This window comes from Schistocerca nitens, chromosome 2 (assembly GCF_023898315.1).
Source record: "Schistocerca nitens isolate TAMUIC-IGC-003100 chromosome 2, iqSchNite1.1, whole genome shotgun sequence".
NCBI lineage: Eukaryota > Metazoa > Arthropoda > Insecta > Orthoptera > Acrididae > Schistocerca > Schistocerca nitens.
Window position 1 is genome coordinate 30,681,553 of NC_064615.1, and position 144,179 is coordinate 30,825,731.

The window sequence follows — 144,179 nt, forward strand, 5'->3', positions numbered from 1 at the left end:
GTTATGGCTCCAGACTTCCCTTAGGATTTTATACGTGTCATGTTTAACTTTTTTTATGTAGCTTGATTGTTAGTTCTGTTTGTCTCATAAGCACATAAGTAGTGGTTCCAACTCCTAACTGTAATAAATACTGGATGTTTAATGGGAGACAAGATGCATGGACATTTTAATTTCATGTACTGTAGCTGTCTCTTTATGTTAGCACTTCCTTTGTAGTCAGCTACAGGACTCATTTCTGCCATGCATAACACTAGTTACACAACTTTGTGCCAGATTCGTTGTTTCACACTGGCCTCTACATGGTTCCATCTCAGTACTGTGCCAGATATTAGACATTTAACATTAGATATACGTTTACAGTTATATTTTTATATTTCATTCACATACTATTCACATCAAGAATAATAGGCTACCATTTGCTGTCAGAATAAAATGAATGCAATTCGTCCTTTTACACTGATTGTAGTGTTTTCACACGTGTATCCGAAACATATGCTGTAATTCTTAATGAGAGAAGATGTTGCGTGTTACTTAAGCATTATGGCTGTTTTAGAAAATATACATACAATACTTGTTGTATCACGTAATTATAATTATTGTACACTACTGGCCATTAAAATTGCTACACCAAGAAGAAATACAGATGATAAACGGGTATTCATTGGACAAATATATTGTACTAGAACTGACATGTGATTACATTTTCACGCAATTTGGATGCATAGATCCTGAGAAATCAGTACCCAGAACAACCACCTCTGGCCGTAATAACGGAAGGATACACCTGAGCATTGAGTCAAACAGAGCTTGGATGGCGTGTATAGGTACAGCTGCCCATGCAGCTTCAACACGGTAGCATAGTTCATCAAGAATAGTGACTGGCGTATTGTGACGAGCCAGTTCCTAGGCCACCATTGACCAGACGTTTTCAATTGATGAGAAATCTGGAGAATGTCGTGGCCAGGGCAGTAGTCGAACATTTTCTGTATCTAGAAAGGCCCGTATAGGACCTGCAACATGTGGTCGTGCATTATCCTGCTGAAATGTAGGGTTTCGCAGGGATCGAATAAAGGGTAGAGCCACGAGTCGTAACACATCTGAAATGTAACGTCCACTATTCAAAGTGCCGTCAATGCGAACAAGAGGTGACCGAGACGTGTAACCAATGGCACCCCATACCATCACGCCGGGTGATACGCCAGTATGGCGATGACGAATAAATGCTTCCAATGTGCGTTCACCGCGATGTCGCCAAACACGGATGCGACCATCATGATGCTGTAAACAGAAGCTGGATTCATCCCAAAAAATGACGTTGTGCCATTCGTGCACCCAGGTTCGTCGTCGAGAACACCATCGCAGGCGCTCCTGTCTGTGATGCAGCGTCAAGGGTAACCGCAGTCATGGTCTCCCAGCTGATAGTCCATGCTGCTGCAAATGTCACCGAACTGTTCGTGCAGATAGTTGTTGTCTTGCAAACGTCCCCATGTGTTGACTCAGGGATCGAGACGTGGATGCACTATCCGTTACAGCCATGCGGATAAGATGCCTGTCATCTCGACTGCTGGTGATTCGAGGCGGTTGGGATCCAGCACAGCGTTCCGTATTACCCTCCTGAACCCACCGATACCATATTCTGCTAACAGTCATTGGATCTCGACCAACGCGAGCAGCAATGTCACGATACGATAAACCGCAATCGCGATAGGCTACAATCCGTCCTTTATCAAAGTCGGAAACGTGATGGTACGGATTTCTCCTCCTTACACAAGGCATCATAACAACGTTTCACCAGGCATCACCAGTCAACTGCTGTTTGTGTATGAGAAATCGGTTGGAAACTTTCCTCATGTCAGCATATTTTACGTGTCGCCACCGGCGCCAACCTTGTGTGAATGCTCTGAAAAGCTAATCATTTGCATAACATAGCATCTTCCTCTTGTCGATTAAATTTAGCGTCTGTAGCACGTAATCTTCGTGGTGTAGCAATTTTAATGGCCAGTAGTGTGTATTCATGTTACCACTTGCATTATACCTCTGGCCTACTGTAGGGCTTCATATTTGTTCTGATTAACACTTGTTATGCGCTGTAACCATTAATTCTGTTTCTCACGTTAATATGCCTTCACGACGCATCTCACACGTCCTCCATGGGATTTCAGTCGAGGGAACGGGTAGACCAGCTCAATCGTCGAACATCCTCTCGTTCCAAGAGTTCCTCCGCATGCGCAGTTCAGTGCGAAAGTGAGGGCCGAATGCACCTCTGATAACACTCACCTGGGGAAGGAGTACAGTGTCGCAACAACGTTGAACAAAGGGTACGCCGTGTTCAAAGATTTAGGGGTCAACGCGCCCGTCCTACATTATTCCTCTCCTCACCATAACACCTAGACCACCAAACGAATCATGTTCGACTATATTCCTGGCTGTATTACGTATTCCAGTCTGTCGCCTTGTAAGAGTACGAGGATGCACGCAGAAACATTGGTGTTAGAGTTTTATGGTATGGGGAGGCATAATGTCCCACTGCGTATTTCTTTCAATTTACATCTGTACTATACCGTAGCAGTTCTTTCTATGTACGGTCCAAAATTTCGTCTAGCTTTGTTATTTGGTAAGTCACACATCACGCCAAAGTACTGTCGCCCTAAGTTTTGCACACCAGTATAGTAAATTAAAACTGAAATTATGATATAAATTTTCATTTTTTCATCATAGTGATATTTACTTCGTTATTTAAAGATGAGGTATTTTGTTAACAATTTTCACTGATTTCTACATAAAACGAACATGTCAACATCTTATTTATAAAAGAAAGTTATAATTTCTGTGTTTTAAGCAACGTTTTATACACCAGAAGCTACTTTACATAAAAAGCCGAAATTCATGCTATTGTTAGCTATTCTCTCTATAAATGATTATGCAATGTTTCAAAGAAATTGAGTTTAGTAACTCATAGGAAGGTACGTCTTACAGTAATTCAAAAGCAAACGACCTGGAGGCTTTAAAATGAAAACCGTTGAAGGAACCGTAATGGCATTGCCTATGGAAGGAGTAGCGTTTATGAGAGTGCTCAGGCCCCAAACTTGCCCCTAGATGGACTCGGGCACACATACAGGTGGTGACACATTATGAGAAAGTTGCTTTCATCCTTAGGTTTTGCACCTAAGTGTGTTTGACGAGAGATGCGAAGAAATGCGCTAACCCTACCTTCAACTGAAGAAAAAAATGTACAATGAATCCATAAAGAGGCTGCTAAAGAGCAACAGAAGCGCTACAAACACCATTTCCTGACTTCCTCCGACTGCTTGCCTCGTTCGCTGTTGTGAATACTTTACCTAGTTTCTGGGTATCTGGAGCGTGTGGTCTTCTGGTCAGCCTCAGACGAAGGCCAAGTCCTTTCCTAATCGTTCTGAATCGTTTGTAGTTTGAATCTACTAGGGTGGCTTAAGAGTTTGTGATTTTCCACGACGGAATGCTTTTTACAGCACCTTTTGGATGGAAACTTCTGAAAATCTTGACAGGAAGCAGCACCTTAAAGAAGCTTTACTCTTTGTAACAGGAAATGGCCAATGAAAATACCTACATTCTTTTCCTCACCCCGACTGACTGAAAGGCTTAAATGCTAGACATATGCTGCAACAAAGCTGAATGATCACTTTTTCTGAACCCTGTAATTGTCTCCCCTTCCCACGCATAAGTTTGCAATTTGGCTGGAAGGTGCCGCTGCAACTCTTTATATACGAAGGAGTCAACAGATGAGAAAAAAAAAGGCCACAGCTCAAAAATTTGTGTGAACTGTAATGTGGGTTGATGATGTCACATTCGTACCAAATTTAACCACAATTCTGCCGAACGCCCCACGGACGTGTCACGCAATGACGAGGTCGTCACAGCCCCTCTTACCAACATTTCACTCCTTTTGACGTCCGAGACGCTCAGCTCTGAAATTTCGACAGTAAATCAGGTCGGTGACTGCTGTAGCTCCTGAGGGTCAGGCAGCCCCTTCGACAGTCGTTTGGAGGGGATTTGCCTATCTGCAGGCGCTAGAGCAGCCTCAGGCTGAATTGGTGTCAAAGTTTCTGACAGCTACATTTGTTACGCGCTCATCAAAGTTGTGGGGTGTCACAGAGGATGTTGCCGAACTGAGAAGCCTTAGATGATTCCTTTGCCGTTTTATTGATGCACATGTTAATACTGCACTTCCTCGTGATAACAACACAGGAGGGCGCAAAACAGGAAAGCTGGAAAAGCATTAGTATCATTTGCTGCTTAGGATCACATTCAAATTTCGTTGACTGTTTGTGAACGGTCCCTAGTGGTTCCAACGTGTAAACGAGAGCAAAATTTGTGGTCACGCTGCACACCAAATGGGTGCAATCATGTTCATTAGGGATGCAGCTGAAAATTCTCTTAGATAAGTGTAGAAACGTCCGAGGGTGTCAGAGCAGTGTCAAAGTTTGTCAGGAACATTTTCTCGTTGCTCATCGCAATGCGAACTGTAGTTTTCGGCAACGAAACGTGTGGGAATCAAGGCCCCATTGGAAGGCATGTTTTCATTGACGCCATTCATGTCACTCGCTGGGGCCTTTTCGTGTCGAGTCTGAGAGACCGTCTATCTTAAATGTTTTCCTGGGCCACCCCTAAGAAAACCGCATGATTTCAACGCTGTGTGACACAGAGACGTCAAAAGAAGTGGGTGAACATGTGGGTAAGAGGGCTTGTGATGATCTCCTCAAGGTATGACAAGTCAAGGTGGCATTGGGCTGTTGTGAAATTTGGTGCCAGTATATCATCAAACACCTTAGAGCTTACATGAATCTTTCAGTTGTGACCTGTTTTTCCTTCTTAAGTGTCGACATTTTACTGCTTGCAGTGTCACCGAGCCCTAGGGTGATGTCGCAGAGCACACCACACTTTTTTACCATTAGGGAGGAAGATTGTAGGCACATTGAGCCAAACTTCAAACTTACATGTCGCAATGGCAGACAATTACGGGGTTTCGGAAAAGTCATAACTTAATTTCGTTGCGCAATGCAGTCAGTTGGAGCAGTTCGAAGATCGGGAAATCGGAAATTGGCAAGGAGCCATCGTGGGGTTAAGAGGAAAGTCTTTGCTCTAAGGGGCGGAATTCGCATTTCACGGTGGTTATCATTCGTGAAGTTGGGAGCTAAGGTTCCTCTTACGTGAGGAAGACATTTTTACCAGTTTTATTAAATTATTGTCTCTTATTGATGTATTCACGATGGTTAGGAAGTGCTGTAGTCCTTAGAAGGCCATGAATCGGAGAGCATTTCCCACGCTGGCTGGCTGGCTAGCTGACGCAGCGACCATATGTCGCGCGTAGTGGGGTGGGACTCGGCGCTGGACCGTAGCAACAAGTGAAACGTCCCCTTTTTAACAATTTATACAGGACTGTCCTTAACCTGACACACAATATTTTTAGCGCAACGCAATCTGACTTTCAAAAAATCCCTACGAAAGAATGGCCTTGACTAACATTAAACTATACCTTTCACAAATGACTTACCTCACAACCTACTCAAGCTACTGCAATACAGCGAACGCCATTACTGCCTGCTAAATAAAAGATTCAAACTATGGAAGGCACTAACTACTGATAGGGATAGTTAGCAAATGAAAGATATTAATAGAGAACAAACAATGTATTTACCTTGATATCATCATATATAAATGTAGCAGTTCATGACAAATTTCAAAACTCCGCCATCTCTCTCCCCACATCCACCACTGCTGGCGGCTCACCTCCAACTGCGCAACGCTATGCGCTGTTCACAGCCAGCTGCCTAACACTACAATGGCGAGTATTACAACAATGCAAAGCAGCCACAGACTGTGCACAGCACAGCCAGTGATTTTCATACAGAGGTGGCGTTACCAATAAAAAAACCTAAACAGCCTACTTACATAGCCCCCATGCTCCCCACAAAAAAATTTTACAAATTTTTTTGGGCACTGTGCAATACATATTTGTTAAAATTTTTCATAATCGTAATTACAATAACAAAGAAATCAAATGCACACACTTATTGATACAATGTTGGTCAAAAGCTAAAATTTTCTCACAGTCCATAAAGACAGTCCTGATCATTCATCACATTGCAGTGTTTTTCTCAAAGTCTGAGCAGTAAAAGAAAATGCACACGGAAGTAGTGGATTTCCATGCAGTCTTGAAGAAGTAGCGTTGTCCTTCCAACGGAAAGACAGTGCTGACTCTTGACATGCTGACAGGTAATGGGCCACAACAGAGTAAACCCACAGCGGAGTCAGTCGAAGTTTTGAAGAGTATTGGTGGGTAAGTCATCACAGAGCAGACCCACTGTAGTCCTGGTAGAGATTACGGTATTGGTGGGCCACCAGAGGCGCAGACCCACTGCAGTCCTTGTAGAAATAATGGTATTGATGGATCATCCAAGATGTAGACCCACTGTAGTCCTTGTAGAGATGGCCAGCAGCCATCTGTTGAGACTGTGCAGGTGCACAATCACCATCGAAGATTCTTGCGGAGAATATAGCAAGTCCATAAACCACCACTTGTGCACACACAGAAAATTTTTTTTTTGAAATGTCCTTAGAACCAGCAATGCTGTTATCCAGTCCCTTGCTGAATTATTAACACACGTGCAATCACTAACAGTCCCTACTTCTCACATATTGTCCATATACTATGACCAACAGAAACGTGTGCAGTGAAATTTAACTTACAAGTTACTTCATTTGATGAACTGGTAACAATTACAATTTGATAACATAAAAATACAATTACAAAGGTACAAAATACATCAGTAAAGAACATAACAATACAAATAACATTTGCGGTAATAGGGGCTTTACAAAAGAATAGAAATAAACATATACATCAGTGTTACAGGAATTATGACATAAGTTCATACATAAAAGATCAAAATAACTTTTGAAACATCAACTTTACACATGAGCATTAAAACAAAACAGAATAAATAATGTCTAAACATCTTTACAAAGTAAATAACATAGTATTAGAAAAATTCTACAACATAACAACATCAGCTAAACACATAAAGACAGTAAAATCACAAATACACAAGAGTACACAGACACATAGTGGGATAACACAAGGAAAGGACAGGGTTTCTTTTACTGCAGTATCTTGCAAACAAAACTTTCTTTACTTCTCGGAGATCTCCCTTTGTTCCTCATTATTTCCAAAAAGTCCTATCAATACCTGCTTTCTCTACTCTGTTCATATTTCTTTCAAAATAATTACGGATCATTGTACAATACTCATTTTGGCCCAAAACGTTTTCATATACCTTCAATGCATTTCTTTCCATTCATCACAACTAGTTTCTTATATAGTCTACCCCCTCTTAAGCTAACTTAAATCTACTGAGCTCAGATGCTAAACTAAGGGACGAGGCAATGCAGCAGCACATAAAACAATTAACGCAAACAGCAATGACAAAAAAGTGCAGATTTGCAAAGGAAGCAGCATTTTAGAAATTAGCGAAGCATATGCAATATTACGACTAATATAAGGCAATGTGCAGCAAACAAGAAAAATAAATCTGGCTTAGCAGAGTAACACAAATTAAAATTCAGTAGCACTATGCCTGGCAAACAGCATAACTTATACCTAAACATGACAAAGTTCAAGCAGAAAAAGTATTACACTAAAAATGGCCATGTCTAATACCTATGTCACATCTTAACACTAGAGTGATGCATCACAATTTATTCTACAAAAGAAATTAACAAGTACTTGAAAAGAAAACTATGATTGCAGTTCCTGTGAAGGTAAATGTCTTTTTGTGCTCCCTCATTTTTTTGAAAAAAATTATTATTTACTCGATCTGTAGACAGAAAATATTTATATTAATACATCTATAAAATTTTATTTTAACCAATGCTGCAGTGCAGCTAGAAACTAGATATTAAACAAAATGAGTAAATATGTACAAAAGAAGGCATGAAACATCATTCATTAGCCATAGGGCATTTCATAAGGTAGTACAGAAAATCTCTCAACTCTCGTAGAAAGACGCTTGTCATAATCAGGTGTGCAGATGTAAAAATATTTCTCGTCATTTCATTAGGCATTTCTGTAAATATCATAAATTAAGAGCTCCACAGTGTCAACATATGTTTTCAAGTTCGACCGTGTCGTTTTTGCGATGCTCTCTACAAAGGAACGTCAATAGCGAGGATAATGGCCTCCCATTTTTTTTCTGCCTGTGCCGCTGAAAAGGGCTCGTAATAGTGGCTTTTTCTCCAGGTGTCTGACACACCTGGCCGCTCACAACGAATTACTTCACGGTCACTTACCTTTCTTAACGAAATATTTATGACAGCAGTTTTCGCTACAGCGACAGTCTCATATAAAAAAATTCACAGGTTGAGAATTTGCGTTGCAAATGTGTAGAAACAAAATCCTATGAATATAACAGTGTTCAAAAAGTTTTCGTCGGCATTGTGATACATTCACGCATTGACACACATTTCATAACTCTTAAAGTACGACTCTTGGTTTCCAACATCCTTTTCCACAAATCAGAGTCCCTAAACGCTACTCATTATTCATATACGTATTCGTCGACACTTCTTCAATATTTCCTCATATACGGTAGCATCATCTTATTGATCATAAACATACCTCAACAGCATAATACACATCGTCGTCGTAAAAAATATCATAACACCTCAGTCAAATCTCAATAACGTCGTAGCTTTCTGCAATAATTTCAAACCCTAAAAAAATATTCTCTGCTCATTTCAATAGTGTCATCTACCTCAAACGTACCTTAAAAAGCATGATCTCACACCAAATACATCATTTAAAGCTCTCATAATATCACAATGGGTCCGAAAAAATATGAACAGTTTACAAAGTACAGACAAAATACAGTTTCATAAGTGTGAAGTTATCCAACTGTGTAATTGCGTAAACATCTGTCACTGATGTAGTAAAAAGAATGTTTGTTTCTCTGTCAAATAATCAGATAGCTGTGTAATTTCTGTGTTAGAGAAATATGGTACCGATGTGTAAAATTGTATAAGCAAATACCATATTAGCTAGGGCTCCTTGTGCATGCCACACACATGGTACACAGAGTAAGCGTGTACCCCCCTGAGGATTAATGTAATTATAACCTCAGGTGTTACAGATTACGGCAACGGAATGAAAAGTATCACGGAAAACCTTTATATCATTGTACTTCAAATATCTTTAAAAAATAAATGTTTTAAGTACAAAATTAATCACTCAAATACGTGTACTGTAGCGCTAAACTGTGCGTCATGTTGTAAGATAATCTCTGTGGAAGTCTCGTAGTTATCGTCCTCCGAAAGCTAAGTTCTGCAGAAGTCAATGTACTTACCTCATGATAAACAAAAGTGAAATGCTTTGTGTATAGATATCATAGTTATTACGCTTATTGTTGTGATGAAGAAAGTACTGTACTGTAACGTATTGTTGTGCTACGGAAAACCCTGTCTCATTGTAGCTATACTACAAAGGTTACTACTAAAACATGTTTTTCTTTCCAAAAGAATTCAGAAAACTGTGCAGATATAAAACAGATACAGCGCAAAAGCAACATTGTAAATTGTCACTCATTAGTAGCGTCGTGATAAAATCGTGTAGCTGTCACATAAACTAACCTCTGTGTCATCTGGTATCTCATAGAAAGTACTTTAAACCCAGAATGTATTTTCAAGTAAACCAAAATGTTGCATTAAAATCTCATTTACCAGTATGTGTCCTATGTAAGCCTGATAGTCGTTACGTAATCGAGCAGCTAACAAGCAAGAATGTACAAATACAACACTGTGTCGTCTGTTCATGACAATGCATTCTTAATTTCTGTTTAAATAAGTTCTCTTGATTCTTGACTGGATATTTAACTTCAAAAGTTCTCTTGATTCTTGACTGGATATTTAACTTCAAAACATTGTTGCATGTTAACAGTTTCTTAAGTCTGACAAAGCTTACTAGCAATGTAAAGTGAAAAGTTATATGGCAAAGACAAAGTTAAGAAGCGGATTATCTCTCAATAAATGGTTTCACATGTGAAATGTGGTGTAACCCTTTGCTCTTCCTAGTACGCAGAGTTTCAACTTTAACGCGATTATCATGTAGTATACGTCGGTAAAGAATACTGGAATTTTTCTCAAGGTTAGCGTCTATGTTATTTTTCCCTGAGCCAGCGGGCGCACGTGGCTGCCTCCGGTGCGAGTCATTGTCTGTTTCTTTGTTGGCGCGCGTCGTTACTGGGATTAGGAGACCTAACTTCTACAAATTCGCCTTGCCGAGAGGGCCCTGCCCTGTTTAAATCCCGCCAGTTCTGATGCAATTCAGGTCTGTCGTTACGAATATATCGTCTGTCGTCATGTCGGTAGGTTCCGTAGTTTCTTCCTTGTCCGTCACGTTGTGGAGAATTTCTCCCTGAATCGTAACTGTGCGCCGAACTGTTGCGTCTGAAGTTATTCTGTCTCCCTTGATAATAATAGTTCTGATTACCATATTGTCTGTTTCTATGGTTACCTCTGTCATATTCATTACTATGGAAAAGCGATCTTTCTCTGTAACTATTATTCTGCCAACGGTTGTCATACGGATGGTGTCTGTTTTGGTCACGATTTGTGTTGTAAGAATAGCCTTGTCGTGTCCAGTTTTTATTACTCTCGTCGCGGAATTATGACGGATGTGACCTGTAATTGTTGTGTTCCTGTTTCCGCTTTCCGCGATTGTCAGTGTCAATTTCCAGTTCTTGTAAGAGCCCCTGAAAAGCTTCAATGTCGTCTTTGCAACGTCCTGCCAAAATAATATGTCGTAAATGTTCAGGTAATTTGATTAAGCAAATGCGGATGAGTTCTGAGGGGCTGTATGGGTTTGACAGGTACTGATTTTTGTGCAACATGTCTTCAAAATATTTCACAAGACTGGAGAATTCAGATTGTTCGAAATGTTTCGTCATTATGATGCTATGTTTTACTCGGTCTTGTGTAGCTTGAGACCAATATGCTGAGAGGAAGGCATGATAAAAATCTCCTTCACTGTGACAATCGTGAATGACCGATCGCATCCTTACAGCTGGTTCATTCTCCAAGTAGCCACACATAAATTCTAATCTGTGCTCTAATGACCAGTTGGGAGGAAAACAATGAGAGAATTGATGGAGCCACGCTTGTGGATGAATGTCGTTGGCAGAATTCTTAAATGTTTTGAATTTACGTGTAGTAATGAACAGCTTATAGTCAAAATCAGCATGTCGGCGAGTCGCATGTCGGTCATTGTTACGTCGTTTCGGCGGTTCCATCTCATAATTCGGTGTGCCTTGCCAATTTCTTTCATAATTTCCGAAGTGTCTTGTGTTATTATTTTGTGGTTGATCCGTATTTCTATGTCCCTCTTCCCGTATTGGGGCGCGAGTGTCCTCTGAAATACGTAATTCTTGTATTACCTGTGTCAGCTGATCTTGTACTTCGCGGATTTCTCTTTGGTGTTGCGTATTAATTTGATTCAGATTTTGTTTCAGTTTCCTAATTTGTTCGCTCTCTTCTGTGTCATTAAAGACTACCGGTTTTGTGTCATTCAGATTATCATCTACCTTCGTAGATAAGTTACTGAACTGATCCGAAAGTTCGGCTACTTTCTCCGATAGTGAACACATTTCCTCAGTGTGTTTTTCTGAACCAAGTTTCAGAGTATCTACTGTGTCCTTTAAGTTTTCCTGAGTTTTTGCAAGTTGCGTAACCGAATCGGTAGATGCAACTGAGTCAAATTTAGCTTGCAAGGTCTCATGATTTTCGTGAACAGTAGTTTGCAGTTCTTTTATGGCTGCTTCGTGATTCTGTAGTGCATTTTCATGCCGCGAAAAAATAGGTTGGAAATGCTCACAAATTTGAGTTTTTACGTCATTACAGACCTTTTGACATTTCGATTCAATGTTATGTAGCTCAGTAGTTAAATCTTCACGTGTTTGCTCAAGAGTTTGTTCCAATGAGTCTAACTTTTTAAGATTTTGTTCCATTGTGTCTAATTTTTTAAGATTTTGTTCCACTGTGTCTAACTTTCGAAGATTTTGTTCCATTGTGTCTAACTTTTGAAGCTTTTGTTGTGTTTGTCTCTGATTTTGTTCCATTGTGTCTAACTTTTGAAGCTTTTGTTGTGTTTGTCCCATTTGTTGTATTAATTGTAATAACAATGCACTGGTGTCTGGAACATGTTCCTCAGTGCTTTTCGGCAGTGAATTTGCACCGGAAACGTTCACATTTTGACAAGCAGAAAATGTGTCTTGACTTATTTGAGAAAACGGTGAGGATCCAAAACCTGAATCTACAATATTTGCAAAATTGTGTCCTGTCATTCCCGATTCCTGAGGCGAGCTGTTGCCGACCGATCGATCGATAATGCTTCCCTCTGCACTAATTGTTTCACTGCCTACACCATTGTTTGACGCCCGCTCGATTTCCCTATGCACAGTTACCAAATTACTACTTTGAATGTCTGTTAATTCATTACACAGTGGTGCTGGTAAGCTACGCTCGTCGTCACTATTATTTCTCAGTTTACTTTGGAGCCTAGTGTTACGTTTTTCACACGCCATTATTGTCACAGTATTTCACACGACAACACAGAAAAACACAATTTTAAGACCAAAAATAAGAGAACACATTAACATAACACTGAAAATAATATCTACTTAATTGCAGCTGCGAAATACATGGTGCAAATCTACATGCATGCCACAACTGTTTTACTGTACAACAATGAAAAACTACAACTACAAAGGAAATTCTCTCTATAGTTACGCGCTAGCAATAAACAATAGCTACACTAATTACACAAACTACAAGAAAAAATCAGAAGATTCCAGTGAGGTATCCTCGGCTAAGGGTCGACATATGAAACGTCCCCTTTTAAACAATTTTACAGGACTGTCCTTAACCTGACACACAATATTTTTAGCGCAACGCAATCTGACTTTCAAAAAATCCCTACGAAAGAATGGCCCTGACTAACATTAAACTATACCTTTCACAAATGACTTACCTCACAACCTACTCAAGCTACTGCAATACAGCGAACGCCACTACTGCCTGCTAAATAAAAGATTCAAACTATGGAAGGCACTAACTACTGATAGGGATAGTTAGCAAATGAAAGATATTAATAGAGAACAAACAATGTATTTACCTTGATATCATCATATATAAATATAGCAGTTCATGACAAATTTCAAAACTCCGCCATCTCTCTCCCCACATCCACCACTGCTGGCGGCTCACCTCCAACTGCGCAACGCTATGCGCTGTTCACAGCCAGCTGCCTAACACTACAATGGCGAGTATTACAACAATGCAAAGCAGCCACAGACTGTGCACAGCACAGCCAGTGATTTTCATACAGAGGTGGCGTTACCAATAAAAAAACCTTAACAGCCTACTTACACAAGCATCAGCCTGGGAAATATACATGACGGGAAGTAGCGCCATCTTGGCGCCAGAGTCACTGATTTTGTTTATTTATAATTAATAATGAAAGTCATTTATGACAACATGAATACTAGGAGGAGCCTCCGGATGTTTAAAACTATTTATCATAATTTTGCCACGTTAAAATTCACACCCGTTCATTAACAAATGCATAGCTTAGTAAGCACGAACTTGATCGGAAATCCACGAACTGTGACGAAACTAGTAAGAGATACGGACTGCGCGCCAAAGTCGGCAGTCGGCGTTAAGAGCTCTTCTGTCTTGTTCGATGGTAGCCATGCTCTCGGTTACGAGTAGTTTGTAACATGAGTGTTTCATTGTTGATCTAATAGGAATAAAAGTGATATTACGGCATTCTGAATGTTAATTTCGAGTAAATAGATACCCCAAAGTTGATCGGCAACAATTTCAGATAATTAGCTTCCACCGGCAGAGACATCCAATGCGCCAATGAAGAATATGCACGGGACGACATTTACGAGAGCTGCACCGCGCACAGGTAGGAGGAAATCCGACGACGCGACCCACCAAGGCGGATCAAGGAAGGTCCGACTTACGCTCGCGAATTCCAGGGGAAATGCTGACCAGTTATACTGTACGTCACATACACCACCCTCTACGGACTCACGCCTAAGCTGAGTAATAACAGTATCAGTTTAGAACGAAGGGGATCTTCCATTTGGTATCCCTTGCGGGGAATAAAACTGCGTTGGAGGAAGAACATTAAGAAGACAGTTGCCAAATCTTGTATAGTTCGCGATTAACGATGCTACTTTCCATCGTAAGCCTCGAAAGCCCCCCTGTGCGGGGGCATCGAATACTGTTTAAGCATTTTAGGATTTCCTCGGTGAGTGTGGTTAGACAGAGATTGTTGAGTCAGTAGGTAACTGTAGACGCCGTTTGACAAGAAGTTACTGACCAGACCAGGTTCAATAGAAACCAATAAATCTGATTTACTTCAGTTGAAATTTGAGTGTTGTGTTCCTGTTTTGCTGTACAGATTATCATCGGAAACTGATAAGAGTGCTGTACACTGGTATCGGTGCATATTTTCGAATCGAGTGGCGGAATCCTGGAATCAGAAAGTAATTAGATAGCTACAAGCCCTTAATTACTGAATTCGTGGCAGAGAGAGGTTTACCCTGTCTTGCGGGTCAAGCGAGATTTGCAGCCCTTATTATACTGAATAGACAGTGAGGCTGCGCAGAGAATTAATTCGGGCCAATCTATAAAAGTTTCCTAGTAAATCTGCAAATCAATAGGTCGTGTAATGTGTCTCGTTTGTCTCGGTGTGTGTGTGGATCCTGGACTCATCTGCGAATGTGATTTCGCAGAGCGCCACAGGGGTTCCGAGGATGGACGAAACAGATGTTTCAGTGCGAGCGGAATCGGATGGTGCGCTCACTAAACAGGAGAAGATAAGAAAGAAGGGTTGGACAAATCGCGAGAAATGCATTCTTGAACACAGCGCACATCCTAGCCAATTCTGCAGGTGGCACTATTGTATTTGTCTACGAACGGCACCGGTGTAACGCTGTCAATAAGTGTAAATTGGGTCACAATAGTATTCTGTGTAGCCGCGAGTGCACTATGTCGCAGATTGGTCAATTAGAAAGTGGCCTAATGGTGTTTGTTAGTATCGTGGATGGTTCCATAAACAAGATAGCCGAAGCGTTTGCCCTTCTAGAGGCACCGTATCGAAGTTTTGTAGCGCTTACACTGAAAACGGATAAACATTTCCGCTAATTAACAAAACGGACAAAAGTGTCTGTCCAGTAACGGTGACGGATGCTCATTGAAGGGTACTGTGACGAAGAACAAGACGACGACATCTGCGAAAGTCACTACAGAACTGAATGTCCGTCTCGCGACACTGTCAGCACCGAAACAACACGTAGGGAGCTTCATGGGGAGGGAATTGTAGAGCGAGTTGTAATTCCGAAATCCAACTTTTACACTTTACTGTTACCGGTTTCGATAAAGTGTTTACGTGATTAGCAGCCATGTAGACCAGCCACACACTCCATAAAATATTCTGATGTAGTGCCAACGTCAAACTATACGTGTAGGTACATAGTGAGTGCTGGTGATAGTCAGAATGCGTCTGATATTTATACAAGGAAACTTGTAACCTCCCCCTCACTAATCGGCCTATCCTGCTTGCGATTTAGAGTATGACAGTGGATCGCGTGTATACCTAATGGAATTTTTCCAATTGGATAAGGCTATCTTTCCCGAAGAAGTAATACCGATAAGTAGGGGGAAAGTGTACAACCGATCTTTCTGATAGAAAAGTCTACTAAAATTAAACCGAACAGGGCTACAATTTGGAAAAATGAAAGTTCTTTTGTGCATTCACTCACGAACAACTCTGGACAGAAAAGGGGTACCACTGATCATGAATCCAAAAGTTACACTAATGAACGAAAGGGAAGTAATTACTGTCGCCAGCCCACTAGGGCGATTTACATCCAAATTCCTGTACAAGATGGCCGGCCGGAGTGGCCGTGCGGTTCTAGGTGCTGCAGTCTGGAGCCGAGCGACCGCTACGGTCGCAGGTTCGAATCCTGCCTCGGGCATGGATGTGTGTGATGTCCTTACTTTAGTTAGGTTTAATTAGTTCTAAGTTCTAGGCGACTGATGACCTCAGAAGTTAAGTCACATAGTGCTCAGAGCCATTTTGAACCTGTACAAGATGATGGGAAAGAACAACATGTAGTATTAACCACTGACGTGGCAACTGAAGGTTGTCACGTTTTTTGACACTAGTTTTAAGTGACAACGTAATGATAAAGGAAACTGAGAAGTCACTTTTACGTTAAGTTTGTCACTAAATTTTGAAAAAGGCAATCGAGTAATGATGTTACATGAACAATGACTTTCAGAGACCTAAATATAGCGTCATCAAAGAAATTTAGAGAAAGGCAAGCACTTTTTACTTTGCAGTTACTTAATTTTCAAATTGGATTTCATATTATTGTTTGAACGACTGAGCCTTTTTTACTGACTTGAACAGAATTAAAGATATCTAGAATACGTATGAAACCAAACAGCCGTGTGCTCCAAGCTATATGTAAAATAAATAAAACTTCGGCACTCTTCATTTGTGCATTTTTTTTTTTTTTGAATTTTCCAGTCATAGATTCTCAAACTTCAGTTAGCATATAAGGAAAAAAGGGAACAAAGACCCTGCTTGGTAACAATGTCTGGGGGCAATGAGGACACTATCGCACTGAATTTAACTGGTTATTATTTAAATAAAGTTTATTACTCAGATCACATTCTGGTCAAGCGGTTCTAGGCGCGCAGTCCGGAACCGCGCGACTGCTACGGTCGCAGGTTCGAATCCTGCCTCGGGCATGGATGTGTGTGATGTCCTTAGGTTAGTTAGCTTTAAGTAGTTCTAAGTTGTAGGGGACTGATGACCACAGTAGTTAAGTCCCATAGTGCTCAGAGCCATTTGAACCAGATCGCATTCAGCTGTGCTGCTGGGCTAGCCGTTAATACTTTCTACCAATGAACAGTCTTACTTCAGTGCTGTGCTTACGACGAAACTCGGAGACGACGACGAAACTGTGTTGCTGGAACTGCTGCTGTTGTTGAAGATGGTAGCATATTGTGGAGCCACGGCTAATTACGGGAACGGGCAATCGTAATTAATGCAGCCTCTTCCGCTCGTCCAATGTCCGTACTCCTGCTCTAGACATCTGGCCGGAGGGCGTACATGATGCCGCCGAAAATGGTACTCTCTACTGCGAGAGCGTTAACACCACATTTCCCCACACTACAAGGGCTGGAACCCGTCTCCCGCTCTCTCGCCGTGCGCTCCGCGCAACAACCCCCTACCCAAAGATTTTACAACGCACAAGCACTGCTATTATAGTTGCTAGTCGATGCAAATAACAATTCCTTTACCTTTTTCCCAGAGCTTATAAGTTTCACAGATAAATACAATGAAACGTCAACAGACTTCTACCTAAATGTACACATATAGTGAAGCAATGTCCTTACTCATTAAAAGAAAGCATTAAAATTACAAATATTTACATACAATTAAAAAAAATTATATATCTGTAGTAGGTACCATGGATCCTGCATATTAGGTGTTACAAACTGAGGCCAACACCAGGAATTTTACAGATTTAGCGTCAGCAAACTGAACTTAGTTGGTTAGACAATGTTTTTCTTTGTAACAGATCTGAAGATGGCAGCAGCAGAAACCGGTAACAGTGAAGTGTAAAACTTTGTGTGATCAAGACAGACCTGTAAAATATAGTTTGACATTGTTTCAAACATCTGGCCGAGCTAACGTTCCAAGTGAGGATTCAGTGATGATGTGGGCAGGCATATAGTGGTATTCCACGAGCCCCACCGTTACTCTGCAAGATGGCATTACTGCCAAGGGTTTTGTGACCATTATGGCTGTTCATGTCAATCACAAGGGTCCAGTGTCTGTTCCCCAGTTGTGATGCTCTGTTCCAAGACGGCAGAACCCCTGTTCACACACGACGCATCGTCCTAAGACATGCCAAATGATAGATTTCTGTGTAAAGAATCTGTCTGCAGATACTATTAGATGATATTAATTCCAATCTTTACCAGATGTCCGCTTAAATTTACTGTAACCATCTCTAGAGGCATGTAAATGTCAAATTTGCACAAATACGTCGTAGCTCTAGATGCTGAACGATTTCTCGAGAACTGAGCAATACGTTTGTATGCTACGAAAAAGCACCGATTCGATGTGATATCGTGTTTTCACGTAAATTCGAGGTAAAAGTTTGTAGACATTAATTAAAGCGTGTTTGTTCAAGAAACGGTACAGTTCCAGGAATGACAAATTAACTGCGCTAATGTGAAGAATACTCAGTGATAAATCACGGGGAAGATATTCCAGTATGTTCTCAATACTTGTAAGCTGTAAGTTAACAAAGTTAGTTTTTTGCAAATATTTGCCATTTATTGAAGTCTGTGTATGTCTCCTAACGTTCGTTCGCAATGTTTACCGGCAAAATAACGGACTCCACTGCCAATTCAGTTACATTCATAACTATGGAATTGATTTGAGTAGTAACTTTATTATTTGTGGGTGTTCAGGAACCTAATTAATAACATTGGGAGTACGTGGGAATATTTTTCGGAAAGAGTTTCATGTTGTTGAAATTAATTACTGAGAAGCCACACTGAAAGCTGGCTTGACATGCGCAATCACCAGTGAAATATCCAGCAAATACAGCACGCATTTTAAACAACAACTTGCAGTGTTAATTATCATTATCATTATTTATATAACTATTTTTTTGACCGCCAGCCTCTGACTAGCGACTCAGAGCTGTTTTTTGAAGTCTGTGTATGTCTCCTAACGTTCGTTCGCAATGTTTACCGGCAAAATAACGGACTCCACTGCCAATTCAGTTACATTCATAACTATGGAATTGATTTGAGTAGTAACTTTATTATTTGTGGGTGTTCAGGAACCTAATTAATAACATTGGGAGTACGTGGGAATATTTTTCGGAAAGAGTTTCATGTTGTTGAAATTAATTACTGAGAAGCCACACTGAAAGCTGGCTTGACATGCGCAATCACCAGTGAAATATCCAGCAAATACAGCACGCATTTTAAACAACAACTTGCAGTGTTAATTATCATTATCATTATTTATATAACTATTTTTTTGACCGCCAGCCTCTGACTAGCGACTCAGAGCTGGGGAAAACCTCATTGTCTCCATCTGATCTGGGAGTTTAAGTGTAAATTTGCAAAATCGCAATGGAGAAGCACCTGTCTGACTGTCGCATGAACAAAATGAATACAGTAAAGGGAAATGTGGCGAGATGTTCTCCTCTTCTGAAGATAGAGGAGGTCGCTAGGACGGTGTCTGTATGTTTCGGGTTCTCAAGGAAAAAGAAAACACCAAAAAGAAAAACAGAGTACGAATAGGTGCCTCTTGAGATCATCATATAAGGTCACTGGTATCTGATTCACATTCTCCTGATTCACATTTCCAGAGCACATGGTAAAACTAATAATGCTAATGTGGGCGGAAAAATTATGACAAATGTGTGACACATTGCACGATGGACGTAATTATGATTGTGCACGCACTATTACAATGAACATTTCTTTTTAATCGAAATTTTTATCCACTTTATATATTCTATGTTTTTTGTTTAACTACGTTCCTTTTTCTGTTTAATGCATTAGTATTAGAACCCAGGGTGAGGTCATGTTTCTTGACATCCAAGAATCCCTCGATACAGTTCTGCCTCGTTGCCTAGTAAGCAAAATTCGTGTTAGGAAATAAAGGAACAGGTATGCGCCTTGGAAAGCAATCGAGCCAATGATACATTAGGAATCGTACGATACCAGCAGGTGTCGATATCTTCGTTCACAAAAATTAAAATTCGTATAAGAAATTATGTCCAAATAATTACTCAACTTTCATAATCCTTTCGTAAGTTAATTTCCTTCGTACCAGAAGAAAACCTGTGGACGTTATTGTGTCTCCAAGAAAGACAACGAAGCCAACATCAAGATAAACAGCAACTCATACTGTCATATGTGGATGTGCATTTCCATATAGCTCACTTGAAAACAATGACCAATGACAATCTGAGGACAAGTCATTGAATATGAAGGGGGACATTACATTCTGGAATGAAGCCTCCACAGCTAACAAAACTCAAGACGTCAGATATCGTAAGAAGCGAAAATACCGTCGGGTGTACATCAAGAAAGAGGTATATGACTGTTACTGTTCAAGATATATATGGATGCTTGAAAGGTATGGTCAGAAACAAACACTTTTTGAAATACGGCACATTTTACTTGGGTCGAGAATGGTCAGTACTCAGTGGTGTTAGGTGTCTTGTTGTTGAAGTACACGGCTCATTAATTACAGCGCATGTATTGCACATAGTCCCCCTACGTCAAGCATTCGTACACACCGTTTTCAGAATGTAGTGGCTTCAGAAGAAGATCAGGGATTCCGTGGCGCGTGAACCACATGAGCTGCGGTTCAGCCAACGACACAAATCGGTAGATACGTGTCACGTACGCTGAACGACATCTGAATACTGTGTTCCACCTGAAAAGACAAAGGACGTCAGGTTTCTGCGCTGACTTGAAACAAGGGAAGATGTGTAGCAAGGCAAGGCATCGGTGCAGATGGGCGGTTCGTCCGGCGAAAATGAAGACCGCTTGTTACAACGAGTAAAAGACAATCCTTGAAGCCAAGGAGTAATTACTGCATGCATATCATTTACGGTGTTTACCAGCTCTTAGATCACAAGATACATCCAGATCACACTTCAGAGACAAAGCACTGAAAATTCGCAGTTCACAGCTGGTACCCTGTTTTGCAAGTGAGAAGGAATTCAGAGTTAGAGAATATATTACCATAGTAATAAGACAACCATCAGCTGAATAATGGAATGCCGACACTGAAAATTTTTGCCTGGTCGGCATTTGAACTCATATTTCCCGCTTTACTCGAGCGGGCGCCTCCAAAATGTGATACTTCAGTTAGGAATGCTGATAACGAAACAAATTTATGTATATGAACCTAACAATCAAAATTCTTACATGAAACAGCACTTCCTCTAAAATTAACATTAATCCATTGTCTAGAAATTACATAATATAGGTCACTAAGCAAACAATTTTGTGTGGGTCTTCTTTTAGTTATACAGCTTAAAAAGAGAACTTCTTTATTTAACAAAGGAAGTGGGAAGAAAAATAATATACAGATGCTCCTTGCGTGCGAAAACGAATCAGCGATCGCTCGGTTTACCCACGCGACCGTATGTATCTTTGACAATGAGCGAGGTGAAGCAAAACCCGCGTCCGGCGAACCTGATTTAGGTTTTCCGTGATTTTCCTACGTCGCTTCAAGTAAATGTCGGGATGGTTCCTACGAAAGGGTATGACCGACTCCCTTCCCCATCCTTCCATAATGCGATGAGACCGATGACCTTGCTGTTTCATCACCTCCCCCGAATCAACCAACCAGCCAGCCATCTTTGATGGTGGAAAATGCGCCTCATCCGGACAGAGCATACTGGGGACGGTCATGTACGTCGGTGCCCAGAGGTAAAGGGACAGCATATGCTGAAGAAGTAACCATACGTCCACCGCCGCGCCGGTGTTCGTCTGTGTTATCCATATTACACCTCAGGCAGAGAGGGCTGTCCGCCAGGGCGATGACACGGAGTTTGTGTCGCGTCGGGTATTTACCAGTAACGAGCACGTACCACGTGGCGCTCGTTTCCGTGGTAAAGTACGGCTGATGATCTGCGAGCCACATCCCCGACCACCTATCCTGTGGGTGACGTTGTCCGACAGCATTTCCAGGACGATAAATATCTAGCATAGTGGTAGCCCGAGTACGATTATTCCTGAAGAAAAAGTTTGATATGTGATAGCGCTGGTGCAATGTGAGCCAGGGCGATCAGCGGTTGACATGAAGTAGGTGCGATTTCATAGACCGAAAATCCAGTGACACTGTTGAAGCTGTCATTCCATAGCTTCGAGATCGTGCACCCGTAAAGAGCTGTAGCACCCGCATGCAATGACCAGGGCGAGACCCCTCTTCGCTTGGGAAGTGTGAGGGTGTCATACTTGACCTTGAATTTGGGATCAGTACTGAAGGCCGCTTGGGTTCGACGAGCCTTCAGTGTAAAGATAGGTAAAATTTGTGCAATGTGTATTATGCGGGATGTCATGTAAATGCTAATAAACTGCAACATTTTGTAGAATGTACATTGCTCTCAGTAACCGACGTCGAACGCTCGTCCTGGTTTCTGAAGAAGACGCGGAAATTGAGATCCATGCTGCGACAGATGTTTCGAGTAAAAACGATTCCTGGACACCGCAGAGCCTCCATCATTGTGAACGGATCAGCACTCTCATCAGAGAGTGCCCTTCCAATGGCCATCGCGCAGTATTTGGCGACGTTCATGTCGCTACCCACACTGCTCCCGTATTGTTCAATCCATCGTGTTGCCTCCTGAACCTCCTCATTGGTATGTAGGATGAAGAAAAGGCGCGGAATTTGAATGTGTATCGTCTCAGGGCGATTCCTGATAAATGTCGTTGCAAGCCGCAAATAAATGGTTCTAGTCTGATGGCATACATGACAAGCCCGTCGGACTGACCGTGCGATCGATATTGGTGTCGTCAGTCGTCCATTGACCATCACCCTATACGAAGCGTCACGAAGTAGGCGCATTATTAAGACAACGAAGGGAGTTGGGAAAACCATCCGTTCCATCACTTCGCGAGGAACGTGCCTGATCGAAATCGACCGAAATCGTGGCTCCCTGCAGTCCGCAGACTGTTGCAATGGCGATGACGTTTCTGTAATCACACAGCGTTGGTCCGCCCAAAGACGTCTGTACAGGCCACAGGACCTAGTGCAGGACTCGTCTGAGGTACATCGCGAGGCGGCGCGTAAAAATCTTAAAATCTGAGTTGAGTAAAGTGTTTGGCCGATTCCTGATCTCTTTTGTTCGGGTGTGGTTGAGAGTCGGACGACGGGATGGAGTCGCGACGTTCAGAAATGAAAGCTGCTGCAGGCATAAACATGGCATCGAGAGCCATGGCGTAACACCGAAAATGCAGGATGCATGGCGCCTGCTACCGATATATAATTTTTTTAACTGTAAGTAAATATTTGTAATTTAAATGCTTTCTTTTAATATGTAAGGACATGGCTTCACTGTATGTGTACATTTAGGTAGAGGTCTGTTGACGTTTCATTGTATTTAGCTGTGTTTTACTGTGAAACTTATAAGCTCTGGGAAAAAGCCAAAGGAATTATTATTTGCATCGACTAGCAACGATAATAGCAGTGCTTGTGCGTTGTAAAATCTTTGGGTAGGGGTTTGTTGCGCAGAGCACGCGGAGAGGGAGACGGGTTCCAGCGCTTGTAGTGTGCGCAAGTGTGGTGTTAACGCTCTCGCAATAGAGAGTACCATTTTCGGCGCCATCATGTACGCGCGCCGGCCAGATGACTAGTAGCAGGAGGAAGGACAGCGGATTATTAATTACGATTGCCCGTTCCTATAAATAGCCGTGGCTCCATGATATGCTACCGTCTTCAACAACAGCAGGAGTTCCAGCAACACAGATACGTCGTCGGCTCCGAGTTTCGTCGCACGCACAGCACTGAAGTAAGACTGTTCATTGGCAGAAAGTTTTAACGGCTAACCCAGCAGCACAACTGAATGTGATTTGATTAATGAACTTTATTTAAATAATAATCAGTTAATTTCAGGGCGACTGTGTCCTCATTGCCTCCCTTGTTCCCTTTTTTCCTTATATGCTAACCGAAGTTTGAGAATCTATCACTGAAAAAAATCCAAATCTAAAGAAAATGCACAAGTTAAGAGTGCGGAAGTTTTATTTATTTTACGTACAGCTTGGAGCACATGGCTGTTTGATTTGGTACATATTCTAGTATTTAATTCTGTTCAAGTCAGTAGAAAAGGCTCAGTTGTTCAGACAATAATACGAAATCCCATTTGAAAACTAAGTAACTGCAAAGTAAAAAGTGCTTGCCTTTCTGTAAATTTCTTTGATGACGTTATGTTGAGGTCTCTGAAAGTCATTGTTCACGTAACGAAGTTCAGTACTAACATACAGTTTAAATGCATATTTTCAAACAATTACTCGATTGCCTTTTTCAAAATTTAATGACAAACTTAACGTAAAAGTGACTTCTCAGTTTTCTTTATCACTACATACTCACTTAAAATTAGTGTCAAAAAATGTGACAACCTTCAGTTGCCATGTCAGTGTTTAATAATAAATGTTTTTCTTTCCCATCATCTTCTACAGGATTTTGGATGTAAGTCGCCCTAGTGGGCTCGCGACCGTAATTATTTCCTTTTCGTTCATTAGTGTAACTTTTGGATTCATGATCAGTGGTACCCCTTTTCTGTTCAGTGTTGTTCGTGAATGAATGCACAGAATAACTTTCATTTTTCCAAATTGTAGCCCTTTTCGGTTTAATTACCATTTTATTTTTAATAGACTTTTCTATCAGAAAGATCGGTTGTACACTTTCCCCCTACTTATCGGTATTACTTCTTCGGGAAAGATAGCCTTATACAATTAGAAAAATTCCATTGGGTATACACACGATCCACCGTATAACCTCCCCACAAAAAATAATAAAAATAATAAATATTATGGATAGCGATTCTAATTTTAGTGTAACCTCCCCACAAAAACTAATAAAATAATAACAATAATATGATTCTATTTTTTGTGTAACCTCAGAACAAAATTGGTTCCCATTTATAACCTCCCTACAGAAATTCATTCACATTTAACCTCCACACAAAATTTGTTTCCCATTTAATGTAAGCTCGAAACAGAAGATTCCTAAACCTCGTAATAAAAAAATAAATTCAGTACCCTGGTAAATTTTGAACGACAGCAGTGCTGCGTCATGGCCCTGTAAGATCATTCCGAATAAAAAAGCAAAAATTCTTACCTCATTAAAGTCGTCAACTATCTGCTCTTACAATAACTTTTTCCGGCACAGCTCTGTGCAAAGCTGGCCGATAGATTTGTCATATATGAAAGGAAGCAACTGATTTTTCTTTTGCAACAATCGGAATGATCATGGATTGGAGAAATTAGTAAATTCTTTAAATTGAAATGAATGCTTGTTAGAAAATTACTTTATATGACAAAGATTATTATTAGGAGATTTTTAAAAGATTTACATGGGAGTTCACATAACATTACTACATATGCGCTAGGCTGCTTTTTACCTTATACAATAATACTCAGGCTCCGGCATCGCTGCACCGCGACCGGCCAGCCAACACGATACGCCATACCAGACCAGAGCAGACTCCAGACTAGCAACAACTTACTGCTGCAGCTACACAGTTCCTACTCAGTCAACACTGCTCTCTGATCAGCGATTCTCTTATACCTTGCATATCGCAGGCAGCGCACGAGCAATACATCGAAATTACATCTGCTCGGACCTCCTACAATCGTCATATTTTATATCGCAAGCAGGATATGCCAATTAGTAGAGGGAGGTTACAATGGGACATAATCGAAAGGTCATTTCGTACACAAAATCCTGCATAGACAATTATGAACGGCTATAGAGTTAGCATGTCTCAGTGTTTCTGCAGGGGACTCCCAACGACTTGGTGAATCAACGTCACGTTCGGTTGCTGCACTACACGGGACAAAAGGAGGCTCGGCTCGATTTTCGGAGGTATCCCATTCCTTTTGCCACCTCAGTGTAGATCTCTGATGGCACATTTAAGTACCAACTCAGGTGTCATCGACGTCGTTTGTGGAATTTTAAATACTCCGTGGTAAGGCCACGTTTTTAACACTTGTGTTTCAGTGATGGCGTTTGAATCACAGCAGGAGGTGTACACTCAAGTGTGTGTCTCTTGCCCTCTGAAAATAAAACTGTTCATAATGCAGAAGAAAGTTTTACTGCTTCTAGGCACTCTATTATTGGAGCTACTTCCTCGGACAAGTCGGTTAAAAATCACTGAATTATCCAGCCAACGGATTTGTATCAGCGGCGTAACTTGGGATTTTTGAGGTTTACCAATGAATGCCAGACTCCAAACAAGCAATGACATAAAAAAACCAAGGAGCGACTAAGCATTGAATTGTGAATCTTTAGATTTGTGATCTTCCATTTATCCCTTATACATCATTTTAATTTTTTTAGTGCTTACCCATCCTTTAAACCAGCAGCAGCCCTCGCCAACTAGGCTCTTAATCGGCGTAGTCTCTTTGGAGGATTTTGATGCCATTATTTGCTTTACAATTTTTCTCTGGTGTACATAAAGTCCTGTCCATAAGGCCAGGTGGGCTCATTGGTGGCAATGGTGGACTCATCGGTACCAACCGACCACAGTATCATCCTTCGGCAATGGCGTCATTGAATGCGGCGTGGATGTGCAAAGTGTCAGCACAGCACTATCACTGCCGTTGTCAATATTCGCGACCAGGATCCACCACTAGTCCGTTCACGAGGACCAGGGTTCGATTTCCAGCGGGGTCAGGGAATTTTCCTGCCTTGAGATGACTGGGTGTTGTCGTGTTATCTTCATCAAAAATGGTTCAAATGGCTCTGAGCACTGTGGGACTTAACTTCTGAGGTCATCAGTCCCCTAGAACTTAGAACTACTGAAACCTAACTAACCTAAGATCATCACACACATCCATGCCCGAGGCAGAATTCGAACCTGCAACCGTAGCGGTCGCGCGGTTCCAGACTGTAGCGCCTAGAACCGCTCGCCCACTTCGGCCGGCCAATGTCGTCTTCATCACCATCATTCATGCCCATTACGGTCGGAGGAAGGCAATGGCAAACCACCTCCACTACGACGTTGCCTAGTACGGCATCATCCCCTACGCTCCTCGGAGTATGGGACATCATCGTCATCAGTTTGCATCAGGGTGCTGGGTACATCCTGTTCCAGTCCTTCCACCAAAGAAAGATCTTTGGCAGTAACGGGAATCGAACCCTAGGCCTCCGCGTCGCAGTCAGTCGCGCTGACCACTCAGCTAGGGAGGCTCGTGTGGAACTGTATGGCTCCGAAGAAGTGTTCAGTACTGTGGAAACAAAACATCTATGCTCTTGAAACGATGCAATAGTTTTAAACTGTAAACACACCTGTTCTTGTGGGAAGTAAACTATTGTCTGCTGATATTAGTAATGATTGTGAAAAATCAACGTTAGAATTGAAGTTCCAAGCTCTTAAATAAAAGTAAAATTAATCAAACTTAAGTCTTGATATAAAAATTCTTCCAGCTTGAAAATTAAGAAGCAGAAATGATTTTAAATGTGGCTACTGCCTCAGCAAACTTAGTAGGACTGAAAAATAGCCGCCAACCAGTTTTAATGTTATTCTGAAAAAAAAAAATCCGGTCTTCAATTCGAGTTCCTGTAGAAAACAAATATCCTATTATACAAGACTACAGGGAGTAAAAAATGTTAAATATGTGATATTTCATAAATAAAATATTTAATAAAGCAACATGATGGCAGTTTGAAAATTTGTTTCTTCTGCATTAAATATTATGTGTTTTAAATGAACTTAAGTTTGGAAACACGTACAGTTACAGTCGGTAACAGAAAATGATAAAAACAGCTGTAAGTTCTTATGGCATCCTTCTATTATTGTTCTCGTTTCTTTACTCCAGCCCATTACGACAGTAAGAGAAGTCCAAATTCGACGACCGCCTCGCCGCACACGTTACGGTCCGGCCAGGTCCGGTCACGCCGCTCGGCAGCTGCAGCCCGCTCCCACTGTGGCGGCGCTGGCGCGTTTCGCCTAAGGACGGACGACGGTGCCCCAGAAGAGGAGCGCCCTGGAGGGCAGGTGCTGGATGGCGAACAGGAAGGGCCGGTCGGCGCGGACCGTGGGGTGCGTGGTGCGCGTCACCCAGGCCACAGTAGCCGCCACCGCCTCGGTGCCAGTCTCCGTCACCTCCACGCGCACCCGGTGCACCACCTCAGACACCGACAGACGGCTCCGGTCCACCGCCGACAGCCTGCAGCAGGCAACACATCGCGTAATCGACGAGCTCTACCAAACTGAAGACATTGGTGAAAGGACGAGGTATGTCCACTTTTAGTAAAAAAAAACAAAAAAAAAACGGGAACACTGTTACACTGAAGTGCTAGGGTGGATAGCAATGTGCGGCTGTTTCTAAGCATTCTGCGTGGTGTCTGTTTGTTCTATATTGTGTCTCCCTACCACTTTCGCGCAACGACGCTCTGAGCGTGTTTTTTTAGGGAATCGACTAGTTTGAACCTGGGACCTGTTGGTGGTAAGGAGACGCCAGACCACACATGACATGTAGAATTCAGAGGAGTTCAGTGAGACTAGCGATGATATAACCAAATACTTAATGATTTCAGCGTCAGCTCCACTGCACTCCCTGTAAAAGAATCTTAATACTAACTAAATTTAGTGGAAGGGGTTCAAGGCTTTCCTATTTTTAGTTAGCTGTTAAAATAACGTCGAAAAAGCAGTTAAGTTTAACATTGGAAATTTTATTCTACTCACAAAACATTGTTTATAAATTGCACTATTGATAAAAGGAAATGTTTTAATACAGGATGGTAAAAACCAACTGCGTTCAACAAAAATGTGAACGAATATTCCCTGAATGCGTTTCCAAGTTCTACAATGGATCGAAGGATGACCTATGCCATATCACATTTATAATCCAGGTTTAAATTAAGTTTCACAAGAGAGAAAACTATCAAAATGGTCTACAGTGACCCTCAATTATCTTTAATTACTTATCTAACTTGTCGTAAATTACAGTGGCTGATGTGGCTTCTCAATAACTATATAACAGAAAAATCGTCGCGTTTCAGATTTTTACTTCAAGTGGCAAATGTGAACACCATGAGTTTTAATTGACGATCGACACTAGTATTACGTAAAAAGGGGATGTAACAGATGAGACTTCTGCAGTTCTGAGTGAAGCCTTATGCGCTCAAAAATGCGGCATCGCGTGCGTTCATTACCTTGTCGGTGTTCGTCATGGGGCGGCGGCCGGCGCAGCTCCGCTCACCTCGCTGTCTCGGAAGCAACTCATTCCTAACTTCTCCTTACTACAATTTACCGAAGTTGGTTTAAAAAAACTATCTGGCTGTGTTTTCATCTGACCAATCGGGGTCTCAATGTTAACCTTAAGCTCCACCTACAAAAATTCTGTCTATCCAATGAGAAACGTTATACTTTCCGTGGTGGGGCAATGTTTCTAAAGTTTGCAACGTAACAGAGACGCGAAAAAGTCTCACGCTAAAACTTGCAGCCGGTGTGGCCCTTTTAGCGGTATCGTAAGATCTATACTGTTCTTCTGGAGGGCTCTAGCTTTTAACATGGGCTGGGGGGTGGTCCTAACGTAACAGAGACGCGAAAAAGTCTCAGGCTAAAAACTTGCGGGTGGTGTAGTCGTAGCGGTTAGCTGGCGACGTGGGTGTCCGTCCCTTATCGTAGGGCCTTCTCGCTTAACACGGTTCTACTCTCGGCTTCTGTTCTCGTTTCTCCCCTCAGAACTGCGTCTGTCTCACGGTGGGAAGGTATGACATGCATTTAGGCATTCTTGTGTTAGTCTGTGGTATTCCATTTGCTCACTCATTACTCGTATTACTTTGGTTAATTTAATGTCTCGATTTATTCTGAGCTATGTGACATACTACTGGATTTGCTTATCATGTCAGGGCTTTCATGGAAGGTGTTGGATTTGCCTGACACCTTACATGTTTGCTGATGATGCTGTGGTGTACGGGAAGGTGTCGTCGTTGAGTGACTGTAGGAGGATACAAGATGACTTGGACAGGATTTGTGATTGGTGTACAGAATGGCAGCTAACTCTAAATATAGATAAATGTAACTTGATGCAGATGAATAGGAAAAAGAATGGTTCAAATGGCTCTGAGCACTATGGGACTTAACATCTGAGGTCATCAGTCCCCTAGAACTTAGAACTACTTAAACCGAACTAACCTAAGGACATCACACACATCCATGTCTGAGGCAGGATTCGAACCTGCGACAATAGCAGTCGCGCGGTTCTGGACTGAAGCGCCTAGAACCGCTCGGCAACACCGGCCGGCGGAAAAAGAATCCCGTAATGTTTCAATACTCGATTAGTAGTGTAGCGCTTGACACAGTCAGGTCGATTAAATATTTGGGCGAAACATTGCAGAGCGATATGAAGTGGGACAAGCATGTAATGGCAGTTGTGGGGAAGAATTTTGGGAAGATGTGGTTCATCTGTAAAGGAGACCGCTTATAAAACACTAATACGACCAATTCTTGAGAACTGCTCCAGCGTTTGGGATCCCTATCAGGTCGGATTGAGGGAGGACATACAAGCAATTCGGAGGCGGGCTGCTAGATTTGTTACTGGTAGGCTTGATCATCACGCGAGTGTTACGGAAATGCTTCAGGAACTCGGGTGGCAGTCTCTAGAAGAAAGGAGGCGTTGTTTTCGTGAATCGCTACTGAGGAAATTTAGAGAACCAGCATTTGAGGCTGGCTGCAGTACAGTTCTGCTGCCGCCAACTTACATTTCGCGGAAAGACCACAAAGATAAGAGAGATTAGGGCTCGTACAGAGGCATATAGGGAGTCATTTTTCCCTCGTTCTGTTTGGGAGTGGAACAGGGAGAGAAGATGCTAGTTGTGGTACGAGGTACCCTCCGTCACGCACCGTATGGTGGATTGCGGAGTATGTATGTAGATGTAGATGTAGATGCTAAAGAAACTGGTATAGGCATGTGTATTCAAATACAGGCCGATTACGGCGCTACGGTCGGCAACGCCTACATAGGACAGCAAGTGTCTGGCGCAGTTGTTAGATCGGCTACTGCTGCTACAACGGCGGGTTATCAAGATTTGAGTTTGAACGTGGTGCTATAGTCGGCGCACAAGCGATGAGAGACAGCATCTCCGAGGTAGCGATGAAGTGGGGATTTTCCCCTACGACCATTTCAAGAGTGTATCGTGAATAGGAAATGAGACACTTAAAGCAGTAAAGGAGTTTTGCTATTTGGGGAGAAAAATAACTGATTATGGTCGAAGTAGAGAGGATATAAAATGTAGACTGGCCATGGCAAAGAGAGCGTTTCTGAAGAAGAGAAATTTGTTAACATCGGGTATAGATTTAAATCTCAGGAAGTCGTTCCTGAAAATTATTGTATGGAGTGTAGCCATGTATGGAAGTGAAACATGGACGATAACTAGTTTGGACAAGAAGAGAATAGAAGCTTTCGAAATGTGGTGCTACAGAACAATGCTGAAGATTAGATGGGTAGATCACATAACTAATGCGGAGGTACTGAATACAAATGGGGAGAAGAGGAGTTTGTGGCACAACTTGACAAGAAGAAGGGACCGGTTGGTAGGACATGTTCTGAGGCATCTGGAGATCACAATTTAGCATTGGAGGGCAGTGTGGAGGGTAAAAATCGTAGAGGAAGACCAAGAGATGAAAGCACTAAGCAGATTCAGAAGGATGTAGGTTGCAGTAAGTACTGGGAGATGAAGAAGCTTGCACAGGATAGAGAGGCAAGGAGAGCTGCATCAAACCAGTCTCAGAACTGAAGACCACAACAAAAACAATAACATCGTGAATATCAGGAATCCGGTAAAATATCAAATCTCCGACATGGCTCTGGCCCGAAAAAGATCCTGCAAGAACGGGACCAATGACGACTGAAGAGAATCATCCAGCGTGACAGAAGTGCAATCCTTCCGCAAATTGCCACAGATTTCCATGCTGGACCATCAACAAGTGTCAGCGTGCGAACCATTCAACGAAACATCATCGATACGATCTTTCGGGGCCGAAGGCCCACTCGTGTGCCCTTCATGACTGCACGACACAAAGCTTTACGCCTTGCCTGGAACTGTTGTTGAGTGGAATCATGTTGCCTCGTCCTACGAGTCTCAATTCAAACTGTATAGAGAGGATGGACGTGTACAGGTATGGAGACAAGCTCATGAACCCATGGGCACTGCATGTCAGCAGGGGACTATTCAAGCTGCTGGAGGCTGAATTAATGGTATGGGGCGTGTGCAGCTGGAGTGTTTGGAACTCCTGATACGTCTAGATACGACTCTGACAGTTGACACGTACGTAAGCATCCTGTCAGATCACCTGCATCCATTCAAGTCCATTGTGCATTCGGACGGACTATGGCAATTCGAGCAGGATAACGCGGCATCCCACACGTCCACAATTTCTACAGAGTGAATCGACCAAAACTCTTCTGACCTTAAACACTTCCGCTGGCCACCAAACTCCCCACACTTGAGGTTTATTGAGCGCATCTGCCTTGCAACGTGCTGTCTAGAAGAGATCTCCAACCCCTCGCACTCTTACGGATTAATGAATAGCCCTACTGGATACATCGTGTCCATTCCCTGCAACACTACTTCAGACATTAGTCGAGTCCATACCACTTCGTGTTGCGGCACTTCTGCGTAATCATGGCGGCCCCACGATATTAGGCAGGTGTACCAGTTTATTTGGCTCTTCAGTGTCCTTCATACGGCCCATGGCGGATTATAAAAATGTTTCATAACTTTCAAGGCCCAATCATTACTTATATTTTATTACGACCATTTCGGTCGCAAAAAGTGTTCACCTTCCTGTACGAAACACAACAGTAAAGTCATGTCGAAATGCAGACCTACAGGGTCACAAGAATATTTCGAACGTAACAAGAGGAAAATTGAAACTTCCTGGCAGCTTAAAACTGTGTGCTGGACCAAGACTCGAACTCGGGACCTTTTCTTTTCGCGGGAAAATGCTCTACCAACTGAGCTACCCAAGCACAACTCACGACTCGTCCTCACAGCTTTACTTCCGCCGGTACATCGTCCTATGCTAATCAGTGGTAGTCATTATGGCACTTCGGCCGACCCAAATTATTATAAACGTGAGAGACATTCAGGAGTACCGTAGTGCCACGTCCTCACCTGCACTGTGTGGAACAAGGCAAACAGAAGGCAATTTATTCTTTAGTATTGCGTAAGAGATAGCTGTGAGATGTGTTTTGATTCAATATACCAGCTGTAAAAATTAATGAAGGTCCACATTTCAATTTCAAGCACATATTTCATTTGTCTTAAATTTTATTTCAAACTTACTTGTTTCGGATAAGTAAGTTCCGTAGTCTCAAGCAATGACGTTATTGTGCATTAATATAAGAAAAGGAGCCTCACAAGTTCGATGCGTTGCATTGTGTCAGTTTTTGCTTGACTTGTGTTGGCATACATTCATTCATCTTGGTACAACAAACACTAATAACACTAATGAAATACTACATTCAATAACTGTACTCAATAAACAAGCTAGTTTTTCCAGTATTCATAACTTGAGGACGTGGCGACCATTATCAGAAAATAGTAAATATTTTTTCAGAATGATTGGTCGCAAGGTGAAATGTAGTCCATCAACAAAGGAGGTGGCTTACAAAACACTCGTTCGACCTATACTTGAGTATTGTTCATCAGTGTGGGATCCGTAGCAGATCGGGTTGACGGAGGAGATAGAGAAGATCCAAAGAAGAGCGGCGCGTTTCGTCACAGGGTTATTTGCTATGCGTGATAGCGTTACGGAGATGTTTAGCAAACTCAAGTGGCAGACTCTGCAAGAGAGGCGCTCTGCATCGCGGTATAGCTTGCTCGCCATGTTTCGAGAGGGTGCGTTTCTGGATGAGGTATCGAATATATTGCTTCCCCCTACTTATACCTCCCGAGGAGATCACGAATGTAAAATTAGAGAGATTCGACCGCGCACGGAGGCTTTCAGACAGTCGTACTTCCCGCGAACCATACGCGACTGGAACAGGAAAGGGCGGTAATGACAATGGCGCGTAAAGTGCCCTCCGCCACACACCGTTGGGTGGCTCGCGGAGTATAAATGTAGATTATTGATTCTGATCTAATGTTGTATGCTGTCACTGCACTGTAGTGGGAATCATCTGTCAGAGCGATAGTTGAACGTAAAAAGTGAAGTTCATAACTTTGTTTCGCAACGACCTTCTAGTCTATCCACTGAACGATTCGGAAGAAGTAAGCTTGCCCAGTTGATTTTCAGAGAGGTATAAATGCTGTTAATTATATTAGGAATGTTGAGGCTACGAAAAAGCAGTGTTCGAAGTGATTACGTTGTTCATTTAGTTGCGAGTCGAAGTTATAATTTATGAGAGATAGCCGTAGTGGTGGCAACGTGACGCTGCTTTGCAGGCGGTACCAGAAAACTCGTAACATAAGACGTTCATAGAACACTACACCCTACGAATTGGAAAGAAGGTGATAGGACCGATACGCTACCACTACATAGTTTGACAATTGCTTGATAGTGTGGTGCTACAGTGAGACTTGTCCATGGGACCAATTCAGGGAGTGGATTTGGGACGTCGGGTATTTGGGGCAACAACCAGACATGTCGAGGGCTCGCACAACTATTGCACCAAACAGGCAACTAGATTCGGGTATGTGAAATACGTCCAAGACGTTCAATGTTGTTGACGTTAGACTTCTCGTCCTACCGAAGAAACCGGTGTGCACACCCAGAAATATCTTGAAAACATTCATGAAATCTTCTCGGGTGATCAGCCGAGTAAAGGCGTCGTCTTCTCGCAACGTTTCGAAGGGTTTCGTACCCATCATCTTCAAGCGAAGTGTTGAGATGCTGTGTTGCGCGGTCCTATAAAGGCTCCTGGACCAGTGACTGATTCCGGGCGCCGACCAATCAGGTACCTGCGGAATCGGCCGCCGCGCCAGTGGTGGGGGGTTCGCGGCGCGGACCGGGCGTCGAGTCCCTGCCGGTTCCTAATACGTCTGTGGCCGCTACCGTCTTCGTGCCGGAGCGTTCTCTTCTAATTTTAGTTATTGCGGGATTCCACGCTGTACTGAGTTGGAAACCAGTGTCTCGATTGATCAGGTTGCTGTTCAACCGAATTTCTACAGCCTCTTTGAAAACTGAATCCCAAAATCCTTTAGCGTCACACAGCTTCTTCGTACCCTCAAAGAGGAAGGTGTGTCCTTCGTTAAGGCTATGTTCCGCTACCGCCGATTTTTCTGTCTGACCAAGGCGTACATTTCTAATGTGTTCCGAGCGCCTCTGCGTGATGCAGCGCTGCGTTTGTCCGATGTATTTCGTACCACATTCACATTCAATACTGTATACGCCCGGAGTCTGCAGTCCTAGGTGGTCTTTGACTGAGCCAAGTATGTCCTTAATTTTACTTGGGGCATGAAAAATTGTCTTGATGTTGTGTTTCTCCAGAATGCGGGCAATCTTAGCTGTTGGCGGTCCCGCGTATGGTAGAAATGCCAGGCATCTGGTCTCATCTTCTTCTTCTGGTGTGTCTACCTTCCTGCTCTTGTGTAGGGCACGCGAGATTTGCGTCTCATTATAACCGTTGCTGCGGAAGGTCTTCCTTAGGTGTTGTAACTCTGCAGGTAGGCTGTCATCATCACAGATAGACTTGGCCCTGTGCACAAGTGTGTTAAGCACTGAGTTGCGTTGTGCTGGGTGGTGGCAACTCTGTGCATGGAGGTATAAATCCGTATGTGTCTTCTTCCTATACACAGCGTGACCCAAGGTGCCATCAGGGTGCCTCTTGATTAGAATGTCAAGGAAGGGCAAGCTTCCGTTTTCTTCCACCTCCATGGTGAATTGTATGTTGCTGTGTATGCTGTTGAGATGTCGCAGGAAGTCTTGCAGGTTCTCTCTGCCATGTGGCCACACGACAAAAGTGTCATCCACATATCTGTAGAAGGCTTTAGGTTTCAATGGGGCGGTGTCCAGGGCTATGTCTTCAAAGTGCTCCATGTAAAGATTAGCGATGCCTGGAGCTAAGGGGGACCCCATGGCTACACCATCCACTTGTTCATAAAATTTGCCTCCACACTTAAAGTAGGTGTTTGTTAACACATGCCGGAACAGCTTTATTGTGTCCTCACTAAAGCGTGTTTCGAGCAGCGCTAGGGAGTCTTCCAGCGGTACTCGTGTGAAGAGTGAGGTGACGTCAAAGCTGACAAGAAGATCTTCTTTATCCAGGCGATAGCCTTGTAGTACCTTCACAAACTCCGCCGAGTTCTTGACATGGTGCTCACAGTGACCCACGATCGGTTTGAGCAGCTGTGCTAGGTACTTGGCTAAACCATATGTCGGTGAGTTGATGGTGCTCACTATGGGTCGCAATGGAACTCCGTCTTTGTGGATCTTAGGGAGCCCATATAGCCGTGGTGGTGCCGGTGCTCTGGGGTACAGCTTCCTGATGACGTCCTTTTCCAGTCCAGAGTCATTGAGCAAGGCGATGGTCTTGCGAGTCACGGAAGCTGTCGTGTCCTTGTCCAGTTGCTTGTAGGCAGTATCTTGTAGCAGTGAGTTTATCTTCTGCCAATAATCTTCTTTCTTCAGTATCACCGTGGCATTGCCTTTGTCAGCAGCTAGAACGACAGTGTCCTCATCCTCACGTAGGGCCTTAAGAGCCTTCCATTCAGCAGACGTTATGTTGTTCTTGGGCATTTTTGCCTTCTCCAGGACCCTGCACGTCTCTCTCCTAACTTCCTCAGCTGCCTCCGTAGGGAGGCCGCGCACGGCTTGCTCGATGCTGCTGATAATGTCTCGCTTAGGTAGTGTCCTGGGTGCTGGAGCAAAGTTAAGTCCTCTCGACAGCACTGATATTGTGGTCTCGTCCAGTTCTTTGCCTGCCAGATTGATGACAGTCTTGGCATTGGTTGTGTGGTCGGCATGTTGCCGGGCTCCAGACAGTCTGGTGAACTTGCCACATTGTTTTTCCGTGGCTTTTCTCTTGTGGATCTCACTGCTTGCATATGTGTTTCCGTCGATCCACTCCCATGTGTGTGGTGGGAGATAGGATGCCAACCGAAGGTGTTGAGTAAGCAGCATCCTTGCGTTCTTATCTAACTCCTGCCTGGTGACCCGTATGTGTTCGCGCACCAGGGCCACACCGGCTCGTTGTAGTATGCGTCTGGATCTTGTTGTGCTAACAGGGTGTCGCAAGTTGGCAAATTTCGGCAACACTTCTTTATCTCGACACCGTTGTAAGAAGGCCAGTCTGCTAAGCAGCTTGCCCGTCTTGAGTCGTAGTTTCTGTAGCATCTGGTAGCTGCGATGGATATCCTCCCCGTAGAGGTATGTTAAATGTGATTTGAGACTTTCTCGGCGTATTCCATTCGTGAAATCTTCTCGGGTGATCAGCCGAGTAAAGGCGTCGTCTTCTCGCAACGTTTCGAAGGGTTTCGTACCCATCATCTTCAAGCGAAGTGTTGAGATGCTGTGTTGCGCGGTCCTATAAAGGCTCCTGGACCAGTGACTGATTCCGGGCGCCGACCAATCAGGTACCTGCGGAATCGGCCGCCGCGCCAGTGGTGGGGGGTTCGCGGCGCGGACCGGACGTCGAGTCCCTGCCGGTTCCTAATACGTCTGTGGCCGCTACCGTCTTCGTGCCGGAGCGTTCTCTTCTAATTTTAGTTATTGCGGGATTCCACGCTGTACTGAGTTGGAAACCAGTGTCTCGATTGATCAGGTTGCTGTTCAACCGAATTTCTACAGCCTCTTTGAAAACTGAATCCCAAAATCCTTTAGCGTCACACAGCTTCTTCGTACCCTCAAAGAGGAAGGTGTGTCCTTCGTTAAGGCTATGTTCCGCTACCGCCGATTTTTCTGTCTGACCAAGGCGTACATTTCTAATGTGTTCCGAGCGCCTCTGCGTGATGCAGCGCTGCGTTTGTCCGATGTATTTCATACCACATTCACATTCAATACTGTATACGCCCGGAGTCTGCAGTCCTAGGTGGTCTTTGACTGAGCCAAGTATGTCCTTAATTTTACTTGGGGCATGAAAAATTGTCTTGATGTTGTGTTTCTCCAGAATGCGGGCAATCTTAGCTGTTGGCGGTCCCGCGTATGGTAGAAATGCCAGGCATCTGGTCTCATCTTCTTCTTCTGGTGTGTCTACCTTCCTGCTCTTGTGTAGGGCACGCGAGATTTGCGTCTCATTATAACCGTTGCTGCGGAAGGTCTTCCTTAGGTGTTGTAACTCTGCAGGTAGGCTGTCATCATCACAGATAGACTTGGCCCTGTGCACAAGTGTGTTAAGCACTGAGTTGCGTTGTGCTGGGTGGTGGCAACTCTGTGCATGGAGGTATAAATCCGTATGTGTCTTCTTCCTATACACAGCGTGACCCAAGGTGCCATCAGGGTGCCTCTTGATTAGAATGTCAAGGAAGGGCAAGCTTCCGTTTTCTTCCACCTCCATGGTGAATTGTATGTTGCTGTGTATGCTGTTGAGATGTCGCAGGAAGTCTTGCAGGTTCTCTCTGCCATGTGGCCACACGACAAAAGTGTCATCCACATATCTGTAGAAGGCTTTAGGTTTCAATGGGGCGGTGTCCAGGGCTATGTCTTCAAAGTGCTCCATGTAAAGATTAGCGATGCCTGGAGCTAAGGGGGACCCCATGGCTACACCATCCACTTGTTCATAAAATTTGCCTCCACACTTAAAGTAGGTGTTTGTTAACACATGCCGGAACAGCTTTATTGTGTCCTCACTAAAGCGTGTTTCGAGCAGCGCTAGGGAGTCTTCCAGCGGTACTCGTGTGAAGAGTGAGGTGACGTCAAAGCTGACAAGAAGATCTTCTTTATCCAGGCGAAAGCCTTGTAGTACCTTCACAAACTCCGCCGAGTTCTTGACATGGTGCTCACAGTGACCCACGATCGGTTTGAGCAGCTGTGCTAGGTACTTGGCTAAACCATATGTCGGTGAGTTGATGGTGCTCACTATGGGTCGCAATGGAACTCCGTCTTTGTGGATCTTAGGGAGCCCATATAGCCGTGGTGGTGCCGGTGCTCTGGGGTACAGCTTCCTGATGACGTCCTTTTCCAGTCCAGAGTCATTGAGCAAGGCGATGGTCTTGCGAGTCACGGAAGCTGTCGTGTCCTTGTCCAGTTGCTTGTAGGCAGTATCTTGTAGCAGTGAGTTTATCTTCTGCCAATAATCTTCTTTCTTCAGTATCACCGTGGCATTGCCTTTGTCAGCAGCTAGAACGACAGTGTCCTCATCCTCACGTAGGGCCTTAAGAGCCTTCCATTCAGCAGACGTTATGTTGTTCTTGGGCATTTTTGCCTTCTCCAGGACCCTGCACGTCTCTCTCCTAACTTCCTCAGCTGCCTCCGTAGGGAGGCCGCGCACGGCTTGCTCGATGCTGCTGATAATGTCTCGCTTAGGTAGTGTCCTGGGTGCTGGAGCAAAGTTAAGTCCTCTCGACAGCACTGATATTGTGGTCTCGTCCAGTTCTTTGCCTGCCAGATTGATGACAGTCTTGGCATTGGTTGTGTGGTCGGCATGTTGCCGGGCTCCAGACAGTCTGGTGAACTTGCCACATTGTTTTTCCGTGGCTTTTCTCTTGTGGATCTCACTGCTTGCATATGTGTTTCCGTCGATCCACTCCCATGTGTGTGGTGGGAGATAGGATGCCAACCGAAGGTGTTGAGTAAGCAGCATCCTTGCGTTCTTATCTAACTCCTGCCTGGTGACCCGTATGTGTTCGCGCACCAGGGCCGCACCGGCTCGTTGTAGTATGCGTCTGGATCTTGTTGTGCTAACAGGGTGTCGCAAGTTGGCAAATTTCGGCAACACTTCTTTATCTCGACACCGTTGTAAGAAGGCCAGTCTGCTAAGCAGCTTGCCCGTCTTGAGTCGTAGTTTCTGTAGCATCTGGTAGCTGCGATGGATATCCTCCCCGTAGAGGTATGTTAAATGTGATTTGAGACTTTCTCGGCGTATTCCATTCATGAAATCTTCTCGGGTGATCAGCCGAGTAAAGGCGTCGTAAATGGAAACGACGGAGAGGCTTGTTCCCACCGTAGCCCTGAGTGGTTCACAACCCCACAACAGGCCACAGCAGTCCACCCACCCCACCGCCGCCGCACACCGAACAGATGTTAAGTCCCATAGTGATCAGAGCCATTTGAACCATTTGAAATACAGAGAGATGTGAACAGGCACAATACAGCGCTGCGATCGGGAACGCCTATATAAGACAACAAGTGTCTGACGCAGTTGTTAGATCGGTTACTGCTGCTACAACGGCAGCTTATCAAGATTTAAGTGAGCCTGAACGTGCTGTTATGGTCGGCGCACGAGCGATGGAACACAGCATCTCCGAGGTAGCGATGAAGTGTGGATTTTCCTGCACGACCATTTCACGAGTGTACCTTGAATATCAGGAATGCTGTAAAATGTCAAATCTCCGACATCGCTGCTCCCAGAAAAAGATCCAGCAAGAACGAGACAAAGGACGACTGAACAGAATCGTTGAACGTGACAGAAGTGCAACCCTTCCACAAACTGCTACACACTACTGGGCCATCAACAAGTGTCACTTTGCGAACCCTTCAACGAAACATCATCGATATGAGCTTTTAGAGCCGAAGGCTCATCCGTGTAGACTTGATGACAGCAGGACTCTAAGCTCTACGGCTCGCCTGCGCCCTTCAACACCGATATTCGACTGGACTGGATACACGTTGCCTGGTCGGACAAGTCTCGTTCCAAACTCTTTCGAACGAATGGACATTTACGGATATGGAGACAACCTCGTGAATTCATGGATCCTGCATGTGAGCAGGGGACTGTTCAAGCTGATGGAGGCTTTGTAATGGTTTGGGACTTGTGCAGTGGAGTGATATGCGACCCCTGATACGTCTAGATACGAATGTGACAGATGACTCGTACGTAAGCATCCCGTCTGATCCCCTGCATCCATTCATGTCCACTGTGCACTCCGACTGACTTGGGTAATTCTAGCAGGACAATGCGACGCCTAACACGTCCAGAATAGCTACAGAGTAGCTCAAGAATCACTATTAGGAGTTTCAACACTTCCGTTGGTCACTAAACTCCCCAAACATGAACATTATTTGGCAAGTTTGTGATGCCCTGAAACGTGCGTTCAGAAGAGATCTCCACCCTCTCGCAGTCTTACGGATTTATGGACAGTCCTGCAGGATTCATGGTGTCAATTCCTCCAGCACTACTTCAGACATTAGTCGAGTCCATGCCATGTCGTGTTACGACAATTCTGCGTGCTCGCAAGGGCAGCTGTTCCAGTTTCTTTCGCTCTTCAGTGTAACGTCTACATCTACAGTTAGCAAGCCACATTACGATATATGGCGGAGAGGAGTTTGTGTCTCGCTCTCACTTCCACCTTTCCCTGTTCCACTCGCGAACTGCATGCGGGAAGAACAGTTGCCGGTGGCCTCCGTGAGCTTTAATCTCTCTGATTTTACCTTAGTGGTCTTTTCGCAAGATATATGTAGGACTGAGTGTTCTAGATACGTATGCCCTCGGAACTTTAATAGTAAATCACGCCGTGATGCAGAACGCCCCTCTTGCACTGCCTCTCTGCCGCTAGAGTTACCTGAGTATCTCCATGACACTTTCGCGCTTACTGAATGAAGCTGTAAAGAAACGTGCTGCCCTTTCTTGAATGGCCTCTATTTCCTCTACTACCAATCTTATCTGGTTCAGATCCGTGACTGCCGAGCGATTTTCAGGTATTGATCGAACGAGGTTCTGAAAGTTTCCTTCTTTATGGGTGTGCTTCATTTCCTGAGGATTCTTCCAATGAATCTCTCTGGAATATGCCTTACCTGATATTAGTTTCATCTGATCTTTCGACCTAAAATCGCTCCGTAAGCATGCACGTACGTGTTTTATGGAAGTAACTACTTCCAGTGATTTTTCTACAATTGTGGAATCACAATAACATGTCTTCTTCATTTCGCTACATTTTTCTAGCATTGTGACTTCTCTGTATACAACAGCATCATTCGCGAAAAGCGTCATGGAACTTCCGACGTTATCCAGTAGGTCACTGATATATATTGTTAAAATGGAATGGTCCTATAACACTCCGTTGGAGGTACTCCTGAAGTTACTTTTACGTCTGAAAATTTCTCTCCATTGAAAACGACAAGCTGTGTTTCGTTTGCTAGAAACTCTTCAGTCCAACCATACGACTCGTCTGATACTCTCTACACTTCTGTTTTGTTTACCAGACGGTACTAATGAAACATTACTGGAATTACTGTTCTGCTAACTTATATTCGTTATCAGTGAGTGCATTTCTACATCCTCTTCGTTGCTATACATTGTACTAACACAAACCAACTGTAGTTTGACTGAATGACCAGTATGCATTTCTCTTGTTTTTGGTCAAATGTTTGGTGAAAACGTGGCTCTCTAGAAATTACACAACGTATTTTTGTCTGAAATAAATGAAGTCTCACCAAGTTCATCTCTTCAAGACCTAGTTATTTTACGCATAAAAAGTTGTATTGGTGCGATTTATAACTGTCAATAAAAAATCTAAAACAAAATACTTTCAAAAATGAACTGTACAGTGTTTCGGTTTTGTAAAACTATTTGTCTAAAAGTAAGAAATAAAATAGATTAGAGAAACATTTGACGCGCCTATAAATCGAAATCAAGACAGCAGATAAGGTGACGGTTGAGATTTTAAACTTTAATTTTAACTTAGAATCCTGGAATTATAGGAGAATACCAGAGGATATTTGTCTGGTGGGTTATATACACCGCGCAGTCTCATTTGCTGTACATGATTTCCAGCATCACTGAAAGGCTACTCAAATGTTTCTGTAATGTGTTTTATTTCTTACATTTACATAAATCATTTCACTAAACATGTGACCTTTCATTCAATTTTTTCCCATTTATTTGTCAACTCCAGTTGTTTTTTCAGGGTATCTGCAATACATACTAGGACAGGAGAGTCAGTCAGTTTTGCGCTGCCTTGTCAGTAACGTCATGTTTATATGAATCGTGCACTGTGGCACCTTTTTCAAACTGTCTTGAGGAGAGAAAGTCGATATGAGTATGTATGTGTTCGACTCCCATACTCCCACATGCTTTTTTAAAAACCCTACTTTCACTCACTCAGTGTTTAAGTAGTTTACTGAATTCAGCAAAAGTTATAGGAACAGACTCAGTGAACGACTCAAATGTTTTTATGTGAGTGTTTCTCTGTGCGTGATCTAAGAAGTCCACACTGAATTTTGAGCTTTGTTTCAATAAGGGCCTGCAGTCTTCATAAGAGTCAGACATTAAACAACCACCATCAATACTTTATCCATTCCAAATTATTTTCAAACTTTCAAATGTTCAGTATGTCTAACAAGTCTTGAAGCATCGTACATACAATGTTACTTTTACAAAAGAGAATGTCCTCCAAAGTGGTAGTACCATATAAAGAGCTCAAAAGTCAAGTATACACCCTTATTTTTTACTGTGGTATCATCGAACTGCAACCAAAATCTATTTCCTTTTAATTTTTTATTAATTGTGTATTTAGATGCTCAGCTATGTACTGAATCATGGATTGATGTTTTATGCAAAGGCATGACGTGATTGCAATTTGCCACTCCGCTCGCTGATAATAATATTCACCAAATCTACAGCAGCCGGTGAAATTGACTGTCTTGGGAGGATGTGCGAATTTTTTAGTTAGAAAATATACATATAACACATAATGATGTTAGGAAAAAATAATTTATTATTGACAAATGCCTAGAGAAGATAAATGTTTGTAGCTTTGACTCACTTAACTTCCTGCTAAAGAAATCGCCAGCATTAACAATGAAGTTTAAATTACTGTCTTTAAGTGGTGTGTTAATATAGAAGTATACACTCTGCTGCTAAAACTTTGAGATACCAGATCCAATGTGGTGTCTCTTCAAAAATGTTCAAATGTGTGTGAAATCTTATAGGACTTAACTGCTAAGGTCATCAGTCCCTAAGCTTACACACTACTTAACCTAAATTATCCTAAGGACAAAGACACACACCCATGCCCGCCGGGACCAGCCGCACTGTCCATGACTGCAGCGCCTGAGACCGCTCGGCTAATCCCGCGCGGACGGCGTCTCTTCATCATCATTTGTTGATGTAAAGCAAACCTCGTTTAGAAAATTTTTATTTCTTCTAGCCTCTGTCACTAGGCTGAGGTACATTTTCCTCTTTCCACTTCTGTCTAACACATAAAAGTTCAATGAAAACTTGTTAAATTTTACAGTGAGTGGAACAACAACATTTATGAATTAACATAGTCACCACAATATGATACTGCGGAGCAACGAGAATGCAGGCTAGATAAGGAACACCTGCTCTCGCTTCTGCAGTGTATCCTTTAGTATCTGCCAACGACAAGCCTTTCCCTCTGCCAGAACCTGATAATGCAAGCTGTTGCGACAGGGACATTATCATTACAACCACCATCCAAGTAGCAAGTTAGCGGCACAAACGATTACAGAAAAAAAGAACAGTTTATCACCGACGTGCTTTATATTATAACACTGTGCTTGATTTATACAACGATTACCAGCACACAGCAATGGAAGTGTGACTGCTAGCTGGCTAATACATTGTTAAATTCTTCAACTGGGGAAGAAGTAATACCTGTTCATTTTGCTGGTGACATACTTTTGCGATTACTGGAAATATTTAATAGAATATTTAATAGAACAAGGTACAAAGTAAACCTGAAAATTCATTAAAATAGGACTAAAAAAATTAATGGCCAAAACTCACAAAGAAAATAAAACAAATGAACACCCTAGCAGTGGTATCAGCCGATGAGTTCTTATACAGGTGACTACTGCGAATGTATGGAAAGGAAGAAAAAATTGAGTTGAAATGGCCTAGTGCACTTTTAAATAAGTTAAATAGAGTTACCAAAACTAAACTTTCGCTGATTATTAAACGGTAATTTTACACACAGTGTATCATTTTTTATTGCGGCAGTAAGACATAGCCTTTCTGTGTAAAAGCGTTTTGTACTCGTAGAATGAAGGTATCGCAGTATGAAATTGATAAGTAACGGTTGAGAATTACGGGGAAAAACAGGAAAAGGAATAAATAGGTCAGACAGTAGATTGAAGTGATGAAATATTTATGACCGTAACGCAACTGGAGATGTACTGGACAAGTAGATAGGCAGATGGATAGCAGATAGATCAAGTATGTTCATGGAAGAGACAGTTTAATGGAAGGTTGATAGATGACTAGAAAACAGGTAGCAGCAACATCCATCTGAAGACCATAATGGCGGAAAAAATGTAGGGGCGATCTTTATCCATTAGTGGATGTTCAGTGGCTTTTGATGATGATGATGATGATGAAATACTGCAGTGTACTATCGAGATAACAATTGGACGGAATAGGTGTGGCAAAATATCTCAGTGAGCACAAGCACTGGAACTAAAATACATCTCCTTTAGGTAGCTATGGAAGACTTCGTTGATTTTAATCGGATGTTAATTTAAACGGCAACCAGCCGCAAGTACGGTTTTAAATATTTTATCGGTTTCTGATTAATTATAAAATCATCTTCAGCTGGCTCCTGCAGATATCCTTCTTTTCCTGCCGGGGCCTCATTTCGCACTCGTTACTGGTGTGGCGCAGTGATGTGTATTGCTTTGCTGCGAATGATTCTGTATTTGTGTTACGCATTTTAAAATGAAACCTCATGCGTTATAAGAGTGCTGGTAATTTCCTTGGAAAGTGCTTTAACACACTCTCAGCTTGTCCAAACATTGTCCATATTCACGTGATAGTGAAATTGGGCAAAATTTTGTAAAAGGTGAGTGTGTGTATCAGCGCAGCTTCCACAGAATGTAACAGCGTTCATATACGGGGTGTTCAAGAAGTCTCTCCGCAGAGCCATATGATTGTTAGCCGCACTGCAGTATGCCGCAGTGAATATACCGAAATAAAATTTAGTGAAATACAAGTTATGAATTTATTGAATATTCATTTTTACTTACAAATTATCACATTAAATGTTGAAAGTGTCCCCCCTATTGTTAAATACACAATTCAATTCGTCTAATCATGATTCCAAACACAAGCTGTAACATTTCTCCTGTAACAGAAACAGTGACTGTGGATATTTCAGTTATCAGTTCATCGATGGATTTTGGCGGGTTTTATAGACAGTTGCTTTCGCTGCACCCCAGAAGAAAAAGTCTGACGCTGTTCGGTCAGGCGATCATGGAGGCCAAAGTCCCTGTGAAATTAAGCGATTACCAAAAACGTTAGCAAACAGTGACATTGAAACGCGAGCTGTATGCGCGGTTGCACCATCTTGGTGAAAATAACCGTTCAGTATTTCACTTAACACAAGTTCTCCTATGAATGGGTACAGAATATCGCTGCAGTATCGTTGTGCGTTTATTGTTGCGTTGAAAAATATGGGACCCACAATCCGACGTCTAGAAGTTGTAATCCAAACTCCTATTTTCACAGAATGAAGTGGTTCCTCATGAGTACACAATGGATTTGCAGTACTCCACATACGAGAATTTTACGAGTTCGTGTACCCGCATAAATGAAACCACGCCTCATGAGTGAAAAAGTTTCATGAAGAATGTCCCTCCCATTTTGTTGAACGAAATTTTAGAACCGTTGACAATAATTCAGTCTCTTGCCATAATCAGTATTTTTCAGTTCTTGCACGACTGTCACTTTGTATGGGAAAAGCTCTAATTTTTTCCTTATAGCGGTGTGGGTTGTTCCGACACTAACATCGATTTCCTGGGCGAGTTTTCTTACTGACTTGTTCGGACTCATGGTCATTTTATCGGAAATATCGAGTAGTTTATCCTCAGACAAAACGCTAGGACGACCACTTCTCAGTGCATCTTGTAACGCCGGAAATGCATATCCTCCTATTTCCATCTATTGTACTATTTTTTTTCCTTATTTTGTTACCTGAAGATATGACATTTCTGTGTCTTTGTATATTGTAATTGTTTTACTATTTGTATATATATGCATTTATGTCGATTTATAATTGGTTTGTTTTGTGAATATTATTTGTATTTATACGCTGGGTCTTGCCTAGGGAAAACTATGCTATCGAACGAATACGTCGATAGGTCGTGTGGAGAACCAGAGTGTTTAGGATCTTTGGTAGTGTTAACTCTGCCGCGTGGAGCGCGGGCAGAGCAGAGAGAGTCTGGCTGGGGGTGGTGCAGTGGAGCAGGTGTGTTGTGTGAAGCTCCCGCGAGTTGCCGCGCTTTCGGGCTTTGGCAGCATGTATTTGCGCTCGACTTGCTATGATAGTTTCTGACATGGTGTCGCGGACGGGAAGTATTAGCTGGCGCACATCAAGAGCCCGTTTCGTCTGGTGACCGTGTCGAGAAGAAGGCGCGCCAACATCCAGCTTCTGCAACAGCGACGGCCGACAATGAGTGACTGTCGCCACCTCCTCGATCGACGGCTTCAAACCTACAATCAACCAACAAGGAAGACTGGAAGCACGTAAAGTTTTAGAACTGTATGGCAGACCTCAGCTTTTCAAACTTTTAAAATTGTTGCATCACAAAATTACAGCAACTTCGCATGAACCTTTGTTGCTCATTGTCCCAATTGCATTGCCAAGCAGGGTCCCTTCCTTTTCCGGAATGAACCCGAGTGTCGTTGAAATTCAAACGCCAGCATCATTCGATTTCACTGCTTTAATTTCAAAGTTCAGTTAAGGTATTCATAGCTGGCTACAATATTTAGATTACACAAGCACAAATTAAGAGTGCGAGTTTTGTTACCGTATTTTAGCTTACCTGTGACTGCAGCTCAGCTTGGTACGTACTAAATTTTACTATTGTTAATTGTTCAGAATCATTTAATTAAGTTCAAAGTTAAATCTCTTATTTCTAAATTGCGTAGATTCAAGTAGCTTTTGAAATGATTGTTGAGGTAGTCCACGACTAACCGTATTTTACTGCATTTCGATGTGCTTCAGAAAGAAACCTCACTATTAACTTCAGTCACTAAATTAACTTTCGATTTTTCGGTTTTATTAATTCTTTTGCCAATGTCAGAGTGTAGCGAAATTTATTACTTCTGACAAACTTTCAGTTTTCACACTACACGTGTCAACCTTCAGTTGCCACGCTTCTAGTGCTAATTATATGTGTAATAACCTTTCTTTTTCAGTTACTATAGTAATTGTCCTTAAGACTGGCGACCGTAATTTCCCCCAAATCTCAAATATCTAATTACCGCTAGTTAATTGTTAACGTAATGGCCGCACATTTACTTTCTTTATTAACTTTACCCCTTTTCAAAATTAATTTCCACCAGTTTCATTAGCATTTTTCCTTTCATTTAGATGTAACCCTTTCCTCCCTCTTTACCGACAAATTGACTTCGGTGACGATTGCTTTTCCCAAATTTCCATTAGGTACACGCGGTTTAATTTTTCACTGTCATTAAGGTCGATAAGTGAGGGGGAGGTTACAATCTGTCACTGAAACCGTACTTCGAAATTCGTTAATTAAATCTCGCACAGTATCCGATGTGGAGGTGTTGTCTCCGGGAAAACTGAATTAAATGTTTGACGAACTGAAACTGTGTATTTACCGCCAGCTTTGAACACTTGTTCGATTAAAAACAGACGCTCTTCAATGGTTAGCATGTTAACAGTGACAAAAACGAAACAAACGAACAACGGAACTGAACTTAATCGTTCATGTCAACACGTAGCGGCACACACCAACGATACTACTGACGCTTGCTGAGATAAACAAAATGCTGGGAGGGTCCACTGGAAGGGAAGTAACCCAGGCAGGCGAACAATCATACGGCACGCGCGGCTACCAATCATATGGCACTGCGGAGAGACTTTTTGAACACCCCGTAGTTCACTTGCTAAAATATTTTAATTTTAAAATGGATAACACAGATACAGGACGAATTTGCCACAAGGAAATACACACCACTGCTCAACACCAGTAACGAGTACGAAACGAGGTCCCAACTGGAAAGTAACAACCCTTGCAATAGCCATCTGCAGGTGGATTTGTAATAGCTCTTCAAAATAGTTGGTTCAAATTGCTCTGAGCACTATGGGACTTAACATCTGAGGTCATCAGTCCCCTAGACTTAGAACTATTTAAACCTAACTAACCTAAGAACATCACACACATCCATGCCCGAGGCAGGATTCGAACCTGCGACCGTAGCAGTCGCGCGGTTCCGGACTGTAATAGCTCCGAAAGAGGTAATCGGCTCATTTAAATAAACTATTAAAACCACAGTCGAGGCTGGTTGCTGTTTAAATTATAATCCTCATAATTATCCTATAGTCACGGTTCTCAGTATATCATCTGGTCAAACAAGTGCTGTGCCATTGTGAGAGATACATATGGGAGCGAATGTGCTGCGACTTAACCCAGTTCACTACTACTAGCGCCTCGTCATTATAACGCACCTGTTCATAGCATACAAAGTATTGCGTCGTAATCTAAGAACGAAATTAAAAATTAAATGCCGGCCGCAGTGGCCGAGCGGTTCTAGGCGCTTCAGTCTGGAACCGCGCGACCGCTATGGTCGCAGTTTCGAATCCTGCCTCGGGCTTGGATGTGTGTGATGTCCTTAGGTTAGTTAGGTTTAAGTAGTTCTCAGTTCTAGGGGACTGATGGCGTCACATGTTAAAGTCCCTTAGTACTCAGAGTCATTTTTTAAAAATTAAAATAACTTTTCCAAAGTCAATCATATTCTTCTGGGTTTGTGATCGCATTCTCAACTAAAAAATTTTATAGTTGACAATGCGGTCCAAAACCCAGAAGAATTTTATTGGCTGTGACAACCGCCGCGGAAGCCTACGTCTACAACTTTTCCTAGCTTTGTCAGGTTATGCTTCTGTACATTAACGCTAAAATTGTTGAATCTCAGATTAATCAGATGAATACGTTTTGCTAAATATATCATTTTAAGAAAAAAAGTGGCACTAAATAATGAAGCTATAACGCTAAAAATTGTTCAGAATGTGATAATGTGTGTCACAGTCAAAAATTGCAAATCTCAACTTCATCGGTGCAATATTTTGTTCAAAATCGGCGTTTTTACGGAAATTTGAGGGCGCTGAATATTTGATTTAGAAAGACGAAAATTGGTGTATAACGTCAGTTTGATATAAAAACACTAACTATGTCACTCCATTGAGCTACCTCTAATTAGTTTTTATTTACTTACTAAAAACTAAAATTGGAAGTAAATAGTCGCTATTCATAATAGATTAAAAATGATTTACAGAAAGTTCTAATTACAGCATTTAGGTGCTGCTAGTTGTGCTACAGCGGTTGATGGCAGTTGTTCCGTTCGGCCGTCCGTTACGCCCATATACACTCCTGGAAATGGAAAAAAGAACACATTGACACCGGTGTGTCAGACCCACCATACTTGCTCCGGACACTGCGAGAGGGCTGTACAAGCAATGATCACACGCACGGCACAGCGGACACACCAGGAACCGCGGTGTTGGCCGTCGAATGGCGCTAGCTGCGCAGCATTTGTGCACCGCCGCCGTCAGTGTCAGCCAGTTTGCCGTGGCATACGGAGCTCCATCGCAGTCTTTAACACTGGTAGCATGCCGCGACAGCGTGGACGTGAACCGTATGTGCAGTTGACGGACTTTGAGCGAGGGCATATAGTGGGCATGCGGGAGGCCGGGTGGACGTACCGCCGAATTGCTCAACACGTGGGGCGTGAGGTCTCCACAGTACATCGATGTTGTCGCCAGTGGTCGGCGGAAGGTGCACGTGCCCGTCGACCTGGGACCGGACCGCAGCGACGCACGGATGCACGCCAAGACCGTAGGATCCTACGCAGTGCCGTAGGGGACCGCACCGCCACTTCCCAGCAAATTAGGGACACTGTTGCTCCTGGGGTATCGGCGAGGACCATTCGCAACCGTCTCCATGAAGCTGGGCTACGGTCCCGCACACCGTTAGGCCGTCTTCCGCTCACGCCCCAACATCGTGCAGCCCGCCTCCAGTGGTGTCGCGACAGGCGTGAATGGAGGGACGAATGGAGACGTGTCGTCTTCAGCGATGAGAGTCGCTTCTGCCTTGGTGCCAATGATGGTCGTATGCGTGTTTGGCGCCGTGCAGGTGAGCGGCACAATCAGGACTGCATACGACTGAGGCACACAGGGCCAACACCCGGCATCATGATGTGGGGAGCGATCTCCTACACTGGCCGTACACCACTGGTGATCGTCGAGGGGACACTGAATAGTGCACGGTACATCCAAACCGTCATCGAACCCATCGTTCTACCATTCCTAGACCGGCAAGGGAACTTGCTGTTCCAACAGGACAATGCACGTCCGCATGTATCCCGTGCCACCCAACGTGCTCTAGAAGGTGTAAGTCAACTACCCTGGCCAGCAAGATCTCCGCATCTGTCCCCCATTGAGCATGTTTGGGACTGGATGAAGCGTCGTCTCACGCGGTCTGCACGTCCAGCACGAACGCTGGTCCAACTGAGGCGCCAGGTGGAAATGGCATGGCAAGCCGTTCCACAGGACTACATCCAGCATCTCTACGATCGTCTCCATGGGAGAATAGCAGCCTGCATTGCTGCGAAAGGTGGATATACACTGTACTAATGCCGACATTGTGCATGCTCTGTTGCCTGTGTCTATGTGCCTGTGGTTCTGTCAGTGTGATCATGTGATGTATCTGACTCCAGGAATGTGTCAATAAAGTTTCCCCTTCCTGGGACAATGAATTCACGGTGTTCTTATTTCAATTTCCAGGAGTGTATAAATACGACCAGAGAGTCAGTTCGAAATGACACTTCGTAGCGAGATATCATCGCGTAGTTTCGTAAATCGCGTAGAGTCGTAATTTGAAATATGGCGATTTGCCACACACTGGCATGCAGATAAATGTATAAAGTAGTTTCGTCTTCAGTGGATAAGTAATAACAATAGAGAACAGCTAGACCAACATACAAGAAAGTGAAATAGTGACATGGTGTTGTAGCTTTTGCACAGTTTAACCGGAAAGACACATCACGTCACCGTAGCGATGTGTGCACAGTAAAGCGGTAGCAGTGTATTTCGTTGCGGAGCACCCACGTAACTTTAACATGTGACGTAAGTATAAAACTTAGTATGGAAAAATTACACTAACGTCACGTTTTTAATTTCAGTTAGTCGTCGATTAGTAGAAACCTTTCTTTCGTTCCAAATCCTGCTGTGAAAAAGGGAATTATGACTAAAAATAAAAATACTCTGATATTCAACTGTCTTCAGTGAACTAACATAGAAATAAGTTTCGTGAAACATTAATTGTAACAGCCTTGAAACTTTGTATGGTATTCTCTTTAATAATGACACGTTGTGGATGTTTCAGGGCTGTGTTCACAATGCAGTAGTTCTTGCAAGAGGAATAAACTGAACAAGAGAATTACAGCGATGAATCAAAGAAAGTCACTGGTATTTGCAGCACCACGAAACTGGCGAGGAGGGTTTGCGACTCGAAAGGAATAACTTCCAGCGAAGCCTCTCGCTGCTGAGTGAAACATACGATCTCGCTGGCTGAGTTACTTCTCCAATAACCTCGCTGCGTAGCCCGCCAGTCCCGCACAATTTGTTGGGTGTTCTGTGAACAGTTTGGAAACGATAGGAGGAACGCCTCTGACGTGAGAACTGTAGCTCAGACCGTGAGGGACGTTCGTTTCGTCCGCTGAAGTAGCGTTACCCGCTGACAACGTGATTTTTGCTTGTGATATTGGTCCGGGAAATATTTTTGCCCCACATAACAGTTGGAGATACTAGCAACAAGCATCATTGCTGTATGGTGTAGAGGTCACTTGTAAAGTTAAGGGGGCCAAACAGTGTCGTATCACCCTTATCTGCTATGTCCAAGAGATTAAGCATAAAGCTCGACACGGTAATGTATTTCATTGCAACACAGGGAACGCCGATGCAGATAGTTTTTCACTTGAAATGTAGTACATTTCTTTGAGAAATTCTTTAATAATTTCTGCGCTTTTCTTGCCAGAGCTGGTCAAAGTTCTGTGAAACTTAAGTTACACTGAGATCATATGTGTTAACTCTCTCAGTATAGTGTGTTCGCTTTAAAAATTGAGCCTCTGGCTAATGGTTCAAATCGTCGTTTGAACATGCGCAATGTATTCTAGTCTTGCTATTCATATGCAAATACTACGCCCCACCTACCCAACCCTTAATTACACTTCGATGCCGTACGATGTATCCACCTGATGTATCCACTAGTCCCGTATTTTCGTCAAGTTCAGCCATAAAACCATCTTTTCTCCATTTCGCTTCAATATCTCTTCATTAATTATCGATCAACACAGCTCATCTTTAGCATTATTTTGTCACACTCCATTCGAAAAGTCGATTTTCACTTGTAGTTTGTATTGTTTATCATCCATATTTAACTTCCATATAAGCTGCATTCCCAATAAATACTTGTCGTGAAGATTTCCTAACACAAAAATTTGTTTTAGATGCTAACTCATTTGTATTTTTCTCGAAACTTTTTGTAGCAGTTGCCAATTCCCGTTTTATGACGTCTCTAATTCGACCATCGTCAGTCATATTTCAGCCCAAGTAGCAAAACTCATCTCCCGCGTTTACTGTCTGGTACCCTAAACTATATCTTCAGCATCGCCTGACTTAATTAAACTAGTACTCGTGTTTTACTTTTTTGATATTTAGCTTATAATCTCTTTTCAAGAAACCAGGCATTATTTTGATCCACGTAGTCCTTATTTGTTTGTGACACAATTACAATGTCACTAGCAAACATTAAAGTTATAATTTATTCTCTTTCATTCCTTTTCCTAATTTCTCCATAGTTTCCTGAACTGCTTGCTGACCGTAGAAAATGAATAACGTGGACAATAGGCTACACTTCTGTGTCACTGCCTTCTCAATTACTGTCTCTCTTTCACATCTTCACTCCCCGCATGTTAATCGCTCTACCTTCAGAATTTCAAAGCGTATATCTCTCAACACTGTTAAAAGGTTCTTCTCTCAGTCGAGAAATACTATAAACCTAACTTTGCACCTTTTTTCAGTTTGTCTTCCAGGTACGTCGTTGAGGCCACATTGCTCCACGTGTTCCTATGTTCAATAAGTAATGCATCACTCGTTTTCTGAAAGCAAGTAGGTTTTATGGAAGATTCCAATACGCCATACTACAAAACCCTATTTTTCATGACAACCTGCATTCAGTATGACGGCCTTTCGCCACCTTATTGGGAGAGCCTGTATGCCCGCATGATACCACTCTACTGATCGAAGTCGTAGCCAAGGTCGTGGTTCGTCGATAACCTCCCCATCAGTCACGTACTGCTTCCCGTGGAGTGTATCATTCATCAGATGGAAGTCGGAAGGTGCGAGATCCGGACTGTACGGTAGATGAGGAAGTATGGTCCAGTGAAGTTTTGTGAGGCCTTGTGTTGTCATGCACAAGGAGAAGTTCGTTTACGTGTTTGTGGCGACGAATTCGCTGAAGTGACCACTTCAGTTTCCTGAGGGTAGCACATGTACACTTCAGAGTTGATCGTTGCACCATGAGGGATGACATCAAAGAGAGCAACCCTTTCAGAGTCCCAGAAGGGCTACAGGGCGTCCATAGGCAACTTCTGAGAGGCCTCTGTGGAGGTCGCTTTCTCGCACACAGTCTGCTGAGAACGCAGGTCGTGACTGGTGGGAAAGATCGGTGGGCTTGCGTAGCACTTGGCGGTTCGGGGTTGCTGTTGCGCTTTGGACGACGTAGCTGGTGGTATAGCGGGTAGAGGGACCTTTCCCACTGTCCTCTGCGCCAGAGTTCTACTCTACGGGACCGCAGGCCGCATGTTTACGTCTCTCCGTTAATACCAGGTAATAAATGGAAATGTCGTGTGGCTAGGGCCTCCCATCGGGTAGACCGTTCGCCTGGTGCAGGTCTTTCGATTTGACACCACTTCGGCGACCTGCGCGTCGCTGGGGATGAAATGATGATGATTAGGACAACACAACACCCAGTCCCTGAGCGGAGAAAATTTCCGACCCAGCCGGGAATCGAACCCGGGCCCTTGGGATTGACAGTCTGTCACGCTGACCACTCAGCTACCGGGGCGGGCAATACCCGGTGAGAAGCGTTGAAGTGGTTGCCTACATTTAGCTGTTCTAATACCAATTATGACACGTCATACCAGCCGAGTGACTCGCAATGTGCGCTGACTTGGATAATTCTTGTAAACTGGGCTGAGCTCTAAGAAAATCCGATACCCGATAATTATCATGTTGTTGTTGTTGTGGTCTTCAGTCCTGAGACTGGTTTGATGCAGCTCTCCATGCTACTCTATCCTGTGCAAGCTTCTTCATCTCCCAGTAACTAGTGCAACCTACATCCTTCTGTATCTGCTTAGTGTATTCATCTCTTGGTCTCCCTCTACGATTTTTACCCTCCACGCTGCCCTCCAATGCTAAATTTGTGATCCCTTGATGCCTCAAAATATGTTCTACCAACCGATCCCTTCTTCTAGTCAAGTTATGCCACAAACTTCTCTTCTCCCCAATCCTATTCAATACCTCCTCATTAGATACGTGATCTACCCACCTTATCTTCAGCATTCTTCTGTAGCAAAAAAATGGCTCTGAGCACTATGGGACTTAACATCTATGGTCATCAGTCCCCTAGAACTTAGAACTACTTAAACCTAACTAACCTAAGGACATCACACAACACCCAGCCATCACGAGGCAGAGAAAATCCCTGACCCCGCCGGGAATCGAACCCGGGAACCCGGGCGTGGGAAGCGAGAACGCTACCGCACGACCACGAGATGCGGGCTCTTCTGTAGCACCACATTTCGAAAGCTTCTATTCTCTTCTTGTCCATACTAGTTATCGTCCATGTTTCACTTCCATACATGGCTACACTCCATACAAATACTTTCAGAAACGACTTCCGGACACTTAAATCTATACTCGATGTTAACAAATTTCTCTTCTTCAGAAACGATTTCCTTGCCATTGCCAATCTACATTTTATATCCTCTCTACTTCGACCATCATCAGTTAATTTACTCCCTAAATAGCAAAACTCCTTTACTACTTTAAGTGTCTCATTTCCTAATCTAATTCCCTCAGCATCACCCGATTTAATATTACATTCCATTATCCTCGTTTTGCTTTTGTTGATGTTCATCTTATATCCTCTTTTCAAGACACTGTCCATTCCGTTCAACTGCTCTTCCAAGTCCTTTGCTGTCTCTGACAGAATTACAATGTCATCGGCGAACCTCAAAGTTTTTACTTCTTCTCCATGAATTTTAATACCTACTCCGAATTTTTCTTTTGTTTCCTTTACTGCTTGCTCAATATACAGATTGAATAACATCGGGGAGAGGCTAAAAGCCTGTCTCACTCCTTTCCCAACCACTGCTTCCCTTTTGATGCCCCTCGACTCTTATAACTGCCATCTGGTTTCTGTACAAATTGTAAATAGCCTTTCGCTCCCTGTATTTTACCCCTGCCACCTTCAGAATGTGAAAGAGAGTATTCCAGTCAACATTGTCAAAAGCTTTCTCTAAGTCTACAAATGCTAGAAACGTAGGTTTGCCTTTTCTTAATCTTTCTTCTAAGATAAGTCGTAAGGTTAGTATTGCCTCACGTGTTCCAACATTTCTACGGAATCCAAACTGATCTTCCCCGAGGTCCGCTTCTACCAGTTCTTCCATTCGTCTGTAAAGAATTCGCGTTAGTATTTTGCAGCTGTGACTTATTAAACTGATAGTTCGGTAATTTTCACATCTGTCAACACCTGCTTTCTTTGGGATTGAATTTAAATCATTGATTTGTTTGACAAAGTTGAGGCACCATGGTAAAGCTTCCTTCTAATCAGATGCTTGCTGTTTATGGCGTTGGTTCTTTGGTGAGAGAAGTGGATAGGGACATACGACCTGACATTCAGCTCAAAAATGGTTCAAATGGCTCTGAGCACTATGGGACTTAACATCCGAGGTCATCAATTCCTTAGAATTTGCCGGCCGGAGTTGCCGAGCGGTTCTAGGCGCTTCAGTCTGGAAAACTCCTGGTATCAGCTGATATTACAGAGAGATACAATAAGTTAAAATAATTTTGCTGCATTTGCAAGAAATAGAAACTTTTAAAATTTTGAACATGGCTGGAGCAGCAGCCGCAGAATCAATTCTTCTTGTGGAAATAGTTGCACATGGAAGATTTTAATAAAACTCCCAATTTAGAACTCATTGGCTTTTTACTTTCTTTTACAAGAAGCAGAAAATATTTCGTTGGAAAACCTGCACTAGCGGACTTAAATAAACGATTCCATTGATATCTTAGGGAGCACAGGCTATGCTAACTCCATAAGGAGGACCCGTAGAAAACTCAGGTGGTCATTAAAAGTCGCCGCCAAAACTGTTCGCAATGGCAAAATTTACTGAATGTAAGCCGGCATATGTGGCCGAGTGGTTCTAGGCGCTTCAGTTTGGAACCGCGCGACCGCTACGGTCGCAGGTTCGAATCCTACCTCGGGCATGGATGTGTGTGATGTCCTTAGGTTAGTTAGGTTTAAGTAGTTCTAAGTTCTATGGGACTGATGACCTCAGATGTTAAGTCCCATAGCGCTCATATCTGCGTGTTTCATTTTCATGCAACTGCTTTTCTTTTCCCCGGTTTCTTTTAGCCATATCTGGTTTACGACTTTGCGTTTCTGTTAATAGCGTCTTTTAGACGTGTCTTTCATTACACCTGCTTCATTTGCTGTATTTTTAAATGTTATTTTCTTATCAAATTTAATCTTGTGTTTTATATGATACTTTCTGATGAGCATCGTCTCTTTCTGTTCTAGGCTGCTTTCATTATTTCATGTTTCGACGCTATACATTACTGCTTCGTATACTCAATTTGACACCCGTTATTGATTTTCCTACTCGGGTGGTAAAGGACAGCAGCTCACTGATAGATAACTTCTTTATAGACCAAGATAAGTTTAACCAGATAAATGCTCAGCCTGTTGAGAATGGTCTTTCTGATCATGGTGCACAGCTAGTTACAATATATGACATAGCTCCATTCAGCAATACTAAACAGTCCTCCAAAGTAGTACGTCCAGTCAACGATTTAACAATTGCAAATTTCAGGGAAAGCTTACAGCAGTTAGACTGGGATGAGGTGTACCGTGAACCTGATGCCAATTTAAAATATAATTTATTTCATGACATTTTTGTAAATGCATTTGAAAACTGCTTCCCCAAGAAAATAGTTAAATATACTCGTAAGAAACCTTGTAACAAACCATGGCTTACTAAGGGTATAAAAATATCTTGTAACCGGAAAAGGGAAATGTATCTGACAGCAAGAAAGAGTAGTGACCCAGAAACTATCAAAAATTATAAAAACTACTGTGTTATATTAAGAAAAGTTATTAAAAAATCCAGGAGTATGTGTAGCATGTCTGAAATCAGCAACTCTGATAATAAAATTAAAACAATTTGGAATATTATTAAAAGAGAAACAGGTCAACCAAGAGCAGAGGAAGACAGTATTACCATCAAATTGAATCAAAACTTTACGAACAAAAAGTCAGAAGTTGAAAATATTTTTAATAATCATTTTCTAAATGTTGTGGATATATTAGGATCCAGGTGTTCATTAGAAGATGCTAGGCTGTTAATGGAAGAGGCCATACCTATGCAATTTGATACAATTGAAATCTCACCCACTTCTCCCTCTGAAATTAGGAAAATAATAAACTTGCTTAAAAGCAAAAACTCACATGGAATTGATGGCATTTCCAGCAAAATACCAAAAGCTTGTTCTCAACAGATAAGTAAGATTCTCAGCCACCTGTGTAATAGCTCTCTGGAACAGGGCATTTTCCCTGATAAACTGAAATATGCTATTGTTATACCTTTGCATAGAAAGGGTGATAGATCTGATGTCAACAATTACCGTCCAATCTCCCTTCTAACAGGTTTATCCAAAATTTTTGAGAAAGTAATGTATTCAAGAGTAGCTTCACATATCTGTAAAAATGAAGTACTAACAAAATGTCAGTTTGGTTTCCAGAAAGGTTTTTCAACAGAAAATGCCATATATGCTTTCACCAGTCAAATTTTGAATGATCTGAATAACCGAACACCACCCATTGGGATTTTTTGTGATCTCTCAAAGGCTTTTGATTGTGTAAATCATGAAATTCTGCTAGACAAGCTCAAGTATTGTGGCATCAGTGGGACAGTGCACAAATGGTTTAATTCGTACCTGACTGGAAGAGTGCAGAAAGTTGAAATAAGTAGTTCTCGTAACATGCAGAGATCAGCACATTCCTCAAACTGGGGAACTATCAAGAATGGGGTTCCACAAGGGTCAGTCTTGGGTCCTTTGTTGTTCTTATTATATATTAATGACTTGCCATTCTATATTCATGAAGAGGCAAAGTTAGTTCTCTTTGCTGATGATACAAGTATAGTAATCACACCTGACAAACAAGAATTAACTGATGAAATTGTCAATACTGTCTTTCAGAAAATTACTAAGTGGTTCCTTGTAAACGGACTCTCACTGAATTTTGATAAGACACAGTACATACAGTTCCGTACAGTGAATGGTATGACGCCATTAATAAATATAGACCTTAATCAGAAGCATATAGCTAAGGTAGAATATTGCAAATTTTTAGGTGTGTCCATTGATGAGAGATTAAATTGGAAGAAACACATTGATGATCTGCTGAAACGTTTGAGTTCAGCTACTTATGCAATAAGGGTCATTGCAAATTTTGGTGATAAACATCTTAGTAAATTAGCTTACTACGCCTATTTTCACTCATTGCTTTCATATGGCATCATACTTTGGGGTAATTCATCACTGAGGAATAAAGTATTTATTGCACAAAAGCGTGTAATCAGAATAATAGCTGGAGTCCACCCAAGATCATCCTGCAGACATTTATTTAAGGATCTAGGGATATTCACAGTAGCTTCTCAGTATATATACTCTCTTATGAAATTTGTTATTAACAACCAAACCCAATTCAAAAGTAACAGCAGTGTGCATAACTACAATACTAGGAGAAAGGATGATCTTCACTATTCAAGATTAAATCTAACTTTGGCACAGAAAGGGGTGAATTATACTGGCACTAAAGTCTTTGGTCACTTACCAAATAGTATCAAAAGTCTGACAGATAACCAACAAGTATTTAAGAAGAAATTAAAAGAATTTCTGAATGACAACTCCTTCTACTCCATAGAGGAATTTTTAGATATAAATTAAGAAAAAAAACAAAAAAATATTTAAAAAAATAAAAATAAAAAAAATAAAAAAATAAAAATAAAAATAAAGAAAAACAAAAAAACACAATAAAATAAAGTTGTTATATTAACTTAAGAATGTTGTTAAATTAACCTAATTATGTCATGTATTGGAAAATTCGACTCGTTCCACATCATTACGAAATATCGTATTCGTGATCCATGGAACTAGTATTAATCTAATCTAATCTAATCTCAGTACTCTGCACGAAACTCGGGAACTTCAGATTAAAATAGTGACTCTGGCTGCATAAAAATTATTTTAATTCTATTATGCCCAGTCAGTATTGGGCCACAGGCCGCTGAAGCAGAGAAGCCAATGTTGAAATTTAAGCCAAAACAAATGAAGTTGTGGTCAATTTCCGTTGTATTCCTTTGCAGTGTTTCACTTGTTTTCCTTGTGCTCTCCATGCTCGTTTGTTGTTTCAAATTATTCACACTTCGTCTTAGTTTCCTACGTTTACGAATTTTATTACGTTATAGTTTACATTTCATAGCCAATAAATTATGGTCTTACTTCACACCTACTCCTTAAAACCTTCAGAAGTTTAAAACCTGGTTTACAACCATTTCACTGAAGAACCAAAGAAACTGGTACAGCTGGTACACCGGCTGGATCGCGACATGAGATCGAATCTAACGTACGTTAGTGGCAATCATCGTAGTTCAGAAGCCGCTTGTTGCCATAGCTGTGATGCAAGTACAGTAAACTTAGGTCTCTACCGGAGCTCCACGGAACTGACAGGTTTATCCGAGGGGGTTGTGCGTTGATTGGTCGGCGTGATCCTCCACTGCCATCACAGGGCTTTCAGCCGGTGCCGCTGGTGTTGGGACTGGAGGCACTTGTGCTGGCTGTCTAGCCGACTAAGTAACTGAGTCTGTGTATACTCAACAGAGCGCGCGCACAGATGAATCATTAAGCCTTTACAGATGACCCAGCAATCGAGTACGTGCTCAACCTGTGGGGCGGCGAGTTTGTTAGAAAAATATGATTGCAGTACAAATGTTTATATGTTGAATCAGTTTCTGGCTATTAGAATGTTGTTACTGCTGTCTTTCGCCGTTCTCAACACTGGCTCTCTATTTACTTTTTAGGCCCCCAGAAAGTGATTTAACAAAACGTGAAGCCTGTAATTAGAGTTCCTAGTGCCCACTTTATCTGAGAATCCCATTATAGCTGCAGCTTATAGCTCTGAGGAATTAGGAGATTGTCCGGGATTTCTAATCAAAAACGATTTTCCAAAATAGTTGAGTATATTCTCAAAGTCACAAATAAAAAACACAAGTATCCCTACAACCTAACTAACAGAGCAGTTCAGAGTCTAATGCGCTGATGCAACTATAAATGTCCGAATTAAATGTTAAAAAGAATGCTCGCCATAATTTGATGAGAGTATTTCATCAAACGCCACGCTAAATTATTGGTAGAATGTCTGTCCCGCGACGGCACGTGAAAATACGACAATACGCAAACTGAAGCTAGATAATGAAAATCATCCCAGAATTAACACTTCACTTGAAATGATTTCATGGTTACGCGCATCTCGAGTAACTGAATACGGCATCCGAGGCTGTTAGAAGCAGTGATACCGACGCGACGCGGCTCCCGACACAGATGACGTGTTATTCAGCGTCTGGAGAGAACTGGGGCCTTCCTTCCTCGCGCAGCGTTCTTATATATAAAGCCGCGGTACGGACGGCTAAGGGAACGCCTGATCAAATCGGCTCTCCCGACTAGCCGCTGGGCTAGTAACGCACCACTTCAAGTTACATAATAAATTATAGCTTCTTTTGCTGATGGCCGAATAAGCTCTTAATTTAACTGTGCATTTAGCACGCAGGTAAGTATTGATAATAAAATTTTGACGTGGCTAACTTAAATATTTTGGGCGAGAGAATTAATTTAATTGCACTGCACGCAGCAGATGAGCTCTGAACTGTCCCTTTTGAGATCCGCTATCGCTATAATTTTATAGGTATTCCAAAGAAACTTTTCACATCTTCATAGTCATAGCGGACCTCCAACCTATTTAAATCTAAACATCCTAACCTTATTAATTAACCTACTTAATCTATCTTGCTTCCTTCAGTTTTGAGACGAAAACCACAAAATCATGAATTTCCACTAAAATCTTAATTTGTGAAATCCAAAGTACTGTTTTTATTAAATCATTATGAAAGATGAATCTAAATATAAATTTTGAAGTCTCTAGCTCCTTTCTGTTGCGCCAATGATTTTCTCAGAAAAACGTCCAAATCTCGGAAATGGCTGAAGTTATCGAACTGATATTTAACACATATTAATTTAGTATTACTTCTGACATGCCAGAAAAGTTTTAGGTCATTTTCTTGATTTTTAAGGTATTGCGCAACATTTATTACGTCAGAGCTAGTTACAACAGACTGGCTGGCACACAATGGAAACTGATGTGAATTTACTATAGCGTGAGTAGGCTGCTTCCCTACAAACCGCATTGCCACTACATGAGCATACCAGTAGCATAGCATTACATCTACAGCTACATCTACATAAATACTCCGCAAGCCACCGCACGGTGCCTGGTGGTAACTTGTATCGCTACTTGCCATTTCCCCTCCTGTTCCACTCGCAAATAGAGCAATGGAAAAACAGCTGTCTGTATGGCTCTGTATGAGCCCTAATTCCTCGTAGCTTATCTTCGTGGTCCTTTCGCGCGATGTATGTCGGCGACAGTTGAATCTTTCGGCAGTCAGCTTCAGATGCCGGTTCTCTAAATTTTCTCAATAATGTTTCTCGAAAAGACCGTCGCGCTCCCTCCAGGTATTCCCACTTGACTTCCCGAAACATCTCCGTTACACTTACACGTTGTTCGAACCTACCGGTAGCCCACCTCCGAATTGCTTCGATGTCCTTCTTTAGTCCGACCTGGTACGGATCCCATAGACTCAAGCAGTATTCAAGAATAGGTCGCTCCAGCGTCCTATATGCTGTCTCCTTTACAGGCGAACCACTCTTTCCAAAAATTGTCCCAATAAAACGAAGTCGACTATTTGCCTCCCCTACCACTGTTTTTACTTGCTCGTTCCGCCTTGTATCGCTTTGCACTGGTACGCCCAGATATTTAAACTGCTTGGCTGTGTCAAACAGGACACTAGTGATACTGTATCCGAACATTTTAGGTTTGATCTCCCTACTCATCCGCAGTAACATACATTTTTCCACATTTACGACTAGGTGCCATCATCAAACCAACGGGAAATTTGTCTAAGTCGTCTTGTATCTTCCTACGGTCACTCAATTTCGGCACCTTACCGTACATCATGGCATCATCAGCAAACCACCGCAGATTGCTGCCCACCATCTCCGCCCAATCATTCATGTATATAGAGGACAACAGCGGTCCTATCACACTTCCCTGGGGCAGTCCTGACGATGTTCTTGTCTCTGGTGAACACTCGCCATCGCGAACAACATACTGGATTCTATTATTAAGACGTCTTTGAGCCGTGTGCGGCTCTGGCTCTTGCCGTTCATAACTTGGCGTCTTGTAATAGCGGTAGTGGCGTCTCGTTCCCTTCTTGTGTTAATGGCACCACTGAGTTTGCTAGTATTGTTCGTCCACGAGTGGCAGCAGCAGCGATTATCAATAGCCAGTACTGTGGTACTATCTTTGGTGCGACCGCTTGCATTTCTGAGTCGTCGTGTGTGTCAGGCAGTTCGGCTTCGGACGGAGCAGCGAGGAGGTCCGCAGCGCGAGGGCAGGCCGGGACCACTGGCAGCTTGCAGGCACTGTGGGATCGAGGAGCTGTAGCCGACGACCGAACCCAGGACGTTTCAAGTTGAGTGAACCTTATCCAGTAGCGAAACCTCCACTATTTGAGATTTCGCTGTTGTTTGAGTGTTGCTTCTCCCAGGGTCGGCGAGACCAACTGCAACAAGTGGAGTCTGTCAGGTTGGCAGAAGCTATTAGCTGCCTTCTGCTGCTTCATATTAGTTTGAATTTGGTGTTGTTATAGGTGAGGTGCAACCAGCGGTATCTTACTGCCTAGTGGCCGCTATTTTGCAGCAGTGTACTTTGCCTCGTCTTGCCGATGCTGTCCAGCATGGCGTGTAATTTGACAGCTTCCTTGATTGGGGTGTGGATAATTGTTTGTCTTGTCTACCTTGGTTACAGTGGTTCCTTCTACCTTTTGGTGTTTTAAACACCTGATTCTGGAGACGAAGTGCTGTCTGTCACTTCACCCTCGCCTGAATTATTCCATCGTTGTACTGGTTATCTGGCGTTAGGTGGATTTGTTAAGAGGGTTGATCGGCGTTTAAGCCGTCTCTAGTTTGAATTGCCCTCCTGACGTGAACATTACTCTAGGCTGCCAGTCTCACCGCTTGCACAGCTGCAGTGAACTTCCTCAGGTCGATCCGTGGAGTACTGTCTGTGGATCACTCCGTATTACTTCGTCAAATTGTTACAATAGTTTAAAATTTCCCTTAATGTTTTAAGGTGTAATTGGCTTCCTCACTTGTAATTCAGGCCTTCAGCTGTTAATTGTTTGTAACATTGCTTGTGGCCTTCAGCCGACAAATAATTTTGAAATCTTTCTTAGTAAGGCCTTCAGCCGTCAGTGTACTAAATTCCTTTAAAATGATTGTTGAAAATTATTTCCGCAAATAAACTGTATGTGTTTACTGTAGCCAACAGTAGCTGATTAAGGTCCCATCCACAATCGTTGCCTTATCCTGCCTCTCTCTGACAACCAGGTCTCAGTCTTCGAACCACTCACATATCTGTGAAGTTATTCCAAATGCTCTTACCTTAGTTAACAGCCTACAAAGCAGCACCGTGTCAAATGCTTTCCGGAAAGCTAGAAATATGGAATCTGTTTGTTCCTTTTCATCCATGGTTACCAGTAAATGAGTGAGGGATTTGGCAGAGTGGTAAATAGGAGCAATCCTATTTGGCCGTGCCCAAACACCGTGTGTAAAATTGCTATATTTGTTGCTGTTTCGCGGCTAACTGTTCAACAGGGCTCCAAGCAGTGGTGTAACGTATGTGGCCACGGAAGACGACGTCAGAATTGTGGTCTAGAAGAAGATCTTGACTGAAAGGGACTGGAGACGTGTTTTACGGCTTGTGAATCAAAATCGCATCAAAAGCCGACAGGAATTGCTGCAGGCAGTGAATGAAGTACCATCGCAACTCATTAGCGACACAGCATTGCGGTGGGGACTGCATCCAATGAACATTTGCTGTTGGTCACCTTGCAAGGCGCCATGGTTCGCACAGGCTCACCAAGGCGACAGAAATGAAGTTCATCGGGCAGGGAGAATATGTGACTGGTTTTCTGAACAAACTCCCACCCTATTATATCTCGATTGGCCTGCAACATCACCTGACTTTAACTCATAGAAAATCTGTGGGATATGTTGGAACAGAGTGCAAAACGCCGACATCAGAATCCCTGCAATTTGGTGGAACTGCACGATCAAATTTTGAGCGAGTACCTTAACCTCGCTGCGACGCACCTCCACAATCATGTGGGCTTACTTCCTACTGAATCCAGGTAGTTATTAAGTCCAATGGCAGAATTTTACGATGTTAAATGATGCTTGTAACGATTTCTCCGATTTACCCAGTCAGATTTTGAAGCTACGAAGAGGTCATCCTTGCTATTATCACGCACCATCTGCAGATCTGCATCTGTAGCGCCGTATACTATACTTTCTGTTGAATATAATGTGTACACGTTTGTTTGCGGAAATTCATTTTTGCTAAAGAGAACAGACTTTAAAACATCAGATGAGAAATGGCGAAATATTACTACAAGAGCTGATGTAAAGACGCCTTGAAACACGATAGCTCCTTTCTGCCAGTGTGTTATCACTGCACGTCGACCATGTTAGTCCGATAAATCGAGTCATTTGACCCCCCCCCCACACACACACACACCACCACCACCACCACCACCACCACCACCACCTCACTTCCACGGCTTGCATCAACGGTGGCGGGCTAAATGACCGCCTGGTTCGAGCTGTACATTATCCACAGCGCTCCAAAGCGACCAGCGTGGTCTTTTAAGGGGGTGACTAACGTTCTGTCCGCTGTGCTTATGCCATCAACAGCAAACGGAACAGGATTAAACAGACGTTCTGCAACTGGAAAACAAAGCGAGCGCTATTAGCTGTTTTGACTGCACTGTAAGATTCTGCCCCATGTAGGTCCATCGCCTCTGTGATTAATCGACCACTTGCATGAAATGGAGTTGTATCTTCAGAGACAGCAGCAACACGTCCAAGCTTTCAAGATCGCGTTGTAAGAATTCGGATCGGGATGTTGACTAGTGGTAAGCTATGTGGCCCTGTTTTTCCTGACACAATTAATCGTTGCCCTCCACAATAATGAATAAGGAACTCGTTACTACGAAATTAAAAAAGAATCGCATTTAACACAGTTTAATACGTTAAAGTGCATGGTAACTCACTCTGACATATATTGACAATGCATTGGCAAGACTGGTTAAGGGAAACTGGGGTCTGATTTTAATAAAAGCACATAAGTATGAAACAATTATATTCGTGGTGTAGTACTGTGATTGGCAAAATGTTGATATTAAAAGAGATAGCGCTAGAGAAGGATGTTCGTTTGTAACTGTGGCCAGAGTTGAAAGGATATTGATCACAAGTTCTGCAAGCAAATCTTCAGAATAAAGATTGAAATTATAAAAACACAGTAAAAATATTTTGAACTCTCCCTACAGTTCATCTCACTGTCGCAGCTAGATCTCACCATATTAAACTGGCGATTTTGGACCAAAAACTTTCATCTACAGCCAAGTTCAAATTAGGCAGAAAAAGTTCTGAGTCCCCTACTCTTTAGCTAAGAGAGGCACCTGGTTGCAGAGACGTCTGGCTCGCAAGGTGCAGCAAAGAGACTGGCGGAGATGGACCCAGGTGGAGAAGTCTGGTCGAGAAGAGATGTTGTACTTGGTGCTTCCGAAAAGGAAGATCCGTGTTTTAGCATTTATCGGATTTCACATTCTTTGAATTGGCTGAACAATGGAAAATTGGAAATTTGTGGTATGTTCTCACGGTACCAATATTACATACTATGTAACCTAACGTAAACTAACTTACCCTAAGGACGACACACACACCCAGGCCCGAGGGAGGACTCGAACCTCCGACGGGGGGAGCCGCGCGGACCGTGACAAGATCCCCCAGACCGTGCGGCTACCCCGCGCTGAGCTGAACAATGGATATTGCGAGTGCTGACCAGTAAAAAGAGCCTTACAAGAAGCTGTTCCACTTGCCTGCCTCTTGTTTCAGTTAGTTAACCAGTAACACTCTCCAAAACACTTGGCGCTGAAAAACAGTGACCTGATCTACTTCTATATCTGACTACGGCCAGTGAGGTTGAAATCAGCACCACATTCGAGTCTCTCTCTTTAATTTCTATATTATTTACGTTTCCAGTCCTGGCTGTTGTTACATTGTGTTAAACATTCAGATGTTTGGAGTACCTGAGCTTGGCAGCATCCTAAACCTTTATAGTGTGCTAACTCCCGAGTTCTTACTCCATTTTCCGATGTTATCTATTGCAGTAGATGTATTTCAAAGAAGCCCTGCTTACTGTATAATAATCACAAAATAATTCTTCCAGACTTTGCCAAAAATGGCATAGCTCCACTTGCAACAGACTCTGTTGTTGGCCGTGCACAATGTGAAATTGTATTTGAACTGTGACTTCCGAAAAGCAGTGCCTAGGTGCGGCTCTTCAAAGCAAAGGCCGGTCTGAGCAAATGGCGCTGACCTCAACAGCCGCCAGGAGTTCTTCCAGAAATTCTCCAGGGCCAACCGTAATTGTCAGCTAACATGACCTGCTGCGCGCCCACGGGCTTGGAATCCAGGTCAATAAGCCTCTCATTTAGGCATACCAGGTCAATAAGCCTCTTATTTAGGTATACCTTGGAATTCAGTATGAAATATAATGTATGTTAACTAAGTCATGGCAGTCACTGGTACTGATACACATCTCATTTATTGGTGGGGTTGATTACTCCAGTGGATTGATCTTTCTAACTTTCGTTTTTGTTGGTTACAAAACAGATTTGGGAAGAAATAGTTGTGTAATAGTGTACCGTTCAGTGCAGGAAGTCACACTTTTCTCATGGTTGCCTCAGAAACTAGTGTAACTGTTTTTGAAGCTGAATTTTCTGGTGGATAAGCAGCCGTTTCAGTTATTTACATAGTGTTGGCTGGCTACAGCAGTCATAAAACCCATATGGTGACAGTGACAGCGTCGAAAGAGGCCTGATCAGTTGTCTTCGTTGCAAAGTCGCGCGGGGTACCCGTGCGGTCTCAGGCGCCTTGTTATGGTTCCCCCCCCCACAGCCCCCGGCGCTTCGGAGGTTGGAGTCCTCTCTCGGGCATGGGTGCGTGTGTTGTCCTAGTAGTGTGTAAGCCTAGGGAGCGACAACCTCAGCAATTTGGTCCCATAGGAACTTACCACAACTTTCCAAATTTCGCTGCAAATTCCGATGTCAAAATCCCGAGAGCAAGCAGTCCTATATGTAGTCCCTAATGCGAGTAATTACGGGTACATTAGTCCCCAATAAACAGATCACACCGCAAGAGCTAAGGCATTAGGACGCTTCATTAGGAAAGGTGTTAAGGATAGCTCACAGTTTGGAATTCACACAGATAGCAGAAGAGCGATATGTAGACGAATGGGAAGTGTCCACGTTGCAGGCAGTGTGATGTCGACATCCACTTAATAAGAGAACTCAGTGAAATCTAGTTATAGTTTTCCACAGATTAGATTAGATAAAAGCTGATAATGGTTCAAATGGCTCTGAGCACTATGCGACTTAACTTCTGAGGTCATCAGTCGCCTAGAACTTAGAACTAATTAAACCTAACTAACCTAAGGACATCACACACATCCATGCCCGAGGCAGGATTCGAACCTGCTACCGTAGCGGTCACCCGGTTCCAGACTGTAGCGCCTAGAACCGCACGGCCACTCCGGCCGGCGGCTGATAATAAAGTTATTAATATGTTAGAGGTCACAAGTTGATACAGGGGCATTATATTCATTGCAGAAATGGAATACATATATGTTGTTGGGATCAACTTTTTTTTTCTGACTCTCCTGTGCCAACATTTTCATCTCAGAGGAGCACCTGCAACCTACGTCCTCAGTTATCTGCCGAATATAGTCTACTCTCTGTCTTCCTGTATAGTTTTTGGCCTCTATAGCTCCCTCCATGGAAGTCATTCCCTCATGTCTTAACAGATGTCCTGCCATCCTGTGCCTTCTCCTTATCTGTGTTACCCACATATTCCTGTGCAGAGCCTCGTCATTCCTTACCTTATCAGTCCAACTAACTTTTAACATTCGCCTGTAGCACCACATCTCAAATGCTTCGATTCTCTTCTGTTCCAGTTTTCCCACAGTCAATGTTTCACTACCTTACAGTGTTGTGCTCCAGACGTACATTCTTAGAAATTTCTTCCTCAAATTATATTTGGTACTAGTAGACTTCTCTGGGTCAGGAATGACCTTTTTGCCTTTGCTTGTCTCCTTTTGATGTCCTCCTTGCTCCATCCGTCACTGGTTATTTTGCTGCCTATATAGTAGAATCCCTTAACTTAATTTACTTCGTGACCATCAAACCTGACGTTAAGTTTCTCGCTGTTCTTATTTCTGCTACTCCGCATTAGTTCCGTCTTTCTTCGATTTACTCTCAATCCATATTCTGCACTCATTAGACTGTTCATTGCATTCAGCAGTTCATGTAATTCTTCTTTCACTCGGGGTAGCAATTTCATAAGCGAATCGTAACATTGATATCCTTTCTCCTTGAGCTTTAATTCCACTCCTGGACCTTTCTTTTATGTCTATCATTGCTTCTTCGATGTACGATTGAACAATAGGGGCGAAAGATAACATCCCTGTCTTGAACCCTTTTTAAGCCTAGCACTTCGTAGTTGGATAGTCCACTCTAATTATTTCCTCTTCGCTCTTGTAAATATTGTCTATTATCCATCTCTCCCTAAAGCTTACCCCTATTTTTCTCAGAATTTCGAACAGCTTGCTCCATTTGACATTGTCGAACACTTTTTCCATGTCGACAAATCCTATGAACGTGTCTTGATTTTTCTGTAGTCTTACTTCCATTATCAACCACAACGACAGAATTGCCTCTCTGGTGCCTTTACCTTTTATAAAGCCAAACTGATCGTCATCTAACACATTCTCAATTTTCTTTTCCATTCTTATGTATATTATTCTTGTCAGCAACTTGGACGCGTGAGATGTTAAGCTGAGTGCTCTATAATTCTCGCTCTTGTCAGCTGTTGCAGTCTTCGTAACTGTGTGGATGATATTTTTGCGAAAGTCAGATGGTATGTAGCCAGACTTATAGATTCTACATACCAAAGTGAATAGTCGATTTGTTGCCCTTCCCCCAATGATTTAGAAATTCTGATGGAATGTTATCTATCCCTTCTGCTGTATTTGATCGTAGGTTCTCCAAAGCTTTCTTAGACTCTGATTATAACACTGGATCATTTGTTTCTTTTAAATCGACTCCTGTTTCTTCTTCAACCACATGAGACAAATCTTCTACCTCACGGAGGCCTCCAGTGCACTCTTTCCACCTATCCGCTCTCTCCTCTGCATTTAAAAGTGGAATTCCCGTTGCACTCTCAATGTTACCACCCCTGCTTTTAATTTCACCGAGGGATCTTTTGACTTTCCTATGTGCTGAGTCAGTCCTTCTGACAATCATTTTTTTTTCGATTTCTTCACATTTTTTCATGAAGCCATTTCGTCTTGGCGTCCTTGCCTATTTATTTCGTTGCTCAGCGACTTGTATTCTGTATTCCTGAATCTCCTTGAGCATTCTTGTACGTTCTTCTTTCATCGATGAGCTGAAGTGTTTCTTCTCTTACCTACGGTTTCTTCGCAGTGTATGCTGTGGATACACGTTATGTGTCTACTTTGTACCTATGTTTGCCGGCCGGTGTGGCCGTGCGGTTAAAGTCGCTTCAGTCTGGAACCGCGTGACCGCTACGGTCGCAGGTTCGAATCCCGCCTCGGGCATGGATGTGTGTGATGTCCTTAGGTTAGTTAGGTTTAAGTAGTTCTAAGTTCTAGGGGACTGATGACCACAGCAGTTAAGTCCCATAGTGCTCAGAGCCATTTGAACCATTTGTACCTATGTTTTCCTTTCCAACTTCTGTGATGGCCCTTTTCAGAGATGTCCATTCCTCCTCAACTGTACTATCTACTGAGCTGTTCCTTATTGCTGTATTTATAGCCTTTGAGAGCTTCGAGTGCATCTCGACATTCTTTAGTACTTCCGTATCCCACTTCTTTGCGTATTGATTCTTCCTGATTAATCTCTTAAAATTTCAGCCTACTCTTCATCCCTACTATATTGTGACCTGAGTCTATATATGCTCCTGGGTACGACTTCCAGTCCAGTATCTGATTCCGCAATCTCTGTCTGACCATGATGTAATGTAACTGAAATCTTCCCACATCACCCGGCCTTTTCCACGTATACCTCCTCCTCTTGGGAATCTCGAATAAAGTATTCGCTGTTACTAGCTGAAAGCTATTACAGAACTCAATCAGTCTTCCTCCTCTCTCATTCCCTGTCCCAAGCTCATATTGTCCTGTAACCTTTTCTTCTATTCCTTCCCTTGAAGCTGCATTCCCCCCTCCCATGAGCAATAGATTTTCATCTCCCTTTACGTACTGTGTTACTCTTTCAGTATCCTCATATACTTTCTCTGTCTCTTAAGAGATTTTGTGATTTCTGCCATTCTTTTCTTAGAATAAAATGAGCTGGAACCTACAAAAAATCCTAATTCTGGATCTCCTAAGGAATTGGCACTGACAGACCCAGAGATGTTCAACCAACACAATCATCACCAACATTGCACCAGATGTGGGAGGGCTCGCCAAGTCAGTCCCGACGGAAAATGCGTAGGTATCACACATGTGCCAATTCTGGGAAGGGGAGAATGTAGCATCAGAGCCTACAGATACGTATCTTGAGATGGGGATATGCTCGTGTTAGCCTCAGATATGGACTCAGCCCCACCGTTTAGCAAGTCAGATGCTAAAGCAGTCCCCGTGATCCTAGAGGACGCATAGCCGCCTAGAATAGCCTGCGGAATATTGGCAGAGACCTTACTAACATGTATTACGCAACTATGGTAACTGGCAGAACTTGGACTACAACAACTGCTATTGTCCTGATTTGGGGTATGATTACTTGATTTCCGTGATACACTACTGGCCATTAAAATTGCTACACCACGAAGATCACGTGCCACAGACGCGAAATTTAAACGACAGGAAGAAGATGCTGTGATATTCAAATGATTAGCTTCTCAGGGCATTCGCACAAGGTTGGCGCCGGTGGCGAAACCTACAACATGCTGACATGAGGAAAGTTTCGAACCGCTTTCTTATACACAAACAGCAATTGACCGGCGTTGCCTGGTGAAGCGTTGTTGTGATGCCTCGTGTAAGGAGGAGAAATGCGTACCATCACGTTTCCGACTTTGATAAAGGTCGGATTGTAGCCTATCGCGATTGCGGTTTATCGTATCGCGACATTGCTGCTCGCGTTGGTCGAGATCCAATGACTGTTAGAAGAATATGGAATCGGTGGGTTCAGGAGGGTAATACGGAACGCCGTGCTGGATCCCAAAGGAACTCGTATCACTAGCAGTCGAGATGACAAGCATCTTATCCGCATGACTGTAACGGATCGTGCAGCCACGTCTAGAACCCTGAGTCCACAGATAGGGACGTTTGCAAGACAACAACCATCTGCACGAACAGTTGGACGACGTTTGCAGCAGCACGGAATACCAGCACGGAGACCATGGCTATGGTTACCAAAGACGCTGCATCACAGACAGGAGCGCCTGCTATGGTGTACTCAACGACGAACCTGGGTGCACGAATGGCAAAACGTCATTTTTTCGGATGAATCCGGGTTCTGTTTACAGCATCATGATGGTCGCATCCGTGTTTGGCGACAGCGCGGTGAACGCACATTAGAAGCGTGTATTCGTCATCGCCATACTGGCGTATCACCCGGCATGATGGTATGGGGTGCCACTGGTTACACGTCTCGGTCACCTCTTGTTCGCATTGACGTCACTTTGAACAGTGGACGTTACATTTCAGATGTGTTACGACCCGTGGCTCTACCCTTCATTCGATCCCTGCGAAACACTACGTTCCAGCAGGATAATGCACGACCGCATGTTGTAGTTCCTGTACGTACCTTTCTGGATACAGAAAATGTTCGACTGCTGCTCTGGCCAGCACATTCTCCAGATCTCTCACCAACTGAAAACGTCTGGTCAATGGTGACTGAGCAACTGGCTCGTCACAATACGCCAGTCACGACTCTTGATGAACTGTGGTATCGTGTTGAGGCTGCATGGGCAGCTTTACCTGTACACGCCATCCAAGCTCTGTTTGACTCAATGCCCAGGCGTATCACGGCCGTTATTACGGCCAGAGGTGGTTGGTCTGGGTACTGATTTCTGAGGATCTATGCACCCAAATTGCGTGAAAATGTAATCACATGTCAGTTTTAGTATGATATATTTGTCGAATGAATACCCGTTTATCATCTGCATTTCTTCTTGGTGTAGCAATTTTAATGGCTAGTAGTTTAAATCCATTACTTTCTTCTAAAAAGAGGCACGGCAGGTCAGAGACGTACCTCCACGTACAATGGCTACAGTGAGCCAACCATTACCATGATCGAAAGTATCGTTAATGTCAATACTAAAATTAAGTCTGCAACCACAGAAAACACAAGGTCCGTCGACAAGTGCAGTAGCAGCAACACTCTTAACTGGTACGCGGTTCTTCTTGTCTCCAGCTGTTGTAGCGAACTCGATGGTTTTATAGACTGTCTGTTTAGAACGGCGACGAATTCTCCTGTGAAAGAACTTGATGCGACAGAGAATTATGCAAAGACGGACTTACTTGTCGTCGGCGACGAGCCCGGAGAGGTCGGCCTGGAGGGGGTCGAACAGTCTGCGGAGGCCGGCGGCCTGCAGCGGCTGCTTGAGGCTGTAGCTGGCCTCCAGCGAGAAGCGCGGCAGCATGTAGATGACGTCGTCGCGCTCCCTGGCGGACGCCAGCAGCTGCAGCAGCGACGACGGCGTCAGCGCCGCCCCCAGGCGACGCGCCCCCGCCTCGCCCTCGTCCTCCGGCAGCAGCACGAACATGGCGAACTCGCCGCCCTTGTAGGGCAGGCCCAGCACCTGCAAAGGGCCCGACGGTCGGCGTCAGGGGCAGCGCTCCACTCGCTGCCTCGAGCAGTTGACTTATCTCCGAATGTTGGCCATGTGTGGTGCAACGGATAACGTGACTCATTATGCGTCACAGGGGTCCGCTTTCGAATACTATGGAGGCTCATACACTTAACGTCAGACGTAGATATCCGTAAAAATTATAAAAATTGATGAACATATATGTCCTACATCTCCTTTTAAAATACTGGACCGAATTCTGCCGAACTTGGTACACACACCATTTACTGTCTGGAGAGAATTACTCTGGGGGTAACAACCACTCACCGTTTGAAAGGGCGTGTTCGGAAGTGAAAGAACAGTGTAGACCACGGGGCGAGAATACCCATACTTTAATGATCCAGTACTTAAGAACGAGATCTGTTAGAGGTTTGCAACAAACTTTAACTCATAACTGCGAACCTCTACCAAACTTTTTCTCGCTAACGACGAAAGGAAAAGAGTTGAACGCTTACTGCATTATCGCCGTTCCTGTTGTAAAACTGCCACATGAAGCATGACTTTTAATTTATTACTTCTGTACTACTGACAGTATTCGTGACACATTTTGCAGGCAGTATTCACATATACCACTGAATAAACCAGAAAAATCATGTCGCTGAACGACGCTTAGTTCAGAAAATATGACGGCATAAACACTGAAATGCGTGAAAAACTACTGCATGGCAGTTTCCTACTAACTCTATTCACAACACATTTCGCGGGCAGTAGGCACATATAAAACTGGATGTACCTGCAAATTTGTATCATTGTACGGCACATAGCTCAGGAGATCTACATCTACGTCTATGTGATTACTCTGCTATTCACAATTAAGTGCCTGGCAGAGGGTTCAATGAACCACCTTCAAGCTGCTTCTCTTCCGTTCCACTCTCGACCGGCACTCGGGAAAACGAACACTTAAATTTTTCTGTGCGAGCCCTGATTTCTCTTATTTTATCGTGATGATCATTTCTCCCTATGTAGGTGGGTGCCGACAGAATGTTTTCGCAATCGGAGGAGAAAACTGGTGATTGAAATTTCATGAGAGGATCCCGTCGCAATGAAAAACGCCTTTGTTTTAATGATTGCCACTCCAATTCACGTATCATATCTATGACACTATCTCCTCTATTTCGCGATAACACAAAACGAGCTGCCCATCTTTGTACTTTTTGGATGTCATCCGTCAGTCCCTCCTGATGCGGATCCCACACCACACAGCACTACTCGAGAATAGGGCGGACAAGCGTGATGTAAGCAGTCTCTTTAGTAGACCTGTTGCACCTTCTAAGTGTTCTGCCAATGAATCGTAGTCTTTCGTTTGCTCTACCCACAATATTATTTATGTGATCGTTCCAGTTTAGGTTATTTGAAATCGTAATCCCTAAGTATTTAGTTGAATTTGCAGCCTTCAGATTTGTTTGAGTTATAGCGTAATCGAAATTTAGCTGATTACTTTTAGTACTCATGTGAATAACTTCACACTTTTCCTTATTTAGGGTCAATTGCCACTTTTCGCACCATACAGATATCTTATCTAAATCATTTTGCAAGTCGTTTTGATCATCCGATGACCTTACAAGACGGTAAATGACAGCATCATCTGCAAACAATCTAAGACAGCTTCTCAAATTGTCTCCTATGTCATTAATATAGATCAGGAACAATAGAGGAGATACAATGTCATAAAGTCTGAGCTGCATGAAAATTAAACTACTGTGCAAAATTCGCTAGACATAGGCCTACAGATTACCTACGGTAAACATGTGTGAAATACATGTGACATGTGCATATTCAGGCAAAGTCACGGGTAAAAACCTGATCATGACCCTCTGTTACGATTTCAGTCAAATTTGATACAAATATTAGGAGCAGTCTGAAAAGAAATACTATAGTTGTGACTGTGACAACTTGGAGAGAGAATGGAGGGCGAGGTGATCGACAGACAGCAAGGGTGAAGGAGGAGATAGGAAGAGGAGGAGATTGACAGAGATAGGGAAAATGGACAGACACAGGGGAGAGGACGAGAGGGACAGAAAAAGGAAAGAGGAGATGGACAGAGTTGTAGGAGGAGGAGATAGGCAGAGAAATGAGAGAGGAGGAGATGAAGTGGAGGAGTAAATGGACAAAAAGGGAAGATGAGGAGACAGAGAGAGAAAGAGAGGGGGAAGAGTAGGAGAGAGAAAGGAAAGGCGAGGAGATGATAAGGGAGAGGGGCAGGAGGAGATGTATAGAGGGAGGAGGAACGAGGAAACAGAGAGAGGGGGAAGCGGACATTGACAGAGAGAGGGGAGGAGGAGAATTACTGCGGTGGGGGGGGGGGGGTGAGGGGAAGAGATGGGCAGACTGGGAAGGTGTTGATGGAGAGAGGGGGAATGGAAACAGATTGACAGTGTTGGGGGGGGGGGGGTGAAGAGATGGACAGAGAGACGGGCAGGAGAAGATGGATAGATAGTGGGGAGTGAAGGAGGTGAACAGAGAGAGGGTTTGGTGGAGATGAGTAGGAAGCTGGGAAAGGAGGACATAAGCTAATAGATGACTGGAATAAATGCATACGCCGGAAATGCCTGGTACTCAGCTAGTTTTAATTATAAAGGAGTCTCACAAACATATGGAAACACCGCGAGAAATGCACGCTCGAACGAACATAAATGAAAATGCTAGAGAAATCTTTACGTTGCGCTGTTTTATTTACCCACTGTCGGCACCTGTGCATCGTTCTCCTTACGTTGCAAGTATCAGTTGTGGTCGTAACAGTGTTCTGTGTAGTCGTGCGTGCATTACATCTGAGCTAAGTGAAATCGAACTTGGGCAAATTGCTGGTACTCGTATCGTGGTTACTTCCGTATATAAGGTAGCCGAAGTGTTCGATGTTTCAAGAGGCACCATATCGAAGATTATACCACATACAGGGAAAGTAAAAAACATCATCCAGTGAGTCACAACGCGGACGAAAGTTTGTGTTGAGTGATCATGATGGACTGACATTGAAGAGGATTGTGACAAACAAATAAGAAGACGACGGTTACAAAGATAATTACAGAACTTAATGTCGCCGTCGTGACCCCTGTCAGCACCGAAAACATCAGCTAGAGAGCTCCATAACCTGCGCATTGCGGGGCGAGTTGGAATTCAAAACCACACATCAGTGATGCAAACGCCCTTAACGGGAAAACGTGGTGCCGAAGCGATAAAATCTGGACAATGGAGCAATGGAAGTAACTACTTGGTCGGATGAGTCTTCTTCCGCATTGTTTCCAACTTCCGGCAGTTTACGTCTCAAGAGTGAAACACGCTGGGGGATGAATGGCGATTCGGGGAGCCATATCGTGGTATTCCATGGACCCGTGGACACTCCCAATGTCGCATTACTGCTAAGGATTATGCGCCCATTTCGGCCTATTAGGACCGTACCATGGTACAGTGTTTGTTCCCCAATGGTGGTGCTGTGTTCCAAAGCGAGACTGCCTCTGTTCAGACAGCTCTCGTTGTCGGGGACTGATTTTGTGAGCACGAGGGGATGAATGGTCGAAGTCTCTCAGCCACCACCAGATCTCAGAGTTACTGTGTCTTCGTGGTCTGCTTTGGAGAGAAGGTTATGTGACCGCTGGCCACCTCCAACATAGTTACCTGAACTAGTCGATATTTTGTAAGAAGCATGGCATAAGATTTCCTTAAAAAGCATACCTGAATTCCGAGATGACTAAAAGTTGGTACCAACGGGTTCCCTATAGCGTATTAGGCACCAAATCTGTTTTTGGTGTTTACATTTTTTTTTCACTGCCCATGATGATACCGCTATTCAGAAACTCATGTCGTTGTGGTAAAATTATAATTATCTCTCTCCCACACACTGGACTCACATTCTGGAGGATGATGGTTCAAATCCTCTTCAGTCTATCCAGATGTAGGATTTTCGTAAGTTCCCTAAACTGCTTTAGGTAAACGGCACGCTGGTTCCTTTGATAGGGCATGGCCCATTTCTTCCCCCTATCTTGCCTAATCCGAGTTTGTGCTCCGTCTCTAATGGACCTCGTTGTCGACGTTATTTTAAACTCTAATTTTCGTTCCTTGCTCGGATACTCGAGAGTAGCAACAAACGAAAAATAAGAAAGACTGTTCCCAGTGTTCGGCAGAAAATCACAGGTCACACCAGTCTACAAGAGGGGAAGAAAAATCCACAAATATTACCATCCACTATCTTTGACACTGTAATTTGACATTGTAAGCCTTGCCGAACGTGCGCTTGTTTGACAAATGGCGTGATGAGGTCTGGCTCAGGAGACGGGCGGGCTTTGACAGTCGTGAGAAGACAGTGTGCTGCAGCACACGATTACTGAGACTCTGCCGTTGGCGATATTTACCGCACGAGACTGCTGGGCAGCAGGTGAACTGCAAGGTTATCGCTTGTGGTTTTCCCTGACGAGTGGTCGTATCAAGGCGTGAGGAGGCCGATATCGTGAAAAGTATTCTTCTTCTTCTTCTCCTCAGCGATCACAGGCCATTGAGGCGTAGCGCCGTATACCGATGCTGCCTTGGAGGCGGTTAAGTGGGAGATGTGTCTCAGAGCTGGATAGTGACAGATGGTGACGCGAGACTGGACGTGCACGTAGTTTATGTATCAGCCGATAGAGGACAATATTGGATAGGGGGACTGTGATTTTAGTTTCGATTTTGCCCACTAGAGTGCACTAAAATAATAGAATGTTTTTCATAAACTGTTCTAGTATTTTCATAAAGTGTTATTATGTCTTTTTGTGTATGTAAAATGTTATAGAAGTGTTTTAGCAGTATGAATGATGCGTGAGTGTGGTTTAAGATTAATATGAAGATAATTGTTTAACGAGTTATGCAGTAGGATTTAGCGTGGGAACATTTCGAAGAAGTATGGATATGGACAAAGGGGATTTTTGTACAATAGATTTGTAAAGTAAGTTTATGGTAAAGGGAAAGTTAATTCAGGTATAAATAACAATAGTAAATAACTTTATGCATAAGAAAAACTTCAGCATATTAGATAATTACGTCGGTAAAAAGTGCAGTCGTTAGCTTTACTATTTTGCAATTGGTTATTGGTGAAAAGCGCGGATTGACGCGGAAGAATGTTGTTTTGCTATTGGCTGTTGAGTAAACTGACCGATGGTAAAGCATTATTCTTCGCGCGCCTTTCTCGGCTGTTTCTCTGCCTCGTGATGACTGGGTGTTGTGTGCTGTCCTTAGGTTAGTTAGGTTTAAGTAGTTCTAAGTTCTAGGGGACTGATGACCATAGATGTTAAGTCCCATAGTGCTCAGAGTCATTTGAACCATTTTTGAACTTTCTCGGCTGGTGAAGAAGACTTAGAGTATTGTTGAGAAGAGTCGAAGCCTAGCCATGAAACAGATCGGACGTGTCTAGTAGTAGTTCATCAGTATTTTTGTAGCTGTTACGTTTTCGGGAAATGCAACACCATAAACTTGCTAATGTGAGTGAAAGGGATTGTGAGAGACTGTGTTAAGACTAGCACGGGCTTGACAGTGATACTTGTTCACCTAAGTTTCAGAATATATTAATTGAGGACAAAATTTCCAACCTTTCATTTCTTGTGAAAACTTTCTCCCGAAACGTAGATTAGTGACTTTAATTGCAACCTGGTTCACGTCGAAGTGCAGTAGGTTTTGTTCGGCTTCCCTACTGATGAAATGCTGAGACAATGTTCACAGGTAGGTGCAGGTTTGTCGTAAAGGGACGGAAGGGACCGCGCCGCCACACTATGTAGACCACGCGGTGCATCAACTATCTGCTTCCACCGCCATCTATCTCTCGCAGTCTCTCTCCACCCTGCGGAAATTCCTAATGCTGTCATGTCCTTCTCTATGTCATCTTTCCACCTCGTACGAGGTCGGCCCATTGGTCTTGTTGCCTGGAGAGTTCCTTGTTGTTTCCCATTCTAGCCACGTGCCCAGCCCATTGCAGTCTTCTACTTTACATTTTCTGTATGATAGTGGGTTGCTTCATTAACTGATAAATTGCATTGTTCTTTCGAATTCTCCATACGCCATTCTCCAACACAGGTGCCCAGATTTTTCTCATTAAGTTTTCTTTCGAAAACATCCAGTTTTTCTCTTTAATTTTTTGTAAGCGTCCAGCTTTCTGAACCGCACAGTACTATGGGGCAGATGACAGTGTTGTATATCTTCATCTTTGTGGTGATTGACTAAGCTTTACTTTTGAGTGGGTTGCTTAGTGAGTACAGACATCTTGACCCTGAGCTATTGTTTCTTTTATATTCATTGTTATGATATTTTGACTGTTGAAACGTGATCAAAGGTATTTAAACTGAAAAACTTTTCTGAATTTAGAATGTTGGTCAATCTCAAAGTAAGGATTTGAGTTTATGACTCGACCTATTTCCCTATATTCTGTTTTCTCTTGGTTTGTCAAAAGCCCCATTTTGCTGGCACTGTGCCTGAGAGATCTGTAAATGTCTTTCAGTTCTTCTCCAGTTTCACTCAGCAACACTATATCACCTGCATAAGCCAGGAGTTTTACTTCACTGTTTTCGAATAGGAGACCATTGTATAGCTGTAAATTACTCTCCCGAACCATTTTCTCTAAGGCAAGGTTGAAGAGGACACATGAAAGAGCGTCTCCTTGTCGTAAGCCTGTTTTAATTGGAAAGGCAGGGGATATGGATCCTCTGAACTTCACTGGTGCCTGGGAGCCATCCATGCACAGTTTTGTCACCTTAATGATTTTACTGGGTATACTAAATTCTCGTAACGTGTTGTAGAGGCTACTTCTGTGGATGATATCATAGGGTCGCTGGAAGTCAATGAAGAGACAGTGGATGTTTTTGTCAAATTCCCAGTATTTCTCAGAGATCTGTCTTATAATAAACAAATTATCAGTTGTGGAACGGTTTGTTCGAAATCCAGCCTGGTAATCTTGAATAATGTTTTCTGCATAAAGTTCAAGTTTTTCCAGAATGATCATTGACAGGATTTTGTACGTTATGTTCAGCAAACTGATTCCTCTGTAATTTCCACATTCCCTTCGGTTTCCTTTCTTGTGTGTGGCACAAATTATATGCAGTTTTCCAATTTTCAGGCAGTGTTTCAGTTTTCCATATCATTGTTCAAAAAAATGGTTCAAATGGCTCTGAGCACTATGGGACTCAACTGCTGAGGTCATTAGTCCCCTAGAACTCAGAACTAGTTAAACCTAACTAAACTAAGGACATCACAAACATCCATGCCCGAGGCAGGATTCGAACCTGCGACCGTAGCGGTCTTGCGGTTCCAGACTGCAGCGCCTTTAACCGCACGGCCACTTCGGCCGGCCCATATCATTGTGGCAAGGTTATAAATTCGTTTGTGTAATTTGCTTCCGCCTTCTTTTAACATCTCTGCTGACATCTGGTCCTCGCCCGCTGCCTTGTTGTTTTTCATCTTTTGAATGGAAAGTATTAAGGCAGCGAATTGCAGGTATTACACGGCCCTACATGAATGCTAATAAGGCTACATAAAAGGCAACGTCACCCTATGACAGAGGGAAAGTAGATGTGGTAACAAGTTTAAGGAACCATCTCTAGGTGGAATTATACATTAGCCAAACACGATAAAAGGTGTAGCTTTTATCTTTAAAAAGTAATGACTGAAAACGCATCAAGCGATCGTAGCGGAGTGTCCGCTGAGAGCTCTTGACTGGCACTAGCAAACACAGTTTGAATAATTAGCTGTAATGTGATCCTGATGATTACAAAACATTTGTGTGAAAAATAATTCGAAAAACGAAGAGTATAGCTACAGCAATGAAACGAAATCAGAACAGCTACATGTAGATTCGTAATTTCTCTTAGGTTTAAAAGTCAATGAAGGACAACGCTAATTTTGGCTGATACATCAATGATACTCAAATTAATCACAAACTAGTAGTCCCCAAGATGCGCAATGATAAATTTAAGATTTTTATTCACTGAAAAGTCCTTGCGTACCGCCAAGAGACAATAAGTAAAATTTGCCTATAAAAAATACTGACCTTGGGTTTACATTTCAGAGGTGTAAACTCGTAAGAGCGAGTTATTTGATATGCTTAGCTCTATAGCTCTAGCAGTAATATGTATAATAAGTGAATTTATGAGTTTTTCAGCAAGAGATTGACGGTCATACAAGGCCAGTTGTCATATTGACGTGATAAATGGTTTTTAAGAGCTAGTAGCCGCAGACATATGCCGATGCGTAGTGCAAAAGTCTCAACTGGAAACGTCTGAAATTTTTCGTAAGTAAAATTTCTTCAGGAATTCGTGAAATTTATAAAAGTTTTTTGCAGTAGATTTAGTGGGATTAAACGCCCAACTGCAGCGTGATGTTCAAGACTTACAATGTGAATTCGTGAATGAGTTTGTGGATCAGTCTGCCGTTACACTCACAGCATGTAAGTACACGCCAAGTCCTCATTTTATTTAGTAACTTATAGCCTCATTGTGTTAGGACGATTTCATTCCCATAGCTATATCCTCCCTTCAAATTTGTCACTTAGTAGGAAGCTAGTTGAACAGTAATCTGTCGCCCGTCCCCTAGACAATAACGTAGCCAACAAATGATGGAACCATTGTAACCATGGCAGGCTGTCAATTTTATTCTTTTACTGCACCGTGCATGTAAGGTACGTTACTGGTCAGTTTCGGCCTTACTCCATTATCAGATGCATGATTCTGGTGACCTAGGTGTCAATCAATGTTTTTTAAACGTTTTTGCATGCGACACACACGTCACCAGTATCATAAATTGATAATGGTTTAAGGCCGACACTGGCCATTAATGTAATTTATATGCACTGTGCATTAACGAATAAAACTGATAGCCTACGGTGGTTAAAACGGCTGCAGCATTTACACGATACATTGAGGCTGTGGACCCATCCATGAAGAAGTTATTAGCCAACAAAGTTTAAAGGTGTATTGGGAATAAGTCATTCACTATCTTCTTCTATTTTCATGTGATGAAAACCACAAAATAATTTCAAAATGCTATTATTGGTTTGGGCCAGCCTATTTATGTTGACAATGCAACAGAAAACTTAGTTCAAGACTTGCAGCATGTGCATTCAGACTGATTGTCACCACTGGCTGGTCAAAATCGATAACAGCCGTAAAGTAAAAGAAGGTAATGAGGTACCGCGAACAGAATAGCCCCTCCATGCCAATCAGTATGGAATTCCGAAACATCGGTCATGAGACCGGGCTCACGGTTTTGGAACACAACATCCGGAATTGCTGGATCAAGATTATCAGGCGGAAGCAGTAGTTCTTTACTCCCAGAAAACATTGTACTCCGTTTCGCAGCAGCGCTTGCTCAATGGAGAATCATCAATGAGTAAATGTGTAGCTTCAGGTGTGCTGTTCATGTCGTATATAAAGGACCAAGTTGATGGGACTAACGGTAAACTCGGGCACTTTGCAGGTGATGAAATTTATCTATAACGAAGTATTATAAAAAAAGAGAAATTTTAAAAAATTTAAATGTAAAGCTGCAGGAGAAGAGTGTTTGAGAAAATGTTTTCGACATGTGAGGCGCATTCAAAAGGTTGTCTGCCAAGGTTAATGAAGACGGTAAGGTTTTCTTTAATTTTTTTTTTAAATCGTCAGTTTCCTGGCTTGTCTGATGCGGCCCACTATGACTTCCTCTCGTGTGCCAACGTCTTCGTGTCAGAGCACCACTCGCACCCATCGTCCCCAGTTATTTGTTGGTTATATTCCAGTCTCTGCTTCCCTGCAGCTTCACGGAGGTGGGGGTAGAAGGTAATAAAGGACGGCCAAAATAGAAGAAGTAATGCTTCAGAAGGTACTGTGGATGAAATAGTAATCGCGATTGCATATAATAAGACCTGGATGTCTGTGTATCTCTCCTACCTGTGTGTACACCGCGAGATAGATGAGCACCGTATTAAATTAAGTATGTAAGCACTTCGGCTTCTCTCCAAGGCCACTGTTCACATTAGATGTATCCAAGGCTTTCTCTACGCTCTCGCTTTGTAGGGAGGAATGCACAGTAAATCCAGATGCGCGTTGGATAGTGAAGTAGCATGCAGAGCTAGAGTGGGTGGTTAGTTTCAAGTAAAAGCCAGTAGAGACAACATCACGTATTCGTAATCTGCTAACGAAAGAGGCTCTAAAAAATTAATCAGTCTTAGGTGGGAAACTGAGTCAATCTTCTAATAATAAAATGCAACAACTTACGAAATAATCATTCACTTTTGAGTACATTGTAGCAACCACACATAACTGTCTATTTTCAAAGAGAGCTTCTGCTCCGTACCACGAACTGCCTGTGAGGTGATTGTGCCATAACTTTACCTTTACCTCTGAGAAACCATGGTGCAATCAAAAGTAATATCGCAATACCACGTGATAACAAATTAGTGTACCTGTATTATTCGTCATGCCTTTTTTCCTCAATAATACAAAATAGTTGTATTTGTTATCTGTTACTATGATGTGTTACCGTGGTCTGTTATAAGCTACCATGTACACCTTGCGCACTTAGAAGAATTTATTTTAGTAACCAAAAGCATCAACCGACCGCTGTGACCGAGCGGTTCTACGCTCTTCAGTCCGGAACCGCACTGCTGCTACTGTCGCAGGTTCGAATCCTGCCTCGGGCATGGATGTGTATGATATCCTTATGTCCTTAGGTTAGTTAGGTTTAAGTAGTTCTCAGTCTAGGGGACTGATGATCTCAGATGTTAAGTCCCATAGTGCTCAGAGCCATTTGAACAATTTTAACGCCGGCCGTTGTGGCCGAGTGGTTCTAGGCGCTTCAGTTCGGAACCGCGCTGCTCCTACGGTCGCAGGTTCTAATCCTGCCTCGGGCATGGATGTGTGTGATGTACTTAGGTTAGTAGCCATTTGAACCATTTTTGAACAATTTTAACCAAAAGCATACCTGAAGTAACAGCGGTACTTGCTACATGGCATGTACACCGAATAACAATGCGAAACAATGAAAAAAATCCGAGTAAGTGCGAGTAGTAGTCAAGCATCGAGGGTTCCGTACAAATTAAATTATGTATATAGATTGCTCATCTATCCCGGGAGTCGATAATTTCACCGATTTTTGCCTGTTATCGATGTCAATATCGGCAACGTATCAAGATATGTAACATAAATAGCCGTATCTTTTGAATGCGTTGACGCAGGAGCTAAAATTAGTATACCGCAAAGGGACCGTGGACCTTAGAATGTGACAAAAATTTTCTCTAGAAAAAGGGTATTAAGATACAGACAGGCAGTCCGATAACATGTGACAAAGTTTTTTTCGTTTGTTATAATTACAAATTACAATTTTCAGATTTTGTCCCTTTAGTTGCACTATGTAACCTTACTTTTTGCCAAATTTCATGATTCAAGGCCAAAGGAAAGTACCCTGAAGCTTTGATGAGTGATTTTGCGGGTCTGAAAATGTGTGGCGTTATTGGCAGTATGTTTTGCATACACTGAATTAAAAGCTTACGTTTCTTATACCAGCAAGGGACCGTAGACCTTAGTATGCGACGTAAGTTTCAGCTTCATACGTCTACCCCTTCCTGAGAACAAGGTGTACTAACCGAGGGACAGACAGACTGTCAGGTAACAAATAATGATTTTTTGTGATATAATTACAAATTAACAATTTTCGGATTTTTTCTTTAGTTGTACTGTGGAAACCTGCTTATTGACAAATTTTTGCCGAGCGGGTTAGCCGAGCGGTCTGAAGCGTCTTGCTTCGGTTCACGAGGCTCCCCCGTCGGAAGTTCGAGTCCTCTCTCGGGCATGGGTATGTCTGTTGTCCTCAGCGTAATTTAGTTTAAGTTAGATTAAGTAGTGTGTAAGCCTAGAAACCAAAGACTTCAGCAGTTTGGTCCCATAGGAACTTACCACATGAAAATGAAAAATGTAAATTTCATGATTCCAGGTCAACAGGAAGTCCATTATAAGCTTTGATGAGTGAGTTTGTGAGTATCAACGTATGTGACACAAATGGCCGTATCTGTTTATAGCATTGACTAAAACGCTTCAATGTTTCACAATACCAAGGGACCGCGGACGTTAGTGTGTTTCATAAATTTCATCTCGATATCTCTATTCGTTCCTGAGAACAAAGGGTCATAACAGTCGGACACACCTACAGACAGACAGATAGACAAGAAAGTGATCCTGTAAGGCTTCCGTTTTTACCGACTGACGCACGCAACTGTGAAAGAATGAAGTACCATCCAAGTGAATCGCACAGAAGTGAATGACATGCATTTTGTTGATACATGACATGGAAAATAACTTTTCCTCATTAATATGAAGTACTCTTCACTGAACAAGGTCCACGTACAGTAATGGTGTTACAGGAAAATATGCCATTTACGTGGGAAAGACATAATTAGGGAACAGCCACCTCATGGAAAAAGATCCATCAATTTTTCACAAACAGTTTCGGCTCCTGTGTAACTTTTAGTGAAGACAGACGATCCAACAAAAAAGAATTTCACATGAAATAAAAACTCTTCAGGTGTACTCATTATAGCTTCTTAATAGCAAACCGTCAATAATAAACACCGAATCGGTTCGGAACATCCTTCACCGTTCGAAAAAGTGCAAATGTTTTTATGGATAAGTGAAAGAATTGTTTCACACTGTACTGATATGAAATGAATTATGTCCTTATAAAGTGTAACCAGTTCCCCAGAAGTTTAGTAATTTTGTGGTACCTGTTTCTCAGATTATGAATCATCTGCTCTGAGACGCTTGTGTCATTTTCAAGCAATACATCAGCATAATGTACATCTTGTTTTCAGAGTGGAATAGTTTTTGCAAGCGACTAAGTTCTTCATAAATGAACATGCAGGCTCTGCGTAAGCGTGTTGGAAACCCCGAGCTTGTGTGCAAGGTGGTGAAAGTGGCTCCATTTAGATACAAATCATTATACGTATGTCTGTAGTTCTTATGCTACATAACCCAGTGCTATGCCGGTCCGAAATTTCTGCTGTAGCAGGTATGGACTTCTACCCCGCAAGTAAAACTCATCGTGCTTTGCTCTGAAACAGCAGCCATTAAGAATCACTATCATCATTAAAGAGGTAAGGAATTACCGATATCGAACAACAGTTTATAACCACAAATTCCTGCAGAAAACTTTACAAAAAAGCGAAGGAAGGGGAACTTGCAGTGTCTAGCGTACAATGAAAGTGCTGAAGTGTGTATGTTGTTTCAGCCCCCACTGACGTAGAACATTCCAGGATCATATAGCTTCACCATACAGTCATTCTCAGGATTAAAAGAGCACTGTCATTATGTTCTGATGAGTTCCTTAACACAATATTGAATCTCTTGCTTCAGAATAGTTTAAAGGAGCATCCGTTTCCGAAACACGACATTATGAATTGACATCGTGTAACTAAAGAAGCTGCAGCGGCAAACTCTCATATTGTAATGGAGAACGAGTTGACATTTTTCTGTCTATTTCTGGAACAAAATATTCATCTACAACACTGATGGAATGAGAGTAGTGGAATGGAGGGAGAAAAGGCAAGACCTCACGCACTGCGGCCATACAAAACATCATCGAACCACAGTGCTGGAGCTTTTCCAGGGTTGGACTAACGTTGACTTCTGAATTGGGTAGAACATCTTGTAACACGTCCGGGAGTACTCACTGTCCTACTTCTGGTATGAAGATCTATATTCTAAGACGATAAGAAATCACAGGTTGCACTGTTTACATTCTAAGTCATAAGTTTTGATGTCAACTTCTACGTGATTGTTTGTCCACCAAATCACTTGGACGAGCGTACGCGTAACCGAACACGGCGCGGATGATTGTTGATGATGCGAAAGCCGAATAATCGAACTAAAGTTCTTATGCTCGCCACGCATACACAGATTTCTTTTGGTACCAGTCCTCCTTAACACTAGTAATAAATTTTAACACTATTCATAAAGTTAAATTTACAGTTCACAGTTCTCAATTGTACGAGCGTGCGCGTAACCGTTGCGGCGCGGTTGATTGTTGATGATACGGAACGCGATGACCGAACGCACGTTCTCACGCTCGCTACAAGATACTGGCACTTAAATGCTCTCTTTTGTGATAAATATTATTACTGATCCACATTAGTTCATTCTGGGAGACCGAACACGGCGCGGATGATCGATGAACGGTGCGACACGCAACGAGAGTGTACACAAATAAGTTATTGGCGGCACTGCTCACTTTTAATTACATCCTGACGAACTTTCCTCTGAATCACTTCTATATTTCATCACTTTACTGTAATATCACTTGTAGCAACACTTCAACTTCCATACTAACACTGCCTCTCACAAGCAGAGCTACCGACAACAAAACATACCATTTCCGTGTCCCGTGCTCGACTCTGCAAACGCGCTGTCCGCAAAGATACTCCGCAACTAAGCCAGCGATATGACAGTACGCTTACAATCTGAGTTATATTCCTTTCTTGTAGTTTTTCTTTCAGTGATACGTAGAACGATGCGCACATACCTACAAGAGCACTTCCGGTTCTAGTGGAGTTTTATTGAAGCAATCACTGTCTAACAATTTTTTTTCTCAAACCTCGTAAACATGATGGTGTTCCGGCGTATCGACAAGCGGCGGCACGAAGACGAAGATCGCAAGAGCAAAGAAGGCTGTGAGACGACGTCAGCCAATGACCCGCTGACAGAGCGCCCTCTATCCGAAGAGAATATAAGCACCGCTTCTGCCAGCCTTGGCCAGACAGTATTACGAGGCGTGTTTTTTTAAGCTAGTACCGTTTTGAAATTTAAAAAAAATACGTGCTAATATATCTCAATAATTTTTTTGCATGATAGCCTGTACCTTAATCTACTTTTCTACACAATTTCTGTCAATTGTCATAACGTTGTACCAGTTTTTGAATACCCTCCTCATAGAAGTCTGCTGCCTGACTTGTTAACCAATGCATCACCACTGTTATGACTTCGTCATCGTCTTGAAGACGCTGACCGCCCAGGTGTTTCTTCAACTGCAGGAACAGATGGTAGTCACTGATGGCAAGATAGGGGCTGTATGGGGATGATCTAGAGTTTCCCAGCAAAAATACGTGATGAGATCTTTGGTCTGATTCGTCACATGCGGACGGGCATTGTCTTGCAGCAAAACGATGCCCTTGCTCAACTTCCATGGACTGTTGCTTTGATTCTGGTGTGACTTAGGCCACCCATGTTTCATCGCTCGTAACAATTTGGTTTAAGAAATAATCACAGTCGTTGTGGCACCGCTCAAGGGAAGTCAATGCACTGTCTAAACGTTTGGTTCTGTGCACATCCATCAACATTTTCGGTTCCCAGCGTGCGCACAATTTTCGGTAATTCAAGTGCTCGGTCACAATGCCATACAAAACACTACGAGAAACATTAGGAAACTCATCCCGCAAGGGGGAAATCGTAAAGCGTCTGTTTCCTCTCACCTTATGGTCCACTTCCTCCACCAAAACTTTCATTAACGACCGAAGGACGCCCTCTCCGTTGTTAATCATGTACATTTGTGCGGCCATCTTTAAATGATCTAAATATCTTAGCACATCTTTTTTTTAATTTCAAAACGGTACTGACTTAAAAAACACGCCTCGTAGCGCAGTACCAGGCCGGGACTCGCAGACCAGCACAGCTGGAGACCGACACCACGATAGCAGTTACTAGTGATCCATATCCATTGCTTACATCGACATTGTCTCTAACGAAGAACATTATTTATTTGCATGTCGCCTATCGCTTGCGACACGTTCTTATAAATACGAGGGCAGTTCAATAAGTAAGGCAACACATTTTTTTTCTCGGCCAATTTTGGTTGAAAAGACCGGAAATTTCTTGTGGAATATTTTCAAACATTCCCGCTTCGTCTCGTATAGTTTCATTGACTTCCGACAGGTGGCAGCGCTGTACGGAGCTGTTAAAATGGCGTCTGTAACGGATGTGCGTTGCAAACAACGGGCAGTGATCGAGTCTCTTTTGGCGGAAAACCAGGGCATCTCAGATATTCATAGGCGCTTGCAGAATGTCTACGGTGATCTGGCAGTGGACAAAAGCACGGTGAGTCGTTGGGCAAAGCGTGTGTTATCATCGCCGCAAGGTCAAGCAAGACTGTCAGATCTCCCGCGTGCGGGCCGGCCGTGCACAGCTGTGACTCCTGCAATGGCGGAGCGTGCGAACACACTCGTTCGAGATGATCGACGGATCACCATCAAACAACTCAGTGCTCAACTTGACATCTCTGTTGCTAGTGCTGTCACAATTGTTCACCAGTTGGGATATTCAAAGGTTTGTTCCCGCTGGGTACCTCGTTGTCTAACCGAACACCATAAAGAACAAAGGAGAACCATCTGTGCGGAATTGCTTGCTCGTCATGTGGCTGAGGGTGACAATTTCTTATCAAAGATTGTTGCAGGCGATGAAACATGGGTTCATCACTTCGAACCTGAAACAAAACGGCAATCAATGGAGTGGCGCCACACCCACTCCCCTACCAAGAAAAAGTTTAAAGCCATACCCTCAGCCGGTAAAGGCATGGTTACAGTCTTCTGGGACGCTGAAGGGGTTATTCTGTTCGATGTCCTTCCCCATGGTCAAACGATCAACTCTGAAGTGTATTGTGCTACTCTTCAGAAATTGAAGAAACGACTTCAGCGTGTTCGTAGGCACAAAAATCAGAACGAACTTCTCCTTCTTCATGACAACGCAAGACCTCACACAAGTCTTCGCACCCGAGAGGAGCTCACAAAACTTCAGTGGACTGTTCTTCCTCATGCACCCTACAGCCCCGATCTCGCACCGTCGGATTTCCATATGTTTGGCCCAATGAAGGACGCAATCCGTGGGACGCACTACGCGGATGATGAAGAAGTTATTGATGCAGTACGACGTTGGCTCCGACATCGACCAGTGGAATGGTACCGTGCAGGCATACAGGCCCTCATTTCAAGGTGGCGTAAGGCCGTAGCATTGAATGGAGATTACGTTGAAAAATAGTGTTGTGTAGCTAAAAGATTGGGGAATAACCTGGTGTATTTCAATGCTGAATAAAACAAGCCCTGTTTCAGAAAAAAAGTGTTGCATTACTTATTGAACTGCCCTCGTACAAAGTTAAGTACTGTAAATCTTCTTTATTATAATAAAAACTACTAATGTGATTCGCTTGAATTGTTGTATAGCATTCCGAGAACGCAGCATCCTTTAGGCACCCTATATGGGTGGGCAGGCCCCCAGAGATGGTGCAATATTTAACCCTTTCAAGGCTACGGCCATACATGTACGCCCAGGAGGAAGAACGCCCAAACAGCTAATGACGTACATGAACGTCCTGCTGGTAGAATGCTCAGACGACTGTGGGCATTCATTTGCGCCAGACAGGTAAGGGGACCTGACGAATATGAGCATTCCCGTACGCCCCAGCGCGGGAGCAGGTAAACAAGCACAACAGTACAGCGACTTGCTGTTGTCCTCATTAGTGCATGTATGTTGTCACGGAAATTACGCCTACGGCCTGAAGCAGCACATTGCAAAAGGATAATTTTACTATTCAAAAATGGTTCAAATGGCTCTAAGCACTATGGGACTTAACATCTGAGGTCATCAGTCCCCTAGACTTAGAACTACTTAAACCTAATTGACCTAAGGACATAACACACATCCATGCCCGAGGCAAGATTCGAACCTGCGACCTTAGCAGCAGCGCAGTTACGGACTGATGCACCTAGAACCGCTCGGCCACAGCGGCCGGCAATTTTACTATTGTTATGTGTTGTATGATAAGATGACGCTGCAGTACATCCACAAGCATTTTAATGTGTGATCGCAATTGTTGCAACGCGGGGTGATTGGCATCATTTTGCAAATGAATTACAGTTTTTTAAAATGATTTAGAACGGCACCTAATTTTCAACCAAATTAATTAGTTAATTACTTACCAAATTTTAAGTATTTTGTGCGCCAGAATGTTCGCGCACGTGGAAATATAAAAGACGCACATCTACATTACTGTCATGAAATTTATTGTGTTTTGTGACTACGTGCGTGTGAGTGAGTTTCATTCTTATTTTCAACATTGTTATAGATTTTTGACAGTTTTTCAAAATCGTCATTGGTGTAACATTTCCATCGCGTCTTATACTGATTGTCAAGTTGTGCGTTAGTAATTAAAAAAATATATATATACTTAGTCAATTCACTTTCCCGTCCACCTTATTATTTCTCTTACGAGCAACTACATTAACGTTTAATTTTTCCTTGTTCTCCGCAGTAGTGAGCGTAATACGTTAGCGAAGAGTTGTGGTTTTTTCGTAATTTCGAGTGTTTAGTCTGACGGCCTCACGTTCCTGAATTTTTTGCGATGGAATTAGATAAGTTACTTATTTGGGAGTTAAAAACATTCTCTAGGTGCACTGTACTGCTGAAAGTCGTAAATATTATTGATCCACACATATAGCTGCCTCAATGGGCACAATTTTTTCATTGTGCTGCCCAGCAGAGATGTGCTAAGAACTGTGATACATACAGTTAAAATCATACCAATGGAGAACCATATCAGCGCTGACATAAACCTTACAGCCTCTGTGATTAGGCAAAATGACTGTTCCTGGTTCAAAAATGGTTCAAATGGCTCTGAGCACTATGGGACTTAACTTCTGAGGTCACCAGTCCCCTAGAATTTAGAACTACTTAAACCTAACTAATCTAAGGACATCACACACATCCATGCCCGAGGCAGGATTTGAACCTGCGACCGTAGCGGTCGCGCGGTTCCAGACTGTAGCGCCTAGAACCGTTCGACCACCGCGCCCGGCCAACTGTTCCTGGAAAACGCAAATATAAGCGAAGATAGAATCGTTCTAAGGCTTTCAACCGCATTGCGGTAAAGTCTTTGTTCTGGAAGATTCACAGACGATTGTTGAGTCAACCAAAGCTATTAACTCAAATCCAACGCACGCAACTGACTTCTTTGATTTTAAACTGCTGCTGAAACGTTGTTGCCAATGCAGGTATGTAAGATCCCTAAACGCAGTATGATCGAAGTGTCTCATATTCATCCATGCCAAGTAGCTATTAAAAATTCTCACTTATCAGAATCTAACGGGTACTTCCCGTTGACTTGGAATCATGTAATTTTGCAAGGAGCAAAGATTTAGAGCAGAAAAAACTCGAAAACTGGTAATCTGTAATTATATCATACTATTTTTTTGTCATTTGTTATCCAACTGTGTCGGTCCATCGGTTAAACCCCTTTTTCTTTGCAACGGGTAGAGTTACCGAATTGTATTTTCTGTCACATACTAAGACCAATGGTCGCTTGGTAGTGTACAACATCTACGCTTCTAAGACAGTGAAATCAAAATAAACGGTCTTTTATTTCATATTTCGACACTCACAAACTCGTTCATCGAAACTGTTAGGGTGCTTCTCGTTAACCTAGAAACACTAAATTTGGCAAGAAGTAAGATTTTGCAGCACAAGTAAAGGAAAAAAACCGGAAAATTGTTAACTTGTAATTACATGACACTAAAAAACATTTTTATCATCTTTACCGACTGTCTGTTGCGACCCAGTTCTCTCAGCAATGGGTGGAAGTATCAAGTTGAAATTTATGTTACATGCTAAGGCCTATGGCCCTTCGGTGGAATAAAAAATGTAAGCCTATGCGTCAATGGAATCAAAATGTCCGGCCATTTACGTCACATATTTTGATATCTTGCGAGTATCGATACCGCTAACAGACAAATACCGTCGAAATTCTCCATTTCCCTGCTGGATACACTATCTACACTCGTGTCCAAAATTAATGCAACGAACTGCAGTTTTCCCGCCCTGTGTCTAATTCACGATATAATCATACAAACTGTCAACAGACGTCCGTACGATCGTGTTCTGAGTGGAAGATGGCATTTCAGTCAACAGATAACCACGCCAACTATGACGTCAGGGCACCTATCAAACGGGGTAGTGTTTGCCGGACGGTGCAATACGGTACTGAGAAGACCCCTAGCACACTCTGCGGTGGAGGGCCTTAGGAAGATTGAAAGCACGAAAGTCGCAAACTGATGTTCCCCGAGGGATTAAAGTGAGTCGTTTTATTGGCTCTCTGATGTGGCGACACTTTATACGAAACTATATCCCGGAGACCAGGACAGGGCCGACCACGTGTAGCATCAGAAAGAATGGACCGTTATTTGCCCGTAAGGGCATGATGGTACCGCCTTAGTACTGCACTGCAACTGGCATCTGACCTCGCAGCATCCCCTGCACGTGTTGTGTCGAGGCAAACGGTGTACAGAGAGGTTCAGCAGAGTGACTTTCATTGTTGGAAATTTGATGTCTGTTAACCTCTGGTGTTTTTTCACAGAAGGGAAGGTCTTGAGTGGAGCCATCAAAACAAGCCACGTCGACGGTCGAACGGTGGCCCAATATTCACAGTTGAGTCCCGATTTTGTCTGGAGCGTGATTGTCGACGGATGGGCACGTGGAACACTATTTCGGGACCCAAACATTGTGGAAAGAGACCTATATCGAGGAGGATCCCTAATGGTGTGGGCAGGGATTATGTTGACCTCTCGAACAAAAATGGTTCAAATGGCTCTGAGCAGTATGGGACTTAACATCTTAACTGCCATTAATCTGTATATTTAAAAAATTTTTTTGCTCTATAATAATTTTTAAAAATTAAGAAAATACTATAACGAGAGTAAGCTTTTGTTAGGTGTAGTTTATCTATTTAAAATAACCTCTTTGTCGTAGGTGGAATAAATGTATTAAAACATTTTGTAAACAATTAGGTAATATGTCAAGTGCAACTGTAATTAATTATATCAATTTTGTATGTGTATGCTGTTATGCAATTGTAGATGGTTCATACTTAGGGTTTTTGTAAGCAGAAGTAAAAATTGAAAAGGTGTAGGGATCATAAGTGGAACGGGACTCCATTCTGTGGTGGAATGGAAAAGGTGGTGGGGCGCGCGAGTGAGATTTGGCGCGCAAGTGACTCTCACAGTCGGTAGCTGCCCTGCAAGTGGTGAACACGCATTGCGTTGGTCAAGCACTAGAGGCCCCGAATTTACCTGCAAGACTGGGTTTTTGGCCTCGGACGTGTTCTACATGATTGGCACAGTACGGTAATAAATTAATAGCTCAGAAATCTGCAATTTTATCGTCGCCACCAAGAGGAAGACAGAGCTATGTACATCAAGAGCCGTACCTGCGCAATGTCACTACGCAGCACCGCCTCACGCCACCGTCGACATCAGTAACAGGCAAAGTACTTCATTGAGAAGTGTATCACAGTATGAACAATCCATCTTCAATCAGTGGAATATAAGTGTTAAATGTACCTTTGTGTTTAACCGTGATTTTCCTATGTCATTTACCTCAGTAGGGTCCTCACCTAAAACGAATTTATTCCGAGTATCCTGATGTGTATTGAAGTTCGAATGATAGTAAATTACTGGCAAGAGTACTGTTTTGGTAGTAAATTCTGAAAATCATTATTAAATACTAAAGTTTGCACGTATCAGTTTAAGGGCCACCGCTTTGCGTGACCATGAGGATAAGTTTTCAAATAGCATTTCTGAAAGTAAAGTAACATAATTGTTTAACTGCAACAATCTTAACAATAATTGTCCGTGTTGCTTCTCCATGTGAAAGAAAGCCAGACAAATATTGGTGTTAGTAAAACGTTAGCAAATAACTGTCCTAAAGAAATGAAATTTAGTCGTGTTAAATAACAGCTTTGGTCATATGAATAATAGCTACAAGTTTAATATTTTTTTGTATCCTTGCTGAAACATATGTGTGTCTTCCTAAATAATTACTGAAGTACAGTGATAAATTTCATAAGTAATTAATAGTACTTATTGCCAAGTGACCGTAGTAAGTGAAAGTAGTTATTTATTCAGTGTCGAAAATTGACTACATCTTTTTGTGTAGACACTGTGCCCGATTTGGGCTGGCGGCCGTTTATTAAGCGAAGCAGTTTATTGGTATAACAGGCTTTGTCTGATAAAAGGTTTCCAAAAGTAATTATTCTCACTGCTTTTTCCCCACAAACTGTATGATTCCGAGAAAAACAGTTCGATACTTTACCATTAGGTTCAAGACGGTTAAAATCTCCCTCCGAGAGTCGATGGTTTGGAGTGTTAATACTGCGTGATTTTGTGGTGGTGTTCCTGCCGCTACTTACTGCACAGTTCTGACACTCCGAATCGCGGATCTTCCGTCTTTACAGTGGTAGAAGTTAAACGTTCTGGTACTGTATTGACGAGAACGCGAAAGTACCGTTACAATCTGAGGTCATCAGTCCCCTAGAACTTAGAACTACTTAAACCTAACTAACCGAAGGACGTCACACACATCCATGCCCGAGGCAGGATTCGAACCTGCGACCGTAGCGGTGGCACGGTTTCAGAGTGAAGCTGCTAGAACCGCTCGGCCACCGAGGCCGGCCCGTTCGAACACCCTCTTCATGAAATTGTATGGGTGAATCAGCAAGATTTAACTGCTGTCAGGTACAATGAGGAGATCTTTGGATCAGTTGTTGCGAAGTGCTGGGGGCCCAGACTTCGCGTTCATGGGCGATAACGCTCGACCTCATAGAGCACGGATGGTTCTCGTTAATTTTTTTTCTTTTTTTAACGGAAGATATTGCACGCGTGGGATGGCCTGCAGGCTCTCTCAATTTAAATTCCATAGAGCATGTCTGGGATGCACTAGGGAGACGGTTTGCACCACGTCAGCGTCCACCAAACACTCACCACGACTTGTGAGCAGCTCTGCAAGAAGAATGGGCGCTATTGTCTCATTATTAGATCGATGACATCATACACAGCATGGGCTGTATTGGTGCCAGAGGTTATCACACCTCACGGTGAGCAGTTTAGTCAGTTGTCAGAACGTGTGTGGAAATCCGTTAAGTTGGAAAAAAGACGAAGAATATTTTTGTCTAGCGTTATGCATGTTGCAGTTTACATTCTGTATTGTTTACAGTGTTTCTACTTTGCTGCCACCTGTTTATTCTGTTTTGTGGCAAAATAAACGCAACCTTGCAAAGCTTTACTTCCGCCAGTACGGAGCGTGCTTGGGTAGCTCAGATGGTAGAACAGCTGCCCGCGAAAGGCAAAGGTCCCGAGTTCGAGCCTCTGTCCGGCACACAGTTTTAATCTGCCAGGAAGTTTCATATCAGCGCACACTCCGCTGCAGAGTGAAAATCTGATTCTGCAGCCTTGCAAAATCTCCGTTTGTTGCTTTAATTTTGGAGACCAGTGTATACACATAACTGATTTTTGTATTGATCTCTCGGTGCGCAAGTCCTACTTATACTTCCCCGAATTTTTTACGCACATGTTATTCATGCACAAAAAGAGGTGCATTGTGTTTTTTTTTTCTTTTTGGTTCTCCTGACATATGTGAGAATTGACAGATAGAACCTGTTCCATATCCACTGTTTTTTTCGTAGATACTTCCGTCTCACCTGCGCAGGAGATGACGGGAAACGTTAAATAGACACAACATCATCTTGGAGAGATATACGTTTACCTGCAGACCTACTCAGCTAAGGGAGTTTTCTTAGACAGACGCGGTTACCTGGCACCGGAGGTCGTAGCTGTATGCGTAGGGCACGCGCGCGGCGTGCGTCATCATGGGGAGGGTGCGCTCCTCGGTGGGGCTGACGCGGAACGGCTCGGGGCGCGTCAGCTTGGCGGGGAAGGGCTGCTGCCAGGCGCCGTTGAAGTAGACGGCGCTGGCGACCACCAGCGCGGCGTCGTCGCCCACGTCCTCCAGCACGCGCGCTATGCGGCCTCTGGTCGCCGCCGACACCCAGCCGTTCACGGCTGCCACGGCGGAGAAGCGGTCGCCCGCGAAGTCGACGGCGAACTCGTCGCTGGCCAGCACCTGGCGCACGTTCCGCCGGTACTCCTCGTTCAGCGGGAACGTCGCGTCCACGAAGAGCGCGCTGGCCACGTTAGCGATCACACTCTGGAAAGTACACATTCAGTAAAAATTCCAATTCCTACTTCAGTTCAATACTACCTGTTCAAGCTCAGAGCAACACACATACGTTTTTGTTACTGTAAGGACAAATTCTATTTCAGCTCCATCTACATACACTAATGGCCATTAAAATTGCTACACCAAGACGAAATGCAGATGATAAACAAGTATTCATTGGACAAATATATTATACTAGAACTGACAGGTGATTACATTTTCAAGCAATTTGGGTGCATAGATACTGAGAACTCTGTACCCAGAACAACCACCTCTGGCCGTAATAACAGCCTTGATACGCCAGGGCATTGAGTCAAACAGAGCTTGGGTGGCGTATACAGGTACAGCTGCCCATGCAGCTTCAACACGATACCACAGTTCATTAAGAGTAGTGACTGGCGTATTGTGACGAGCCAGTTGCTCGGCCACCATTGACGATTTCAATTGGTGAGAGATCTGGAGAATGTGCTGGCCAGGGCAGCAGTCGAACATTTTTTGTATCCAGAAAGGCCCGTACGGGATCTGCAACATGCGGTCGTACATTATCCTGCTGAAATGTAGGGTTTCGCAGGGATCGAATGGAGGGTAGAGCCACGGGTCGTAACAAATCTGGAATTTACCGTCCATTGTTGAAAGTGCTGTCAGTGAGAACAAGAGGTGACCGAGACATATAACAAATGGCATCCCATACCATCACGCCTGGTGATACGCCAGTATGGCGATGACGAATACACGCTTCCAATGTGCGTTCGCCCTGAGTTGCCGAGCAGTTCTAGGCGCTACAGTTTGAAACAGCGAGACCGCTACGGTCGCAGGTTCGATTCATGCCTCGGGCATAGATGTGTGTGATGTCCTTAGCTTAGTTAGGTTTAAGTAGTTCTGAGTTCTAGGGGACTGATGACCTCAGCAGTCCAATAGTGCTCAGAACCAGTTGAACCATTTTTTGTGCGTTCACCGCGATGTCGCCAAACACGGATGCGACCATCATGCTTCTGTAAATAGAATCTGGATTCATCCGATAAAATGAAGTTTTGCCATTCGTGCACCCAGGTTCTTTGTTGAGTACACCATCGCAGGCGCTCCTGTCTGTGATGCAGCGTCATGGGTAACCGCAGCCATGGTCTCCGAACTGATAGCCCGTGCTGCTGCAAACGTCGTCGAACTGTTCGCGCAGATAGTTGTTGTCTTGCAAACGTCCCCATCAGTTGACTCAGGGATCGAGACGTGGCTGCACTATCCGTTACAGCAATGCGGATAAGATGCCTGTCATCTCGACTGCTAGTGATACGAGGCCGTTGGGATCCAGCATGGCGTTCCGTATTACCCTCCTGAACTCACTGATTCTATATTGTGGTTAACAGTCATTGGATCTCGACTAACGCGAGCAGCAATGTCGCGATGCGATAAACCGCAATCGTGATAGGCTACAATCCGACCTTTATTAAAGTCGGAAACGTGATGGTACGCATTTCTCCTCCTTACACGAAGCATCACAACAACGTTTCACCAGGCAACGCCGGTCAACTGCTGTTTGTGTATGAGAAATCGGTCGCAAACTTTCCTCATGTCAGCACGTTGTAGGTGTCGCCACCGGCGCCAAGCTTCTCTGAATGCTCTGAAAAGCTAATAATTTGCATATCACAGCATCGTCTCCCTGTCGGTTAAATTTCGCGTCTGTATCATGTCATCTTTAATGACCAGTAGTGTACATACACGGCAAGTTACGACCAAATGCATGACACTGGATATCATTCCTTACAGTTTCTGCCCGTTCCAGTCGCGTACGTTTTACAGGAAGGGTGATTGTTTAGAATGCCTTTCTGCGTGACGTACTTAGCCTAGTCATGAATAGTTCTCGGGTATTCAGCCGGGCGGCGTCTCCAAAAGACGTGACATTTCGACAAGCCTACTTCTTGCTATACTCAGGTGTTTCTGACGACTGATATCTGCTGGATGCTGCCTTTATATCCTCGCCTCTCCCCCAATCTCCCCGTAATCTCCAGCCATCCTTCTCCAGGCACGGATCTGGTGAGGTGATGGAGAAGTGCGTCGTCGGGCGTCTATCCTGGGTCCTCAGTAGCACAGCGGCTGGCGCCGGATGCGTATCTCTGCTGGAGTGGCAACAACGCTTCTTCGTCCTCTTCAGTTGTCATGACATGAGCGGGCCTCCACTAGATTGCCGCTGTCCTTTGGTTATGCTCAACATTGGGTCCCGTGCCAAGCTTATTTGAAAACTACTGCCCTTATTTATCTGCAGTGTCTTTGAAAAAACAACTTGGGTGCCGTCATAATTCATGGTATGTCCGTGGGAGACGGACTACTCTCCCACAGCAGACTTTGTCGGCTGAACGTTGTCGGTGTGGCGTTTATGCTCAGTGCATCTCCCCTCGTACTGTGCAGAGAATCTGGCCTACATACGTCTGGCCTGACAAAGGATGCAGCAGTCTGCCGGTTTCCGGAGTCGTAGGTCATTCCTGACTGATGCCACTAAGGTTTTCGTCTTGGCGTGTGGGCGAAACACGCTCTTAACGTTATGTTTCCGGTGTATTCTTCCGATTTTTGCTGCAGTGTTGAGGACATATGAAATAATAGCAGGCTGTGGTCTCGGTTTGTTCGGTTATAAGGCATGTTGTATCTGACGGTTGCTTTAACCGTTCGTACGGCACACGGCCTGAAAGTGATGTAGTTCGTGTACTTGACTGTCACAGTCTGAGATTTCGCTTTGTCTGCGCACTAATGTGCCTAGGACACCTGCTCCTGTTTACACGGTCCTTATTTCTGGGAGGGGGGTGGGGGTAATTCAGGTCTAGCTCCAAACATTTGCCAGTTCAAGTTTTTGCAGATTTCTGGGACGCTCTCCCATGACGTAAAAAACCTGTGACAATTCGTGCCGCACTTCTTTGTTTGTGTTCAAAATACACTGTTAGGCCTATTTGGTATGGATCCTAAGCATATGAGGATTATTCTGAGGTAGGCACATATGATTTTGAAGCTGTACTGTCTGTAGACTCACTGTGTTTTCCCAATATCCTGCCAATGTACCAAAGTCTATCACTTGCTTTACCTTTGAATAAGTCTATGCGATCATTTCATTTGTTTAATACAGGATGTTTATAAATTAATATCGGGGTTTTAAGTACATAGACCTGTTTATGTCTACAATGGTTTACATCAGTTTACAGCTTGAAAATTTAGCTATTTTTCGACATAATCACCATTTCTGTCGATGCATTTTTGTAGACGCTGTGGCAGTTTTTGTATGCCCATCTCATACCAGCTCGCCACCATGCTGTTCAGAAACTTATGAACCTCTTCTTTCATCTCGTCGTCGGAGCTGAATCGCTTTCCGGCCAGATGTTCTTTTAACCTAGGGAACAGGTGATAAGTCACTGGGCGCCAAGTCAGGACTATAGAGTGGGTGGGTGATTACGTTCGACTGAAAATGCTGCAGGAGAGCAACGGTTTGCCGAGCGATGTGTGGGCGAGCGTTGTCGTAGTGAATGTGTGCGTCCTTGCTCAACATTCCTATTCTCTGGTTGTGGATTGCCCGTTTGAGTTTTTTCAGTCTCACAGTACCTGTCAGCGTTAATTGTGGTCCCAGTGGGCATAACGTCAACCAACAATACCCCTTTCCGGTCCTGAAAAACGGTTGTTATGACTTTACCGGCAGACTGTGTTTGTTTGAATTTTCGCGGCTTTGGCGAAGAAGGATGCCGCCACTGGCGTGATTGTTGCTTGGTCTCAAGTGTAAAGTGGTATGCCCAGGTTCCGACAACCGTGACAATTGAGTCCAGAAAGTTTTCCTGTTGGGTTGCAAGGCGGTGAAGAAATACGCGGGAAGCATCAACTCGTTGCCGCATGTGGTCCTCAGTCAACATGCGTGGTACCCATCTTGAGCACACCTTCCGGTAGTTCAATGTTTCCGTTAAAATTCTGTGAGCGGTGCTGCGGGAAACCTCAGGAACCAATGTGCAGAGATCATCCAGGGTGATCCGCCGATCTTCACGCATGCTATGCTCAACCTTCAAAACTGTCTCCTCAGAAATTGACGGTCTCCCGCTCCTTTGTTCGTCGTGAATTTAGGTCCGACCAATTGCAAACTCTCTAAACCACTTACGAACATTTTTGACATCCATGCACCACTCGCCATACACTTTCGTCAATTGGCGATGGATTTCAATCGCCGTAGTGCCCTTTGCGTTCCAAAACCGAATAACTGTGCGAAATTCGCACTCGGCGGTTACGTCCAACGGGAGCTCCATTCTCAACGGCTGTCAGAGCGCCTCAGTGCGGCGTGTGGATGTTTACACACAGCGGGTGAAGCACTCTTCATAACAGTGTGACCAACTGCCACACAGAGTTCTGTACTTACAAAAAAATAGGAGACCTTACTTTTGGGATTACCCTCGTATTTTGTTGACACCGGCCTACAAAGGGAGAAACGATCACCATGATAAAATAAGGGAAATAAGAGCTCGTACGGAAAGATATAGGTGTTCGTTATTTCTGGGCGCTATACGAGATTGGGACAATAGAAAATTGTGGAGTTGGTTCGATGGACCCTCTGCAAAGGCACTTATATGCGTTTTGCAGAGCATCCATGTAGATGTAGATGTGGACGAGTGGTGGCTGATTTGGGAGACTCGTCGCTTCCGTACCGTGGTGTTGCTGATGGCGCGCAGCGTGTCCCCCATCTGCACCCAGTAGGCCTGGCTGCCGGCGCCCTGCTGCCCCAGCAGGAGGCCGATCTCCCGCGCGGTGTCGCCGCGGGCGCCCATCTGCAGGGCTGCCAACACTGCGGCGACGCTGAGCGGCGACAGCAGCTCGTTGCCGCCGGCCGCCGCCGGCAGGTGCTGGCCCAGCGCCACCGCCAGGTCGGCCAGGTCTGCGCCGGCGCCCTGGGCGCGCTCCTGCAGCGCCGACCACGCCGGGAAGTGGACGCTGCCCGCGCCGGCGGGCGACGCCAGCGCCGCCGCTGCCGAGCCCACCAACACGGCCGCCACCACCACCACCACCGCCGAGGACACCGCTCTTACACTGCTGGCCATTGAAACTGCAACAATGCAAAGCCGGCACCCAAGAAACGTCAAATTGTATGAAGTGCACAACACGCTCGGATATGCAAGTGATTAGCATCTCAGTATCAGTTTAATGACTCACAGCTGCAAAATACTAACGCGAATTCTTTACAGACGAATGGAAAAACTGGTAGAAGCGGCCCTCGGGGAAGATCAGTTTGGATTCCGTAGAAGTATTGAAACACGTGAGGCAATACTGACCTTACGACTTATCTTAGAAAATATATAAAGGAAAGGCAAACCTAAATTTCTAGTATTTGTAGACCTAGAAAAAGCTTTTGACAATGTTGACTGGAATACTCGCTTTAAAATTCTGAAGGTGGCAGGGGTAAAATACAGGGAGCGAAAGGCTATTTACAATTTGTACAGAAACCAGATGGCAGTTATAAGAGTCGAGGGGCATGAAAGGGAAGCAGCGGTTGGCAAGGGAGTGAGACAGGTTTGTAGCCTCTCCCCGATGTTATTCAATCTGTATATTGAACAAGCAGTAAAGGAAATAAAAGAAAAATTCAGAGTAGGTATTAAAGTCCATGGAGGAGAAATAAAAACGTCTTGAAAGGAGGATATAAGATGAACATCAACAAAAGCAAAACGAGGGTATTGGAAAGTAGTCGAATTAAGTCGGGTGATGCTGAGGGAATTAGATTAGGAAATGAGACACTTAAAGAAGTAAAAGAGTTTTGCTATTTGGGGAGCAAAATAACTGATGATGGTCGAAGTAGAGAGGATATAAAATGTAGACTGGCAATGGCAAGGAAAGCGTTTCTGAAGAAGAGAAATTTGTTAACATCGAGTATAGATTTAAGTGTCAGGAAGTCGTTTCTGAAAGTATTCGTATCGAGTGTAGCCATGTATGGAAGTGAAACATGGACGATAAATAGTTTGAACAAGAAGAGAATAGAAGCTTTCGAAATGTGGTGCCACAGAAGAATGCTGAAGATTAGATGGGTAGATCACGTAACTAATGTGGAGGTACTGAACAGAATTGGGGAGAAGAGGAGTTTGTGGGACAACTTGACAAGAAGAAGGGACCGGTTGGTAGGACATGTTCTGAGGCATCAAGGGATCACCAATTTAGCATTGGAGGGCAGCGTGGAGGGTAAAAATCGTAGAGGGAGACCAAGAGATGAATACACTAAGCATATTCAGAACGATGTAGGTTGCAGTAAGTGCTGGGAGATGAAGAAGCTTGCACAGGAGCATGGAGAGCTGCATCAAACCAGTCTCAGGACTGAAGACAACAACAACAGCATCTCAGTGCGACTGCACAATTCAGCTGGAAGTACAAGTGTGTTAACTGTAAGACGGCAGAGTTGTGGGTGGAGTGCGGGGAGAGGAGGAAGCAAGGATTGGCTGGCGAGGGGAAAGGAGCCGTTGGGGGGAGCGGACAAGGTACGCCTACCAGTTGCAGTGCTGGCACTACAAATTGCGCGTCATGATTACACGAAAGCAGACGAAAGGCTTGGAAGTAAAACGCGCTTTAAACGAAACTGAAATCGTCATGTACATTATTATATATACACCCCTGGAAATTGAAATAAGAACACCGTGAATTCATTGTCCCAGGAAGGGGAAACTTAATTGACACATTCCTGGGGTCAGATACATCACATGATCACACTGACAGAACCACAGGCACATAGACACAGGCAACAGAGCATGCACAATGTCGGCACTAGTACAGTGTATATCCACCTTTCGCAGCAATGCAGGCTGCTATTCTCCCATGGAGACGATCGTAGAGATGCTGGATGTAGTCCTGTGGAACGGCTTGCCATGCCATTTCCACCTGGCGCCTCAGTTGGACCAGCGTTCGTGCTGGACGTGCAGACCAGTCCCAAACATGCTCAATGGGGGACAGATCCGGAGATCTTGCTGGCCAGGGTAGTTGACTTACACCTTCTAGAGCACGTTGGGTGGCACGGGATACATGCGGACGTGAATTGTCCTGTTGGAACAGCAAGTTCCCTTGCCGGTCTAGGAATGGTAGAACGATGGGTTCGATGACGGTTTGGATGTACCGTGCGCTATTCAGTGTCCCCTCGACGATCACCAGTGGTGTACGGCCAGTGTAGGAGATCGCTCCCCACACCATGATGCCGGGTGTTGGCCCTGTGTGCCTCGGTCGTATGCAGTCCTGATTGTGGCGCTCACCTGCACGGCGCCAAACACGCATACGACCATCATTGGCACCAAGGCAGAAGCGACTCTCATCGCTGAAGACGACACGTCTCCATTCGTCCCTCCATTCACGCCTGTCGCGACACCACTGGAGGCGGGCTGCACTATGTTGGGGCGTGAGCGGAAGACGGCCTAACGGTGTGCGGGACCGTAGCCCAGCTTCGTGGAGACGGTTCCGAATGGTCCTCGCCGATACCCCAGGAGCAACAGTGTCCCTAATTTGCTGGGAAGTGGCGGTGCTTTTTTTTTTTTTTTTTTTGTGGTTTTCGGGCGCACAACTTCAATGGTCATTAGCGCCCTGACTACTCTAAGAATGCACCGCGAGGCACAAGTTGACAACAACAACTAAAAGGGAAAACACAATAAAAGACAGACTGACAGGCATAGGATTAAAAAACATCATCAAATGTCCTTAGCGAGGTTTGTCAAATTGATAAAACAAAGAACACGAGCAGCTGCTCGTGGGTCATCCGCTAAAATGGCATCTAAAGTAGTAGGCAGGTTAAGATCGAGGCGCAGTGTTTTAAGATCGGGACAGGACATTAAAATGTGACTAACCGTCAGCAAGTGCCCACATGGGCAGAACGGCGCCGGCGCAGCCGTCAGCAGATGGCGATGGCTGAACCGGCAGTGTCCAATTCTTAACCTTGCTAAAACGACCTCCTCCCGCCGAGAAGGGCGTGAGGAGGACGTCCAAGCCACGGGAAGAGGTTTTAAGGCCCGAAGCTTGTTGTCGGTAAGTGCAGCCCAATCGGCATGCCACAGCGACACAACGCGCCGACAAATGACCCTGCTAAAATCGGACGAAGGGACACAACAAGAAGCTGTCCGAGGCTGGAGGACCGCAGCCTTGGCCGCGGCATCTGCAGCTTCGTTCCCAGGGATACCGACATGGCCAGGAACCCACATAAAGCTAACCGGCGTACCGACGTCCACCAGCTGCTGAAGAGAGCGTTGGATCCGGTGTACGAAAGGGTGAACCGGGTACGGATCTCTGAGGCTCTGGATGGCGCTCAGGGAATCTGAGCAGATGACATAAGCAGAATGTCGGTGGCGGCAGATGTACAGAACAGCCTGGTAGAGGGCAAAGAGCTCAGCTGTGAAGACCGAACAATGGCCATGGAGCCGGTAGTGGAAACTTTGTGCCCCGACAATAAAGGAACACCCGACCCCGTCATTGGTCTTAGAGCCATCTGTATAAATGAAAGTCATGTTGTTGAACTTCGAGCGAAGTTCCAAAAAACGGGAGTGGTAGACCGAACCGGAGGTGACCTCTTTTGGGAGCGAGCTGAGGTCGAGGTGAACGCGGACCTGAGCCTGGAGCCAAGGTGGCGTGCGGCTCTCGCCCACTCGGAAGGTTGCAGGGAGTGAAAAATCAAGGTGTTGAAGGAGGCGACGAAAGCGAACTCCAGGGGGTAGCAAGGCAGAGACATACAACCCGTATTGAAGGTCAAGAGAGTCGTCAAAAAAGGAACGATAAGAAGGATGGTCGGGCATTGACAGTAGCCGACAGGCATACCGACAAAGCAGTATATCGCGCCGGTAGGTGAGTGGCAATTCGCCAGCGTCAGCATGAAGACTCTCTACGGGACTGGTATAAAATGCTCCGATCGCAAGTCGTAAACCCCGATGTTGTATGGAGTTGAGGCGGCGTAAGATGGATGGCCGTGCAGAGGAGTATACGAAGCTCCCATAATCCAGCTTGGAGCGGACGATCGACCGATATAGGCGAAGGAGGACGGTTCGATCCGCTCCCCACGACATACCACTGAGAACACGGAGGACATTTAAAGAACGGGTACAACGGGCGGCCAAATATGACACATGTGGAGACCAGCTAAGTTTCCTGTCAAAGGTAAGGCCTAAAAATTTGATTGTCTCCACGAGTGGGAGAGCAACGGGACCGAGTCGTAAGGACGGTGGGAGAAACTCTTTGTAACGCCAGAAGTTAATACAGACCGTCTTCTCGGCAGAAAAACGGAAGCCATTAGCGACACTCCAGGAGTAAAGACGGTCAAGAGAACGCTGAAGACAGCGCTCCAAGACACGTGGACACTGCGCGCTGCAATAGATGGTAAAATCGTCCACGAAAAGGGAGCCTGATACATCAGCTGGGAGGCAATCCATTATTGGATTGATCGCGATGGCGAAGAGAGCGACGCTCAAAACTGAGCCCTGTGGCACCCCATTCTCCTGGCGAAAGGTGTCGGACAGGACAGAACCCACACGTACCCGAAACTGTCGATCCATTAAAAAGGAACGAATAAAAAGAGGGAGGCGACCGCGAAAGCCCCATGTATGCATGGTGCGGAGAATGCCCGCCCTCCAACAGGTGTCGTAAGCCTTCTCCAAATCAAAGAACACAGCCGCGGTCGGGCGCTTCCGCAAGAAGTTATTCATGATGAAGGTCGACAAGGTAACCAGATGGTCGACAGCAGAGCGGCGCCTTCGAAATCCACATTGTACATTGGTAAGTAGGCGTCGAGACTCGAGCAGCCAAACCAATCGAGAGTTAACCATTCGCTCCATCACTTTACAGACACAGCTGGTAAGCGAGATAGGTCGATAACTGGAAGGCAAGTGCTTGTCCTTCCCCGGCTTAGGAATCGGGACAACAATAGACTCGCGCCAGCATGCGGGAACATGTCCCTCAATCCAGATGCGATTGTAAGTACGAAGAAGAAAACCTTTACCCGCAGGAGAAAGGTTCTTCAGCATCTGGATATGAATAGAATCAGGCCCTGGAGCGGAGGACCGTGATCGGCCAAGTGCGTTTTCCAGTTCCCGCATGGTGAATGGGGCATTATAACCTTCACGATTCGAGGAGCGGAAGTTAGGTGGCCTCGCCTCCTCTGCCTGTTTGCGGGGGAGGAAGGCAGGGTGGTAATGAGCGGAGCTCGAAACCTCGGCGAAAAAGCGGCCGAAGGCATTGGAGACAGCCTCAGGGGCCACAAGGACTTCATTCGCGACCTTCAAGCCAGAAACTGGGGAGTGGACCTTAGTGCCAGATAGCCGGCGCAGGCTACCCCAGACAACAGAAGAAGGAGTAGAACTGTTGAAGGTGCTGGTGAAAGCAGCCCAGCTGGCTTTCTTGCTTTCTTTAATAATACGACGACACTGAGCACGTAATCGTTTATAATTAATGCAATTCGCCACTGTAGGGTGGCGTTTAAAAGTGCGTAAAGCACGTCGACGAGCACGTAAAGCGTCTCTACATGCTGCGGTCCACCAGGGGACCGGTACGCGACGTGGAGAAGAAGTAGGGTGAGGGATGGAATATTCAGCAGCAGCGAGAATGACTTCCGTGAGGTGTGCGACCTGACGATCGCAGCTTGTGAAGGTTTGATCCTGAAAGGTCGCCCTGGAAGAGAAGAGCCCCCAGTCTGCCTTGGAGATGGTCCAACGAGAGGAGCACGGAGAGGGAGTACGCTGCAGGAGATGGATAACACACGGGAAGTGGTCGCTCGAATATGCATCAGCAAGTGCATACCACTCAAACCGGCGTGCAAGTTGGGGAGTACATATAGAGAGGTCTAAATGGGAATAGGTATGAGATGTGTCCGAAAGAAAAGTAGGGGCGCCAGTATTGAGGCAGACAAGATTGAGCTGGTTGAAAAGGTCTGCTAACAAGGAGCCCCTCGGGCAGGATGCTGGAGAGCCCCAAAGAGGATGGTGGGCATTGAAGTCTCCAGTTAACAAAAATGGTGCAGGTAGCTGAGTAATAAGTTGCGTCATGTCTGCCCTGGTAACGGCAGATGACGATGGAGCGTAAACGGTACAAAAGGAAAACGTGAAAGTGGGGAGAGTAATGCGGATGGCTACTGCCTGCAGGCCGGTGTGCAACGTGATGGGATCGTAGTAAATATCATCCCGGACCAGCAACATAACCCCTCCATGAGCTGGGATACCTACCACAGGGGGTAGGTCAAAACGCACAGAGGTGTAGTGTGCCAAGGCAATTTGATCGCATGGGCGTAGCTTCGTTTCCTGGAGGGCTACGACGAGCGGACGATGCGAGCGGAGCAGCAACTTCAAGTCCTCTCGGTTGGAGCGAATGCTGCGAATATTCCAGGTAATAAGTGCCATCGTAAGAAAAGGAAGATGAGAGAAGGGGTCACCTCGAAGGCCGCTTAGGGCCTGGCTTCGAGCGAGCACTGCCGCCGCTAGCAGGAGGCGGACAGTCATCGTCCATGGGGTCTATAGGGTCATCGGCCATCTCAGGAGGATGGCCGGGAGGGGGAGCTTCCTCCGCCGGTGAACGGCCAGACGTTCGGCTACCAGCGGTGCGGCCAGGCGAAACGGATGACGGCCTGGGGCGGCAACCGCTGGGTGGCGCAGGAGAAGAAAGGCGCCGCGGCGGAGAAGGAGAACTGTGCTTCCTATGCGCCTTTTTAGAAGGACGTTTGGTGGAAGTACCGGTCGAAGGCTGGGAGGTCGAGGAACGGAGGAAGTCTGCACGGAATGGTTCCTTCTTGAAGGCCCGTGCATCTGACTTCGGGGTCTTCGACTGAGCAGAAGCTGATGAAGTGGCTGGTGTCTGTGGGGTGATGGGAGGAAGAGGAGACGTCGACCGCGCGATCTTAGCACTGGCCGAACGGACGACCGTGGTGCTGAAGGTCAGATCGCATGTCTGGGTTGCTACCTCCCGGGTAGTCCGAGGAGAGGCGAGGACAGTGCTGTATTTCCCCGCTGGGAGCAGCGTGGGCTTCCTACTAGCCAATAGCTTGCGAGCAGCCGAGGTGGACACTTTCTCTTTGACCCGAATTTCCTGGATACAGCGTTCTTCCTTATAGATAGGACAGTCGCGGGAGGATGCGGCATGGTCACCCTGACAGTTCACACAACGAGGAGACGGAGGTGGACAGTCACCCTCATGGGCATCCCTGCCACAAGTGACACATTTAGCCGCATTGGAACAAGACTGTCGAGTGTGATTGAAACGCTGACACTGGTAGCAGCGCGTAGGTGTCGGGACATAGGGGCGAACTGAAATGACCTCGTAGCCCGCCTTGATGCGCGATGGCAGCTTAACACTATCGAAGGTTAAGAAAAGTGTCCGGGTCGGTACAAGGTCATTGTTGACCTTTTTCATGACCCTATGGACAGCCGTCACGCCCTGCTCAGCGAGGAAAGATTGAATCTCCTCGTCAGTCAAGCCGTCGAGGGATCTAGTATAGACCACACCACGAGACGAATTCAAAGTTCGGTGAGCCTCCACCCGGACAGGGAATGTGTAAAGGAGTGTGGCCCGAAGCAGTTTTTGTGCCTGAAAGGCGCTCTCAGTTTCGAGTAATAGGGTACCGTTACGCAATCTGGTACAAGATTTGACAGATCCAGCTATGGCATCGACGCCCTTCTGGATAACGAAAGGGTTGACAGAGGAAAAATCCTTTCCTTCCTCAGATCGAGAAACGACGAGGAACTGTGGGGCAGGCGGTAGTATTTTTGTCACTGTTGGCTGGTCACGTTTCCGTTTGTGGGTCGAAGTCGAAAGCGATGGAGTAGAATCCATTGCGGAGGAATCCCCCATGATTGCCAGCGTCTCCGATGGCGCGCTCCTTCCTTGTGGGGACCCTCTCAGAGGGCACTCCCGCCTTAGGTGAATGTTTACACCTCAGGTCACACCTCCCGAGAAACAGACGGAGGGACCAATCGGCATGGTCAGAAGGTATCAGCTCAGGCAATCACCCCTCCCTGGGCCTGGCCTTTACCAGGGGGTACGCGCGTGCCTTACATGTCTACCCAGGGCGGGGACTTACGCGTTACCCCGTCACCGGCTACGCGTGCGAACGCGTGGGTCGGCCTTCAGACACGCACAGGGAGGAAGGAAGAAGAGGAAAAAGAAGAGAGAGGGAGAAAGAGGACAGACTGTCTCAAACGCCGAGGCGGAGACCAGAGAAGGCAAGGAGAAGAAGGCAATGAGAAAGCAAGAAGAAGGAGGCAAGGAGAAGGCAAGGAGAAGAAGGCAATGAGAAGGCAAGGAGAAAAAGGCAATGAGAAGGCAAGGAGAAGTCAAGGGAAAGAGTAAGGAAGACAGTGAAGTGGAGAAGAGCAAAAAAAAGAAACCAACAAAAGGAATGAAGAAACGAGAAGTGAAAAACCAAAAAGACCACGATTATAGGTCGGGAAACCGTCCGTCTCCGGACGCAGGCGCTAACTACCCCCGTGAGGGGGATGGTCTCCTTTTAGTCGCCTCTTACGACAGGCAGGAATACCTCGGGCCTATTCTAATCCCCGGACCCGCAGGGGGGAAGTGGCGGTGCGGTCCCCTACGGCACTGCGTAGGATCCTACGGTCTTGGCGTGCATCCGTGCGTCGCTGCGGTCCGGTCCCAGGTCGACGGGCACGTGCACCTTCCGCCGACCACTGGCGACAACATCGATGTACTGTGGAGACCTCACGCCCCACGTGTTGAGCAATTCGGCGGTACGTCCACCCGGCCTCCCGCATGCCCACTATACGCCCTCGCTCAAAGTCCGTCAACTGCACATACGGTTCACGTCCACGCTGTCCCGGCATGCTACCAGTGTTGAAGACTGCGATGGAGCTCCGTATGCCACGGCAAACTGGCTGACACTGACGGCGGCGGTGCACAAATGCTGCGCAGCTAGCGCCATTCGACGGCCAACACCGCGGTTCCTGGTGTGTCCGCTGTGCCGTGCGTGTGATCATTGCTTGTACAGCCCTCTCGCAGTGTCCGGAGCAAGTATGGTGGGTCTGACACACCGGTGTCAATGTGTTCTTTTTTCCATTTCCAGGAGTGTATATGCTTGTCTACATGCGCTCACAAATCATTCATCCGATTGCAATGTAACTTTGGTGAGTTGTTCTCCGAACGCCCGAAAAGAGTAATGGACAATAATGTTTCAACAGTTATGTCACTGTAGCAGGCGTAGCACAATTGATTAGGTAAAGGCTTGTCATGCTGCCGACCCTGGCTCGATTGCCACTACTCGCAATTTTTTTTATTTCATTCCCTGCAATGTTAAACAATTAATTATAAAATTTAAATATACTTAAACAGGTCATATAGTATAACGTAACTGTCAATCTCTATATATAATACAGTAACCAGTGGTATTTCCATACAAAGCAATACGGTAGCAAGGAAAAATGAAATATAAGGTAATTCGGGCGAAATAGCGGGCTCCTTCAAAGTGATCGCGAACAAAATATCTGAAATGGAAACTGCCCTTTTCTTGCCAGGTGTTTGTGATGATACGCTAGGATGATTCTTGGAAAACTGAATCTTCCAATGCAAGACATGCTTTGTCCTGTGTATGTAGCAGCTCTCACTGAAGATTTGTAAATGGGGTGAAGCAATTTTTTCTGCTCCCTTTCCCTTTCGCAGCATTCAATCACACGCAATATAATTTTGCGAGCATCGCTACGTAATACTGGTCTCCTTCTAACCGTAGGCCTACCGGTGGGGGTTGTTGGCGACTCCCGAGATGGGCCAGCAACTGCCTCTTCACTTATTTTGATAACGTTTAGTACAACTGCACGATAAAAACACGCAGAACAGTATAGCGCAAAACAATAACGAAGCAGACGACAATGGCTACCTTGTACAACAAAAGTCAGCTACGTAATGTTGGCAGCAGTCGAAACTGCGTGCATACCGAAGCCTCCCGATGTTTACCGACTTCTACCGATTCAGGACTAGGGAGAGGTCTGCCATCTAAAAGTTTACACACTGTAACGCCGCCTACATGAAGTAGGACAGGCTAGCCACTGTGTGCCAAACCACACTCGGGGCGGATATGTGCGCCACATATAGCCGGGGCTCGGCCCTTCTCGGCTTTGTTCGGTCTTTCTCGGAAGTGCCTGGTACAGCACGAAATTTCGCTTAGCTCTGAGGTGTGACATTTTTCGGTCGGCACAGTTCTCCTAAATTCGGCACAATCGTGGTGGCAATACTGTTTATCCCTCGGTAATTGTTCATGGTAAGAATGATCTACATCTACATCTACATGGATACTCTGCAAATCACATTCAAGTGCCTGGCAGAGGGTTCATCGAACCACCTTCACAATTCTGTTATTCCAATCTCGTATACCGCGCGGAAATAATGAACACCTATATCTTTCCGTACGAGCTCTGATTTTCCTCATTTTATCGTGGTGATCGTTCCTCTCTATGTAAGTCGGTGTCAACAAAATGTTTTCGCATTCGGAGGAGAAAGTTAGGGATTTGAATTTCGTGAGAAGATTCCGTCGCAACGAAAAACTCCTTTCTTTCAACGATTTCCAGCCCAAATCCCGTATCATATCTGTGACACTCTCTCCCATATTTAGCGATAATACAAAACGTGCTGCCTTTCTTTGAACTTTTTCGATGTACTCAGTCAGTCCTTTCTGGTAAGGATCCCACGCCGCGCAACAGTATTCTAAAAATGGACGGACAAGCGTAGTGTAGGCAGTCTCCTTAGTAGGTCTGTTACATTTTCTTGTCCTGCCAATAAAACGCAGCCTTTGGTTAGCCTTCCCCACAACATTTTCTATGAGTTCTTTCCAATTTAAGTTGTTCGTAATTGTAATACCTAGGTATTTAGTTGAATTTACGGCTTTTAGATTAGACTGGTTTATCGTGTAACCGAAGTTTAACGAGTTCTTTTAGCATCCATGTGGATGACCTCACACTTTAATGATGTTCGCAAGTCAGGTGGCTGTTTGTACAGAAAGAGGCAGTCAAGCTGTCTAATGTCACAAGTCTAAAATTTAATGCAAATAGAAGAGGAGAACGAGAATTGTCAGTATCTCTATTATGCAGTTGCATTGCCATAAAACGACATTACAACAGCAAGCAGAAAGAATTTAAGAATTTAGTCGACAATGAAAGAGCAAAAACTTATAGTGCTCGACAGATGGGACTCATTGTTCTGAATAATGCATGCATCACGTGCAGAAATTGGTGGTGCAAACAGTAAAATTTCTGAAGTCAAACGTCCATTATTCCAGTATCACTTGCTACAGCTTTCGATGGAACTCAACAATGCGACACTATAGAGACTTTCTGTACTGCCACATAGCACTTTGCTAAAGTCAGGGGACAGGGCTTCAACAACTTTTGGATTTAAAACCCGCCTTTGTGGAATTATCTTAGGAAAAATAAGTGTAGAAACGAAAATAAAAAATCTGCTGAGGTCATCGGTCCCTAGACTTACACAGTACTTAAACTAACTTTTGCTAAGAACAACACACACACCCATGCCTGAGGGTGGACTCGAACCTACGGTGGGGCGGGGGAAGCGCAATCCGTGGCATGGCGCCTCAAACCACGCGGCCACTCCGCACGGCGAAAATAAAACATGCATGGGTTGCAAACTTCCATTTTAAGTGGAGTTGACTGTACACTGTCCAGAGTAAGCGTTGCAAGGTGAGAAGAAAAATTATTTCTGATGGTCCTGCATTTAAAAAGAGATCGCATTGTAGAAGGGACTTATTCTGACAAACACAGTCCAGTTCCATAACCTCGGTAGCTTTACAGAAAAAGCAAGACTTGAATAATTCTTTGTAGCCGTGAAAGAATTGCAAGGATAATTTTCTAAACGTTTCGAGAACACTGCCTGTGTTACACCCGTCTTCGAGCTCTTTTCGAGACCGTTTGTCGTTTCAGCTGAAGGCTCCCCCATAGATGTCCAGATCTGCAACGTAATTCCCGTTTTAAAGACACGTGCGTTTACGTTAAAACCGTCCAGTACTTCTACATTGTTTTCTTCAGGTAGAAACTCCATGTCTCCATAATGAGGTTCCAAAAATGATAGAATATTGTGTGAGCAGTCTGTCGATTACGAAACTAAATAAGTTACCAATACGTGGCAACCTAAGTCGAAAATCTGTGAAATGTTCTGCCCCTGTCCATATGCCTACAGTTTGTACTATAGAAAAATTATATTACGCCTTCATAGAGCCAAAAATAATTACATTATACTTCCTTTATTTAATCGTGTCAGAAACACACACTATAGCTTACAAGCTATACAAAATGTTAAAAAAAATTATACTGAAAATTGGTTTTGTTTGTGATCTATGTTGTTGAGGAATGTGAAATGTAAAACCAAGTCATATGCAGTGCGACTGCATTGCCATTTAAATAAGGCGCATTTGCCGCTTCCCCCTCTTCACACTCAGTCAGCGCTGATAGTTGCACGCTCGTCTGCAGTGAAATATTTTGTGTTTTGTCAACGTCTGATGAAAGCAAGTGGCAAAATTCATTTGCATGTATTAAAAATATATATATTTTGTGACAGTTAATTCCTACAAAGGCTCCGACAACGTTCTATTTTAGTCTTCGAAACTGCACGTTCATTAATTGCTTAGATTATGTAATTTCTTATTAGCAGTAACGTGCAATAGGGCATGTGGCCAGCCACCTCACAGGGTAAACTACTCAAGTGGTATAATAAGGCATTAGTTTATTAATAACTTGATAAGAAGCTGTATTCTCTTGTTACAGGTTGTGTGTTAGGATGCCATCAAATTATTTAAGATAGTCACTACAACAATCATGGGACTCCCAAGGTATGCAGAGCCGTTGGACGTAGCAAAAAAAGAATTTCAGCTGCTGAGCGGAATAATCTATCACATCCCTTCTACGAAGAGAAAGAGATGGCAGGCGAGGATTGGATGACACTCTTTAGGAAGAGACGTCCAAATGTAACCCTTAGGAACCAGATTCCACATTATCGGAGTGTTATCCTTTTATCTGTCTCTGGTCACTTCGCCCCACCTACAGGGCAAAGCGACCATTTTGCAGACTTTCACTTAAGCTCACTTTTCTACTGCATAATACAACTTCAAAATTTTCAGGTTGAAATTTGTTACCTAAAAAATTTGTAATTCTAAACCTGTGTAACTTTCACATTCCTATTAAAGGGTTGCCCATCTGTTCTGATCTAGAACAGTCTTGCTTTTGAACGCGAACATTAATACAGTAGTTACGGTACCAATTACTCTAAACTGAATCTAGCATAAATGAAGTCGAATGCAACGGATGTCTATCGACAGTCCACAGAATGGCTTCCTCAACAAAAAGTCTCAACCACCACAGGTAACTGTCGCGAACGGAAACAATGCCCTGTTAGAAAATGCACCTACTGAATTATGTGAAAAGTCTGCAATTAAGTTCTGTCTCCCAAGTCCATTCCACAAGGAACGTTTAGGCCCTACGATTGATTCTTACCTGCAACGAATAATTCGCCTCTGCTTTAACTCGTTCAATAATAAGAATATGAAGTGCTGAACTTCATTTACCTGAAATAAATGACTGCACGACTAAAAGCCTGTGTCACTTACTTTAGGCTGCTTTGTCAATGATAATTTTGTCATATTTCCCAAAATAACGGTCGACGCAATAGTGCATGGCGTGACAGCGCAGCAATGTAGCGATTTGCATTCAAACTGTACGGATAAACTAAATGAAGTGCTTGGAAATTAGTGAAAATATTACTTTTACCTGAAGTTATGTTAAGGTCGTTTCAATCGTACAGAAGTGAATCTTACTAACAGGAGACTATAAACTTTGTACAATCGTAAACAATGAAAACTGATTTAGGCAAACAGCGTTTAAGTTACAAACTTACTCTTTGCTTTTCTTATAATATACTTCTAACTGTAAGTGGATAGTGACGAATAATAATTAAGATTCTGAACACGTATGATAACTCGCCCTACATATAATGCTGACACTATATCGTGGAAGTATTAGGTGGGGAGTGTTTTTAACTATGGTTACGTAAGTACCGACGCAAGTCGGACCTGAACTATCACTGCCAACCGTAGCAAACAACTGCGCTGTAGACACTACCAAATGCTTTGTGTGCTCCAATTTGGATTGTTGTGGATTGTTTTTTTGTCTTATTTTGAAATGAGCGAAGAGTCTAATCCTGCAGCATAAAAGGATTCGAATGCGACTGGTGAAGGCTGCCGGTCTTGCTTACGAGATGAAGACAGGGCTCACCATCTGCAGCATCGTTGACAGAACCGACACGGACCTTTGGTGCACAGACGGGTGGAGGGTCTGAATCAGAGGCTCAGACGGGGTTTTGCGACCGTGTTGGCTGCAGATTCCTTGACTGGCGCCATAGGGTGGTGGGGTTTCGGGTTCCGCTGAATAGGTCAGGAGTTCACTACACTCAGCTGGCGGCTACACGGGTAGCGGAGGCTGTGTGGCGTGGACTGGGCGGTTTTTTAGGTTAGAAGGCCTCGGAAAAGTACGGGGTGGGCTGCAATCTCAAAGGGTGCATGGCAAATACAGGACGTGCTCGGATCAAGGAACAGTCGGAATTGTAGTTGTAAATTGTTGTAGTTGTGCTGGGAAAGTCCCTGAGCTTCAAGCGCTAATAGAAAGCACAGAAGCTGAAATCGTTATAGGTACAGAAAGCTGGCTAAAGCCTGAAATAAGTTCTGCAGAAATTTTTACGAAGTCTCAGACGGTGTTCAGGAAAGATAGATTAGGCAGAATTGGTGGTGGAGTGTTTGTGTCTGTCAGTAGTGGTTTATCTTGTAGTGAAGTCGAAGTAGATACTCCGTGTGAATTGGTATGGGTGGAGGTTATACTTAACAGCCGAAATAAGTTAATAACTGCCTCCTTCTACCGACCCCCAGACTCCGATGACATAGTTGCTGAGCAGTTCAGAGAAAATTTGAGTCTCGTAACAAATAAATACCCCACTCATACGGTTATAGTTGGTGGGGACTTCAACCTTCCCTCGATATGATGGCAAAAATACTTGTTCAAAACCGGTGGTAGGCAGAAAACATCTTCCGAGATTGTCCTAAATGCTTTCTCCGAAAATTATTTCGAGCAGTTAGTCCACGAACCCACGCGAATTGTAAATGGTTGCGAAAACACACTTGACCTCTTAGCCACAAACAATCCAGAGCTAATAGAGAGCATCATGACTGATACAGGAATTAGTGGTCACAAGGTCGTTGTAGTTAGGCTCAATACCGTTTCTTCCAAATCCACCAGAAACAAACGCAAAATAATTTTATTTAAAAAAGCGGATAAAGTGTCACTAGAAGCGTTCCTAAGAGACAATCTCCATTCCTTCCGAACTGACTATACAAATGTAGACAAGATGTGGCTCAAATTCAAAGATATAGTAGTAACAGGAATTGAGAGATACATACCTCATAAGTTGGTAAGAGATGGAACTGATCCCCTATGATACACAAAACAGGTCGGAACGCTGTTGCAGAGGCAGCGGAAAAAGCATGCGAAGTCCAGAAGAACGCGAAATCCGGAAGATTGGCTAAAATTTACAGACGCACGAAATTTGGCACGGACTTCAGTGCGAGATGCCTTTAATAGGTTCCACAACGAAACATTGTCTCGAAATTTGGTAGAAAATCCGAAGAAATTCTGGTCGTATGTAAAGTACACAAGCGGCAAGACGCAGTCAATACCTTCGCTGCGCAGTGCCGATGGTACTGTTACCGACGACTGTGCCGCTAAAGCGGAGTTATTGAACGCAGTTTTCCGAAATTCCTTCACCAGGGAAGACTAATGGAATATTCCAGAATTTGAAACACGAACAGCTGCTAGCATGAGTTTCTTAGAAGTAGATACCTTAGGGGTTGCGAAGCAACTCAAAACGCTTGATACGGGCAAGTCTTCAGATCCGGATTGTATACCGATTAGGTTCCTTTCAGGCTACGCTGATACAATAGCTCCCTACTTAGCAATCATATACAACAGCTCTCTCACCGATATATCTGTGCCTACAGATTGGAAAATTGCGCAGGTCGCACCAGTGTTTAAGAAGGGTAGTAGGAGTAATCCATCAAACTACAGACCTATATCATTGACGTCGGTTTGCAGTAGGGTTTTGGAGCATATACTGTATTCAAACATTATGAATCATATCTATTGATACGTAATCAGCATGGTTTCAGAAAACATCGTTCTTGTGCAACGCAGCTAGCAATTTATTCGCATGAAGTAATGGCCGCTATCGACGAGGGATCTCAAGTTGATTCCGTATTTCTAGATTTCCGGAGAGCTTTTGACACCGTTACTCACAAGCGACTTCTAATCAAGCTGCGGGCCTATGGGGTATCGTCTCAGTTGTGCGACTGGATTCGTGATTTCCTGTCATGAAGGTCGCAGTTCGTAGTATGTTGTTGTTGTTGTTGTGGTCTTCAGTCCTGAGACTGGTTTGATGCAGCTCTCCATGCTACTCTATCCTGTGCAAGCTTCTTCATCTCCCAGTACCTACTGCAACCTACATCCTTCTGAATCTGCTTAGTGTATTCATCTCTTGGTCTCCCTCTACGATTTTTACCCTCCACGCTGCCCTCCAATGCTAAATTTGTGATCCCTTGATGCCTCAAAACATGTCCTACCAACCGATCCCTTCTTCCAGTCAAGTTGTGCCACAAACTTCTCTTCTCCCCAATCCTATTCAATACCTCCTCATTAGTTACGTGATCTACCCACCTTATCTTCAGCATTCTTCTATAGCACCACATTTCGAAAGCTTCTATTCTCTTCTTGTCCAAACTAGTTATCGTCCAAGTTTCACTTCCATACATGGCTACACTCCATACAAATACTTTCAGAAATGACTTCCTGACACTTAAATCTATACTCGACGTTAACAAATTTCTCATCTTCAGAAACGATTTCCTTGCCATTGCCAGTCTACATTTTATATCCTCTCTACTTCGAAAATCATCAGTTATTTTACTCCCTAAATAGCAAAACTCCTTTACTACTTTAAGTGTCTCATTTCCTAATTTAATTCCCTCAGCATCAACCGATTTAATTTGACTACATTCCATTATCCTCGTTTTACTTTTGTTGATGTTCATCTTATATCCTCCTTTCAAGACACTGTCCATTCCGTTTAACTGCTCTTCCAAGTCCTTTGCTGTCTCTGACAGAATTACAATGTCATCGGCGAACCTCAAAGTTTTTACTTCTTCTCCATGAATTTTAATACCTACTCCAAATTTTTCTTTTGTTTCCTTTACTGCTTGCTCAATATACAGATTGAATAACATCGGGGAGAGGCTACAAACCTGTCTCACTTCTTTCCCAACCACTGCTTCCCTTTCATGCCCCTCGACTCTTATAACTGCCACCTTTTTTCTGTACCTTCAGAATTTGAAAGAGAGTATTCCAGTTAACATTGTCGAAAGCTTTCTCTAAGTCTACAAATGCTAGAAACGTAGGTTTGCCTTTTCTTAATCTTTCTTCTAAGATAAGTCGTAAGGTTAGTATTGCCTCACGTGTTCCAACATTTCTACGGAATCCAAACTGATCTTCCCCGAGGTCTGCTTCTACCAGTTTTTCCATTCGTCTGTAAAGAATTCGCGTTAGTATTTTGCAGCCATGACTTATTAAACTGATAGTTCGGTAATTTTCACATCTGTCAACACCTGCTTTCTTTGGGATTGGAATTATTATATTCTTCTAGAAGTCTGAGGGTATTTCGCCTGTCTCATACATCTTGCTCACCAGATGGTAGAGATTTATCATGACTGGCTCTCCCAAGGCCATCAGTAGTTCTAATGGAATGTTGTCTACTCCCGGGGCCTTGTTTCGACTCAGGTCTTTCAGTGCTCTGTCAAACTCTTCACGCAGTATCTTATCTCCCATTTCGTCTTCATCTACATCCTCTTCCCTTTCCATAATATTGTCCTCAAGTACATCGCCCTTGTATAAACCCTCTATATACTCCTTCCACCTTTCTGCCTTCCCTTCTTTGCTTAGAACTGGGTTGCCATCTGAGCTCTTGATATTCATACAAGTGGTTCTCTTCTCTCCAAAGGTCTCTTTAATTTTCCTGTAGGCAGTATCTATCTTACCCCTAGTGAGACAAGCCTCTACATCCTTACATTTGTCCTCTAGCCATCCCTGCTTAGCCATTTTGCACTTCCTGTCAATCACATTTTTGAGACGTTTGTATTCCTTTTTGCCTGCTTCATTTACTGCATTTTTATATTTTATCCTTTCATCAATTAAATTCAATATTTCTTCTGTTACCCAAGGATTTCTATTAGCTCTCGTCTTTTTACCTACTCGATCGTCTGTTGCCTTCACTACTTCATCCCTCAGAGCTATCCATTCTTTTTCTACTGTATTTCTTTCCCCCATTCCTGTCAATTGTTCCCTTATGCTCTCCCTGAAACTCTCTACAACCTCTGGTTCTTTCAGTTTATCCAGGTCCCATCTCCTTAAATTCCCACCTTTTTGCAATTTCTTCAGTTTCAATGTGCAGTTCATAACCAATAGATTGTGGTCAGAGTCCACATCTGCCCCTGGAAATGTCTTACAATTTAAAACCTGGTTTCTAAATCTCTGTCTTACCATTATATAATCTATCTGATACCTTTTAGTATCTCCAGGATTCTTCCAGGTATACAACCTTCTTTTATGATTCTTGAACCAAGTGTTAGCTATGATTAAGTCATGCTCTGCGCAAAATTCTACAAGGCGGCTTCCTCTTTCATTTCTTCCCCCCAATCCATATTCACCTACTATGTTTCCTTCTCTCCCTTTTCCTACCGACGAATTCCAGTCACCCATGACTATTAAATTTTCGTCTCCCTTCACTACCTGAATAATTTCTTTTATCTCGTCATACATTTAATCTATTTCTTCATCATCTGCAGAGCTAGTTGGCATATAAACTTGTACTACTGTAGTAGGCATGGGCTTTGTGTCTATCTTGGCCACAATAATGCGTTCACTATGCCGTTTGTAGTAGCTAACCCGCACTCCTATTCTTTTATTCATTATTAAACCTGCTCCTGCATTACCCCTATTTGATTTTGTATTTATAACCCTGTATTCACCTGACCAAAAGTCTTGTTCCTCCTGCCACCGAACTTCACTAATTGCCACTATATCTAACTTTAACCTATCCATTTCCCTTTTTAAATTTTCTAACCTACCTGCCCGATTAAGGGATCTGACATTCCACGCTCCGATCCGTAGAACGCCAGTTTTCTTTCTCCTGATAACGACGTCCTCTTGAGTAGTCCCCGCCCGGAGATCCGAATGGGGGACTATTTTACCTCCGGAATATTTTACCCAAGAGGACGCCATCATCATTTAATCATACAGTAAAGCTGTAATAGTCGGCAAATCATCGAGGAAAACTGAAGTGATATCAGGTGTTCCCCAGGCAAGCGTCCTGGGACCTCTGCTGTTCCTGATCTATATAAGTGACCTGGGTGACAATCTGAGCAGTTCTCTTAGGTTGTTCGCAGATGATGCTGTTATTTACCGTCTGGTAAGGCCATCGGAAGACCAGTATCAGTTGCAAAGCGATTTAGAAAAGATTGCTGTACGGTGTGGCAGGTGGCAGTTGACGCTAAATAACGAAAAGTGTGAGGTGATCCACATGAGTTCCAAAAGAAATCCGTTGGAATTCGATTACTCGATAAATAGTACAATTCTCAAGGCCGTCAATTCAACTAAGTTCCTGGGTGTTAAAATTACGAACAACTTCAGTTGGAAAGACCACGTAGATAATATTGTGGGGAAGGCGAGCCAAAGGTTGCGTTTCATTGGCAGGACACTTAGATGATGCAACAAGTCCACTAAAGAGACAGCTTACACTACACTCGTTCGTCCTCTGTTAGAATATTGCTGCACGGTGTGGGATCCTTACCAGGTGGAATTGACGGAGGACAACGAGAGGCTGCAAAAAGGGCAGCTCGTTTTGTATTATCACGTAATAGGGGATAGAGTGTGGCAGATAAGATACGCGAGTTGGGATGGAAGTCATTAAAGCAAAGACGTTTTTCGTCGCGGCGAGATCTATTTACGAAATTTCAGTCACCAACTTTCTGTTCCGAATGCGAAAATATTTTGTTGAGCCCAACCTACATAGCTAGGAATGATCATCAAAATAAAATAAGAGAAATCAGAGCTCGAACAGAAAGGTTTAGATGTTCGTTTTTCCCGCGCGCTGTTCGGGAGTGGAATGGTAGAGAGATAGTATGATTGTGGTTCGATGAAACTTATGCCAAGCACTTAAATGTGAATTGCAGAGTAATCATGTATATGTAGATGTAGATAAAAAGGAATCGGCGATCCCTATAACATTCTAGTCAGTTCTGCTTTCGCGTAGGAATAGAACGCAGACGTGGGATGGCAGTCCTTCCATAAAAAGGCGGGGATTATTCCCCTGCTCCGCTCCTTTGCCCTAACTCAGTCTAATTTCTCGTTTGTTTACGGACGCGGCCGGCTGTCACGGTATACTGTCCGCATGATACTAAAACGTGGATATGAAATAATGGGAAATCCAGGATGGAATGTAACAGTGGATTGGCAATGTGGTTTCAGTTGCCTGAGACTGGAGTCATGTCTCACAACAGAATCTCTCTCTCTGTCTGTTTCTCTTCTACTACTAATATAATCTATGGTAACCAAAAAGCAAATTATCACTCATATATTTGAGTATCAAAAGACGTTCATAATGGCAAACATTCTTTTAAAATATAAACCTTTCATCAGTCATTCCCCGCCTAACAGAAACTTTACAAGATATTTCTTTCAAAGTCACATAGCTTGGGGCATACAAGAAATTCGTTCACAGCTACACGCAAAAAAAATTTACGAAAAATTTACGACTATTGATATGTAAATACTTGAAGTGGTGAATTCAACTGTTACTGAAATCAGTGTACATCAAGGCAGTAAACATAGTCGACTCTCTCTCTCTCTGTCTCTCTCTCTCTCTCTCTCTCTCTCTGTAGTCCTACCACAACCTGTGGTAGTCAAAGACTGCTCGTATGTTCACGCATACAAAGGCGCACATACTGGCAAATATTCCAAATAAAACTGATATCTTTCATGATATGCATACCTTTCACACTGTTTTATAGTTACAGAACGTGTAAAGTTTGTATAGATATATTCCATATGCTTATCTATACCAAGTTGTCAAAGAAATCAATATATGCTTATCTATACCAAATATTCAGAGAAATCAATATTTTCTTTAGGGTGGTCACTTTATCCAGCTTTCCTGTATATACAGGATTATTCTTGAATATCTCCAGGTTTGAGATGACGATTCCACAAAAGCTATAAGACATACAGAAAAATAAAGTATGTCAGTGGACAGAGTAGCTCTGCTAGTTCTATATCGCGATATGTGCTTTGGCGTAGTTACTGAGCGCACCGCTGGAGGGCAGTCGTGTCAAAAGATGTAGGCAAACCATTCTCTTGTGTCGCATCAAACTGGCTCAGGCCGCAGATAGGCAACCCAATGAAGAGGTTTCCACTGCGGAATGCTGTCGTTGCGCCTTCTCATGCACCAGCAGAGGCTCCAAGAATTGCACGCATATGCCCTTCTGCCGTTACTTCTGCGTGTCACAAAGTGTGCCCATGTTGAGCTACTGTAATGTGAATTTAAATGTGGATTTTTCTCTCTCCATTGGTACGTGTGTGTTTTCTGTATTTTTATTTTTATTTTTGCACAGTCGTCTTCTGAAACCTCGGGGTTACTGGATTGTTAACAGCGCTTCTACTTCCAGATGTCCAGTGCGGACTGTAATAATCGCAAGGCAGTGAAACTTGGAAGATATACTAACATGTTGATGCGAAACCGATTTACACTGAAAAAGAAATTAGTTCCATTTCGTGCCATCAGGTGCAAATCTTGCTCTGTACACAGTTTCTATGGCGGTATGACACTCACACCATAATTTGACAGGTCATAACGTGAGTGAACTGTTCGGCTACACGAAGAAAGACTGTGCGCTGTTAGTGAAATTGTTTTATGTGAACGGCAGCAAATACAATGCTGCATAGAGAGAGTTTCGCCGACTGAAAGGTGTGAGAAAAGGTCCAATATCATTAAATGGATTAAAGAAGATAATTATGAAATTCGAACATACGGGTAAACTTGGTGTGGCACCTGGAGAGGAAGGCTTCCTACTTTGGTGGAATGCATTGACGAGGTTGCTGTTGCCAAGTAGTGCTACTGCTTGTACAGTGTCATGAGAATTGCTCATCCCATGGCCAACAGTTCTGAAAGTTTTACGATTTATTTTACACTGTTACCCGTACAATGGTGGCAGCAACTGAAAACTCATGATCTGCATTAATCTCCTAAATTTGCTCTTCGATATCTGGCACAGATCAAAGTTAATGATATGATATGTGGCGGGACATTAGTCTGTGGAGTGAGGCAGATCTTTATTTACAGGGTGTATTCACATACACTGAACTGCAAAATTGGGGGTACTGTTAAACCGCGTGTTTTACACGAAGATCGACTTAACTCGGTGTATGTGATGGCGCGATGTGGAATCACAAGCATTTTTATTCTCGGTAAGTTCTTCTTTGAAGAAAATACACGCAGGGGCCTATCAAGTATGCCGTGATGTTATCGAGACCTCCTCGTACGGTATATGATTCCTGCTTTGGAAGAGTACAACTTATGATAACCAATGTTTTCATGCAAGATTGGTAACACTTCATGACGCTCGCCCAGCGAAAGATTTGCTTAATGCAGCCTTCCACGAAAGTGTGACCTTTAGATGTGTTCGAGATGCATGGCCTGCAAGATCGCCTGGTCTGAATCCGTGTGACTTTTGGCTCTGGGGTACCTAAAAGATGGCGTTTACCAGGGCACGTTCAGTCTCTACTTGATCTGAAAGCCAGTAAACAGAAACGGGTTACTCAGATTCCACATCAAAACTGCTATGAGCAACTGCTAATCAAGTCATTTCACAGATGCAGCATTTCGTCGACGTCTCCGGTGCTTATATTGAACAAATTTTGTAATCAATGATTAATAATAAAATCAACATTACACACTTCTCACGTGTTTGACCTTTTCTGCCCTTGTCCTGTTTCAGATCCATTTCATACGCAAACATTTCTGTACTCTTTCTTGCACTTGCCGTGCCAGATTTGCACGCGGTGGACAACATTGGAACTAACTTTTTGCACCGTAACTGATTCGTATTTACGCACTAGAATATCTACCAAGTTTCGGTGCCATACGATAATAGCAGCCCACACTGGACCTTTGTGAGTAGTTGCACTTTAATGATAACCACCTGCTGCTCATCACTGTATCGAAACGTTGCACTTTCACAATCGCATTTTGATATTGGTTACGTAGTAAAAACTCCTATTATGCCTCTTGTAAGACGGAAAAACGTCAACCAGCACATTTCATTCATTGATCAGCCAGAACATTATGACCACATCCTAATAGCCGGTATGTTCACCTTTGGCAAGCATAACAGCGGCGAAGCGTCCTGACATGGAAGCAATGAGGTCTTGGTAGGTCGCTGGAGCGAGTTGACAGCACATCACAAGTCACCTGATTCCCGTAAATTTCGGGGAAAGGGGGGGGGGGGGGGGGGGGCGGAAGCTACATCACAATAATACACTCCTGGAAATTGAAATAAGAACACCGTGAATTCATTGTCGCAGGAAGGGGAAACTTTATTGACACATTCCTGGGGTCAGATACATCACATGATCACACTGACAGAACCACAGGCACATAGACACAGGCAACAGAGCATGCACAATGTCGGCACTAGTACAGTGTATATCCACCTTTCGCAGCAATGCAGGCTGCTATTCTCCCATGGAGACGATCGTAGAGATGCTGGATGTAGTCCTGTGGAACGGCTTGCCATGCCATTTCCACCTGGCGCCTCAGTTGGACCAGCGTTCGTGCTGGACGTGCAGACCGCGTGAGACGACGCTTCATCCAGTCCCAAACATGCTCAATGGGGGACAGATCCGGAGATCTTGCTGGCCAGGGTAGTTGACTTACACCTGCTAGAGCACGTTGGGTGGCACGGGATACATGCGGATGTGCATTGTCCTGTTGGAACAGCAAGTTCCCTTGCCGGTCTAGGAATGGTAGAACGATGGGTTCGATGACGATTTGGATGTACCGTGCACTATTCAGTGTCCCCTCGACGATCACCAGTGGTGCACGGCCAGTGCAGGAGATCGCTCCCCACACCATGATGCCGGGTGTTGGCCCTGTGTGCCTCGGTCGTATGCAGTCCTGATTGTGGCGCTCACCTGCACGGCGCCAAACACGCATACGACCATCATTGGCACCAAGGCAGAAGCGACTCTCATCGCTGAAGACGACACGTCTCCATTCGTCCCTCCATTCGCGCCTGTCGCGACACCACTGGAGGCGGGCTGCACGATGTTGGGGCGTGAGCGGAAGACGGCCTAACGGTGTGCGGGACCGTAGCCCAGCTTCATGGAGACGGTTGCGAATGGTCCTCGCCGATACCCCAGGAGCAACAGTGTCCCTAATTTGCTGGGAAGTGGCGGTGCGGTCCCCTACGGCACTGCGTAGGATCCTACGGTCTTGGCGTGCATCCGTGCGTCGCTGCGGTCCGGTCCCAGGTCGACGGGCACGTGCACCTTCCGCCGACCACTGGCGACAACATCGATGTACTGTGGAGACCTCACGCCCCACGTGTTGAGCAATTCGGCGGTACGTGCACCCGGCCTCCCGCATGCCCACTATACGCCCTCGCTCAAAGTCCGTCAACTGCACATACGGTTCACGTCCACGCTGTCGCGGCATGCTACCAGTGTTAAAGACTGCGATGGAGCTCCGTATGCCACGGCAAACTGGCTGACACTGACGGCGGCGGTGCACAAATGCTGCGCAGCTAGCGCCATTCGACGGCCAACACCGCGGTTCCTGGTGTGTCCGCTGTGCCGTGCGTGTGATCATTGCTTGTACAGCCCTCTCGCAGTGTCCGGAGCAAGTATGGTGGATCTGACACACCGGTGTCAATGTGTTCTTTTTTCTATTTCCAGGAGTGTAGTTCGAGCAGGTTGAGATATGGTGAGTTCGGGAACCGGCACAACAATTGGAACCAACCACTGTGTTCTTCAGACAACACCATCACGCTCCTGACCTTGTGACTTGGCGCATTATCTTGTTGAATAATGCAACTTGTGTCGGGAAATATGATCGTAATGAAGGGGTGTACGTGGTCTGCAGCCAGTGTGCGATACTCCTTTGTCGTCATGGTGCTTTCCTCGAGGTCCACTGGACCCAAATGCGCCCACGAGAATGGTCCCCAGAGCATAACGGAGCCGCGGCCACCTTGTCTCCGTCACGCGGTACAAGTGTCAAGGGGCTGTTTCACTAGCAGACGACAGATTCGCGCCCTCCCATCGACACGATGAACAAGATATAGTGGTTCATGATATCATGCAACGCTCTGTCAATGCGCCAACGTCCACTGCCGATGGCTAAGTGACCATTTCACTAACAGTTGCACATGTAGTGGTGTTAACATTGCCATATGCACGGGTCGTCGGCTGCAGAGGCCGATTGTCATAAGCGTTCCATGCACTGCTTGTTCAGACACACTTATACTCTGCCCAGCATTAAAACCTGATGTTAGTTAGACCACAGTTCACCACCAGCCCTGTTTTACCAATCTGCCCAGCTTACGGCATTCGACATCTGTAATGAGGGGTGGCCGAACCCACGACGTCTGGACTTGGTTTCACCATGGTTTCGCCGTGTGCTGAAGACACTCATCGCCGGCCGCTGGAGCCGAACGGTTCTAGGCGCGTCATTCCGGAACTGCGCTGCTGCTGGGGTTGCAAGTTCGAATCCTGCCTCGGGCAGGGATGTGTGTGATGTCCTTCGGTTAGTTATGTTTAAGTAGTTCTAAGTCTAGGGGACTGATGACCCCAGATGTTAAGTCCCCTAGTGCTTAGAGCCATTTGAACCATCTGAAGACATCACAGCACTCCTAGAACGCCCGAGAAGTCGTGCAGTTCCCGAAATACTCTTGCCAAGCCTCCGGGCCATCGCAATCTACTCTAGGTCAGACTCAGATATACAGCCCCCCTTCCCCGTCCTGCACATGGACAGCATGCTCGCAGATACCACATGCATCGTGTATGTGCCCCACTAGCAGCCCTTCCTTGCCAGGTGACGCTGCTGTCGTCTGGAGAGGTTTATATCGATAGTAGGTGGGTGCTTATAATGCCCTGACTGATCAGCGTATTTCGAAGCAGCAGAAATAATCTACTGTGGTAACGTCCTTGGAGAGCGACAGCGTCTGTGTGGGGAAAAAAAGCTAAATGATTGGAACTTGCTCCTCAGAGAAACACTTAACCCATGGCCTGAAGCACATGGCAAGCAAACTTGAGCATTCAAATTGGAACCTGTAACCGTGGAAATTTGGTCAATAAAATGGTTCAAATGTTCAAATGTGTGTGAAATCTTATGGGACTTAACTGCTAAGGTCATCAGTCCCTAAGCGCACACACTACTTAACCTAAACTATCCTAACGACACGCACACCCATGCCCGAGGGAGGACTCGAATCTCCACCGGGATCAGCCGCACAGTTCATGACTGCAGTGCCTTAGACCACTCGACTAATCCCACGCGGCAATAAAATGGTACTGGAATGAAAGTTCAGGTCACGAGTATGTAACGACACATTGCACTGAATGGAGAATGTATGACGAACAAATGAGAGAGAGGCATGGAAATGAGGAGCAGGGCCAAGAGCAAGACAACACTCGAAGAGTGCCGCTTTGTTGGAGTCTCGGCTGAGCCAAGTTGCACCCCTCTTGATGTTCCGAGATTGACCACTACTACGCGAGGATTTGAAGGACCTGAACCATACTCACCGGACTTCCGAACTGCCTGAGTTGCAGGCACGAAAGGCAGTAATCTTCTGCGGTCTATAGTCCTGTTTTCGTTGTACACCAGAGCTTGTAATCTCCTATAAAACGTGTCTCTAGCCCCCTTGAGACTCTCTTTGGCTTCTGAGTAGGCGATCAATATTTAAGTATAATATTTGTACATAGTAAGTGCTCTATTTACCCTATGTTCACTGCCTCAGAAGGTTACGCCGTATGGCGACTGGGAGCAAAAATAAGGAAAATGAACCATCATTTTGTTTTTCAGTCAATACAGTGAAAGAATCCTCTAAATACGCCACATTAGCAAACACATGATTAGTTTAAAAAACGAACCTTTCACTCCGCTGCAGAGTGCGCGCTGGTATGGCACTTCCTGGTTGATTATTGATTGATTTATTGATCCGTATTTAAGTATTTTACATGCAGCTGAAGTCGTCCTTTTACACACACAGTAGAGCTGCATATGAAGCCATACAGTTTGTAACATTTTAAAGGAATATATATCGCTTGTACTAGACATATTGAACTACCATTAAATATAAGCGCATCATGCAGAATGAAAAAAGGAGAAACTGTACATGTGACACAACACATATGCTGAGAAAAACATTTTAACAAATATAAGCGAAACGTGCTTGATAACTGTTAATCTTTAACTACAAATGCATTATAGAAACAAAGCACAACAACATGACGAAATAAACATTTTATGAAATATAGTGGTCAGATTGTACACCAAATTTAGTAGAGTAGATTATTTCATTACATATTGTAAATTGTTCTGTCGCGTACAAGAGTTTCTGTTCAAGCCACCTTTTTGTAATGTATCTGAAGACGCAGTGATACATTGCGTACTGTAATTGGTCACATATTAAATACTGATATCGCTATCTATGTGTAATTATTTTGGATTTCTTAAACCTGCTAACTGAGATGTCAGTCATTTACCTTTGACGTGTGTCCTACTTATGTGTAATCTCTCATTGTATACAAATTATGAAATTTAAAATCAAAAATTTTGTTTTTGTTTTTAATACATAGTTTACTACGTCACTCTGAGCCGAACGTCATTGAGTCGCCGAGAGAACTGCTTCGTTAAGTGATTGAGACCAGCCACTCGATTAATTTTCTGACGCAGTTCCCAGTACCTAACCATGAACAGTTCATGGTTTTTAAGCTTAGAGAGGTAGTGGGCCATTGGAACGCCGATACGTATGGGTACATGTTTCTGCCAATTTTTGATTGTTTCCGATTGGGTTTTGATTGTTTTTATTGTGTACGCCGATGTGATCATGCATGAAGTGAGCGATCGCCGCGTCTTTTAACGTATAAAAGCTTGAGTCTATACTGAATGACAGTGCAACGAATTTTCCCAGTCCATATGATGTTATTCAACCCAAAACAGAGATAATAATCCTCCTACTTTGTTTTATGGCAAAAACGTGATTCGAGGAGTAGAGAAATTATTGGGTGTCCATAAAGATAGACATCCTCGTCCAATAAAAAGCTTTGTCAGATCACAGGCGTATCACCAGGTCTCGAAGCCTTTGCCGGCTTGGAGGTACAGGAGAAGAGACGCTTTGTATGTGTTCCAATTACGAAATGAATGGCCTGTTGATGGAAACCAGCAGCATGAAGGCGACACAGACAAGAATCGTAATCATTGGCAGACCTGCCCACTCCTGTAACAGCCATGAGTGGGTTCTTGATTTTGGTCACTATTCCTTGCTTAAAGTAATAGCGGTTTTTGGAGATTACGAAGGCAGCCGGGGTATTGCTCTTCACATCTTATTACACAAATTTTTCGCAGTTACCAATAAGACGCCAGTTACTGCTATAATACGAACAACTGAGCAATCTCATTGTCCCATACCGACAGTGTAAACTCTAATTCCTTCAAATAGGAAAGGTAGTTTTGAAGATAACTCCTTCCCCTTAGACATGTCGTTTTTTCGTTGTTGTTGAAGCAGTTCGCGCGAAATCTCTGGCTCGTGGTCTTGCGGTAGCGTTCTCGCTTCCCGCCCACGGGGTCCCGGCTTCGATTCCCGGCTTGGTCAGGGAATTTCTCTGCCTCGTGATGACTGGGTGTTGTGTGTTCTTGATCATCATTTTACCATCATTGACGCACGAAAGTCGCCGAAGTGGCGTCAACTAAAAAGGACTTGCAATACGGCGGCCGAACTTCCCCGCATGGGGCCTCCCGGCTAACAATGCCTTACGATCATTTCATTTTTTTTTCCTGGGTGAAATATTGGACGTAATAACTGTGAAGACCTAGGGTTTGATTGGTTGATTTGGGGGCGGGACCAAACAGTGAGGTCATCAGTCACATCGGATTAAGCCACTTCGTAATCCACGGGAGAGGTAACGCTTGAAATTTAGTTCAAATGGTTCAAATGGCTCTGAGCACTATGGGACTTAACTGCTGTGGTCATCAGTCCCATAGAACTTAGAACTAGTTAAACCTAACTAACCTAAGGACATCACACACACCCATGCCTGAGGCAGGATTCGAACCTGCGACCGTCGCGGTCGCGCGCGGTTCCTGACTGTAGCTCCTAGAACCGCTCGGCCACTCTGGTCGGCTGAAATTTAATATTCGTGACACACTATTGACACTGTGAACCTCGGAATATTGAATTCTCTAATGATTTCAGAAATGGAATGTCCCATGCGTCTAGCTCCAACTATCATTCCGTGTTCAAAGTCTGTTAATTCGGGTCGTCCGGCCATAATCACGTCGGAATCACACGAATCGCTTGAGCACAAATGACAGCTCCGCCACTGTGGTACCCTTTTACACTTTTTGCATGCGATGCTACCGCCCATCTGTAAGCATATCGCTATCCCAAGACTTTTGTCACTCCACTGTTGATAGAAGCTTCCCTTACCGGTGATAATCATCTATATATGACTTTCTTGATTCATATATCTGGTGTATTCATTGTTCCCTAACGTACGCTACTAATTTCAAGTCTGGACTGTACAGGGTTATTACAAATGATTGAAGCGATTTCACAGCTCTACAATAACTTTATTATTTGAGATATTTTCACAATGCTTTGCACACACATACAAAAACTCAAAAAGTTTTTTTAGGCATTCACAAATGTTCGATATGTGCCCCTTTAGTGATTCGGCAGACATCAAGCCGATAATCAAGTTCTTCCCACACTCGGCGCAGCATGTCCCCGTCAATGAGTTCAAAAGCATCGTTGATGCGAGCCCGCAGTTCTGGCACGTTTCTTGGTAGAGGAGGTTTAAACACTGAATCTTTCACATAACCCCACAGAAAGAAATCGCATGGGGTTAAGTCAGGAGAGCGTGGAGGCCATGACATGAATTGCTGATCATGATCTCCACCACGACCGATCCATCGGTTTTCCAATCTCCCGTTTAAGAAATGCCGAACATCATGATGGAAGTGCGGTGGAGCACCATCCTGTTGAAAGATGAAGTCGGCGCTGTCGGTCTCCAGTTGTGGCATGAGCCAATTTTCCAAAATGTCCAGATACACGGGTCCTGTAACGTTTTTTTCGCAGAAGAAAAAGGGGCCGTAAACTTTAAACCGTGAGATTGCACAAAACACATTAACTTTTGTGAGTTGCGAATTTGCTGCACGAATGCGTGAGCATTCTCTACCGCCCAGATTCGCACATTGTGTCTGTTCACTTCACCATTAACAAAAAATGTTGCTTCATCACTGAAAACAAGTTTCGCACCGAACGCATCCTCTTCCATGAGCTGTTGCAACTGCGCCGAAAATTCAAAGCGTTTGACTTTGTCATCGGGTGTCAGGGCTTGTAGCAATTGCAAACGGTAAGGCTTCTGCTTTAGCCTTTTCCGTAAGATTTTCCAAACCGTCGGCTGTGGTACGTTTAGCTCCCTGCTTGCTTTATTCGTCGACTTCCGCGGGCTACGCGTGAAACTTGCCCGCACGCGTTCAACCGTTTCTTCGTTCACTGCAGGCCGACCCGTTGATTTCCCCTTACAGAGGGATGCAGAAGCTTTAAACTGAGCATACCATCGCCGAATGGAGTTAGCAGTTGGTGGATCTTTGTTGAACTTCGTCCTGAAGTGTCGTTGAACTGTTATGACTGACTGATGTGAGTGCATTTCAGGCACGACATACGCTTTCTCGGCTCCTGTCACCGTTTTGTCTCACTGCGCTCTCGAGCGCTCTGGCGGCAGAAACCTGAAGTGCGGCTTCAGCCGAACAAAACTTTATGAGTTTTTCTACGTATCTGTAGTGTGTCGTGACCATATGTCAATGACTGGAGCTACAGTGAATTTTTGAAATCGCTTCAATCATTTGTAATAGCCCTGTGCTTTCGTAGTCAGGGGCACACATTGCTTGACCATGTTGAAACGGATTTTTGCTGAAGTATTTATTTAAATGTATATTTTCTCTTTCTACAATTAATATTATTTATGTTATTAGAAGTCTGTCAATTTGTTTGTATGTAAATCTTGTATGTGAACATTTTCTTTTGTGTGGTTGCTGTGACCTGCGTAAAATCTTAGGAAAACGACAGTTGAAAGAAAATTGGAGGGGGGAAGAAAAACAAGAGTGGCGTGAAATTACCTGGACTTCGAATGTATGGAAACGAAGTTTTAATTGTCAAGGACTATCAATTAATGGGAAAGGTGTCTAAAGGTGACTGTACGATTCTAAGTGATTAAAGTTTTCGATGTTCTGCAAACAATATATGAGAACAGAGTGGCTGAGATGTGAGCTATAGATGATGAAAGAGAGAGGATTTTACTGGCTTACGGTGATGAGTGATTAATTGTTAAATAACACTTTTGTAAGTGCAACGCATGTTTGATTGTTCTTCGTGTCTTTTCTGTTTGATAAACAATCGTGCGCCTACAATTATTTTTCGATTGTTCTATCAAATATAACTGAAAATCGGCGACTGTGAGTAAATTGATGATAAAAGTCGCACCTGTATATTCCTACATATACTGCTGCGGGTTTAATTTTGTTTTTCAGAAAAGCGGTTTGCTTCAGGCTAGTTTATCGTCTAAGAGCGTCAATAATTAGTTTAGTGTGCATTCGCCTAAAATTAAGAACGGTGCCATCTCATGTTAACAAAAGCAGTGCAGGCGGAGACTGCAGTTTCTGCGCCTATCTACATCGCAGCACACTGATCTACATAGTTCGTGAGGCAGAAGCATGGAGGCAAATAAAGAAGACAGATGGTACTACAGTCTGTACTTTGGTTTGAAGCCAGAGTGGGCGGAGCCTGCCGCCATTTTAAGTGGTCCAAAACATTAGCAGATTACTGTTTACGATTACTTCTTGCCGTGCTTGAATGAATAATATAATGCCAGTAAGCGATTTCGAAAGGTTTTCTGTTCTTCAATTCGTATTTCCTCTACTAAAACGACACGTTTGGCCTTTCTGTTGATCTATTTCGAATAACCAAGAAGGGAAGGATGTGATGCGAAAACGATGCTTTCGTAACGCATTTTATTCCCCTTTTTGCTATGTTTGTCAAATAAAGCTGGAATTCCGAAACCAATGCTTCTTTGCTTACTGGTACTGCTTCTTGTCCGTCACATTTACAGCTTTCAACTCGTATGCACAACATTTGTTATTGTTCACGCTTGCAAAAAACTTACCTACGCGTTCTTTGCTAGCCCATAAACGTGTGCAATGACGAAAGAAGCAAGACATGCTGTCGTATTTTGTGCACGTCAACAAAGTGAAAGGTTATTGAGATATCAAAGGACGATAACAGCATAGAAGTGTACCTCCATGCAGAATAGAGTTCTTGTTTTATTAAATTATCAGTGTATTAGTCTCACTGTATTTTACACATCATCTAAGTTTGAAATGTTACCTAAAATGCATCATTCAGTGTGTGGCCAATAATAGCAATTTACAGGAAAAAAAGATATAATTTTTTAACATCTTTCACCATTGCGGAATGCTATAAATATGATTAAGGGAATGGTTTCAAACGCTTAAGACCCCTTGAAACGGTTATTTCGCATGTAAGTAATTTTTTCATAATAATAGCGTAAACTGTGTAAGATGTAGGCCTACTTTTACAAACAGTAGCCTATGCATTCTTTTCCCGAAATATTTCCCGCCAGTAACTCTGTCAATTTTTCAGGAATAACCATACAAAGATGAGTTGGAAGGCACGTCTACTTTCATCAAATGCATGGCCTTACTTTTGAATTTCATTTTGAGGTATCCAAAGTGTATAAGCCTATACCATTCATTGTGATATACCAATAGTTAGTTACCTACCTATTTTCATGCCCCATGTATCTTTTGCACGATAAATCATAATGAGGTGGAACGAGCATTATATACTGACATCAGTTTTTTTTGTAACTGTGCCTCCATGCTGATCGTTTATTAGTTTCTCGTTTTTTTAAAAAAAGACAGTCATATGTTAGTCAGTAATTCCTACCCATCATGATTCACACATTACAGTAAGAGACAATCTTCTGCGGAACAGGAAGAATTGTCAAAGAAAACCGTTTTCATTTTAGTTTCAAATTTTGCTTTGCTGTCTGTCAGGCACTTTTTATCAATGGATAGGTGATAAAAACTGTTCATTGCAGCAGTGTGAACCCCTGCTTGTGCTACCTTAATGTGGCATAATGAATGTCATTCTTTTCATCTGATATTGTAATTACGTACATCATCATTCCCGTTTAGGTGCAGTGGATTATTTACAAAAAAAAGTCATGACGGAATAACTATACTATGAAATGGATAGACTGCTACTCACGTACCGAGCAGCAGGCAGGCATGACGAAAGGAATGTTAACATTAGTTGTCAGCCAAAGCCCTCTTTAGGAAACAAGCAAAGCACACATGCACATTCATATAATAATACACACAAGGCACACACACACACACACACACATGGCCGCTGTCTCCGGCTGTTCCAGCTAGAATTTTTTTTTATAAAGTAGAGACAATCTGAACAATGAATAATTATCGGCGGGAGGAATGTATGGTATGAGATGCTGTGATAACAACCAACGCGGTTACTCAGCCGTGTGTTGTGCGGCGACGAGATCGTTGATACAGTGCGCCTCTGATGTCGGAGCTTTTGCGATTAGGAAGGCAATGAAGAACACAGAGAAGAAGAGAAAGAACAGAGACTGAGTAAAGTGAGGCAAATATAATGTCAAATGACAGAAATAAAACCACTACAATAAAAGTAAACAGTGCAACAATAATTCATGAATACAAAAGAAAATATTGCTTTAACGGCTGCTCCTACGAATGAAGTGCGATTCCTTTGAACTTTAGATTACGATCGGATCGGTTAGTGCGCTCGTAAACAGCACTAGCTGGGATTTTTGATGAAACAACTACGTCTCCACACAATCAAGGCACCCAACTCGGTCGAAACTGGCCACAGGCACGTCACAGTGACGTCACGGTGAAACTAATGTTTTCGCCTACTTAAGACATCGGACGTCGGCTTCAAGTTTGTGACGTGATGACTATTGCCTTATTTTTTTACCTCCATGGGCAGAAGCATGGAGGTAAAAAATCAAGGGAGGTGGTATTACGTCGCAAATTTGAAGCGGATGTCCGCCATCTTAACTAGCCCAAAACATTAGGTTCACCACATTCATATCCCCATAGGTCGCTGTGGTAACACTTGCCGATGACGTTCTGCTAGACCAAATACGCATTCAAGAACACAAAAACTGCCTTCCTGACATTATGTTGTTGATGTAGACTATGCTCTAAAACTTTTAGAATTTAAAACAGTTGTTGTACGCCCACGACAGAAATAATGAACAAGAAGTACTCGTAAAATAGTGGTCCGCTAATGTTTTTGGCTGTTTAAAATTACGACAGGCCTGGATCTGGGGAGGGGGGGGGGGAGAAGGGCCAAGTCGGGTTCTCTGCCCGGAGCGGCAATTTTAGGGGGCGCCAAATTCATATTTTAGAAGAAATAAACGTTGTTTCACAATTCACAAAGCGCCTAGCATCCAGCGCACATTGATCTATCGATTGTTCATATGACGTTGAAACGATCCCTGTTGGTCTTTGAAGATTTGTAAACACATTCTAAGTTGATCTCTGAAATGAATCGGAGGTTGACTTTTGAATGTGTGCCTAATGCACTTGACGTCTCTGCCAGGAGAAACCCGTCGCATCCAGAAATAAAAAGCTTTCCCGCAGACAAAGGGAGACGGGACTATACGAGCTGAGCCGATTAAACCCGAATAGGTGAATGTCAAACGCTCTTTTTTTATGTGGTTGATTGGATGTGCCGATGATAAGCGTTCTTATAATTATTACTGAAATTCCTAGATTCAGATTACCAGAGGGGAAATAAACCACTAACAGGAAGAACAGGTAAGTAAGATTACGTATTATCTTCTCGGTGTATCCAGGAAGTTTAATTTTGACAGAAAATTTTTGCCAGAACGCAATACTACTAAGGGCCAGTTGTACAGTCCCCGGTTAGCAGCCACTTAAGATCTATTTTCGGAATAGCGTTGTATGAACACGTCGTAACGCCTATCCGGAAAATAAACGCGGGATAACTGAACTGGTGATTCTGGCAGGGGTACTGAAGTTAACTGGAGAATAAGTACTGACAATGGCAGGAATAGATAAAGAATTAGTGATGACAAGATTGTTTGTTAGATCGAGGAAGGAGGAGAAACGGGGACATCACACAAATTATATGGAAGAAATGACGATTCCAAATTTACATAAAAATTAGGTACTCTTAATACTTTTTGATCTCATGAATTGTGCAACTATTTCCTAACATAAGGCTTGTTTTTTTATTTTTATTTTTTTATTTTTATTTTTATTTTTATTTTATTTATTTTTTGCTTGTAGTACACCTAATAGGCATTTGATATGGGTACTTGGTGAATTATATTCTGTCGTGTTATTTATGTAAATGAGGTAGACAAATACGACCATTTGTGCCAAAACAGTTTCGCTTATTTGGAATGGGTTACAATTTATCTAGCAGACAGTGACAATTTATACGTAATCAAATCAAGAAACCACAGCAGTCTTGGGTACTATTCGTATTAATAGCTTTTCAGCATTACATTTCGATTTTCCATATAGCAAAACATCTGACGAAGTTTGATGAGGTAATAGATTCTTCCGCAGAAAGGAATGCACGCCGTGTAAAGCTGTTGCAAGATTAGGGGGAAAAACATGCGGGACCTAAGGATTGAAGAAATGTGTACTGTCTTGTTTGTCTCTTGTCTTTACTGATTTAAAGTTTCCTATATTTAATTTTATGTCGGACAACACAGAAAGTTATTAGTTAGCAGGCTACTTATTCCCCCAGTAACAAATAATACCACCCACTATTAATTGTGAGTATGTTTAAAGGGGCGTAGGATGTCATACTGGCCGACTGGCAGCAAGAGAGGCACCACAGGACTTTTAAATTTCCACTGTTCCGAATATATATCTGATGGATTCCATTGTAAAATATAAACGTTTGAATTGCACAGAGCAAAATACAATTACGTGCGATAGAAGAATGCTGTGTGAAGAGGCGTGGCACTGCACTTCCGCACACGTACGACCATATAATATGTCTTACATTTCCTCAGACATATATGTTTTATAGACCAAACTCTTCAGAAGGATGTGCGATACAAAATGAACATGGTGTGACAAATTGATTTTTTTTTAAATTTTTGACACCTTATCTCAAACGCTACATGGAAAAGAGGGGGCGCCACTATCAAGTTTTTTTGCCCCTGCACGGAAGTATTATACACCCGGGGCTCACTCTCGCTTCAAAACAATGTACTGCCTTAAGTCTGTAGTGCCACATCTCTCCTTTTTTTACCTCCATGGGTAGAGGACACTTTCTTGTACATATCTTTGGGCACTGGAAAACATTTATAAGAAGAGCGATCAAAATAAACGAAGTCTCGTGTACATAGCAAAAATTAACATAGTGTTTAAGATTTCCTTCTGTTATATAGTAAAAAAATTTATTTATTTTAGAAGTAAACTCGCAGGCGAAATTAATTGGACACACAATATATTTCTTTGTTACTGCGCAGAAAATGTGTTATTTAGTAACAATCAGATTTAGTGATTAGCATATTACCATGTAATGAATATCGGCATTGTTCAATGGGACATAAATAGTGAACGCAGTGTGGAAGTATGATTTTAGGTGAAGGAACCATTCATAGCTTTGAGTAGAATATTACAGCTAACAGTAATAAACAAACTAACGGAATGTAATAAGTAGAATATTATAGTTAACAGTAATTAACACACTAACGGAATGTAGTAATAAAATTTTGTAAAGTTTACAAGTGTCCAACATTGTGTATATGCATGAATCACGTGGGCGATGTGGAAGAAATATTTGCCACCGAATTAACAAGTAGCGAGAAAACATTGGTAAGGATGTGAAGTAAATCAGAAACTAACTAACGGAATGTAATAATAAAATTTTGTAAAGTTCACATGTGTCCATTTTTGTGTATACATGAATCACAAAGGGGTTATGGAGGAAATTTTGCCACCGAAGTAATGATAAGTAAGAATTAAACATTGGTAATGAGGTAAAATAAAGTAGACCATCGATTCAGTTCCATACCGCCAGGTATCGACAACAGAAAGTGCAGTCAGCGGTAAGCGGAGCTCTGAGCTGACGCACTGCTTACGCCGGTCGGAATCCGCAGCGTTGCTGTGCGGTCTTTCCCTGCAGTCGATGCCCTCGAAAAACAGCACAGCTCAGGTACACTGGTTTCCTACCCAATAAAGCTGCGATGACTTAACGCACAATCGTGCTGCTTCCAAGTCACTACTATGACTATCAATTATTGTGTTATGGAGCACAACGGTGCTTTCATGAACATTTTCGAGGCAGCTATCTGTGTTTATTTTCCTCGGATAAATATAGTAACTCGGCATTTTTATATAGTTCTATTTAAGCAAAGAAGTGTTTCGGGATTTTACCCACCTTAAATTGGCGTAATACATTCATATAATTTGCCAAAACGTTTTTATGGACAGCATTTTGAATGCCGCAAATGCCCCGTAAAATTTAATAATTGCTTTAGCTACCGAATTTCCATAGTTGACTAGTCACGTATAATTAATAGGTGCATGCAATGTTAGCCTGAGACTTGAAGCCCTTCTTCGCCTTATGTGGTCGATTTACGCTTTTATTTGTATCGGAAATTACATCATACGCCAAATTACAACTTCATTACACATTCCGGAACCGACTCTGGAGACGTATTTACAAAAAAAAATATTGCTGCGTTTAAATCTTTAAACATGTTCACGCAATTCAAAGAAAATGTTTGATTTACAAGGAACATTCTGTAATCCAACGTACTAGTTTATCTGGTAGGTTGTTCTTTTTATTAATTGTATATAAAGACTATATTAGCAATTAACACGAATCGTTATCTAACTAGTGGATTAATGGCTGGCTAGCATTGAAAGAATCGTAACTAAATTATGTTGAACGTTACGAAAATCATGTGGCATATTGTGCACGTAAGTAGTAATATCACATATTTTACACACAGTCAATATAGATAAATCATGAGAGTGTTCTGGAAAAAATGCCACTGAATTTTTCATGTGAAAGGTCTTTAGGCTTTTTAAACAAAAGAAACTATATTAATACCCTACTTCTTTATTCTTCATGTCTACATATTTATATCTCTCCCCTGTCGACGAACACGTTTCTGCTCAAGAAAGACCAATTTTTTCATACCGACACCGTAGAATGTTTCACTTCGTTGGCGATGCCACGACCTTACCTCTGCTTGCATCGGTTCATCACAGTCGAAGTGAAGTTGTCGAAGGCGTTCTTTAAGTTTTGGAAACAGATGAAAATCGAGTGGGGCGAAGTTGGGACCGTATGGAGGACGATGGACAACAGTGAACACGAGGTGTTGGATATCTGAAGATGTCGCAGCACTCGTGCGTGGTCTGGCATCGTCATGTTGAAGAAAAGGGTTCTCCACGTTTGGACGATTTCTTCGGTTAGAAAATCGATTACAGAACGCTATTTCTCACGCACCGGCACAGTAACGTTTTACACGGCCATGTTAGACGTTACAGTTCGGAGCCCTCTAGCGGCAGAGTGTTATCACTTGCATCAGCTAAGTCTGACACTCGACTGAGTGATATAAATGACATGTAATACCTCAACCGATATTGAGAACAAGATAACAAATTCCGAGGCCATTACTTTTCAGCGCGCCCTTATAACAATTTGCCATCGACTTTGAGCCTTTTACGGCTTCATCTCTCGGCTCTTAGGTACAATTATATACCCGGAAGTATATTGTGTTGCTGTACCATAGCCTCTAATGTGGTACATATCAGACATGTATTTCCTACATCGGAGAGTACAGTGGTAGAGCACCATGATATACTTGCAGCTGTCTTCCATTTCGATAACTGAACCTAAGCGCCTGAAGATGAAGCCGTAAAGTACTTCGAAATCGATCAGAAAGTATGTAAACAACAAGGCTCTGTGGAAAATTAGTTCGAACGTAGTCTTTTTGCTGCATGACAAATTCATACAAAAATTCTATAAGCTCTTCCTAAAACATTTTCTGCTTTAGAACGCTTTGAAGTGAACCCTTGTCTCGCTCACGGGCCCATGTGAGCAGGTTTTTCAGTAAGGCGGTAGCTCCAGTGAAATACGTCCTGAGTTGGAGCTTCGTGGAAGTAGCTGAACATACACGTGTGTGCTGACCATATGCCCCTCCATATCCGCATCCAGTGATGGGTAAGGTTAAGGATGACACGGCGGCCGGTCGGTGCCGTTAGGCCTTCATGTTCTGTTCGGGTGGAATTTAGATGTCTATGTTATTTAACGCATTTCCATGAAAAAGGAACACTTTCGTAAAATAAGTAAAACTGTATCATCGTATAGTGATCGTTTAACTCCATACTAATAGTGGTTTGTACAGTAAATTTTATCAGAAAGCAATTGACTGCACATTTATATTAATACGTGCACTGTCTTTTACGAGTCATTGTAACACGTCAAAAGCAATAACGTTTTACATTTAGCAAATTACAGTATCGCACAATTGCTGACATTAACCTTTACCTGTCAACTCAAATTTAATCACAAAAATTCGTCCACCCCCGTCTCAACCAACAAAATGTCTGCTCTGGTGTTCGTTCGTTTGTCAGTTTCACAGATTTCCCAGATCCTGAACATAAATAAAACAATGTATCTTCAGGATATGTTCGAACGTTAATATACTCCATTTTCCCAAAATAAAAAAGAAAACAAATGTTCACAGGAAAGAGTGTTATTACAAGGTAACAATGTCTACATCGTGGTGAGAACATGGGACAGCAGAAACGATCGAACCCGAGCCAAAAGCTAAGCCGAGTCGTGCGCAGTCATCTACGCTATAACAACAGACAATAATTGTACCTGGCGGGCCGCTTGAATAAGCGGTCGATACGATCTGGTTGGCTGACTTCATTGCTAATTAACTCGGAAACGGCACAACGTATCGAATTTTTTTCTTAACGAATATTTCTCGGCACAACTTAACTCTACGACAGCCTTACATGCTATTTAGACAGTTTGTGATCACCCTGCACACACGGCAAACTGCCAACGATACCCGTATCACTGTCCTGTTACTGAAGTTTCCTGTGGTCAGTGACAAGGCTTAATTCTCTTCATACTTCGTTGCTGTCGA

At 43.6% G+C, this 144,179-nt stretch overlaps 1 protein-coding gene across 1 annotated transcript; it reads right to left on the bottom strand.

Moving 5' to 3' along the window:
* Positions 1 to 27,507: 27,507 nt before the first annotated feature.
* LOC126234230 (leukocyte elastase inhibitor-like) lies at positions 27,508 to 103,628 on the bottom strand. Its single transcript, XM_049942918.1, has 5 exons — positions 103,617 to 103,628; positions 103,239 to 103,490; positions 98,176 to 98,568; positions 74,253 to 74,533; positions 27,508 to 28,053 (listed from the first exon to the last, which is right to left on the bottom strand). The coding sequence occupies exons 1-5, from the start codon at positions 103,626 to 103,628 to the stop codon at positions 27,834 to 27,836; spliced, it is 1,158 nt and encodes a 385-aa protein (XP_049798875.1). The 3' UTR covers positions 27,508 to 27,833.
* Positions 103,629 to 144,179: the final 40,551 nt, after the last annotated feature.

Coding starts and splice junctions, on each gene's coding strand:
- LOC126234230 (XM_049942918.1), bottom strand. Junction 74,534..98,175: donor GCTACGACCTCCGGTGCCAG/GTAACCGCGTCT, acceptor GGCCCTTTGCAG/GTGCTGGGCCTGCCCTACAA. Junction 28,054..74,252: donor GGGCTCGTCGCCGACGACAA/GTAAGTCCGTCT, acceptor TGCCTGCTGCAG/GCTGTCGGCGGTGGACCGGA.